General features: G+C 48.8%; 1 long non-coding RNA gene across 1 annotated transcript; it reads left to right on the plus strand.

Annotated features, from left to right (window-relative positions):
• The first annotated feature begins 23,022 nt into the window (after nucleotides 1–23,022).
• Nucleotides 23,023–61,959, plus strand: LOC112635798. The gene is made up of 3 exons (XR_003122090.1): nucleotides 23,023–23,093; nucleotides 40,759–40,879; nucleotides 61,191–61,959. It is a non-coding gene; the product is annotated as an uncharacterized LOC112635798 (long non-coding RNA).
• Nucleotides 61,960–144,179: the final 82,220 nt, after the last annotated feature.

A 144,179-nucleotide genomic window follows, 5' to 3' on the forward strand; every position in this document is an offset into this window, starting at 1 on the left:
ATGCACACGCACGCACATGTACCTGGAACCACCTGGGTTCTAATCTGACCTCCTCCACTTTCGTAGAATCTCAATTTCGTCATGGGAAAGATTTGCCCACAGACAGCGCACCAAGGTCAGCTAGAGATCCCACCACACACACAGAGCTGGGTGCAGCCTGGACGGGGCAGAAGGTGCCCGACTCTGACCTGGCCACTGTGTCTCACCCAGATGAGCGCCATGGCCTTGTGAGCACCCACGTCCCAGCTCCAGGGAAAGGGACTGGCATTTGGTTGGAAACCTGGGTTGTGATTTTTCCTGGCAGTATTACCTGAGTCGCCCGGGGTCTCGGATTTGTCACGTGCAGACACGAATGTCTCCCCAAGGGGTTCCTGCAGGTGTCATGGAATCCCGCCTGGGGGACCACATCGCCAGCAGCGCCCTACAGCTGAGCACAGCCCTGCAGGTGGTGGGTGCCTTTCAGTGTGTGTCCACACTGGCTTCTGACAGCAGGAGCAGAGAAAATCCACATCCTGGTCATTGGCAATGGGGTGACCAACCCCCTCAGTTTGGTCAGCACTAACGGGCCCTCCTAGGATGGGGGAGATTCAGTTTTAAAACCAGGACAGTCCCAGGTACCCTAATTAAGGGTGACCTTTGAACTTTGTGAGGGAGCAGGGAGCTGTGAGCAAAGGTTTCTCTCTGCCATGAGCGCCATGGATAGTGAAATGAAGCTCTCCGGGGTGCAGATGTGGAGGCCGCCACCCTCTTTCTTGGCACGGAGGCTGGCGAACACCAGGACTGAGGAGGCCGGTCCCTGAGCCTGGTACTGCCATGCCTTAGTCTGCAGAGGGCGGCTTTCTGCACCTGGACCTTCATTCTGCGCGCAGCTTCTGCCCTTCTTCGGTGCGCACCGAGGGAAGCCCCTCATCCGGTGGCCTTGCTAAGGGCTCTCTGCTCCCTGAACGCCGGTCCCGGACCACGAGGGCTGCCTGGCGGCCACTCCCCTCCCCACAGCCTTTGCTCCCAGCGGACCTGCCCGCTGTCTGTGCTGCTGCTCACCACAGCCAAGTGCCATTCGCCTGCGGGGGAGCCTTGGGACAGGACTCCAGTTAAAGGTCTGATGGCAACACGCGTCCGCCTCCCCCAGAGCAGACGAACAGAACCCCCTAGGGCGCAGCTTTCATCGCCCCGACCTTGAGCAGAGGATGAAGAGCAGACCTCTCCTCCTGCTCCCGGGAGGGTGGGACGGCGGGGCCCTCCCTGTCCACCGTGACGGCCGGATTAGCTTCATGGCTACTGATGCTCTGGGCACTGGGCTTACCTGGCCACCAAGACCTAGTGTGGAAAAAAAAGAAAAACAGAAGAACGAGGCTTGGAAGACTGGCTGTGGTTGCTGATTGCAAGCTGGGGGTGGGTGTGGGGAGATGTACTTCTCTATATGCTGTTTTTTCCTTTTCTTGCTGCTTTGGTATTAGATAACATTTTATTTAGGCATATTTTTTATATCCTCAAATTCACCCCTTTCACGTATACAGCTCAGTGATTTTTGGTAACTACCGTGGTGGGGCTGTCACCCTAAACTGGTTCAAGGACATCCCTCAGTCAGCCCCCTCCCTCCCACTCTTAGCTAATCCCCAACCCTGCGTCCAGCCCCGGCAGTCTTCAATCTACTTCTCTGCCAACATACCTGCCTTTTCCAGACCTTTCATATACATGGAATCATAGGCTACGCAGGACACTGAGTCCAGCTTCTTTCACCTGCGTTTCTCATGGCTGGAGCCCCCACTGCTTGGCTGCAGCCCACTGGGTCCAGCCGCTCCCCAGGTGATGGGCATTTGCATGGCTCCTTGGCATGGGCTGGCATCAGTAACGTTGCGAGGAAGTCTCTGCACGGATCTAAGTTTCCATTTCTCTTGGGTAGAATCTGTACTTCTGTAGTCTGCAACTTTCATTTACAAAGTTCAAGAAATAGGGTTTGTAAACAAAAGAGTATCTTCAATTAATTTAGAAAGTTTCTTTTGCCGAGGTTAAGGGCACGCGCCTGTGACAGGCTCAGGGGGTCCTGATGACGTGTACCCAAGGTGGTCGGGGCACAGCTTGGTTTTATACATTTTGGGGAGACGTGAGGCTTCAATCAATGTATGTAAGATGTACATTGGTTTGGTCCGGAAAGGTGGGACGACTCAAAGCTGGGAGGGGGCTTCCAGGTCTTGGGTAGAGAAGAGGCAAATGGTTGCTTTTTTTTTTTTTTTTTTTTTTTTTTTTGAGTTTCTGATTAGCCTCTCCAAAGGAGGCCATCAGATATACATTTATCTCAGTGAGCAGCGAGATGACTTTGAATAGAATGTCCTAAGCCGTTCCCAGCTTGACTTTTCCCTTTGGCTTAGTGATTTGGGGGTCCTGGGATATATTTTCCTTTCACGGGTTTGAGGAGAGAGAAGAACATGCCTCCAGAAGAAGAACGAATGTCCCCCAAACCAAACGGGGGTCAGAGGGGGAGGTATAAAGCGCCACTGAGAAGTTCCTCTGGGAGAGGTTCTTTGCGGGGTGTGTACAGAGCCCCTCTTGGAGTCACATGGAAAGAACTGAAGGCAAATGAGAGCGGCGTGTCCGACCCTGACACTGGACCTGGAGATGGCATGATCCGTGCACCTGGAGGCCAGGAATTCCTGCAGCGTGATGCCGACGGACACAGATGGAAGGAGGCCCAGGGTGGTGACCCCAGGAACAGGAGGAAGCGGGAAATGAGCAGATAGGCCCCCCACGCCCCATGGGGATCTCCACGCGCTCACACACGTACCTGCTGTTTCGATTATTCATTCTTTCCCTATGTGAAATTTCATATTTATAGGGGATGTGGTCCACAGTCATATTTGTTTATCACTGTGCCAATAACTGTATTTGACCACATATGGTTTTACATAATACATCAATATATTAGCAAATATAAGCAAGCATCTATACCCACATATATAATTTATATGTAAAAATGTGTATATTATACATATGAATGAGTGTACAAGACATATATATATAAAATACAGATATATGTACATACATGGAAACAGATTGGAAGAATACAGTCAACATTTTTCTGGGAAGCGATGACCATATGTAAGTGTAATGTAGTCATGTTTATCTATATACCAATATCTGTATCCATCTCTATACAGACATAAATCTGTACACCTGCCGTGTATCTGGGGATGTCAGGCACAGGCAGTGCTGTTGCTGGGGGCTCAGCAGAGGCTCCCTGGCCTGGGGCTGGGCAGGGGAGCCTGGAGGGAGTCAGGCTGAGGCTGTGGGACTCGTCACAGGACAAGAACACCCGAGGACTGCAGGGTCACGTTCACAAGGCACATCGGAAGCCTCTCTGACTCGGAGAGGACTTGGAGCATCTCTGCTCACCCGTGAGACCCATGAGAGACAGCGCTGAGAGTCCGGCCATCCGGAAGCCAGGACCGGCTCTGCCTGGAGTTGTGGACCCAGGTCAGCCTCCCCCTTGCTCCCCGCCTGCACTATGCCATTGCTGCAACAGCAGCCTAAAGGAGGAAAGGTGGATCCGAGCACCCTCTGGCTCATGAGCACCCGAGCCCAGGGACTCGGGGGACAGCATCGGCGCTGAGTCCTTGAGGCTGGCACCACCAGGTTCCACTTTCACCCTCTGCTCTGAAGCCTGTTGGCAGGCACAGGGTCACTTTCCTGTCCATGGGCTCTTCACAGTCAGCACATTCAGGGCTGACTTTTTAAAATTATTATTATTACACTTTAAGTTCTAGGGTACGTGTGCACAACATGCAGGTTTGTTACATAGGTGTACATGTGCCGTGTTGGTTTGCTGCACACATCAGCTCGTCATTTACATTAGGTATTTCTCCTAATGCTATCCCTCCCCCAGTCCTCCACCCCCCGACAGACCCTGGTGTGTGATGTTGCCCCCCGTGTCCAAGTGTTCTCATTGTTCAATTCCCACTTATGAGAACATGAGGTGTTTGGTTTTCTGTCCTTGTGATAGTTTGCTGAGAATGATGGTTTCCAGCTTCACCCATGTCCCTGCAAAGGACATGAACTCATCCTTTTCTTCGGCTGCCTAGTATTCCATGGTATAGATGTGCCACATTTTCTTAATCCAGTCTATAATGATGGACATTTGGGTTGGCCGACTTTTTAACGAGTGTGCTTTCGGCCGCAGCAGTGGTAACAGCGGAAGTATTTATGGAGCCCCCTGCGCTGTTCCAGGGGCCCCCCACACACGAATCCACTTGGTCTGCCCATGCCCCAGAAGGCTTGAGGCCCATCCTGGCAGGGGCTTCTCAGCCTCAGCTCCCCCTCTTCCTCCCCCTCCTTCCCCTTCCATATTGATCAGGTGTGCCCATCCTCCAGGTGGTCACACTCCTCAGGGCGCTGGCCCATCCCAGCTCCAGAGCTTCAAGTCCGAAGGACTCCCTCGTCACTCCCCGGCTGATGGGAGATCAGGTGTGGACTTCAGACCTGATTCTGACTGAGGAGATGTGGGCACTGGGAGGGGCCAGTCAGAGAAACCCTGGAAGATCTCCTCATTGTTCCAAAGCTTCAGATACAATTGAATAAGGATAAGAATGATAGCCACAATGAGTCCTAACACTGCCACGGTGTCTAAATCCATGAGTTCATAAGAAAACAAAAAGATAATTGGTCAACTTTGGCTGCAGCTGGAGAACCACCTCGTTACTCTGACCACGGATAAGTAAAGGATAAAAATGAAGCCTTTATCGACTTCTCTATGCAAACCGTCCCTCAGGGCAGCTAAGCTGGTATGAAAGGGAAGTTTGCTTTGGTGGGAGTGTCCGGAAGATAAACACAGGAGCGAGGATAGAGTGAGGATATTGTTTTACAGCCCCCGAGGAAGCCATGAACCAAGGCAGCTCATCATCAGCCGCTGTACACATCACAGAGAAAGCGGGACCCCGCATGCCTCCAGATGAAAGCCAGCAGCGTGGTCTAAGAGCAGACTCCCCCAGATACCCGGCAGAGCCTGTCAGCAGCTTTCAGGAATTACAGGGGACAGAGGAAAAGGTTGAACACCACCCTTGGGATGTATTCAGCAAAAATCAGAAAATGAAAAATGATCCAATTTCTTTAAGAACCACCACCACAAAAACAAGCAAATAAGTAGTAAAACATTTTGAAAGTTAATGTAAAAACAGATGTGGAAGGAGACCTACAGGCTAAAACTTAGACACCAACCAATCCCAATGCACGACCCTTAACTGTGTCCTGATTCCAGTTGTTTTTAAACCTGTAAAACAAAGGATAGACCATCAGGATAATGTGAACCCCAATATTGAGGAATGACTGTGCATTTTCCACAGGTGTGGGAGGCGGGTTGGGGCATGAGGAGAGAGGAGAGGGTGGACAGGCAGAGGGAGCACTGTCCACACGCCGAGATGGGGCCCGGCGTCCATTCTCCCGTTCTCTCCACTTTTGTCCAGTTTGAAATTTTCCATCATAAAAAGCTTCTTTTTTCTGTTTTGTTCTGTTTGTCTAATAGGTCTCCTGGGCAGAGAGCCACTTCCCACTTCCGAGGACATTGTCCCACCTGGAGCTGCAGCTGTGGTCTTGATCCCAGTTCTAGGATGAAGCGGAGACACGGGGAAAGGTGAGGGAGGATGGAGAAAGGACTCGGGGTTCCAGTGCACCCCTGAACCGGCACAGCCTCCCGGCCCTCGCCCTGGGAGTTGGGGGATTGCTTCTAATGGGCAATGGATGGACTGTGTCTGATGTCACCCCATACACGTGGAACAGGGCAGCTGTCTTGTGTTCCCAGCCTCCGGTAAGTTCCTTGAGGGCACAGACGCTGTCTGGTTCATCTCTGCACCCCTGACAGTGCCCCGCTGGGTGCCTGGCCCGGTGCCCAGTGCTCCGTAGACCCTGGAGTTGTCGGAGAGAAGGCGCTTGGGCCATGGTAGCAGCAGGCGGAGGCCGGGCTTGTGTCCAGTGTTCAGGAAACTTGGAAACCTCCAAATGTGTCACCCCGATATGATTTTGGTTTCTTCCCATCTCTTGTGCCTAAGGCACAATTATTGGGAACCTACAAAACCCATTGCTTAGGGAAAAGCCCACACCCAAATTTCTGCTAAGCAGGAGGAAGGTGCTGCGGTGGACGTGGTCTCGCAGTGCCTGTCCCCGGCTGCCTGGCTTACCACCTTCATCCCTGTGGCTGCTTCCTCCCCAGCGTCCTCAACAGCATGTGTGCTCACGGCCCGGACCCCGCCCTGCTGGTCTGGCTGCACGGCTCCTGCACCCTGACTTCCTCCCCTTCTCCTCTTGTGCAGAGCAGCTCTGCCCATGCCCAGTGCCCGGTGCTCGCCCACAGCAGAAGTCTCGCCCTGGAGCTCACCACACCCCAGCCCTGACCCTACAGCAGCCCCCACCAGTGAGTTCTGCCATTAGAGTCAGAATGTCTTTTCCCTCTCCTGTGACAGGTTTGCATGCTACTTAGAATTTAGTTCTCCAAAGACCCCTGAATCACAGTCAGGGCCAGGCCCAGAGCAAGCTGAAGAAGGTCCTCACCCTCAGGGCTCTCAGAGCCAAGGGAGAGGAGTCTGGGGGGTTTTCGAGAGGCACCAGGTTCAAGTCTGTGTCGCCCACGCGAGGCTCCTTCTCTCTCCAACCTCTTCATCACAGGGACTCTGGAATCCGGCTTTCCACACCCTGCATGGCTAGAACCACTAGTGCAGAACATGCAGCTCCACACTCAGCCTGCCTGCCGCTCACCTGCGCTCACCTGGGCAGCAGCTCCACACCCAGCCTGCCTGCCCCTCACCTGCGCTCACCTGGGCAGCAGCTCCACGCTCAGCCTGCCTGTCCCTCACCTGCAATCACTTGGGCAGCAGCTCCACTCCCAGCCTGCCTGTCCCTCACCTGCACTCACCTGGGCTGCCCCTCCACACCCAGCCTGCCTGCCCCTCACCTGCACTCACCTGCCCCTCACCTGCGCTCACCTGGGCTGGAGTTTAGCCATTCCTTCTGCAGCATCTGAGGTGTGGAAAGTCACATTGCTCCTCACAGGCCCCCAAAACAAGACAGACACAAGTCAAAGACAAAAAGCAAATGTTTGGTTTTTAAACTAGCTTAATAATCTGCTCAACTGGCCTCTCCTCTCTGAACTGTCTCAGGGATGCTGGTGGAAGAACTGAGGCCTACCTGCCCTGTGGATGCAGCCACCGCGTGGGCTCCCGCCCCAGGCCAGAGCCTACCATGAAGAAGGTCAGTGTTACCATTGAAGTTGGGGGGTGGTCCACAGAGGAAGGCTCCGGTCCAGAGCAGAGTCTGGGTGTCCTTAGAGTGCCTGTCCAGGCACAGTGGGGAGGACAATGCGTGGTCAGGTGGTGGGGGCGGTCCCCCTGACAGGTCTGCACTCAGAGTAAAAACGGTCGCACCAACCAGATGCCACTCAACAAAGGGCTCCCAACCGCCCCCAAAGCTCTGAGCCCTGGTTCTGAAAATTTGGCTCTGCCAGGGGAGGGAACACTGGTTGTTTGGGTCACACACTGTTGAGCAGATGCAAACATTCTGATTGCACACGTGACTACCATCTGGTCCTGTGGTGCACCCTCCACTCACGTGCCCAGGGCTTTACATGTGATCTTCTGTTTAATCCCTACAAGGACTTCCTGGAGGAGACACCATTGTTTCCATTTTACAGAAAGGCAAAACTCAGAACCAATCAGCTCCTTACTCAAAGAGTCTCAGGCAGCCAAGGGCAGAGCTGGGCTCTACCCACTCCACCCAATGCCAAAGTGCTCACCACTGAGGCCACCCTGGGGCCCCTACTCAGGATGATCTTCCCAGGAAGCTGACCTCCCTGATCTACCCTGGTCTTCCCTGATTTACCCTGATCTACCCTGATCTACCCTGATACCCTGGTCTACTCTGATCTACCCTGATCTATCCTGGTCTACCCTGATCTACCCTGATCTACCCTGGTCTGCCCTGGTCTACCCTGATCTACCCTGGTCTACCCTGGTCCACCCTGATCCACCCTGATCTACCCTGGCCTACCCTGGTCCACCCTGATCTACCCTGGTCTGCCCTAGTCCACCCTGATCTACCCTGGTCTACCCTGGTCCACCCTGATCTACCCTGATCTACCCTGGTCTACCCTGATCCACCCTGATCTACCCTGATCTACCCTGGTCTACCCTGGTCCACCCTGGTCCACCCTGATCTACCCTGATCTACCCTGGTCTACCCTGGTCCACCCTGGTCCACCCTGATCTACCCTGGTCTACCCTGGTCTACCCTGATCTACCCTGGTCTACCCTGGTCTACCCTGGTCCACCCTGATCCACCCTGGTCTACCCTGATCTACCCTGGTCTACCCTGGTCCACCCTGATCTACCCTGGTCTACCCTGGTCCACCCTGATCTACCCCGGTCTACCCTGGTCTACCCTGGTCCACCCTGATCTATCCTGGTCCACCCTGATCTACCCTGATCTACCCTGGTCTACCCTGGTCTACCCTGGTCCATCCTGATCTACCCTGATCTACCCTGGTCTACCCTGGTCTACCCTGGTCCACCCTGATCTACCCTGATCTACCCTGATCTACCCCGGTCTACCCTGATCTACCCAGATTTACCCTGGGCTGTGGCGGGGCTAGGACTGTAGGCCAGCTGAGTGGTGACAGGGTGAGACCCCAAGCTGGCCACTTCATCTTCTGCAACAACTGGCCAACCGGCTCACACAGAGTCACCTGCGAGCATGGCTGTTTAGAAAAAGCCGTGGTAGGTTTTACGTCTTCATAGAAGTAAAAACTCCTGCTTTGATGACACACAGGCCTATGCATAGGGCCTGGGGAAGCTCCCTCACCCCAAATTCTGTGAGCTGATTGTTCAGGTTGTGCAGTGGGCTGGGATCCTTAGTAAGCACCCAGACCCCCAAAGGTGGCCAGGGGTGCTGACCAGTCATCCCTGGAGCTGAGAGGGCCCCATAGGCAGAAGCTGTGTCCTGACTCCCCGACAAGTTGCAGGACTAGAGTCACTTACCTAGCCTGGGGGTGAATAGCCCCACCTTCAGACGCCAGCCTGGGGGTGGACAGCCCCGCCTTCAGATGCCAGCCAGGCTGCGGGTGCACCAAGACCACCCCTGACGGGCAGAGTCTCGACTCTGGCAAAGCGTCTGCTGCCGAGCCTGAAAGCAGGAGTGGGCACCATGTGTGGCTGCACAACTCGCCCCTCTCCCCATGCAGGGCCCGTCTTTCTGGCCCCGTCACCCAGCCCTGGCCTCTAGCACAGCCCTGCTCAGTCCCTTACCCCTCAGTCCTGGGGCCTTGGAGGTAGGGCCCAGGCCAGGCCAGCATCTCCCATCTTCCTGCTTGGCTAGAGGAGCTTCCAGAACCTGTGTTCAGCTCTGGCAAGTGGGAGGAGAAGCTCTTTAGAATAACTACCTGCAGCGGCCATGGCCTCCCGGGGGCCACTGGGAGCAGCTGCCTCCCGCATCTCCAGAGCAGCTCTGCTAGTGGTGCTCAGAGCAGGGGCTGTCTCGGGGCCAGGGCTGCAGAGATGCTACCTTCTGAGCAGGGACTAGGGAGGACAAACAGCAAGCTTCTCTTCCAAAAAAAAAAACAAAAAAAACAAATGTATTTCTCTCTCATTCTCCATCACAACTGCAAAGCAGAGAGCAGTAGCAATGAACCAGCAACTGTCAGGAAGCAGTTGTGAGCTGGGATGAGAATTCAGGCATAATCAGATGCTCAGCCAGCCCTCAGTTCTGCGGCTTTCTCCATCTGCTGGGCCACTTACCCCCTCCCTCACGGCATCCGAGGACACCCCCAGACACAGGGCGGACATAGATCCAGGCCTGGAAGCTTGGGGCTGTCTGATGCAGGAGGGCCACATGCAGGTCATGCAGCAGGATGGATGGGAAGGAGCTCGGGAAGCCGTCACGGTGACAAGGGCCTGGCCCCCCTCATCCCCTGCGCTCATCCTGCAGCAGCCGTCCCAAGGGTCCAAACCCCTTCCTTGTACCCAGATGGCTGCCCCTTGCTCTGTAGGCTGCCTGCTCTGCCTTGGCACCAGCACGCCGCCCCCACCAAGCTCCCCGCTTTCTTCTCCTCTATGGGCCCCTTTCCCAAATATCCATTCACACCTGCAGAAGGAGCCTGGCCTTTGGATGGGCCCAGGCTCTCAACACCCACTAGGCTGGTCTCTTCTGTAGCCTCTCAGGCATCAGCGGTTGTCCCTGGGATCTCCCTGGGCAGGGCCAGGTCAGGCGGGTCGTTCTCCTGGGACCACCGCACTCATTCCCAGGCTCTCCCTGTGGGGGCTGCCCAGACCGCCCATCAGAACTGCTTCGAGGGTCATCCACATCCCACACGCAGGGGCCCACAAGAGGCCCTGGATGCCCACCTCCCCACCTGGACGCCTCCACTTGGAGGGCAAGCCCAGGGCATGGGGCCCGGCACACCCAGGCTGTCCTAGCCACCTCGGGCAGCGTCCCTGGGCTGTGGGACATGCAGGTCCTGCAGGAGGATGGATGGGAAGGAGCTCGGGAAGCCGTCACAGTGACAAGGGCTTGCCCAGAGAGCCAGAGAGGAGCCCCAGAATGTCCTCACTGGCCCCCAGACACCAACTGTTGCTCCTCCCAGGCTCTGTGTTTTACAAGTGAAGCCCAAGGACAGAGAGAGGCAGTGGGCTGCCCACATCCCCACGACCACAACGTGGCCTTGTCCTGGGAGAGGCTGTTGGGGGGACCTCCGCAGCTCTTCTGTGGCTGTGTCTACCCCAGTGGGTCCAGTGGGCCCAGGGTCTGCTCTGAAGCCCTCCTCTGCAGGCTCTGCTCTCCACAAGGCTCCAAGGTTCCACACAGACAACTTCCTCCCCATTCCCCTGCCCGTTCCCCAGGGAGCCGTCCTGTTCCAGGACCCAGGCAGGAGAGGAGGCACCTTCCCCATCCTAGCACCCACCCCATCCCTGCCAGGCCACTTCACCGAGACCTCAGGCCATCCTCACCACAGCCACGGCAGAAGGGTAAGATCCCGATGAGGAAACTGAGGCTCAGCCAGGTAACGAGCCCGCCAGGTGGGAGGTGGCATCTGAAGGGCTGCGTGATGCCACCCCCAAGCTCCCAGACACTGCACTCCACATGTGGCCATGGTGGCACAGGGGCTGCAGCTGCTGGTTCCCAGACAGCGGGTGCAGGAAGCCTGGGGAGGATGGGGCTCTGCAGCCTGGAGAGGAGCCCCTCCCCAACGGGGGAGCCCCTCCCGGACAGGGCACATGTGGTCACATGCCCACAGTCAGTTTACACCTCCAAAACCTGGGCAGTAGACGTCACCCAGGGGACACCCAGGCCAGGGAGGAGGGGGCAGTTGGCCCACACAGCTGGGTCGTTGGGTCCATTCTGTGTGAGGAGTCGTCTCCAAGGGCAGGGGTAGCACAGTGCAGGCCCCCTGATGGTCTCGGGGGCAGAACTGGGGGCTTCGTCTCTGTGCTGCCTCCATACCCTGGAACAGAAACACCAGGTAAACCCCGGGCTGACCAAGCTCATCCTGGCTGCCAGCACCCCAAGCCTGCTGTAGTGTGGCCGGGGGCCCTTCCCACCCCTCTGCAGCAGGTATGTGCCTCCTGCAGTGTGGGCGGAGGGGGAAGGGCAGCCTTCCCATACTGTGCAAGCTTGGGGAATTGAGGAGGTTGAGCTGAAGGCCGCAGCACCCAAAGCCCCAGGAGAGGGGCTTCCAGCCAGCCTGGAAGTCACCGCAGCAGCAGGAGCGACTCTGCCCCTCTCAGCAGGAGAGGCTGTGGGAACCATAACACCAGCTCTGCCAGGGGTGAGGACAACTCTGCCCAGCTGGGTGGGGTCTGTGGGGCTACATGAAGAACCCCGTAACCCACCGTGACCGGGCCCAGGCTGACCCCTGGGCGTCTGCCCTGCGTGGGAGTTCTGCCCTGCGTGGGAACTCTGCCCTGCGTGGGAGTTCTGCCCTGCGTGGGAACGGTGCTGGCAGAAGCCCCTTGTTTTGAGCAACTCATGGGCAAAGCGTTTTTAAGGGAGAAGAAACTTACTGTGCGACGGACAAAAGAAATAAAAATAAACACCATCCAAGTAATCCAGGGAAGAATCACCAACCCCGCCGACAATGTTTAATACATGAACTCCAGCCTCACCCACAGAGCCGGAGAGGGGAGGGTGTGAATGAGGAAGACCTCAGGTGGCCTGGCTGGGTTTCCGCACTTGTTTTCCAAACAGGAGCAGGCCAACCGTCTGGAAAATGGGAGAGAGAGGCCTGGTGGCAGCAGGCCGGCCGATGGTTTGCACGTGGAACCCCCGAGAGCACACTGGCTCTGTGGGCACAGGGCGCTCCGTGGGTCCTGGTGTGCCGAAGCCCCGGTCCCAGATGCAGGAACCGGCTGTCCCTCCCAGGCCAGGCTGCTGTGTGAGCCTGAGCACATGTGGCTGCACCTCTCTGAGGCCCTGAGAGGTTAAGATTCTTAGCCTGGACGCCACAGGGTTGGGGGTGTCTGGAGATGTCCACCAGATTTTCCGAATGCAGTACAGCGTTGAATCTGGAGGCCACATCCGGGCCCGACTGGCACTGGGAGGCCCCATGAAGCTGGCTCCCCAGTGTATAGCTCAGGAAGGATGGGGGCATCATTCTCACTCAGGTTTTAATGTGCCCCTAATAATGGGGTTTCCTCACCCTTCGATGGGTGCCATACACCCTGTGGTCCCCACTTCACCCTCTGTCCTGGAAGCTCCCAGTGCCTCAGCCTGCAGTGTGCAGTTCTCAGGAATGGGCCTCGGGAACGCGCACCGAGGAGCCTTCTGTGCTTAGACCTAACGTACTGAGTAAGCGGGAAGTAAATCTGCCACTGCAATGCCCTGCATTTTGGAAAGTTCCTGAGAATTTCTGCTTCCTCTGAATCACCTCACCATCCCCTACTGACCAGGGAGAGAGCATAGTCATCCTTGTTCTGAAAACACAGCCTTATGGAAGCAGGATGAAATGTGGCCTAAAGGCCCCCGGATGTCAGTGCATATTTCAAGTCAGATCCTGGGCCCCTCCGTGCATTCTTTGTGCTCTCCGTGTCTGGCCAGTGGGGGCAGCAGCCCACCCCTTCCCTGCTGCTCTGTTTCACCCTCCATGGCATCGATCTGGGCTGTGCTGTGGTGCCTAATGGACCTCCTCCAGACGCCTACCCTCGCTCCTGGTAATGGTCCTCACAGAGCACAGAGGGAGGGGCCCTGGGAGCCGTCTCCCCCAGCCTTGTCCTCATGGCACTGGCATCGACTTCCAGAGCCCCCAACATGTCTGTGTTGGGAGCAACCGAGGCATCAATCACCGGTGACCTCATCCTCCACTCGATAAAATGTGCATTATGACTTTTTCCCCTCCCAAGCCTCTCCAGGGACCCGGGGCTGATTGCAGCTGCTTACTGCAGGCCAAGCAGGAGGCAGGGGCGGACAGAAAGCCGGCATCTGTCAGGCACTGCACAGCACCGTTCCTCTGCCCAGAGCCCAGGCTCCTCCCCAGCCTCTGGCTGTGCTGCCTCCCAGGAAGATCTCCCAGGAGATCTTCTCAGTGCCCTGTCCAAGCAGGTGCCACCTCGGCATTGTGCACTGCTGCCATTTGTCTGTCCCTTCTTAGCTCTCATGCCCCTACATAGGTGCACTTCTCATTAACTGTGTACCTGCTTCTTCTCCACCAAGCTTGTTCAGCCCTCGTAAGTGTCCACTGGTATCTGTTGAATGAATCAACCAAGAAAGGTGCCAAGCAGGGAGCCAGGTACTCAGTGTACATTGTTTTATGTGTTCATGGCAACATTCCTTAAATAAGTATAATTATCTCCACTTTATAGATGAGAAAAATTAGATTCAGAGAAATTAATAGCCCAAAGCTAGAATTTCAAATCCAAATATTGCTCTAAGACATTTTGTCAGCAGACACAGCACAAGAAGAGAATGTTTCTCTCTTGTGAAACATTCTTAAGGTCGACCCAGGCCAGCTTACGGAGCAAACATCCCGTGGGAGGCTAGGGTGGCATTGTGACGATGGACGCAACTACCCCCTCCTGTTAGCTCCCACAACACCTGTTCTATGCCTCCCTTTGACCTTTCCTAGTACAACTTCTCACTGACTTGTATTCTCATGATTTCTGATATTTCTCAGTCTCCAGCTGGATCTCAGTTGATGGGGGACAGCAGTCTCATTTGAATAATGCTCATATTCCCCAGACTGAAGGAATTTTCCCTGCCCCACACAATTCTGTTCTGAGATAATTGTGCGGGTGTGTAGAAATTTCTTATTGGCATGCTTTACTCCCTAATAGAATGTGAGCTCCTCGTGGTCAAGAGTCGTTTTATTCAATTCTTTTTCTCCTGAATTTAGCACAGGTGCCTTACTACCTTGTAGTAAGGTATGATAAGTGGTGGATGGATGGATAAATAGACGGATGAATGGATGGATGGATGGACGGATGGGATGGATGGATAGATGGGTGGATGAATGAATGGATAGATGGATAAATAGATGGATGGATGGATGGATGGATGGATGGATGGATGGATGGATAAATGAATGGATGGATGGATGGATGGATAGATGGATGGATGGACGGATGGGATGGATGGATAGATGGGTGGATGAATGAATGGATAGATGAGTGGAGAACTGGATGGATAGATAGATGAATAGATGAATGGTTGCATAAGTAAGTGGGTAGTGGATGGGTGGATTGATGTGTGGGTGGGTGTGCGGATGGATAAGTAGATGGATGGATAAATGGATGGATGGATGAATAGAAGGATGAGTGAGTGGATGGATGGATGGATGGATGGGATAAATGGATAGATAGGTGGATGGATGGGTGGACAAATGGATGAATGGAGAGATGAATAGATAGATGGTTGCATAAATAAATGGGTAGTGAATTGGTGGATTGATGCATAGATGGGTGGATGGACAGGTGGATGGATGGATGAATGAATGAAAGGATAGGTGAATGGATAGATGAATGGATGGATGAAAGGGATGGGATGGATAGATGATGGATTGATGGATGCGTGGAAGGATGAATGGCAAATGGATGGATGAATAGACGAATGGATAGATGGTTGCATAAATAAATGGGTAGTGGATGGGTGGACTGATGCGTGGGTGGAGGGGTAGGTAGATAGGTGAATGGATGGATGAATGAATGAAAGGATGGGTGAGTAGATGAATGGATGGATAGATGGGTGGGTGGGCAAGTGAGTAGATGGATGGGTGGTAGGTGGATGGACAAGTAAATGAGTGAATGGAAGAGTTGGTGGATGGACAGACGAATGGATAGGTGGATGTATGAATGATGGGTGGATGAACGGATGAGTAGGTATGTGGATGCATGAGTGGATGGATGGATAAGTGCATGGATGAGTGGATGAAAGAATGAAAGTCAGGCATGCTCAAGTGATTATTATGGTCTCTTCTAAAAGATTTTTTGAGAGCTACTTAGAGATGTAAGTATCTGTGAATGTCGCCAGTTACCATCAAGTGGAGAACATTTCCCAGCTGCAGTCACAGAGAGAAATGACGGTGGAAGAAGGGTCAGAAAGATGTGGTATCGCTGGCCTCAGATATGGATAAAGGGGCCACAAGCCAAGAAATGTTGGTGGCCTCTAGACACTGGGAAAGATGAAGAAATGCATTCACCCTTTCAGCCTACAGAAGGAACACAGCCCTGCCCTACAGACACCTTGATTTTAGCCCAGTGAGCCTGAGCTGCAGTTCTGGCCAACAGAACTGTGAGGTAATCACTGCGTGCTGTCATAAGCCACTAAATGTGTGGCAATTTTCTGTAGCAGAAACAGAAAATTAATATGGGGGATTTGCTGTTTAATAGAGAAGTGGGCAAAGTGCTTGAGTGATATCTCTGTATGGGGCCCAGGGAAAGCAGCCTTTCCTCTAAAAGGGCCTTGACCCAGTGGACCCTTCCTGGGAGGCCTGAGCACGGCTCTGTTAGCCTCCTTCGCAGGCGACACACGGCCGTGGGAAGGAAGCTGCCTTGTGTTCACTCGCATCAGTGTGCATTATTCTTCACAGTGGAAATAGGACTGTCATTTATGAAGTGGTGCCAGAGCCAGTGGGTGCAAGATCCGCCCAGGAACCAGGGTCCTGGGAGCTGGTGCCTTTCTGACCTGCAGATGGAGAGACCAGGACCAACAAAGCTCACGTGATGTGCCCAAGTGTAGAGGGCCCCAGAGAGCGACCCTTGTTGGGTAGCCCCCAAAGCCTGGGCTCCTGGGCATGGCTGGAGTGAGGTTTTCTGCAGTGCAGTCTTATTTCAGAGACACTGGTGCGCTGGCAAGTCGGGGGAAAGCCCCCGGCCTGGAATCGCACGGCCTCTGCTCTGATGCTTTGAAAACACTGTTTATCAGGCACGCTTCCTCCATTCTCCTATGTAAAGCCGATCTTTTTCATTTCTCATTCCTTACACCTAATATCCGAGTGCTTTCCAAGCAAAAGCACACTCCTGTCCACAGGGCATGTGAGACTGAAACAGCTGCTATATTTAACAAAAAAACACATCCTGTTGCCATGACAACCTGCGTCTAAAATTAGAAACGCCACATACCACGGGGTAGATGCCATGAAACGGGCTGCTCCCGTCACTCTCTTCGATTCTCCAGGCAGGGGTTGGGTGCTCCTGGCCCGCACCGCATCCTGCAGTGGATTTGTATCAGACGGACTCCGTGTGGGTAGACAAAAATCTCTTTCCAATTTCCTTAGACCCCTGCCAGCCCCATGCATGGGGGGGCTCCTTGTGTTCCTGGTTCCCAACGGTTTGTCTGTCAAGCTGGTGTCGCCTCTCAGGAAGCATGGACAGAGGTATCTGGGAGGGAGGGAGGTGGTCAGGGGTCCAGGACCGGAGAGCCAGCTGGGTGTCCCTGGTGACACAGCAGTCCCCTCCCTAACCGCCCTTCCCACTCTCACATGACCAGTGCTTTGCTGGCATTTCAGAGGGCTTGGCCCTCAGCACCTTCCCACATCTCAGAATCAACTCTCTGAGCACTGCCCACTCAGGCCTGACCCATCTCACCACACGGGAGGCTGCTCAGGGCCCTGGACCCTTGTGGCTCCCCCTGCCACGTCCCCGGCCAGGCAGCCTCATGGGCAATCTTCTTGCCTCTCAGATGTGCATGACTCCTTCCCTCCTTCCATGCCTGCGAGGCGCTGCCAGGCTACCCCTCTCTCCTGTCCCCTGGATACCGGCCCTGCCCTCGGAGGAGGTTGCCCGCAGGCCCCGACCCCAGTCCGTCTGCCCCTCCACCACGTGTGCTTCTGAAACGAGCAAGGCTCAGATGCCTAAACCCTGCTTGGCATGCAGCCTTTGCTACCCCATGAGCTACTTGGTTGAGGTCCTGGGCATCTGGGCCCAGAAGGGAGTTCCCCTGGCTGTGTAGTTGTCATTGTCTCTGATATGGTTTGGACCTGTGTCTCCGTCCAAATCTCACCTCGAATTGTAATGCCCAGTGTTGGAGATGGGGCCTGGCGGGAGGTGATCAGCTCATGGGAGTGGAGTTCCCATGACTTAGCACCATCTCCTCGGTACCCTTTAGCGGGTGAGTTCTCACGGGATGTGGTTGTTTAAGAGTGCGGGCCGGGCGCGGTGGCTCAAGCCTGTAATCCCAGCACTTTGGGAGGCCGAGACGGGCGGATCACGAGGTCAGGAGATCGAGACCATCCTGGCTAACACGGTGAAACCCCGTCTCTACTAAAAAATACAAAAAACTAGCCGGGCGAGGTGGCGGGCGCCTGTAGTCCCAGCTACTCGGGAGGCTGAGGCCGGAGAATGGCGGGAACCCGGGAGGCGGAGCTTGCAGTGAGCTGAGATCCGGCCACTGCACTCCAGCCTCGGCGGCAGAGCGAGACTCCGTCTCAAAAAAAAAAAAAAAAGAGTGCGGCACCTCCCCGCTGTCTCTCTTGTTCCTGCTTCAGCCATGTGAGACGTGCCTGCTTGCCCTTCGCCTTCTGCTGTGACTGTAAGTTTCCTGAGGCCTCCCCAGCCACGCTTCCTGTACAGCCTGCAGAACTATGAGCCAATTAAAACTCTTTTCTTTATAAATTACCCAGTCTCAGGTATTTCTTTACAGCAGCACAAGTCTCAGGTATTTCTTTATAACAGCACTTTAGAGCCACACAGTAGCATTGATTGTTTGTGCGTGGTTCTGTGAGTTTTAACAGACATAGAGATTTGTGTAACCACCACCACATTCCATCAGCACGACACCCCCCTGCTGCCCCGTGTAGCCACACCCTCCTGCACCGAAACCCCTGGGGCTGCTGACCTGTTTAACATCCCCACAGTGGTGTCTCTTCAAGAACGGAGCAGATTCAGTCCCACAGTGCACAGCTACCTTCGCTCAGCGTGACTTCTTGAGACCCACCCCAGGTTGTTGCCTGTATCAAGTTAGTTCTTTTTTATTTCTGGGAAGTGGTCCATGACACAAACGTGCTGTCATTTATTCCACTGTTAAAGGGCATTTGGGCTTTTCAAGTGTTTGGTGATTATGACTAGAGTTGCTATAAACATCCACATTCAGGTTTTTATTTATCTAGAGAAAATGCCCAGGGACCTAGACTGCTGAGTCATATAGTGGTATGTGGCTGACATTTTAGGGCACAGCCAAGCCAGTTTCCAGGAGGGTGTCCCCCTTTTGCACTCCCCCCAGCGGCGTTCTCACCTGCATGTGTACTGTTTTACCACACTGTTCTCACAGATGTGTTTGGCTGTGCAGGTAGGGCTGTCACCCAGTTTTTAAGGGACTACACTGTCTTTCCACCCCTAGTGAAAGCTAATTTCTAGTTAACTCTTTATAAGCAAGAAATTAGCTTCCATTAGGGTTGGAAAGACAGTGCTGTCCTTTAAAAACTGGGCGACAGCCAAAGAGTTAGCTGGCTGAGTGAGGTGGCTCATGCCCGTAATCCCAGCACCTGGTGAGGCTGAGGCAAGCCGATCACCTGAGGTTAGGAATTTGAAACCGGCCTGGCCAAAGGGTGAAACCCCATCTCTACTAAAAATACAAAAAATAGCCGGGTGTGGTGGTTCACGCCTGTAGTCCCAGCTACTCGGGGGACTGAGGCAGGAGAATCACCTGAATACGGGAGGTGGAGGTTGAAGTGAGCAGAGATCGCATCACTGAACTCCAGACTGGGTGACAGAGCGAGACTCCTTCTCAAAAAACAAACAAACAAACAAACAAGAGTTAGCCAAGGTTTCCCAAGGTCTGTGTTTTGCAGGAGAACTATCCGGGCTGCTCTAACACATGCTGCCAATATTCACTTTACAGTCTTGTGGAGACATTTGCCAGGGTGTACAGCAGTAAGTAATGATAAAGCTCATCTGTATCCAGCACTTAGGAGTGGGCTGGCACCTGCACGGCCGCACTGACTCCCCACAGCCCTGTGCGGTAGGCGATGGCACAGCCCTGGCTTTGCTGCTGAGAGGCTCGCCTGCCTGGGGACACACAAGCTCGGCGAAATTTACATGAAGCTGATACGACTGAAGTTCCAGGAGCTCTAATGTGTAGTTCCCATCCAATGGGAAAAAATTCTTAAGAGGAATTTGTAATTTTTGCCACCTGAAAACCCACTATCTGTTCAACAAAAGTGAAATTAGTTCAGAATATCAATCCGAAATTTTTAAGAACATTCACTACCCAAGAAAACATAAAAAGCATTAATATTTTACAGATCAGGTGTGAAAGAAATATGGCAGAGATTTTCCTAAATTTGACAAGAATCCTAAAATTTCTCTCGTCGTTACCAACAATAGGCTGCCAAGTTAAAATGAACTTTTCTAAACTGTCAACAACTAAGAGAAAAAAGAGGTCACTCATGCTGGAGGAGACCGGATTATCTTTCCATTTTTGTCATAGAAATGATGCTGTGTGCTTGTATGAAGAGACCATGAAAAAGTATAGAGACAAAATTTGGAGAGAAATGTACAACAGGCTGATAATTAGTAAATGACTGATGCTGCTATTTTTCTTCATTTTGTGATGCTTGTGGTGTTTGTCAGTTTTTAAAGAGTCGTAATTGGTTGCAATTTTCTTCTCATTCAAAGTAACTGTTCACTTTTATGCTTAAATTTGTGTTTATAATTTTTCTCTTTTTCTTGCAGGTCTCCAAGGTTGTAGCATCTTCAGGCCCCACACACCTGGGTCCACTGCACAGGGTAGGGTGTCAGAGCCTGACTGTAAACATCTTTGCAGCTTCGCCTGCAGGTGGAGGTCAGGGCAGCCGAAAGTGCAGGCCAGCACAGCCTTGGGGGCTTGGGCTCTGGGGACAGCACACAGGGCATTCCGAGTGTGGTCCAGGGCAGCAGGAGCGGCTCCTGGCAGATCGGCTGGTGACAATCTCCCGTGAGTGGGAGGAGTGGAGGAGGGGTCTGTTTCCAGAGCCCCCACAAACTTTCACTTCATTTCATTGCCTTTTCAATGCCCTTGTGCCGCTGCGCGTGAGCTGGATACAGGCCCTTTTTCCCGGAGAAGGGAGGTGTCACGTTGCACTGGGAACCTGTGCCAGAACTGCACGCCGTGAGGATGGGGGATTCTGCAGCGCCTTCACGTGCCCCTTTCTGGACACGACTTCCACTCTTCCATCCTCATTCACGGGCATGTGGCTTGATCATTATGCCCTGGTCTCCCAGGAGATCACGGTCAGAGTGCAAGACCATTGTTAAACCAAATCTGCTTCTTTTTGGTTTCACTGGTTTATTGCCTATTGTCATCCCTTCCACTAGCAGGTGGCTCTCACTGTACACGTAACAAGTTATCCACCTGGGCCAGTGTGCTAGGAAGCATGTGCCGTGGCTATTGTCTAATGCTGTGTAACAAACCCCAACTCTTGATGCTAATAACAATGACAACCTTTATTTTGTTCATGAATCTGCTGGGTGGGACAGCTTCTCCCCGTGCCGTGGACGCCAGCGGGGAGGGTTTACAGGCTGGGTCTGAAGTGGCCTGAATGCTCACTCATGTCTGGTGGCTGATGCTGACTGTGGGCAGGGACCTTGCGGGGGCTGTCGGCCAGAGCACCTGGGCTTCCTCACACCGTGGTGGCTTGATTACAAGGTCAAGGTCCTGACAGAAAGGAAGTCCAAGGAGAAGCTGTCTCATCTTGCATGTCCTGGCCTTGGAAGTCATATGGTGTCACTTCTGCAGCATTTTATTCAGTGAGGTGGCCCTCAAGTCTCATAAGTTCCAAGAGCAGGAGAAAGAGATTCACTACTTGGCAGGAGTGGTGGCAAGTTCTGGATGAGTGTGCAGGACTGGAGCAGTGTTGTGGGGAGACCCAAGCTGCCACGTGGCATGCGTGTCAGGCATTCTAAGATGCCCCAGTGAAGTGATTCATTGTTAGGACACACGCATTAGACACAACATTTTTTTGCATGGTGAAGATGTCTGGGGGGTGTGTTGGTTGGAGCAAGTCAACATTACTTTAAAATTACTTTCTCAGGGAACATCAACCCTGACCCACGTTCTTACCTCTGAGTGAGGCAGCCCCGCCCCGATGCTGGACTCTGTTGAGAGCCTCTGTTTCCACAGAACACACGGGTCCCACTCACTCCCAGCAGCCCAATGGAAAAGGCACGTGGTTCCAAGACTCATCTCCCACCTGAGTAGCAAAGGCCAGGTATTTGCGGGGGACCACAAGCTTGCCTGATATCATCAGAGTCCTTGGTCGAGGGATTAGAATGTATGCTGTGTTCCCTGGAGGGCATCTATCCTTCTGCTTTTGCCCCATAATCTCTCCTTCTCTGTCCATCCTCCAATTCAAGCAGGTGGTCAGCAGCGCCAGGCTCATTGCCTTACAGAGGGTCATGACTTAGTCAAAGCAGAAATCTCATCCCCTGCGAGAATTTATGGATTTTGTTTCCAAAAACGCAAGCCCTGGGTTTCAGTGGAAGAGCAAGAATCTGAAGTACAGAGTATCTTAGCCAGAAGCATGAAGGGAAAATACCTTCCAGCAAGTGAGACAGAGCATCTCCTGGGCTGGGGGAGCCGATGAGAGCAGGGAGCCTTGCAGGTCCTGGAGGAAGGGGCTTCCACCCGGTGGGGCAGAGCCTGACTGTGGTCACTCTCCTCACCATGTCCTGTGGCTCCTGGACCTTCATTAGATTGCCTTCCCAGCGTCCTCGTGGTCAGGTGTGGTCATCTGATGAGACAGGCAAGCAGAAGTGAAGTGTGCCACCCCAGGACAGGTGGACAAGGCACAGGCCTGCCTTTGTGCCTGTGAGAGGCAGCCTCCGAGATGCCCAGCAATCCCTGCCGCCTGGCATTCACACCCTTGTGTGACCCCTCTCCTTGAGTATGGAAGGGACTACACAGAACACTGCAGAAGTAATGGGGTGGGACATAAAAAGACGGTGGCTTCTGTTCTGCTCTCACTGTCCTGTCCCAGCACCCTCCCTCTCTCCCATTCTCCCTTATTTTAATGAGGCCAGCAGCCATGCTGTGCACTACACCAGGCAGAGGCCCCCATGGCAAGGGCCTGAGCACAGACTGGAGCCAACGGTCATCCAGGGACAAAGGCTCCAAGTCCAAGAGTCCATGAGGATCTGAATTCTACCGACAACCATGAATGAGCTTAGACATGGAACCCACTCCAGTTGAACCTTCAGATAAAACCCAAGCCCCTGCTGAGGGCTTGACTCCACCCTCATCCAAGAATACAAGGTGGGGGCACTCAGCTGAGCTGTGCATGGATTTCCAACCCCCAGAAACTGTGAGATCATAACTGTTTCTGGTTTGAAGCCACTAAGTTGTGGGGGTGATTTGTTCTGCATCAGTAGATAACTGTCGCGTGTTTCCCATCTGCTGGCTGAATGCAGCATCCTCCGCTGACCTGGGGGAGGGCAAAAGTGCAGAAGGAAGGTTTCCACGGACCAGGAGCACCTGCTGTGCGGGACAGTCAGGAGGCAACAAAGTCGACTGTGTCGAGAGACTGAAATTTGTTGTTGTTCCTGCACCTATCGCTCCCCTGAGATGGAGTGGCTGTGTGCTGCATCTCGGCAGAAAACCCGCATCATGTGGGAATAAATTAGGCTACGTGTGATAAAATACCCGGAAAACAATGGTGTAAACCAGTAAGTGTGTTTTTCTCACGGGGCAGGTGGTTTGGGGGTCAGTGCTGGTTGGTGTTGGCTCAGCAGCTGTACATCCGGGCAGAGGCTCTGTGGCTCTCCTGGCCTTTCTCTCGCCTTTGCGGGATGTCTGCTGCTCCTCCAGGCTTTGCGTCCACTCTTGAAGAGCAGTGCCAGCTGTTTTGCCATTTCCATGAGGAAAGGAAAAGGTGTCTCAGATGTCCCTGGCACACTTCTTCTTGGTCAGAGTGTGTCACTTGGCAGCTCCTGGCTGTTTCCCTGAGTGGAAGAAGTGCCTCCTCAGCTCACTCCCTCTGCTAACTGCAGCATCTCCGGCTTGCTTCTGCTGATGTGTTATCCTTCTCCTCCAAGCTGCAAAGAAAGGTCTGGCCTGGAAACCTGAATTCCAGCCATGGTTCAGCCCTCAGCCTTGTTTGTGGCTTTGGCCACTTGTCTTTCTTCTCTGAGCTGTTATGTTCTTCTACACAAGGGATTCCGTTCCAAGGACCAGCTAAATCATTTGGGAATTTTAAGATTCATGGATAAAAGGAGGCCTGGAAAGAAATGAAAAAGAAGCAGAATTCCATTAGGAATGCCTAGCGGTGAAGCTGGGAGTGCACTCCCGCTGGCTGAGGGGCTCCTGGAAAAAGAGGTCTGTCAGATGACAGAGGTGGAGAGAGTGTAGGGCAATGGGAAGGGCCACGTGGCAGGATGAGAAGGCAGTGGCAATGCCAGAGATAAGACGGGCTCTGCAGATTTTGCCTTTAGAACAACTAGAATTTCTCTTTGGCCAAAAGACATGTTTGTAGTGAGGGAGAATCTGGCCGAGGACACTTCTGCTTGTGTGCATTTCTTTTAGGCATAACATCAGCTCTCAGGGCACGGGCAGTGCTTTCTCTCCCTCACATGGAGCAGGTGGCCCTTCCTCAGAGGACGGCCTCAGGCACCATCAGACCCGTCAGAGAATCACAGCCCAGCGCCTGCCAAGCACACCCGCCACCTCCTGGAACCTGCAGTTCTTGTCTTACTTACAAATGATACCAAATGCCTGGGCAGCCCCCTGTTCTCCACATTTTCTGGATTTGTGCGGTTTGCTTTGCTTTGCACAGTGTTTTTGCGCACAGTGTCACTTGCCCTTCATGGCAGGTCCTCTGAAGGGTGACAGCTTCCTCTGGAGACCCTTTGTGACGTGTCCATCCGGGCCCAGTGAGACCTTCTGTGACCGCCCATTGGGGTCCAGTGAAGGAGCCCCATGGATCCTGAGCACAGAGGGCCTGTTGTCCAGCTCACAAGTCAAGAAAGGAACTCCGCAGCTCCCTGGCATTCTTCCCGGGTCCCCAGCAAGATCATCCTAGGTGTGCCGAGGTCAGAGCCCACAGAAGTGACCCCATAGGTAAAGTCTGCAGGTATAGCCACCTGCTCTTTGTGACTCCAGGGACCACTGGTGGAGTCCAGTGGGGACCTCCTCATACACACACGTCCACTGGAGAACATGGGGCCCTCCTATCCAGAGACAGCTGCAGAAAGGCCTTGAGCAACTAGCATATGAAGTTGAAATGCTTCACCGGCCACTCTTCTTCCTCCTATGCACTGTACTTCCTTCTCAGATGCCCCAGTTGCTGAAAAAGATCCATCCTGTAGGGTTAAGGAGTACCCAGGTGTGGAAATGAGGGATTCCTGGCCCTTTCCACTGCTGCCTGGGGGCAGAGCAGGCCCTGCCATCAACTCAGGCTGCAGCTGCAGGTGCATGCGGAAGAGGCTGGAGGTTCACCGGCCTTTCAAGGGTAGGCGGTAACAGACAAAATCTTAGGCTGTGCAAACGTGAGGGACAAAATACACGGCTGTGTGGAAACTAAGGTGATCTCACTGTCAGAAAAGAGGTCTCCATGCCACGCAGCGGGGCCCCGAGCATCACATGCCACTTGCCCAAGCTGGGAAGAAAGTGCAGTGATTCACCCTTTCCTAGATGAGGAAACTGAGGCTCAGGGATGTGGAGTGGCTCAGGAGAATTCATAGATGAGGTTCAGAGCCAGCAGCCTGGCCTGGGACTTCTGAATTTCAAGGGTTGACCCCTTTGCAGGCTCTAGGCCTGGCCATCCTAAGTGGGGAGTGGGGATGGCTGTTCTTCCTGCCCTCTGGCCTGGTGCTAATTCCCCCGAACTGATCTTTCTCCTCCTGGCGTCCTCTTGCCCACCCCTCCCCACTTCCACAGGCTCCCCAAGAGTCAGGCAGGGCCACAGGCCTATGGGACTTCACAGCGTGCCAGGCAACATTCAGCCTTAGCTCTTGACCTGGTCAAAGGGAGGGAGGCCTCTGGAAAGGGTTCTTCTCTCTAATGGGAAACAGGTGAGCAGCGCACCCCACCATCACCGCCATGACGGGAGGACTGCTGAGCAGCGCACCCCACCATCACCACCATGACGGGAGGACTGCTGAGCAGCGCACCCAACCATCACCGCCATGACGGGAGGACTGCCCAGACATGTCTTCCCAGAGCAACGTGACCAGCTTCCCCTCTCTCTCTCTTTCTGTCTCTATCTCTCAGCCCTCTTCACCCCCAAACTGCAGACTGGTGAGCTCAGGGACTGGCGGTTGTTATTTTCAACCGAGTTCAGGAGTCACGTGTTACACAGCAGCAGATGCTCAGAACACCCTGTCATCCCCACACGGCAGATTCAAGTTCCTCTAGCACTTATTGAGTGCCTTCTGTATGCCGACTCGGAGCCTTCACACTCTCTTGCCCAGCAGCCCAGGGCAGTCGATCTCCTGTGGACGCGCAGCCTCCCCTCGTGTGCAGGGTCTGTTCACACGGCTGCTCATCTCCTGGGATGAGTTTTCAGAGTGTGTCTTTGCAGGTATCCCTGTGGGAAGCAGGTTCGAATGGGGGGGTGCACAGGGAGGTACCTGGGGAGACATGTCACAGCGTCCACTCCTAGGGAGCTTTGCTTTATCCCCAGGTGTCCTCAGTTTGGGTGAAGGGACAGGATTTCAAAGCAGCCTTTCCTTCTGTCCTGCTCCTTGCCTCTCAGATGAGGATGTCCTGCCAACTGCTGGCTCTGTAGGTGACCGTCCCAGGGACAGCCGCACCCCATATGGAGCACAGAGGCTGGTGGCTGGCGGGCCTGTGACCACCATGCCACCAAAACACGTTACTGGTGTACAGATGTTTCTCTCCACACATCCCGGAGCTGTTTGAGGGCAGGGCTGTATCAGAGTCGCCCGTGCACACTCACACGCAGCACGGTGCCCTAGGGACCTCACCAGCACCACCCAGAACCTTTTGTTGGAGAAGCCGGCGGTCATAGTGATGGGAGGTGGAGAGTATAGTCTGGCTGTTGGCCGTGCTTGAGTCCTCACCTCCATGTGTGCTGTGGCCACCTTAGCACAGAAGCACACGCTGTGATTCTAAGAGGGACAACGTGTGTGTTCTGAGTCTTGCTGAAGGCTACAGGGTTCCAGGGAGGAGGCTCCTACCCACAAGGGCAGGGGTGCCCTGCAGTGGCCAACTCCTGGCCTCCAGGTGGCCAGCCACCCGGCTTCCCCCTCCTCCCTGGGTTTCCGCCAGTTTCCCATCTGCTCCCACAGACTCATCTGCTGGGGACAGCCAGTTCAATCGCAAGAAAAGAAAGGCAGATGCTGTAGGTGACGATTTTTTGGCAGTCTCCAGAGAAAACAGGAATCTGGACTCAGGAGAAATGCTGTGTGCAATGGAAGACGCTGCTGCCCACTCACCTGGGTCAGGACTCAGGGAAGTTCGGGGGCCTCCCGTGAGACGGCGTGCCCTCAAGGGCGTGGTGGGGGCCACGTTGGGACCGGTCTTTCCTCGGGGGCTCAAGGAGTGCACGTCCATATTTTCACACTGGTTTAACTTCATGCTGGTCATTGGCAAAGATAAATTAAAAAAAAAAAAAATCAAAGACATTGTCAGTGGGGAAGGGAGTTTTCCAGATGAATCAGAATCCATTAATTTTATCCCCACACATTTGGTGACTGAATATTCACATGACTCATGCACAATAGAGGGATGCAAATCTGTCCCCAGCACACTCGCGTGCCGAGGTGACATGGCAGGCGCGGTGTCTTCATCTCCCAGCACTGCCAGTCTCCCTAAGGAGCCCCCGGACTGACTGCAGACCCGGCCCGAGGCGTCAATGCCAACCAGCCCATGAGGGAGAAGTTCAGCCTGTCCAACTTGACTCCCTCCCTCTGCTCCTCTGTGTGAAGGTGCCTGTGCCTGCAGGGCTGGGGGAGGTTGGCTTAGGGACCCCACCTGATCTGGATGAAGCCTGAAGATCCACAGGCCTCTGGGGAGACCCTGGGCAGGCCCCACACCTGGTCGCTTTCCTGCATCTCCTCAGGGAGGTGTGGCACAGAGGCCTGGGCTCAGTGTCTCCTACCCACGGGCTGCCGTGCTCAGTTTCACGGTTTCACCCTCGGGGCCTCTGTGTCTGCAAGGGAGCTCAGTCAGCAGCTGTACAGGCCTAGGGCTCCCCACCTGCCTTGCCGCTCCCATAACAGTGAGCACTCGGTCCTGATGCCGGAATGGCAAGCCCTGACACAGAGCCATGTTTCTAGCAGTTATTTGAACCCCAGGGGTTTATTGTGGCAGATGCATTCCGGAAACCACACCTAGATTGGGGTGTGAAGCTTGAACACTGCTCCAGGCCTGATGGACCCGGGCTAGGAGGTTGCACCATGGCCACAAGCACAGCTTTTGGGCGGTGGAGAAGGTGCACTGAGAGACCGATGCTGTGCCTTCAATGGACCTGGGCACCACCTGGCATAGGGCACCCTCAACCTGCCATCATCTACATCTCGGGAGGCTAGGCGACAGTTCCAGAACAACCACAGGAGTGGTCCCTGCCTGGTGCTCCTCCCAGGGGCAGGAGACCCCTCTCCTGGGCCAACCTCAGGCACTACGTGGCCTTCGCTGCTCCTGAAAGTGACTGGCTGGGAGAGGCTTTGGAGCTAACAAGGCCCAGAGTTGCACAGCACAAGGTTCTCTAGAAATCCCTCTCCCCTGTCATGGACTGGGAAACTGAGGCAGGGAAGAGGGAGCAGAGGCAGAGTCCCATGGCTGACCATTTGTTCTGCAAATTCTGAATGCCCAGCAGTGTGCTTTTTAAAGCTTTACTGAGGTATAATTTACATGTCATAAAATTCACCCACCGAGCAAGCATACAATTGCATGTTTTTCGGTAAAATTACAGATTTGTGAAACCATCGCCACACTCCAGTTTTACAACTTTTTTATCACCCCAAAATCCTCTCGAGCCTGCTTGCCGTCAGCCCCCAGTTCCACCCTCAGCCCCAGGCACTGCTGGTGTATGCTCTGTCTCTCCCAGCGGCACTTTCCGTGGATGAGAGGTGAATATCCAAACCTAATCAGGTACCAGGCAAGCATCATGGGCATTCAACCCTTGAGTGCTGACACCCATGCTCAGAAGGGCTCCATGCTTGGGGTTCAGAGCTCTGCAGTCCTGCTCCTGCAACCCCTGGTCACTTTTTCTTCAGTCTGTTTTGTAAGCACAATCTGATGAGGCCGAGTCGCATGTTCCAGGCATGGAGCCTGGGCCCACACACCTCCCGCCCCTTCCCACTGATGTCCTTAGTCCACACTTCAACCCCCACCCTCTCCTCCCAGGGCCACTGCCCGCCTCTCCCAAAGCAGTGACTGGGTCTTGTTAGCAGGGGGTGGCCTGCCTTCCTGAGTCACTTTCCATCCTAGTGGCAGCCTGGGCCCTGTGTGGTGAGGGTCACGGTCGGGTCTGGCACCATGCAGCATGTTGGGTGGAACCAGGAGATGACGGTCTCCCATCCTGGGCTGGACGGTGGCTCAGCAAAGTCAGTCCCTCACACATCCTCGATCCAGGTCCCGTGCGTGCCCCGGCTCTGAGGTTCAGCCTGTTGGTAATGTTGTGTCCTGGGTGCTGGGGAGACAGATGCATGGAGCTGGTGCTGACGGCACACATGCCAGGCTGTGGAGTGGGGTCCAGGGTGCCTGTGAAGGTCTGCACTCCCCAAGCATCCCACGCCACCAAAGGAGTGTGACATTCAACATCAAATAACCCCGTGGCTGCTGGCCACCCCCATCGGCACCCTCCCTTTACCTCCCTTTATGCTGCACATCTGCACATCACGCAGGACAGCTCACTGCACCGGAGCACTTTTGGGACTATGAGGCAGCTCCTGTGGCCTTCCTGGCCTCGAGGTCTCCCTGATGTCTCTTGACTCTGGGCTCCATCCACCCAGCCAAGGGCTGTTGTTGCTTGTCCCAAACACCAGGTAATTCATGAGAAGATACGTCTTGTGAGTGCTGAGACCATCACGTGCCCAGCCAGGAACAGAGAAGAGCAGGCATGAGGAGAGCCTCATCTTCTCCTCGTCCCACCAGGAAATCTTTGAATTCAGATTTCTAATGTCAGATGACAATGAATCTGGGTTCATGTTTAAAGCAAGCATCTCTTACTATGGGCTGTTTTCATGAACTTGGGACTTGGGAAGGCTGTAGCCACTGTCTCCAGGCAAAGACCACGAAGAAGGTGAGTGGGTGAGGGCCAGGCCGAGGCTCCCAACACAGCCTATGGGCAGACGGACGTAGAACTAGGAAGGCTCCAGTTTATGTAGCGGAAAGTACATACCCATCCCTCCCCCAAACACAATAAGCTGACATCCATTTCCTAAGGGCTACTGAGTTCTGCCAAGCAGCAAATAAATCACCCGCAACACCAGCGACGGGACAGGGAAGGAATCTGAAACCGCAGGCGCAGCGGCCGTGGTGCCAGGAGACATCGCTGTCTGCCGCGGGCCGGGGACTCCATGCCATGAACACCCCTGCCAGCTGGAGCTGGGCTCTGCAGAGGTCTTGCCCGGGTGGGGGCCCTTGCATAGCTCCTCCGAGCTGCCCTGCCGGAGTGAGGCACAGAGGCAGGGGCAGAGTGCAGGGTCTCAGTTGGCACCTGCCACCATCTGGGTTTGGACAGAAAGCCTGTCGGGTCATCGACAGACCAGTCAGAAGATGCATTTGATCACTGGTCACAGCAGCACTGTCCGCATCATTCCAAGAGACCCAGTCGACGGTGGAGGGTGAGCATGGAAAACGGCCTTTTGCAATCACTTGCTCCGGCCATCTCAGACACAAAACCCAGAGTCAGCATCTTCCCCTGACACCCTGGCCCTGGCATCTGCAGTGAGGCAGCAGATGTTATGATCCAGTTCAAGATGGCCTTGGTGGTCTCACTCAATTCAGGTCCCGCCTAAAGATAGCCTGGAGCAGAACTGCCCCCTCCAGGAGGGGAGCTGAGCCATCGGCCTCTGCGGGTCTAAGAGCAGAGGGCCTGGGATCCCTGCCACCTGGGCTTCCTGGGTCATATCACTTGGTCCCTTGGGGTCACAGCAGCAGAGGTAGGATGGCAAAAACCCATTTGCAGCTCCCTTCAGACAGAGGCCAGAGCTCAGAGCTCACCAGCCCCGCCCCCACGCCCATCGAGGAGTCTCAGTGGAAGCTGTTCTCTCTCACATGACAGGTGTTGGGAGGCTCACATTCCCTCGCAGGTGGAAAAGTGCTTTTTCAATCTCCAGCCCCACCTGTGAGCACTGACCTCATCAGCATTTCCCGGGGCTATAAATAGACCTGAAACACAATGAAAGGATCCAGTTTAGAGAAAACAGCCGTGGACCTTATGTCACCTGAAAAACGCTTTGGTAGGGCAAATGCTGTTCTGAACTCTGTCCACTTTGTAAGTGTGGACACCACCATGACCCTCTCCTAGAGCACGCATTTGAAGGGTGGGTCCAGAAAAATAGATCCAGATTCCCTGCTGGATCTAAATTTTAGACATATTTTGACTGGCTGAGCATTATTTTTTAGAGTTTAGATTGATTGTACACATTTAATAATCTAGAAATCCTAGTTTATCTTGATAAACCAGAAGATCTGGCCACATTGGGCTCAGTGTTCCCCAGCATAATAAGCTGGGTTCACACAGCTCCTTGGGTGGGGGCTGTGTACTGCCAGTCCCTGCCAACTGGGCCACATCCAGTTGTTGACACCAATTAACCATACTGTTTTCATCAATGTCCCCTGAGAAGTGGTCGTGAGCCTGCAGGACTTAGTTAACTGCAGGTGTAAAATGGGACATCAACTCCTGGAACTACCTTTTTCATAAAAATATATTCTTAAGTTATAAGTTTTCACAGTTTCTAAAAACAGCTGATCTTTTGTGGCTGTAAAGTAGGACCCACATAACTACATATGACTTCATGTTATTGATTAAATCTTTGAGATATTGATCACAAACATTCAACTGCATTAATCTATATTAGAAATTTGAGAACCACCTCCTCCCCAAGCAGTTTTCAGAACCTGGCTCCCCCCATACCAAAGGGCCCAAATCATAATGTCTGCAGAGACGGGCTTGGCCAATTGGTGTCAACAACTGGATGTGGCCCAGTCAGCAGGGACTGGCAGTACACAGCCCCCATCCAAAGAACCATGTGAACCCAGCTTATTGTCCTAGGGAACACTGAGCCCAATGTGGCCAGCTCTTCTGGTTCATCAAGAGAAACCAGGATTTCTAGATTATTAAATGTATTAAATCAATCTGAACTCTAAAAAATAATGCTTAGCCAGTCAAAATGTGTCTAAAATTTACATCCAGCAGGCAATCTGCCTGTTTGTGACTCTGTAGAAATTATACAACTAAGACCCCTAGGCTTCCTGCTGTATCCTGCACCCTAGTCCCCTGGGGGAGCTTCATGCTGACTGCTCCCCTCCTCTCTTACTCTGTGGCTTATTCCCCTGTACATTTTCCAGAACCTCATGAACCTGCACAGATCTCCAGATTATCTTCTCCAGATGGTCAGGAGGGACAGAGGGATCAAACCATCCCTGACTATTGGGGATTTACAGGCTGCCTCCAGAAACAAGGATGCCTGGGGCTTCTAGAAGTAGTCAAGAGAATGTCATTTCACAGGTGCAGGGTAAACCAAAAAATACTACTTTGTTAGTGTAATTGGTAGGAGTGAGAGAGCAACATTTTTCCTATTGAATAATGTCAAGGAAATCACAGTCAGAGTGTGGGCCCTGCAGTTGGACCATCTGAGTTTAAAGCTCCTCCATGAAGTTTACTAGTTACATGAACAAATCTATGTCGCAAGTTTATTTACTAAAAATATTGGAGACAATATTAATATTTATCATATCATTGTTAGGAGGATAAATTGGCACATGTCAGGTTTTTAGAACACTGGCAATGAAACCCTCAATCAAGTTTGCTTACCATAATCATTATTGTTATTTCTGGTCACCACTCCTCCTTTCCAAGTCCCCAGGAGTACATAGGGACAACAGCAAAGGAACATTTCATTTGCTGGGTTCTGGCTTCATTTGCCCAGCTGCAAGGCATACTGGTGAAAGGGCTTGTGCCAACCTAGCACCCTGGCTCATACCACATCTCAACCGGGTCATGACATCTTACCCCATCTCATAGGGAAAGTAACGGGCAGGGAATCAAAGGGAGACAAGTATCCCACAACCCACCAAAAGAAAGCTTGGAGAGGTGGCTCTGAGTATCCCCCTCCCCACTGCAGAAAACAGTGACCCCACGGTCCCACTGCACAGACCCAGGAGTGGGTCATTTCCCCCCAGAATGTCCTCTGCACAGTTCCATGCTATTGCCCTGGCCCAGACTGACAATGCAGGGAGGGGACAGGAGACAACCGGCAGCTAAGGAGGGAGCACCACCAGCCTCAGGTGCATGGAGCTGAAAACCTGCACACCAGAGCCCCTCCTAGTCAGTCACCAAGCCCCTCAAGCCACATTTCCCAGCCCTGTCTGAGGATTGGAGTGGTCATGTGACTCATTCTAGCCATTGGAGTATAAGCAGAGTTCATGACCACCATACCAAGCCTGGCCCATAATCACCTCCTCTCTCCACCAAAGCATCCCTTCTCCCTCCTCCATCCTCCTGTCCTCCCTCCTCCTCTTCTCGTTCCACCACTGGCTGGATATCCACACTCAGGGAGACCTCAGAAGCCAGTGGTTCAAGAAGGCAGAGTCTCCATCCGTGCCTGGAGCTCGGCCACCGCTGACTGGACTTCATGGGAGCAAGAATCCCATATCATTGCATTGAGCCGTTGAGGTTTCTGGGTTTATCTGTCACAGCAGTTTGCATCCCACTATCTGGTACAGCAGGGCTGCCTCTGTCCTGCAGGTACATCCCCAACTGCCCCAACCCTGCGTGAAGTCCCAGTGCTGAGCCCAGTGGTGAAGGGTGTGGACTTCAGGGTTGGACTGGCTGCATCCAACCCCAGCTCTGCCACGGCTGCAGGCAAATTGCTTTAGCCCTCTGTGCCTCAGTTTTCCTGTCTGTAAAACGAGGATCAGAGTATTTCCTCCCTGTATAACAGTCATTAGAAGGATGAAACGAGTTAAACCTGCAATGTGTTTACAGCTATGTGGGGCCAGTAGTATCTGCTAGGCAGGGGCTTCCTGACAGCATATTTCATTTGTAGAGATAAGGATCTCCCACACCAGCCATAGCTGTCATCATGACACAGTCACGGTTCTTTATGCTTCCCATTAGTTAGTTTTCCTCACACTCAAGGCCGATTTGCTCAACTTAACAGGAAGTGTCCACTGAGCTGGGAGGTCATTGCTGGTCCAGCCCTGCCAGGCTGTAGCGTGGGCTCCACCCCTGCCAAGACTCCTACCTTTCAGCTCACATATTGATCAAAGATGTAGCCTCTGCATTGAGGCAGCTCCCAGCTCCAGCCTCAGCCACAGGCTCATCAGACAGGAGGATCCCTGCCCTACTGGTAAGGTCCTTTAGGGCCCTTAGTCACCTTTTCTATCAAGACATTAGCCAGAGCTATCACAGGCGGTCAGAGAAGATGAAAAACTATTAAACACGGAGAAGAAGGAGGCTGGGGTCTCAACTTGCCTCCCAGGGCTGTAGGGACAGTGGTTTCTAGCAGGCATCAGAGCTTCCCTTTGTAACAGGTGTTTCCTCACCCTAAGCGTGAATGGCTGAGAGGAGCCGTCCACGCTTTTAGGGTAAAGTCAAGGACACATCTCCCAGTGGATGCTCCACACAGCCCTGACCCGAGAGTCTGGTAGACTGTGTTTGCGTTAATGCCTCTTCCAGGACCCCTGGGACAGGAAGAGGCACTGGCATGGAAGGAGGGCACAACTATCACAGAGTCTCCAAGGGGGAAGTCCTTGCAGGAATTTAAAATGAGGGCCTTGTCTGGAGGAAGGGCCAGGCTGAAAGCAGGATTTGGAGTCCTCAAAGGAATGATGACGCCTGCAGCTTCAAGGGTAGGCTTGTTTGCTGCAGGCGTCTGAAGGCTCCTGCGGCGGAACTGGGCTGTGACCCTCAGGCTGAGGCAGGATACTGTCACAGGTGGGATGGTGCCGAGGGGGACAGGGCTAAGACTCTGTGCCTAAGGCTTGCACACGAATGGCCCGATGGTGTTGAAGGTTGGCTAGCCGATGCAGACCTTGGCTTTCTTGTCCAGCCTAAGTAATCAGTGTTAGTTTCCTGGGGCCAGTATAGAAAAGGACCACACACCAGGGGGCCTTTAAAAAAATAGAAATGGATTTCTTTACAGTTCTGGGGGACACTAGTCAGAAATGAAGGTATCTCCAAGGTTAGTTCTTCCGGAAGCTCTGGGGGACCTGTGCCAAGCCTCTCTCTCCGGCTCCTGGTGGCTGTGGCGTTCCCTGGCTTGTGAACACATCGCCTTGCTCTCTGCTCCTGGTCACATCTGGGTCTGTATCCCTCCTGTCCTTATGAGGACACTGGTTACTAGATTCAGGGCCCACCCTAAATCCAGGAGGACTCGATCTCAAAATCCTTAACTAATTACATCTGCAAAGACCCTGTTTCCAAATAAATCACATTCTGAGGTGCTAGGAGGAGATTTGGGGGAGAATACTGTCCAATTCACTAGTGACTTGGGGTCCTCGGGAGGGATTCTAGGCTGCTGCAGAAGTGTTGGCACAATGAAGGTGGTGGCTTTGGAAGATTAGTTCTGCCATAGTGGGGAGCCAAGGTTGGGATAGATGGGTCACCATGGAACTGGAAGCAGGGAGAGAAGAGGAGGCTGGGTGTGAGGTGCCAGAGACTGACCCAACATAGAAGCGGAGGAAAGGGGGAGGAGGAAACCTCCCAGAGGGCAGGAGGGTGGGCCTGGGACCCTTGGAACACCAGGGCCAAGACCAGTGAGTTTTGGGTTTTGGGTGTGCCATGCACAGAACCGGATGGGAAAACAGGGAAAGTTGGAAGCCAGCGTGAACTCTGATGTGGGCGAGAAAAGAAGGGAAAGGTGACAGAACTGGGAACAGAGGGCGAGACCTGCATTCTGGGTCCAGAGCTAATCTCCCTACTATTTCAGTTTTCTCAGCTGTTCATGAAGGGAGGTGTCCCCTGTTCCTTCCACCTCCCACGCTCCTAAGAAGCACCTGAATGCTGCCACCCAGCTGCCCTGAAAAGAGAGGACCCCTCTTCAGAGGCTCCCAGCCCAAGAAAAGAGACTGGGTTTCCTGCATGAGCAAAAGGGAAAAGCTGCCTTTGGAAGAGTGGTTGAACCCGTCAGCCACATGACTCTGAAGCCGTGTTGCCCTTTGGAGGCAGCCGGAAGGACATGACACAGAGGCTCCCTGGAAAGTGGGTAGGTGCAGAGCCACACCAGCTTCTGTGTGAAGAAGCTGAAAGTGTGCAGGACAGACTCCTCCGTCTCATTTCTTCACTCAAAACCACAAAGCCTATCTTGAAATAGACATCGTGTGAATAAAGCCAGAAAGTCGAATTCCCAGAAGGAGAGTGTGCGTTTCCTTGAGCCGCCGTCATGGGCACAGCGCGGAGAACCCATTGCTGCTTCATAAACAGCACGTGGTTCCCATTACCCTTTGATTCCTACACAAAAAGATTATGAGAAAGCGCTGGTATGTGGGAAACGGCAGCTTTCTAGATCTCGAACATTTGCCTTGTTAATTTTTCAGAAATGCACGGGGGCTGTGACAATGGGGAAGCGACTGCCGATACGCTTTACTACAGCTCGGCTCTTCCCCAGTTTTAAACGCCACCACGGCCTCGGCCTTCATGTTTATCACAGTCCACGGCTCTTTCATCATGGGAGGGCATTTTTCTTTATTGCATTGTGGTTGACACGTTTGCGCGCAGCTTGATTTAAATGTCCTAGTAAAATCCTAAAAGATGAGACAAAAAAATCAGCTTCGGCAGCCGAGGTGAGGCCCCTGGTAGCAGCTGGGTTATTGTGCCACGGTTTTAAGGGCGCCCTGGACCCATTTCCCTTCAGTCCAGCCTTCCTGAGCTGGAATGCTCAGCGACATGAATTGGCCACAGTAGCAGAGGTGGCAGGCGTGCCTGCTGACTTCCCCGGGAGCCGGCAGACAGCCCAGACGCCCCACGCCTGCCGCTGCCCCGGCCTCTCGTGACCTTCCTGTTATTCCCTGTTCACACCTTCGGAGTTTGGAACGAATGAAATTGCTGTGAGAGATTCACTTACATAAGAGACAATATCCTGCCGGGCGCAGTGGCTCAAGCCTGTAATCCCAGCACTTTGGGAGGCCGAGACGGGCGGATCACGAGGTCGGGAGATCGAGACCATCCTGGCTAACACGGTGAAACCCCATCTCTACTAAAAAAATACAAAAAACTAGCCGGGCGAGGTGGCGGGCGCCTGTAGTCCCAGCTACTCGGGAGGCTGAGGCAGGAGAATGGCGTGAACCCGGGAGGCGGAGCTTGCAGTGAGCTGAGATCCGGCCACTGCACCCCAGCCTGGGCGACAGAGCGAGACTCCGTCTCAAAAAAAAAAAAAAAAAATCCTGTCAGTCCTTGGTTCTAGCAGGGAGGATGAGACACCCCAGGGCACAAAGGAAAGACAATGAATCACAGAGTCACCACCCGAAGCCAGTGGGACCAGGCGCCCACCCAGGGAGGGATCCCTCAGGGTCAGGACCACCAGTGAGCAGTGGGCCACAGCCCAGAGTCCGGCTCAAGCCTTCCTTGCTGAGTGACTTGGGGACTCATTTCTTCTCGAGAGAATTCAGTTCCTCTCCTCTGTCCCCACGGTTTCCATTTCATTGTCTTTCCGTCTGACTTTCTGGAAGATTTCATCAACTTTCTCCACCAAGACTTCTACCGCAGCTGGCTGTTGCTGCTTCAGTCTTGGCAAACGCATCCTGCCAGGGGCTGCTCTTGCTCTCAGCTGTGTCCTCGCACAGCACCCCGTGCTGGGTCCGGGAAGGCTCCACCCTCCCATTCCACAGAGGATGGGAATTCTGGCTTCTTCAGGGTTTTCTTCCTGCTACGTGGGTTGTGTTCATTTCCTGTAGGGTCAGCTACGTATTTGTCTGCCTCTCTTTCCTTTCTGTCGTGGATTTTCTGAAACACAGGCACGGACAACCGGGGATCACTGGGTATTTTGAAGAATGAGGCAAAAGAAACGTCAGTTGGGGCACGGAGGGGACTGGTCAATGCCAGAAAGAGGACCTCGGGGACACCTTTGCTCAGGGACATCAACCGTCACACAGGCTGCTGGGGGTCTCCCTGTTCATTCCATAAATATCAATCTGCAGGCACAGCATCCTCAACGGCCCATTTAAGTTCTTTACGGAACAGCTGCCCCCTTCTTGTCTGGCTGGGAGAGATCGAAGTCTGACTGGTGGGAGTTCTGTGTCCCCGGGCGAGGGCAGGTTGGGGATGGAGACAAGTCTGTGAGGAGCCGGGCTCAGCCCCCTCCCCAGTCCACGCTGCCCTGCCTGAGGCCGTGCCTGCTTGCCGGGGGCTCCGCACTGATTCCCTTTTGCTGTCTTGATGCCATGCGAGGCGAGGAGAGAAGCCTGGTGCCCGAGCCCAGCTGTCTTAGTCACAGCTTCCTCCTGGTCTCAGCTGTGCATCCAGAAGTCCCAGGGAGCGTTTTTGTTTCTCGCTAAGGCCAGAGGAGCTTCTGCCTGCACTCAGGAGAGGTGGGAGCAAACAGGAAGCATGCACCGGGCAGAAGAAGGTGGGTACGCCCGCCCCCCACGCCTGCCCACCCCGGTCCTCTTGGGAGCTGAGATCCCCGCCTCCGGGATCTGTGCCACCCCAGTGGGTGGGTGCTCTTCAAGCACTGCTAGGACTGAGGTTCAAATCCAAGCTAGGGTCCTGACAGCGTGGAGCCTGGGGAATGCCGAGGCATCTCTGGGCCTCACTTTCCTAAGTTTAAGATGAGGATGAGGATGTGGACGGCAGGTGAGAGAAAGATGTGCTTGGTGGCCTTTCTTTCTGGGGGTCCAGCTCTGAGCAAATACTTACTGAACACATTAATCAGGGAGTAACTCCTGTCGTACCGCGGAGCTGGGCCAAGGTGAGCTCGGAGCAGTCCGGGTGCTTCTACAGGTGGTTTCCATGCACTTCTGTGTGGATGGGTTTACACGGATTAAGTTCACAACCTTGAAGGCAGCTAACAGATGCCCTAGATCTGCTGACAGCCTGGGAAAGAGGAGGCTGCCTGGGCCATGAACATGAGCTCAATGGGCTTCGTGAGCCTTGAGGGGTGCCGCGCTGGAAGGAGAGCTTGGAAGTGGGGCTGGCCCCAGAGAGCCACCATCAACAGGGCTCAAGCTGCCCTGGGAGGGAAGCTATGACCACGCCACTCCCAGGAGAGGAGCCCAGGCCCAGAGGAGAGAAGGAATTGCCCCTGAGGTCCTGGTGCCATGGAGGGAAGACCTGGATTTGAACTCAAGCCCCCTGACCCAGAACCCAAGCTCCTACTGACTAGACTGGACAAGCAGCCCCACTTCTGCTCCAAACCAGGTGATCTGGGGCAAGCCGCGCCCCTCCCAGGCCTCAGATTCCCGGTGCAGGAACAGGCAGGTCTGAGGGGCTGCTCCATCCTCATGGGACTGACAGCGGGATTCAGTGATCCTGGGGTTTGGTGCAGCACTGGGCACAAAGCAGACCGTGATGGGTCATGCCTGCTGCCTGGGTTGTGACCTGAAACAGAGGCCTGGACCCTGCCTGGGCCCAGGAGTGGAGGTGAAACCCAGGCACCTCCCCAGCCTCCTGCCAGCACACCCTCAGAGCCTGGAAACGGCGCTCTGAAAGGGCCTGCACCTAGGCTGGAAATCGCCCTCAGGCTGCCAAGTAATCGGTTCCACAGTTGGTGCAGGCCTGTGCTGAGACTTGAAGTCAGTCGGCATGGAACACATTTCCCATGTCGAGGCTGGGCCTGACCTCCCTTCTCACGGTAAAGGAGGAAGAAAATTGCTTCTTTGATGGCATTTGTGATAGGCTGGAAAGCGCACAGTGGAGTGAGCCAGGAGGCACTGGCCGGGCTCCCACACTGGCCGCCGTCTGCAACTATCTTGGGAGGGAAAAGGGAGGGACCACCTCGTGTCCCCACATCCCTGTGCTCCAACCCCAGCCCTCCGATCCCCGTGGCATGGTGCTAGAGGGTCGAGGTGGTGGGGTCTCCATGTCCCAGAGGTAAGTCATCAAGCCCGGTCTTTATGGCAGGCGCTGAGGTGACAGGACAGGTGGAACCCTCACAGTGGACAGATGCAGGAGGGGGTGGCTCTGTGTGCCCCAGGGCCTGTGTCCCCATGCCCAAGGGACTCATATACAGCACATGGTGTTGGGCTAAGTCTGTGCCATCTGTCTGGGGCTGTGCAGTGGGAGGTAGCAAAGGTGGGTTCCAACCAGGTCTATTGCCACCAGGCCCTGCCCTGGCCACACACAGCATCCATGTTAGCTGGGATCTTGGTAGGCAGGCAGCACCACTGCCCCAGGCCTGCTCTCCTGGAATGGCTGAAGCTGACTCCTGTGGGTGATCGCAGCAACACCCCAGACCTCACACCAAGCAGCCTGTGTGCCGCACCCACCCTTTCTTGGAACCGTTTTCTGAGTTCTCGCCGTCTTTAGGCTAAGTACAGACAAGAGAAAAAGCTCATCAGCCTCGCACTGGCCAGTTCTGTTCGCGGCCTTGCCTCCCAGGCCCTTCTCTCTGACCTCTTTCTTCTTGGTAGTCTGAAGGCAGTAGCTAACCCCTTGTGCCCCTCACACAGCCCCTCAGACACTGCCTCTGTAGCCCCCAGATCAGCTCCACCACAGGGTCCCCCACACCCCAACCCTGTCGATGCTGGAACAACAGATGCCCTGGACCATGTGTGGCCCTGTGTGCCACAGGCAGGGGGTCTGGCCAGCAGAACATGGGTGCCCATGGACAGACACCTCCTCTCCGCTCTGTGGCACTTCTCAGGGGACAGTCTCTCCCAGGAGGCTGAGCAACCCTTGTACTCACCGGGGTCCAGCTCCATCACCTGCCTGAGTGTGGCTCCCTCCCTCCCTGCATCCCAGGCCTGCCCTCCTCCCTCAAAGTTAGCATCAAAGCCTGACTTTTAGGTTCAGCTTTCTGGAGGGCCCAGGCTTTCCCCCTTGACAGGGAGTCCAAATGCCAAGTAGCCCAGCAGAGCGGCTCTCTGGAACTGACACCTAGGCCTACAGCTTCCCCCATAGCGGGGAACCAGTGGTAAAGAGGAGATGCCAATGCCTGCAAAGACTCCTGAAAGGTGGCGGGTCCTGAGGTCACACTGGTGATGGGGAAGGGAGATCACCCGGAATAGTGAGCGTGCTCACCTTTGCCTTTTCTCTCCCCACAGGAGCAGGAGCCGGGGCCCAGCTGTGGCAGGACACCCACACGTGCCTATGGGAGGCTTCCAGGTCCCCTTCCAGACAAGCAGAAGCCCAGGACACATGGCTGCAGCTCGACCAGCACGTGGGGTGGGTGCCATGAGGCCAAGTGGGGGCCCAAGGTAGGGGGTCCCTTGCGAAAAGCCAGGTGGGCATCTCTCCAGGTGTGTGTGTGATAGGGTCAGGTCAGAGGCAATGACCAGGGTAGGATCACAAGGCAGGCACAGGGGTGATAGCCACTCACCCGAGAATGCTATCAGAAATAATCACGGCGATTAGGACAATGTGTTAATTCAACACATAGCTTTGAGTGTCTGCTACATGCCGGAAACAGACAGTTCTACGTGCTGGAGATAGAGCAGGGAGAAGACCTTTGTGAAGCGGCCGGAACTGTGCTGAGAGTTTCACACGCACGAATTCTTCCAGTGCCCAGGTGAAGTGGGGCAGTGCTGGGTGCTGTCTTAGAGTGGACACGCCAAGGCCTGGCAGGGTCCCTGTGTCTGTGACATGGCAGGACTCGGACCCCTGCCGAGATCTGCCTGTGTCCAAATCCCCTCTTTATCTCTTTGTTCTTTCGGAGTTGCCTGTGGCCATCTTAGTTCTTTGGGCTGAAATGACAAAATACCAAAAACTGGGTGTGTTATTAACAACAAACATTTACTTCTCATGGTTCTGGAGGCTGGGAAGTCCAAGATCAAACTGCCAACAGGTTGTATGTCTGCTGAGGGCTGCTTCTTGGTTCTTAGATGATGCCTTTTCACTGTGTCCTCACATGGTCAAGGGGCAAGGGAGCTCTCTGTGGCTTCTTTCATAAAAGCACTGATCCCATTCAGGATGTATCCACCCCCATGACTTTATCACCTTCCCAAGGCCCCACATCCTAACAGAATCACACTGGGGATTAGGCTTGAACATATGAATTTGGAGTACACAAACATTCAGGCCATTGCAGTTGCTTTTCCTAAGCCTCCAAAATGTCCCTCCTCGTACTTTCTGGATGCCCGTCCTGGCTCAGGCTGGCAGAGGCTGTCGCTGGGCATCCCAAGGAGAAAAGCAAAGAGGCTGATCATGTGGAGGTGGGTGCACTGGGGTCAGAAAAGTGGGAGGCACATGTGCACGGAACAGGTGGTCCGATCTGGAAGAATACTTCAAACACCTGCCTCTCCATTCCACACGTTTCAGACAATGGTCACTAACATGTCCCCTTCAGGGATAGCACCAGCTCTTACATCTAAAGGAGGTACAATGCTCAGGTGTGAGCAGGAAGGACCTCAGTCCTCCAGTGTGGATGCTGCTGCCCCTGCTGGGCACTGGCTGAGCCAGACAGCTGGGCCATGACCCAAAACCTTGTGGTCTGTGAGATGCCCAATGGCAGGATGCTGCCACGCAGGGGAAACAGGAAACAATAGGGAAAGTATATGTGGGTTGATTTGTGTCCCCCCAGCAAAATAAGTTCAAATCTGTATCCCTAGTACCTGTGAATGTGACCTTATTTGGAAACAGGTTCTCTAAAGATGTTATCAAGTTAAGATAAGGTCATCCTGGAGTAGGGTGGGCCCTAAATCCAATAGCATGGATACTTGCATATAGAAACAAGGAGGAAGCACACACAGGAAAGAAATACATATAAAGAGAAAGGCAGAAGTTAGACGGGTCCATCTACAAGCCAAGGAACACCAAGGGCTGCTGCCATGGTAGGAGCCATAGAGGGGGGAGAAAAGAATGCACCCTCACAGCCTCCAGAAGAATCCAGCCCTACTGACACCTCAGTCTCAGACTTCTGGCCTCATGAACTGTGAGAGACATAATTTCTGTTGTTTTACGTGCTCCAATTTGTGATAAGCTGTCAGGGCAGCTCTAGAAACAAATACACATTTGCAGGGAAGTGCAAGCCAAGTGGGCCCCACTGTAGAACGTCATGGGGCACAGACTTCCGCTTTGGTGGCTTTGCCATTGTTGAATACAGGTAATTAATTTATCATTTGATAAAACTTTTTGACTTTGCAATGAATCCTTTCTATACAATAAGCTTTAAAAAGTACAAAATTAAAAATTGTGCTGTTTTTAACACAAAATTCTACGGCATTTATTTCTCAGTGATGATGAATGTGTGTAAGCTGCATGAAATGTTTATTGACATGTACCATTCAATGTGGGGCCATGGTGATAACCCTGAACTTATAAAAAGCAGAAGACACAAATTTGCTGAAAATATATCAGCATCTACCTTAAAAAGTTAGTTGTTATTCATAAAAAACTGTGACCAAAAATCATAATGTAACACATGCAGATACAGAAGGCACATTTACATATATTCTATGAAGCATGACTTTTTATTTAGATCAATTCATTCTTGTTCTAAATTAATTTTGTTCACTTCAAATTCTAAACTTCCGTGTGCACACATGAAGAATGAGGCCCTAGCTGCTCACGTGTGGGTTCCAGTAACAGAAGAAGGGCTTTATAGACCTTCCAAGAGGCCAGCTCTTCAATTACTTGATGAGCACCACGAGATGCTGTGAACAGCAAACCCACTATGTTAATTCCAATAAAGGATTCTAATTTTCAAAATTTAGTTTATAGAATCAAAATAGGGCCTTGAGAAATTTATCCTCTTGGAAGTGAAACATCTGATATTATTGTAGATGCAGTTCAGTCAAACAATTCAACATTGAGATAAAGTTAGTTGTTTTGCAGTGATAATACAAATACAAAGTTTGGTGGAGTACAGCACTATGGTAATGTTCTTGCTAAACTAAGAAGCCTCAGGATATGTCTTAGTCTGTTTTGTGCTGCTTTACAGGACATGTGGACTGGATAATTTTTAGAGAACAGGGGTTTATTTCTTACAGTTCTAGAGGCTGGGAGATCCAAGGGACCGGCATCTGGTGAGGGTCTTCTTGCTACGTCATCCTTTAGTGGAAATTGAAGAGCAAAAGAGCACATGAGAGAGAGAGAGAAGGGGAGAGGGTCAGACTCATCCTTTCAATAACAGCATTAATTCATTCCTGAGGGCAGTGCCTTGTGATGTAACCTAGCACATGAACTTTGGGGAATACATTCAAACCACAGCAGGATGGAAACCAGGAGTTGGTTGTGGTGCAAATAGAATCCACAATTTTGTCAAACAAGCTATGATAGTCTACCAACTGAAATAGAAGTCATAGCCATCAAGTTTTTAAATTATGGATATTTATATATATCATTTTATGCATGTGTAAATTTGCATGTGTGTGTGTGTGTGTGTGTGTATGTGGAGAGAGAGAGAGTACGTCCTCTGTATCTTCATATCTTTGAATGTGGAACCTGCAGATATGGAGGTTTGACTATAAAGGACTTAAGTACCCTTGAATTTCGGTATCTACCAAAGACAGAGGGGATAGAACCAATCACCTGTGGATACTGAGGAATGTCCATATATGTATGATGCATGTATGTATGTATGCATTTATTTAAGGCTCCCCAAAGAAACAGAAGCAACGGTAGATAGCTATATAGATAGATGTGTGTGTGTGTGTGTGTGTGTGTGTGTGTGTGTGTGTGTAGCGAGAGAGACAGAGAGAGAGTCAGTCCTCCGTATCTTCAATTCTTTGAATGTGGAACCTGCAGATATGGAGGTTTGACTATAAAGGACTTGAGTACCCTTGAATTTTGGTATCTACCAGAGACAGAGGGGATAGAACCAATCACCTGTGGATACTGAGGAATGTCCATATATGTATGATGTATGTATGTATGTATGCATTTATTTAAGGCTCCCCAAAGAAACAGAAGCAACGGTAGATAGCTATATAGATAGGTGTGTGTGTGTGTGTGTGTGTGTGTGTAGAGAGAGAGAGAGATTTATTATGGAATTGGCTCAAGTGATTATGGAGGCTGAGAAGCGTTACAATCTGTGTCTGCAAGCTGCAGACACAGGAAAGTTGTTGATGTAATTTATTCTGAGAAAGAAGTCCTGAGAACTAGGGTAGTGATGTTAACCTCTCCAGGGACAGGAGAAGATTAAATGAGTTTTCCCAGATCAAGCAATGAGGCAAGAAGATAGTGGCAAATTTCTCCTTCCTCCACCTTTTGTTCTATTCAGGCTTTCGACAGATTGGATAATGCCCACCCACACTGGGGCGGGAAATCTACTTTACTGAATTCACCAATTCAAATGATAATCCCATCTGGACACACCCTCAGACACACCCAGAAACAATGTTTAACCCGGACACCCTGTGACCCACTCAAATTGACACATAGATAGACACACACACACACATACACACACACGGAATGACTGAACTATAAATGTTTTATGGTTACATTGACGTTGTATAAACATACCTATCATGGAAATACATCTCTCCTCTTATTACCTATCATAAATTTAATTTCAGGAATGTGTGAGTTCTGTAAATCAACCTAAATGTCCTGCAATGCTATCAATGATATATTATAAAAAACATTTTGAAATCTTTGCTGAAAGCGTTAACTAATTGGAGTGTCAAAGAACTTAAGCTTTTGAAGACTCAAGCAAGTACAATTATTGAAAACAAAGCCATAAATAGGAAGACATTGAAACTTAACTATCTAAAAGAAAGAAAAAGACTTTAGCTTCAATCATGATAAGTTAGCTTCCATTTCGCTGATTCTTCTGCCAGTAACAATCATAAAAGCTAAAAAAATTGTTTTTCTAATTAACTAATTTAAGATACTGAGAAGAAACTGGAAGGCATATAATTATTGAAATATGGGAGAGTAAACTGGAAATGTTAAACTCTTCGGAGGAAAAGAATGCCTTCCTCTATAATTTTTTACCCACAGACAAGAAAATCAGACTCACTGGTGATTCAGATATCAGAGTTAGCAGATAAGCTTTTAAAAATAACTATGATTAATATGTTAAGTGCCAGGGAGAGATATACTAAATGGAAGATAGAGAATTTCAACAGGGATTAAAATCTATAAAAGAAGTCAAAAAGACATTTTAGAACAGAAAAAACACAATATCCAAAATCGGAAAGCCATTCAATGGATTTTAAAAATAGCCTGGACACTGCTGAGAACAGAGTTGGTAGACTTGAAGATAAGTTAATAGAAAATATCCAAGATAAAACAGAGAAATAAAAGAAAAAAAGTAAAGAGCCAAACAGAACATGACAGATGTGGAATAATAGAAGATGGTCTAGTGGAAGTCAGATAATACTGCAATGATATTTTTAAATAAAAGGGTAGAAGGGGGATCCTGCCAACCTAGAAATCTATATTCAGAAAAAAAAAATCAAAAATGAAGGTAAAAATAACAACACTTTCAGACAAACAAAGGCAAAGAGAATGAATTGCCATCAGACCACACGTCAAGAAACAGTAAAAAAAATTCTTCAGATTGCAGGAAAGCAATTCTAACTGGAAATTGGAATTGCAAAAGGAACACAGAGCTGGAGAAAGAGAAAATATGTGTACAAATATGAGAGATGTTAATTGTGCAAAGCAACAACAGCAACTATGTTTGCCAAGTTTGTAAAATGCATGATATGATTTGGCTGTGTCCCTACCCAAATCTCATCTTGAATTGTGGCTCTCATAATCCCCACATGTCATGGGAGGGACCTGGTGGGAGGTAATTGAATCATGGGGGTGGGCTTTCCCATGCTGTTCTCCTGATAGTGAGTAAGTCTCATGAGATCTGATGGTTTTATAAAGGGCAGTTTCCCTGCACGTGCACTCTAGCCTGCCACCATGTAAGACATACCATTGTTCATCCTTCACCTTCCACCATGATTGTAAGGCCTCCACAGTCACGTGGAACTGTGAGTTCATTAAACTTCTTTTTCTTTATAAATTATCCAGTCTCGGATATTTCTTCATAGCAGTATGAAAATGTGCTAATACAATATATAGTAGCAAAAGGACAGAGGGGAATGAATGGAATTATATTCCTGTAAGATTCTTCTTTTGTCAGATCTGGTACCAAGAAGCAGATTTTTTTTAAAAAAGTGAGACTTGCAGAGATGTATTGGGGATACACCTGTGAAAGACAGGTGGGAGGGGAAGGCGGGTGGGTACGCAGAACCTTCAGACCATCATGCTGGTCTGACACCTGTGAAAGAAGAGAGGAGAGAAGGAAGGACTGGGCAGGAAGAGCCCCAGACTGTGGTCTCAGTCAGGCTGCAAGGGAGCCCCAGGCAAAGATTATCTGTCGTAGGAACCCTGTTGTCAGGAACGAGCTAGTATTGCACTCCTACCGTGCTCCATCATTGACTGGGAACAGCCTGGGGAGGGACCGAAGGCTTGGCGTGACACTACAGTGTGTCTGCAGGTGCACAGCTAGAACTTATCCACCAGCTACTTTCCTGACAGTGCGTTCTCTGAGCACCCTGAGAACCCTGAGAGCACCATGGCCACCACACTTGTGTTACTCTGAGTGTGATAAAAGCGGTACTTCCAGGTGTGTCTAATAAATCCATGATGCTTATTGCAATCTGTAGGCAACATCTAAAAGAAAAGTACAAAAATGTGTATTTAAATGTTCAACACAATTTGATAACTAAAAAAGCACTTTATTAATTAAAAAAAAGGAAGACAGCAAAACAGGTGGGACAAATGGAAAGCAAATAGACTTTATCGGTAATTACGTTAAATGTAAATGGAATAAAATCAAAGAAGAAATCGAACACATTAACTTGGTGAAAGCTCTAGCCATGTATCAGGTTTAATTTTGAAATTGTATGGCTTTGCTTTAGTATATCTCAATTTGTGGGAAAAATCTTTCGAGGGAGCACCTATTTTTAATTGGATAAATTTATACTCTATACCAGAATGGAATTAAATTGAGAAGTCTTACAGTTTTGCATGATCTAAATATGGTGAGAGATTCAAAAGAACCATAAATAGACACAATTTATTTGACAAGTTTTATCTTATCTTTGCCAAAAAAATGTACTCTGAATGGAGGCATAAAGATAGTATCTATGGAAACATTTGGCCTGAAATATTTACACACTTATATATGAGAAATAGAATTAAGATTATCCTCCATTTAGCAGAAATTATGCTGCACTTACTTGATACCTCAGCAAAGTTAAAGAGAATGTTGTTTCTAACATACATTAGACTGTAGCAGCAGAGAAGAGTCCATTGAAAGTGTCTATAATTTTAAACTTATTAATGATAAAGCAGAAATTTAAAGAAGATTGTAATTTTATGAAGAGATTAAAAAGATGAGAGATAAACTATGAATTTCATGAGAAAAGAAATGGCTAAGCAGCAGATTCAAGTATAGTATATGAATATATATCAATAATAATCTGCTTGGCTATTTTTTCAGTGTTCAGATATCCAACATAAAGATTATCTTGCTTTGGTGAACACAAAAATACGTTATTTTTCACAGGAATTTTGTTTTTGAAATTTATTTATTCATAGAGCTATTTTATGGATTCAGTAATGTAATGTAATCAATTTGCTGGTCAATAAATACATATTTCAAACATTGCGTATCTTTATCATTTCTAGTGTCCTATTTACGCTGAGGACTGTCCTGTTTGAACAGTGGTTACTGTGCCTCATGTCCCTGGAGACGCAGCAACCAAAGCTCCACAGGCCACTGGAATGGCAGAGGCAGATGTAGATGAGCTGATGTGTGTCACCATGGCGAGGCTGTCCATCTCAGCCACAGCACCATGTCGTTAGAAAAAGCAATTAGAAATGAAGTCGGGGTGACCGAGGCAGGTCTGCCCCATGCACACCGGCAGGCTGGAATAAGACCCCTTCTTGGAAAGCTCTGGTCAGGATGCAGGATTGCACCCACTCCAGTCTCCAGGAGTGTTTCTGCAATTAGAAAGGCCAGTGTGGCCAGGCAGGATGACAGGGTGTCATGAAGGCTGCCGTAGTTGTAGCCAGAAAGCATCACAGTGACATATGGGATCTTGTTTGTAAGCTCTACAAGACGTTTCTTTATTATCAGAACCCAGCACCTCAAGGTATTTATAAGAAGGCAAGTCAAAGGTAAAGAGATGCATTACCAAGAATCTGTGATTCCGAAGATCAAAGTTCATCTTATCACTCGCAAGTTCCTCTATTATTTGAAAAGGTTACTCACCCTACTTGGAATATCAAGCAGCAGTTGATTGGGTTTACAGCATTTTCTACCTTTACCCTTTGCAAACTGTCTGGATGCAAATGTCAGGATTGAAATGCCCAATAACTCGGATCTCTGGATCCAACAAACAAGAACTTAGTGCGATATTTTTAAATTCTGACTTGAATTAAAGTGATGGATGGGTCCTCTTAGCATAAACGTGCTTATCCTTTCTCCCTTCTCTTTCCCCTTCCTTTTTTTTTTTTTAAATTTATTTATTATTATTATACTTTAAGTTGTAGGGTACATGTGCATAACGTGCAGGTTTGTTACATATGTATACTTGTGCCATGTTGGTCTACTGCACCCATCAACTCGTCATTTACATCAGGTATAACTCCCAATGCAATCCCTCCCCCCTCCCCCCTCCCCATGATAGGCCCCGGTGTGTGATGTTCCCCTTCCTGAGTCCAAGTGATCTCATTGTTCAGTTCCCACCTATGAGTGAGAACATGCGGTGTTTGGTTTTCTGTTCTTGTGATAGTTTGCTAAGAATGATGGTTTCCAGCTGCATCCATGTCCCTACAAAGGACGCAAACTCATCCTTTTTTATGGCTGCATAGTATTCCATGGTGTATATGTGCCACATTTTCTTAATCCAATCTGTCACTGATGGACATTTGGGTTGATTCCAAGTCTTTGCTATTGTGAATAGTGCTGCAATAAACATACGTGTGCATGTGTCTTTATAGCAGCATAATTTATAATCCTTTGGGTATATACCCAGTAATGGGATGGCTGGGTCATATGGTACATCTAGTTCTAGATCCTTGAGGAATCGCCATACTGTTTTCCATAATGGTTGAACTAGTTTACAATCCCACCAACAGTGTAAAAGTGTTCCTATTTCTCCACATCCTCTCCAGCACCTGTTGTTTCCTGACTTTTTAATGATCGCCATTCTAACTGGTGTGAGATGGTATCTCATTGTGGTTTTGATTTGCATTTCTCTGATGGCCAGTGATGATGAGCATTTTTTCATATGTCTGTTGGCTGTATGAATGTCTTCTTTTGAGAAATGTCTGTTCATAAGAAATGGGGAAAGGATTCCCTATTTAATAAATGGTGCTGGGAAAATTGGCTAGCCATAAGTAGAAAGCTGAAACTGGATCCTTTCCTTACTCCTTATACGAAAATTAATTCAAGATGGATTAGAGACTTAAATGTTAGACCTAATACCATAAAAATCCTAGAGGAAAACCTAGGTAGTACCATTCAGGACATAGGCATGGGCAAAGACTTCATGTCTAAAACACCAAAAGCAACGGCAGCAAAAGCTAAAATTGACAAATGGGATCTAATTAAACTAAAGAGCTTCTGCACAGCAAAAGAAACTTACCATCAGAGTGAACAGGCAACCTACAGAATGGGAGAAAATTTTTGCAATCTACTCATCTGACAAAGGGCTAATATCCAGAACCTACAAAGAACTCAAACAAATTTACAAGAAAAAAACAAACAACCCCATCTTTCCCCTTCTAATAAACATCTCGAGCACTGGGGAAGAGGAAAAACACCTTGATATTACTTACCGCTCTCATGACTAGTCATTGGCTATGCTAGCTTGTACTTACTCTACATCAACAGAGCCACTGTTGTTAAAAATAGCCTAAGGAAATCAGTTAAGATCTAAGCATTAACATAACCACAAAGCCAGGGACCAGGCCATCGAGCTGCTTTAATTTAGTTGCTGTGCTTGAATTTTCAGGTCGTAAAAGTGTTGTATAGATTGGTGTTGTCGGTAGATTGGTTCAGGTTCTTGAGGTCGTCACATAAAAGAATTTGAGAGCGAGTTCAAAGTAAGAGTAAGCAAAGAAGTTTATTGCAAAGCAAAGGTACACTCTGAGAGGCAGGGTGGACCGCTCAAAGGGAGAGACAGCAGCCAGTGCCTTAAGAGGAATTTCCCTTGTGAGAGCCGCGTACGAATATTCATAAAACACTGGTGTGGTCAGGTATGCAAAGGTGGACCTGCGGTTGGCACATGTGCTCAGCATCTATGTCATCTAACACATATCCCATGTACCATTAGCATATGTAATCTCCACATGTGGATGTGTTTCTACTACTAAAATGAAGAAAAGGTCACTCTAAGCTAAACCTTGAGCCTAGCATATGAGGGACCTTGGAGAAGTCCCTGGCCACCCCCTACAAGGCAAGAACTTGTAGCTAATAGCTTCTTGGGCTTTTGGTGGTGATTGGCCGGGGACTGAGGAAGCTACATCAGGGAAAACGGGCTTTTGTTCTCTTTCCCGAGCCAGGGATCAGGAAAAGGTAACCATCTGGCGGGCGGCTGGTATCCTGCAGGAGCTCTTACCTTGCAAAAGAGTCAGGTGCTGATGCACGAAGGTACAGGGAAGAGTCTGCGAGGTTTCCGACAGGGGACCTGTCAGTATGGCCTCCTAACCTTACTCCTGCCTCATTAGTCGTGTTGGGAATTTAACCCCACAGGGCTCCTGCTGAAACCACTTGGGGCTGGGTCTCTGTGTCCTCAGTGCCAAGGTACACGGACACTGGAGGGAATACTTGATGTCCAGCATGAGGACAGCCTCAGGAGAGCACGATTACCTCCTAGGTGTGCCACAGCCGGCCTCTGTGTGGTCTTTGTCCCTTGGCACCAGGCCACATTTCTCTAGGGCTTCCAAGTCTTCGACAAGGCAATGTTTTTCTAAAAGAGAAAGTCATTGTTGTATTTTTGGAATTTCAACAGTTGTAGACATTAAGGACAGTGGAGTATATAAAATCGCACTGCAGGCCCCTGGCCCTGGGGCACAGTGTGAATGGCAGGTCTGGGATTGGGAGGCTGGGCCCCTCACCAGGCTCTGATTCTCAGAGCAGCGCTTTCTCACCCTGCCCCAGAGCCTGGGGGCAGAGCCACCAGGCCCAGCCTGAAATTCACTTTACCTGTGAGCGGCGGGAAGCTGTGAGCCTCGTTTCCTGGCCTGGAAAGTGAAGGAGTGGAACAGGGTGACCTCTGAAGTCCCTCCCAGGAGGCAGTGTCTTGGGAAGTCCAGGAGGTGGGGGCCAGGCTCACTCAGCAGTGTCCACACCCACTTCCTCACTTTGAGAGGCAGAACCAAGGAATCAGCGGGTCTGGCCAGGCCTCAAGTGAGCTGGATGCCGGAGAGAACGATGATAAAAGAAAAGAATATCCTGGAGAAGGGGAGAAAGAGAATGCAGAGCAAGCATCTAACAACGTGTCTCTCAAACACAGGCTCCAAAGAGCAGACCAGTGCCCTCCAGGCTGATGGCACGACCTGAGGGTGGGATTGTGCCCTGCCGTCTTTGCTGCTCCTTGGCACCCAGTACCCTGCCAGCATCTTATTTTACAAACATCCCTTTACATCCTAAAGGGAGACTAGTAAAACCTGAAGTTCATGGAAGTTGGACCAGGGCAGTCAGGGGCTCAGGGACTGCTAGATGTGAAGGGGACGGGGAAGCAGTGGGCACTCCTCCTCCTGGGCACAGAGCCCTCCAGGCCCCACTGACTCCTGCTGAAGCTCCACCAGCCACCCACAGACGGGGACTCCGAAGCTGTTACCCACGACCAGCACTCGGCACACATTGTCACAGAGATGACTGATGCACGGCTCAGGCAGCTCGTAGGTTCTGTTGAAAGCCCACTCCCCAGGGGAGAAAGACAGCGTTTCGGGTCATCCCCAGGATGGTGTGGAGAGTGTGTGAGCTGAAGCAGAATTCGAACAGACTGTGGGCCAGCGAGTGTTCATGGTTAATTCTGTGGTTTCTCTTCAGTAAGAATTCTCTACCATATAATTCCACCTAGTATCATTCTGTTTCCTCATGCATAGTAGGGGAGGATACAGTGTAGATATTTTTTAAAAAGCATGAAGCCCCAGGAGGCAGCCTGGACACCCACTCACACTCGCCGACTGCTCCCTTCATGGATGAAGAGGGAGCTGAGAGCCACAGATGGAGGCTTCCTCCTCCCGCGTGCAGCGTTCTGCATACTGGAGGCAGAGGACCTGGACTGACAGCTCTGAGGACCTGGACTGAGCAGCTATGAGGACCTGGACTGACAGCTCTGAGGACCTGGACTGACAGCTATGAGGACCTGGACTGATAGCTCTGAGGATCTGGACTGACAGCTCTGAGGACCTGGACTGACAGCTCTGAGGACCTGGACTGACAGCTATGAGGACCTGGACTGACAGCTATGAGGATCTGGACTGACCAGCTCTGAGGATCTGGACTGACAGCTGTGAGGACCTGGACTGACAGCTGTGAGGACCTGGACTGAGCAGCTCTGAGGACCTGGAGTGACAGCTATGAGGACCTGGACTGACAGCTCTGAGGACCTGGACTGACAGCTATGAGGACCTGGACTGACATCTATGAGGACCTGGACTGAGCAGCTATGAGGATCTGGACTGACAGTTCTGAGGTCCTGGACTGAGCAGCTCTGAGGACCTGAACTGACAGCTATGAGGTCCTGGACTGAGCAGCTATGAGGACCTGGACTGACAGCTATGAGGACCTGGACTGACAGTTCTGAGGACCCGGACTGAGCAACTATGAGGACCTGGACTGAGCAGCTCTGAGGATCTGGACTGACAGCTGTGAGGACCTGGACTGACAGTTCTGAGGACCTGGACTGAGCAGCTCTGAGGACCTGGACTGACAGTTCTGAGGACCTGGACTGAGCAACTATGAGGACCTGGACTGACAGCTATGAGGACCTGGACTGACAGCTATGAGGATCTGGACTGAGCAGCTATGAGGATCTGGACTGACAGCTCTGAGGACCTGGACTGAGCAGCTATGAGGACCTGGACTGAGCAGCTATGAGGACCTGGACTGACAGCTCTGAGGACCTGGAGTGACAGCTATGAGGACCTGGACTGAGCAGCTATGAGGACCTGGACTGACAGCTCTGAGGACCTGGACTGACAGTTCTGAGGACCTGGACTGAGCAACTATGAGGACCTGGACTGAGCAGCTCTGAGGATCTGGACTGACAGCTGTGAGGACCTGGACTGACAGTTCTGAGGACCTGGACTGAGCAGCTCTGAGGACCTGGACTGAGCAGCTCTGAGGACCTGGACTGAGCAACTATGAGGACCTGGACTGACAGCTATGAGGACCTGGACTGACAGCTATGAGGACCTGGACTGAGCAACTATGAGGACCTGGACTGAGCAGCTCTGAGGACCTGGACTGAGCAGCTCTGAGGATCTGGACTGACAGCTGTGAGGACCTGGACTGACAGTTCTGAGGACCTGGACTGAGCAGCTCTGAGGATCTGGACTGACAGCTGTGAGGACCTGGACTGACAGCTGTGAGGACCTGGACTGACAGCTATGAGGATCTGGACTGACAGCTATGAGGACCTGGACTGAGCAACTATGAGGACCTGGACTGACAGCTCTGAGGACCTGGACTGAGCAACTATGAGGACCTGGACTGACAGCTATGAGGACCTGGACTGACAGCTCTGAGGACCTGGACTGACAGCTGTGAGGATCTGGACTGACAGCTATGAGGACCTGGACTGAGCAGCTATGAGGGATCTGAGGACCTGGACTGACAGTTCTGAGGACCTGGACTGACAGCTATGAGGACCTGGACTGAGCAGCTATGAGGATCTGGACTGACAGCTCTGAGGACCCGGACTGAGCAGCTCTGAGGACCTGGACTGACAGCTATGAGGACCTGGACTGACAGCTCTGAGGACCTGGACTGACAGCTATGAGGACCTGGACTGAGCAGCTATGAGGACCTGGACTGACAGCTCTGAGGACCTGGACTGACAGCTATGAGGATCTGGACTGACAGCTCTGAGGACCTGGACTGAGCAGCTATGAGGACCTGGACTGACAGCTCTGAGGACCTGGACTGACAGCTATGAGGACCTGGACTGACAGCTATGAGGACCTGGACTGACAGCTATGAGGACCTGGACTGACAGCTATGAGGACCTGGACTGACAGCTATGAGGACCTGGACTGACAGCTATGAGGACCTGGACTGACAGCTATGAGGACCTGGACTGACAGCTATGAGGACCTGGACTGACAGCTATGAGGACCTGGACTGACCAGCTATGAGGATCTGGACTGACAGCTCTGAGGACCTGGACTGACAGCTATGAGGACCTGGACTGACAGCTATGAGGACCTGGACTGACAGCTATGAGGACCCGGACTGAGCAGCTATGAGGACCTGGACTGACAGCTATGAGGACCTGGACTGAGCAGCTATGAGGACCTGGACTGACAGCTCTGAGGACCTGGACTGAGCAGCTATGAGGATCTGGACTGAGCAGCTATGAGGACCCGGACTGAGCAGCTATGAGGACCCGGACTGAGCAGCTATGAGGACCTGGACTGACAGCTATGAGGACCTGGACTGAGCAGCTATGAGGACCCGGACTGAGCAGCTATGAGGACCTGGACTGACAGCTATGAGGACCTGGACTGAGCAGCTATGAGGACCTGGACTGACAGCTCTGAGGATCTGGACTGACAGCTCTGAGGACCTGGAGTGACAGCTCTGAGGGCCTGGACTGACAGCTATGAGGACCTGGACTGACAGCTATGAGGACCTGGACTGACAGCTCTGAGGATCTGGACTGACAGCTCTGAGGACCTGGACTGACAGCTATGAGGACCTGGACTGACAGCTATGAGGACCGGGACTGAACAGCTATGAGGACCGGGACTGAGCAGCTATCAGGACCTGGACTGAACAGCTATGAACCTTGAGCAGGAAATGTCTCTGTGCCTCAGTTTCCTCGCCTGTAAAACAAGGAAGTGGAACCAGAGCCCCCCATTCTCGCTCATGCACTCCCACGGTCCTGGACAATACTGAGCAATCTACAGATATCAACGTAGCGTAATTTGAGCCTCCTTGTTTTTCTAAAATGGGAAGGTTTTAACTGAGAAGCAGTCTTTTCAAGAAGCATACCTCAGTTATTCTATTGCATACTGGAACTCCAACTGCATTCTATTACATCAGTATTATATAATACCTCTTTCTCTCTTAAATAAAACATAAAAAGGCCTGTAAAGAGCAGAACTAAAGTATTACAGAGAGCAACAAGAGGCATTTTCCACGATTAGCCACTTAATTGTGGATTAGGACCCAAGCATAATACCGCACAGGAAGGGAGCATTGCCTAATTAAAAACAGTTTTATAAACTGCAGCATTAAAACTGCCACAGCCGGCGATCTCGGGAGTGTTTCCATGGTGGAGCGCTATTATCAGCCTAAGGTGCTTCTCAGAAATGCAATTCTGAGTTCATAAACCCAGCAAGACCCACACTCCCAATTCCAGGCAGTTTTTGAAGCACTGTGGAAAATCCGGTGACGCAGGACTTGCCTGTTCCCCCAGCATGGGTGGTTGCCATGCTGTTGACAGGGATGGGTGTGGACGCAGAGGGAGCCCGGGCAGGCGAGGTGGGGAGCACGAGTGAGCGATGGGACTGCCGTGGAATTAAAGCGTGTGGCGCTAGGGGCTCCAGGAAGCCAGGAGGCCAGGAGGCCAGGAGTCCAACCACCCGAAACAGAGGAGGAGGAGGAGCAAGGTCATTGGGTGCTAAGGGGGTCACTGGAGCCCCTGGGACATGGCCAGCGACTGCACACCCAGACCTCTCAGTGTGCCCACGTGCTCCTGGAGTCAGAGCCTCGGCAGCTCGCCTTCCCACCCCCGCAGCAGCAGGTTCAGTCCTGCCTCCTCTCCCTCGCAAGAGGGCTCAGGGCTGCTGCGTGGAAGGAAAAGAATTGTCCCTGCAACAGTCCCTCACCCAAGAAAGCCCCACACAGCACACAGCTCGGGAGTCGGTCCTCGGGTGTTGGGGATGCGCTTCCTTCCCAGCCCCTTCTGTCCTCCCAGGAAACAAGCACAGGGGCAGCATCTGGACCCCTCTGTGTCCCCGGTGCTCCTGCCTGGTGGAGGTGCCTTGTCTGAAAGGAGAGTCTGAGAGCAGGGACCTTGTGCCTGGCTCCACTCAGTGTCTGCTGCTTTCCCACAGGAGCGGGGCCTCGCTGCCTGCAGATGTCCCCGTCCACGTCATCCACATCATCCACGTCATCCACATCATCCATGTCGTCCACATCATCCATGTCTGGCCTGGGCTGGCTCCCAGTGCACAAGTTGACCCTCGTGGGCTCATATGGACTACAGGTTTAGTGAATTAAAAAAAAAAAAAAAATCAAGTTAGCTTAACTCTCAAGTCCAAGCAAACAAGGCCCCGTGCCAGGGGTCCTAACATGGCCAGAGTACATCCCAGCAGGTCAAGCCCCTGCACTGCCGGCATCCCGGGGTGACTGGCGGGGGCCCTCAGGGACAGGGAGGGGCCAGTGCTGTTCATGTTTGCCCCCACCCCAGCACGCAGCGCATGCCTGGCCAGGCCTTCGTGAGAGCAGTGGGAGTCTGCAGCTGCTCCTCGGCCCACCCAGGCCCTGCAGGGTCACCGCCAACATATGCATCCTCCCATCCCTCTCCTGCCCGCCCCAGGCTGGGCTCTGCTTTATCCTGGCATTGCTGCCTTATACCCGCACAGTGCTGGGACAGAATGACATCGTCTGTTCTCTAGACCATGCTTTTAATAAGGAGTTTCCTGGAATATCTGCACTTACATAACCATAACCCCCAAAATGGGCCTGGCCTCTTTTATTTTTCTAAATAAACTCTTTTATTGAAGTTTAACTTCCCTACAGAAAAGTGCCAAATCACCAGTGTACAGCATGCTGGATTTCCACAGCACCTGTCTCACCGCCTACAGACAAACAGGCAGGGCATCACCGGCATTCCCGGGCCTCCCGAGGCTGCAGCCCTCCCCAGCCTCCACCTGGCCCCTTCTCCCCACAGTACACATCCCGCTGATTTGAAGTTTGTATGAATTTGAAGATTTGAGGTTTGTATGAACTTGAAGATTTGAAGTTTGTATGAAATTTGTATGAATTTGAAGATTTAACGTTTGCATGAAGTTTGCATGAAGTTTATGAATGTGGAGATTTGAACTTTGTATGAATGTGAAGATTGGAAGTTTGCATGAATGGAAAGATGTGGCATACATTCTCCTGGCCTGACATCTTTTGCTCACCATCGCACCTGTAAGAGTCATGCCTGGGAGTGTGTGCATGCTGTGAATGCGCTCATTGCTGTTGCTGATTGGGACTGAATTGGATGCCACAATGCATTTGTCCTGCTGTTCAGAGACGTCTCGTCCTTGTGACCAGGTCTGGGTATGTGTGCATGGCTTCTGGCTGGGTGTCATTCCTGAGATGGGGAGCACACATGCTAGGCCCTAGCAGTGCCCTGACTGGCCTCCAACATAGCCGTGCCGCCATAGGCTCCCCCAGCACGGAAGGGTCCGCTGCTCCACACCTGGCCGGCCCTGGTCAGCACAGGCTGCTGTCTTTGAGCCTTTCCACCATGCTGTGGGCTTCATGTGTGTTTCCCTGACAACTGGCCAGGCTGAGCACCTCGAGGTCCACTGGCCGGCTGTGTGGCCTCCTTCATCCACCGCCTGTTAGGTCTCTTGCTTGTCTCCCATTCGGCTTTCTGACATTTCCTCATTGATGTCCAGGAGTCCTTATATACTCGGGGATGAGTCATGGGTTATGTGGATGGCAAGGATGCTCTCTGTCCTTTAAAACTACTGGTAATTTATTGTTTTTCCATTTTTCCTCAGTGTTGTTTGTATCTTTTTCTCTCCTTCGGCTTATACAGTATTAATTTTCTTTTGTGAATTTTTTCCTTCCTATAAACTCCTTAATCGTACATTTCTTTATTCTTCTTTTAGAGCTTATCTTAGGCTTAGAGATTTTCAAAATGTATCCTTCACTTATAAAATTCTGAAATACATTTTATAAAATAAAATAAAATATTTGTATTCATATAGTATACATTTACATACAAATTTATAAGATCTAATTTTATTATGTACATTTTATAAAACATACAGTAAAATTTTATGAGTTTATATAATAAAAATAAAACTCCAAAATAATTTTAATATACTGCAAGGCCCTAAGAATACTTAGACTCCATTTACTTCTATACTACTGTTGCTGTGTCTTTTAATTCTACATTTATTTTGAATCTCACAGGACATGATTTTTGTTGTTCTAAACACTAAATATTCATTTAGATTGGCCCAAGTAGAATTACCTTTTTTCTTGTTATTCTTTCATTTCAAAGATTCCACCTGGGATCATCTTCCTTCTACAGAAAGAGTCCCCTTGTACTGGTCGGGCACAGTAGTTCATGTCTGTAATCCCCTGCACGTTGGGAGGCTGAGGTGGGTGGATCATTTGAAGTCAGGAGTTCAAGATCGGCCTGGCCAACATGGCGAAACCCCGTCTCTACTAAAAATACAAAAGTTAGCTGGGCATGGTGGTGCATGCCTGTAATCCCAGCTACTCGAGAGGCTGAGACAGGAGAATAGCTTGAACCTGGGAGGCAGAGGTTGCAATGAGCCAAGATCATGCCACTGCACTCTAGCCTGGGCGACAGAGTGAGACTCAGTCTCAAAAAAAATAATTAATTACAAATAAATAACTAATCCCCTGTACATTACCTTTAGTTCTGTGTTTTAGTTGCAAATTTTCTCAGACTTTATTTGAAAACATCTACTTTACCTTTAGGTTTAGAAGATATTTTCACTGGGCATAGAATTCTGAGTTGGCAATTATTTTCTTTTTTGCACTTGAAAGACATCATTCAATTGTCTCCTAACTTCTATTTTTTTCTGTTGAGGAAGTAGCTGTCAGGTTTATTTCTTTGTAAATAATGTATCTTTCCCAACTCCAACCCCGGTTTCTTTTTTATCTCAATTTCTATTATGGTAAGAGACACATAATATACAATTTTCCACAATAATCATTTTAAGTGTACAATTCCATGGTATGAAATACATTCTGAATGTGTGCAACCATCACCACCATCGTCTCCAGAAACTTCCCATCTTCCCAAACTGAAACTCTGCCCCCATTAAACACTCCCTCCCCATCCCTCTTCCCCCAGCCCCTGGAAAACCCCATTCTACTTTCTTTAAATACTTGGAGGTATTTCTTCAAATACTTGGAATACCTTCTTCAAATGATTTCATGCAGAATTTGTCCTTTTGTGACAGTTCTGAAAGGTTGAGACTTGCATTTATTTCAACCCATTCTACAGTCAGCCACAGAGAGCTGAAATGTGAGCTTTAACCAAGAACAAAGACAGAGCAGAGTGCACACGTCCCAAATCCTCCTTTGCACTCCCCACTTGGAAAAGAGCCATAAGAAACCGATTTATCCAGAACCCCAAGAGTTCCACTGGACCCAGGCCTTCTTTCTTTGTTCTCCTTCTCATCTTGAAATCTAGCAATGACTACACAAAACGAAATATGCAGGAATGTTCCTTTTGCAGATATATTTCAAAGAATAATTATAGAAGAGGGAAATCTACAGATTGAAAGAGACTTTTAAAACATCCACCAATCACACTGCGTCAACCTTATTTGGATTCTGACTCAAACAAACAAAATGTAAGAAGGACAAATTGACATTTATGAGGCCATTGAAAACTTGAACACTGATGATATTTGATAATATTAAAGGTTTCTAAAATAGTAAAGACATACCATTATCTTGCCTAAAAACATGAGCCTTTACCTTTTAGAAATACATGCAAAAACATGTACAAAATATATTTTATAATGTCTTGGGTTTATTTCTTTAAAAATATGGGGAAAGGGGAAGTATGAGGGAATTTCTGTATGTATGTATTTATTTTTTGAGAGAGAGTCTCTATCTGTCACCCAGGCTGGAGTGCAATGGCACAATATTGGCTCAGTGCACCCTCCGCCTCTAGGGTTCAAATGATTCTTCTGCCTCAGCCTCCTGAGTAGCTGGGATTACAGAAACCCACCACCTCACCCGGCTAGTTTTTGTACTTTTAATAGAGACAGGGTTTCACCATGTTGGCCAGGCTGAGAGAGTTTAGATTTTAAAATATGCATATTGATTTAGAACAGTACTTGAAGCTGGGTGTTAGGTACATGAAAATATACTGTAGCATTCTACATGTTCTTTATATGTTTAAAATTCTACATGATAAGAAGTTGAAAATATACCAAGAATAAATAAGCACGTTGAAGACTTCTGTCTTTGAATTGACTATTGCTTGGCCTCATTTTCTCTTTTTTCTTTCCTGAAGTTTCCTGAGTAAACAGTTAACTTCTGTACTAACTCTACATGGTGAGCCATGCGTTTGCTGGTGCTGTCTTAGATCATCAAAGTCCTCATTTCATTCATCTTTTTTCTCATTAGGAAAATGGGCCCCCCTTCTTCACAGGTTCCCCAACACCTCAGAAGTCCAGGAAGACACAGTGATGATTCATATCTTTTGCCGAAGAGGGAAGATTTCATGGAGTCTCCAAATGATCACGATAGCATCCCAGCCATTAGGGATACTAAGCCAAGCACTGAAGTTGGCAGAGAAGCCCTCATCTTTGAGAGGAGTAGGAAGCAAAACATATACTCCATGTCTAGAATTAGAATCCATACTGGAACGCTGCTCCTATACATCAATCCGAATCCCAGCCTCCTCCCCCCACTCACTAGAGGTGTGGGTTCAGCCTCAGCTCAGGTACTCACTAGCCAGAAGCCCAGAAAGCGCCCACCTCCCTGAGCACCAACCTCTTAATCTAGAACACGAAGGCCACATCCTTCTCCTTCCTCCATCCCCAAAGTGAGCTAAGCTCAGAAGAACCAAGCCCAGGCAAGTATTTAGAAAATGGATCCACTGAACAGTTCTTCCATTGCAAGTCAGATTCTTCAACGAATTCTTTATTGAACCATTTGTTAACTAAAATCATGTGTTGGCTTTTGGTTTTACTATGTTTTAGTACAAATATCCAGGGACAAACTCTTCAGCTGAATACATCTGAGGAGTAAATTGTTCAGTTGCTTCTGCATTTTTCTCTATCCTGGTTAAGACATCTTGAGAGGTGAAGCCAGCTGGGCTTCTGGGTTGGGGGAACTTGGAGAACTTTTCTGTCTAGCTAAAGGATTGTAAATGCACCAATCAGCACTCTGTAAAATGTACCAATTAGTGCTCTGTAAAATGGACCAATCAGCAGGACGTGGGTGGGGACAAATTAGGGAATAAAAGCTGGCCACGCCAGCCAGCAGCGGTAGCGCTGTGAGATGTTATTGCATGTTATGGAACGTCTGTTCTCTCCTCTTGGCAATAAATCTTGCTACTGCTCTGTCTTTGGGTCCGCACCACCTTTAAGAGCTGTAACACTCCCCGCAAAGGTCTGTGGCTTCATTCTTGAAGTCAGTGAGACCAAGAACCCACTGGAAGGAACCAATTCCAGACACAATTTCACGCCCAGTCAACTGCCACCTGCACCCAACTCTAGCCAGACTCATTGAAGAGGAGAATGAGCAAAACCATACTCCCTCCCTGATGCCAGTCTCCTCATGGCGGGGCTCCTGGTTCTGCAACCAGTTCATATGCCAATGGGGCATTAATGGTGCTGTAAAATGGGCACTAAAATACCCTAAATCATTTATTCCACTCCCTCCTGCCCTGTGAAAATGACCTGGAGAAGCATGAAGGGAGGTGCTTGTATTTTGCTGGACCCTCTCTCTGCCCACCAACCATCACCACCTCCCCAGTGAGGTACTCGAGGAGGGGCCTTGGGAGCCAGGACTGTGGGTCAGTGCTCCGCCACAGGGATTTCTACCTCCCACGGTGTGGTCACTGAACTGGAATGCATCCAGGTCCCCACTGGCACCTCTCAGCCTTTGGGCTGGATTCTTGGGAGTGAGACCCCCTAGGCACAGCCCCCACTCTGCCGTGCGTCTGCCACTTTCCGGGCCATGGAAACGTGTTCATGTCTACACCACTCTGGAACCATCCTCTGTCCCACCTCGGGGCTGGGTGGCACGTGAAGGTGGCCAGGGGGAGACCTCATCTGGGAAGGCACAGCTGGCGGAAGGGAGGGGCTGCCCTGGAAGATCCCTTGGGCCCAGCAACCCAGGCTGCTAGTATTTGGTGACTCACCCTTTCTGGCAAGAGAATAATGATAAACTTTCAAGTTATCTGGAAGTAAGTTCCGTTCTTAATTGTGAGATGACTGAGGGGTAGGGGCTGAAATTCTGCCTGGGGTTGGGTTGGTCCTTTTAGTGGGGGGCCAGACCCCAGACTTTGGACTCCGCAGGTGAGCTGCAGGGAAGGCCCTCATTCAGCCAGGTGGACGGTGCGAGGAGCCGGGGAGCCCACCTGCTCTGCCTGGGAAAATGGTTTCTCTTCCAGCACAACTCGTTCTACAGCCTGCACAGAGCTCCGGATTGCAGGGAGGGAGCTCGTGGTATCCACTCGTGTGCACACGTCTGTGTCTCTATATATTCATGAATGTGAATGGTATAGAGTCACTGTTCACCGTGGGATAAATGGCAATTTTTAGAAAGCATCTGTTCTGTGTTCTCAACAAGACTCAGGAAACTCTGTGAAAAGAGATGGAGAGAGAGATAACTAAGTGACAGACTAGGATGAAAATGGAATTGGCTGAGGAGTAGCAGGAAGGAACACGCAGGCTGGGCCAGGCGCTGGGGACAGCAGGGGGAGGAAGTTCCACCTGAGTGAAGCTGTGAACTCGGCTTCAAGACCTCGCGCTGCTGCAGAAACCTGCTGGGGACGGAGAGGACAAACCCCAGGCACCGTCGTGAGATGTAGAGGGGAAGGACAAAGAGCAAAATGAAAACGCCCCACGATGGAGAAGACGAGGGGCAAGAAAGATTGGGCATGGAGCACAGGAATGGTCCCTGCGAAGACAGCGTCAGAGGGAAGGGAACAAATCCCAGCCACAGTCAGGCAGGAGGGAGAAGCCTCGGAGCTGAAGCAAGCCGTGAGTCTATTATCAACAAAGGTCACGCCGAGGCCCGGGAAACCGTGAAATGATGTGTACACACGTTGCACACTCTCATCTCAAGAAGGTTAAAAATACTGAGTATCGTAAATAGTGAGCAGCTATGCGGAAGAGCTGCTATGAGCCTGTTGCCAGCTCAGGTTCCCGTCTTTGCTTTAAACACATGAATGTTAAGGTAACTTCTCTGGTTGGTCACGGTGGCCACGCCTGTAATCCCAGCACTTTGGGAGGCCGAGGTAGGTGATCACCTGAGGTCAGGAGTTTGAATCCAGCCTGGCCAACATGGTGAAACCCCGTCTCTACTAAAAATACAAACAAAAATATTAGCTGGGTGTGGTGGCGGGCGCCTATAATCCCAGCTACTCGGGAGGCTAAGGCATGAGAATTGCTTGAACCCGGAAGACAGAGTTTGTAGTGAGCTGAGCTCGTGCCACTGCACTCCAGCCAGGGCAACAGAGCAAATCTGTGTCTCAAAAAATATATATATATAAATAAAAAATAAAGATAAAGTCTCTTTAATCATCACCCTGAGCCCCCACCCTTCCATCCTCCCCTGCCTGAAACGCTCTTAGTGTTAGAAACAAATAATGGATTCCGTAGATTTAAAGTTGTGTTCCAGGTCCTGCTGACCGAATAGAAGATCCCTGGATGTGAACCCCACACCCTTGCTGCTCCATCCCTGCTGTCCCCTACATGCCTGTGTCATCGTCACACTTGCCGAGGCTCCAGGGACACCATGTGTGAGGAACCGGCTGTATCTTCTCTCATCCTCCCTTCTTTACCCGCAATGTTCCTCTGCCCCCATTGCGGCTGCCTGGTGAGCTCCTTCTTACCCTCACAGGCCCCTCCAGTGACACCTCCTCCACGAAGCCCTGCCTGATCTCTGACTTGTGCTCACTTCTGAGTCTGACTCCCAGGAGGCCCCACATACAGGAGTGTAGCTCTCACTAGCCTCCCTAGGGCCTCACATTTGCTATTCTCACTTGAGTACTCAATGTCTTAACTGAATTTGACGGGGTTTTAAATTCCGATGTAGCATCCTTATCCTGGCACCTTTAGCATCACAGCACACCTTTCCTCGGTTCACCACCTCTGTTGCCAACGGCCACCAGGGAGGCCCCTTCAGTGCTCGAGCAGCAGCCAAAACATGTCACTGCAAATTCTTAACAAGATTCAGGAGGAACCAATGTGGTCGTCTCGAGGGCTTGACGAGCCAGTGCCTTGTTTTTGGAATCTCCATTTCCTTATTATTCCCCTGGAACAAAGCCTTCGCCACAATCCGCAGGGAGCCGCTGCTGTGCGGGAGATGGCAGCCCGCACTTCTGAAAGGACAAAGGGAACACAGGGCTCGCTGCGTGCAGCAGGGAGTGGGGACAAGGACGGCCTCGTCACATAAAGGGAAAAGAAGTTGAAGATGCTAAAGATAGAAAAAAACTAAGCTGGAGTCATGCTTCCCAAGAGAGGGACAAATTCACTGCCGGTTAGCGCTGGCCGAGGAGGCCACGCACCTGTGTGGAAGCTGCAAAGGGCAATCGCATGGCTCTGGGGTGGGTTTTGAAAAGATCCCAGGTGTGTGAAGTCCCTCAGGTGCTGGGGATGGCTGAGGTATGGACAGGTGTGTCTAAGCGAACGTGCCCCTTCCTCACGGCCACTGGGTGTGATGGCCCCAACTGGGCCCCGCTGCCCGCAGTATGCACCACGCAGGTGCTGCCCTCTGAGATGCTGCCTAGGGAGGCTCCCAGGGACATGCCTGGTGCAGCTCCAGCCGACCCACAGAGGCCCCTGAGGCCCAGCTCCGTGCCAGCAACTCCAATGTCCCTGTAGCTCATCCACTCACTCCAGGGAGGCCAGAGACCTCTGCGGGGGCACCAAGGTGCAGTGGTGAGAATCATTGCCCAAGTACATGTGGCCGGCAAGCCACAGCAGCCTCAGCCTCAGGCTCGTTGGACACAACGGTGCTGACGGGCAGAGGACGGAGGGGCGGGGTCTCTGGAGACGGTCAGACCATGGTGGACACCACCCACCGGCAAATGGTCACTTCTGACAGCGGGCCATGTGTGTGACCAGGCCTCTTTGCAGCCCAGTATTTGCAGACACTTTTCAGGCCCCCTGGGAGCTTTCTGGGTCTCTCTGAGTGAGGGGCTATGGCCCCTAGGCATCCTCACTGTCTCGGAGGGAGCTGAGGGCCCTCCCAGGGCAGTAGCGTGCAGCAGAAGGCCCTGGGCCAGGAGCCAGACCTGTGGCCGCCGGACTCCCCAGTGCCAGGCACGCATCCTCCACAGTCTGATCGCGTCTCCCTCCTTGTAAAACAAAGGGCTGAGTTTTCAGAGTCTCTAAGATACGATGCTCCTTTCAGCTCCATCCCGGTTTTAAAGTGAAAGAACCGGGTCTCATCCAGCCTTGCAGGCAGGTCATGGCAGGACTGGATGGAAGCAGGGGCGCCCAGTCATTTGCCCAAAGCTCCCCAGAGCCTGCGCTTCCTGAACCAGCGACAAGTAGTGGGCACTGCCTGTCCGGTCTGTGGGGCTCAGTCCTCCTGAGATCCCCCAGCCCAGTGCGCCTGAGGCCGAGGGGGCAGTGGGAAGCTCGGGCCTCCAGCTCCTACAGGGGTGCTCAGCGAGGGAGAACAGGTCTCCGGGGATCTCCTGGACCTCACTCTTACACCACACGGAGAATCCCCTTTCAGAATAAATCAGTAGCTTCAACTGCTCGTATGCTGTCACTGACTGTGTAAACCAGAAAGTGTCTGAGGCAGGTCTCAATCCACTCAGAGGTTTATTTTGCCCAGGTTAAGGACGTGACCATGAAGAAAGGAACACAAAACCACAGGAACAGTCTGTGATCTGTGCTTTTTCCAAAGAGGATTTTAAGAGTTTCCATATTTTAAGAGGAAAAGGGGGCAGCGAGGGAAAGCGGGAGGGTATGGTCACGTGACTGGCCCCTCACGTCACACGTGAAGAGGAGCAGGTAGAGGAACGAGTGATGCATTTGTCCGGCATTTTAAAATTAGCACTTTCCGTGAGACACAGGAAGCACAGCAGAGCCACTGTGCAGACCCCTGGCCTCCTCTCCAAGCTCTCTGCTTAAGAACAAGAGAGGCCGGGTGCAGTGGCTCACGCCTGTAATCCCAGCACTTTGGGAGGCCAAGGCGAGTGGATCACGACGTCAGGAGTTCAAGACCAGCCTGGCCAAGATGGTGAAACCCCGTCTCTACTAAAAATACAAAAAAATTAGCCAGGCATGGTGTCGGGCGCCTGTAATCCCAGCTGCTCAGGAGGCAATTGCTTGAACCTGGGAGGCAGAGGTCAGTGAGCCACCGCCCTTCAGCCTGGTGACAGAGCAAGACTCCGCCTCAGAAAAAAAAAAAAAAAAAAAGATGGAAGGTAGTTTCTCGCATGACAAAGCTTCCAGCTTTATTTTTCCCTTTGGCACAGTGAACTCGGGTCCTGAGATGTGCCATGACACACACTAAAAAGCAAAATACATCATGACATACCCGAGCCTTCCGGATCAGCCAGAGCAGGTGTTATGTGTTTGCGCCTCTCACCGGCTGCAGCACCACCCTCGTAGCACGTGGTGTTAACTTTGCCATGAGCTTCGTGGTTGCCTTTTTGCCTTTGACGCCAACTTCCCCCTGCACAGAGCTCCCCGAGAGCACTCAGCAGTCCTTTATTTTATTACCACCTGCTCTTCTGCCTGATGAGGGAAGGGGAAACTTGCTAATAAGAAACCGACAGTACTGCCCGGCTCCCTGCAGCCCCGGCCCAGGGGACCTGCTTCTGGTCTCTGAGCCCTCGCTGGTCCCACCTACTCAGTGAGCAGCAGGCAAGGAAGAGGAGCCCAGTGAGCTGGGGTTGAACCAATCCTGCAGAGCGGGCAGTTAGGAAGTTCTCTCTCATCTGTTCTCTGGGGAACTTCTGAGAAGTCTCCATGGTGGGTCTCATCTTTGGTTTCTTTACTGGATCCAGAGAGATGTTGGGTCCAAACTACCTACAGAGAGTTACCAGGGATCATCAGACCTCACTCCCTCAGAGGGGAGGGTGAAAATGGGCAAATCTGGAGACACAGGCCCTGGAGGATGCAGAGAGCCAGACACAAGGGGCTTCTGGGAGACCGCACTGCACGGCCAACTTTTGCTACAACCTCTCCATGGGCCACTTGAACAACATCAAAGCAAAGTCACACAGCGTGGGGCACATGGACAGAGCAGGGGCACATGGGGCGAAGTGGGGCACGTGCAGCAGAGAGGCCACTGCCCTGCCCAAGCCACAGGCTGTGTTCTGGAGGGAGGTGGACTCAGTGTTCAGCCCTGGCTGGTGCTCATCCTCCCACCAGTCCTGGATAGGGACATGCACCTGCCCCGCCCAGGGGCACTGCAAGGGTCAGGGGTGGGTCCAGCTACCTTTACATCCCGCTGGCCCATCCTTGATCCTTGTCTAAGCAGCAGGGAAAGGATGAGAGGGCCAACGGAATAAAGCCAGGGTGAAACGCCCCCACTGCTGCGAGATGGAAGGTGCTCCTGGAAGGGACTCGGAAAGGCATCCTCCCCTCACGCCGCCTCCAGGCTGGGTGTCCCTGAGACCAGGGCCCCCAGGCCAGCACCCAGGCCCAGTGTCCACACCTCCCGGAGGCACTGCTGGACTTTCCGAGGAATGCCGAGAGAGGCCCCTGTATGCATGCATTTCCCTCCAGGCGCCTCTGAAGCTCCCCCAGGCGATCATGGAGGAGAGCGGCTTTGAAAGCCAGAGTACACGAGGCAAACGGAAGGATCGTCAGGACCCCAGGGCTGGCAGCTCACAGCAGCTAGGCGCTCTTCTCAAATCCCGCCGTGCTTTGATAAATGCCCTGGACTTCTTCAAACACACTGTCAGGTGCAGGAATGTTCGGCTCTCCACACACCACTCCGCACCTATCTTTGAAAAGTTATTCTTTGTTTTTGAAGTTACACATGGGGGAAAAATTACACAATCCGTAAAACAGAAAGTAGAAATCCACTCAAGCTCAACCACCTAGAAATGGCTGCGGCTGCCCTGGCTCGGGGTTCCTCCATCTATCAAATTGGAACTGGGAGAGCGAAGTGCTTCCCACCAGTGCTGGACCCGCAGCAAGGTGGGGCAGGGGGCAGGCAGCTCTGGGTGCAGCGCTCACGTGGACAAACTGGGCAAGAACACGAGAGCTCCCCTCTTTCTTTCCCAAGCACGTTCCAGGGCGATGGCACTTCTGGGAGAGGAAAGGGATGCTTGTCCATCTAAATGCAAGTTTACCCTGTAGACATGTACACTTTATTCTGAAATCAGCTTTCTTCTATCAACAATATGTTATAGAAATAGTTCACTATCAACAAGCAGACATGTACATCATTGCTTTTAATTAGTGTGTGATCTTTCAGTGTATTTATCAGAGCTTATGTAGCCAGTCTCCATGAATGAGCATTTAGAGAGGTCGTGTTTTTCTTTCTCCCTTTGTTTAATAAACCACTTCCTACGAACATCTTCGTGCATCCCTTGTTTAACCTTGTGCAATTATCGCCTTTACAACCAATAATGACTCAGGCAGAAGCTGCAGCCATCACGCATTACGGTGCTGGTTTCTGAACTGTGTTTTAGATGGTTCTAATGTAAGCTGCTACTAAGCACACAAGAAGACTGTCACCAGCACAGATTTCTTTAATCTTTAATATTTCTCAAGCCAATAACTAATGTTTAAAACTCTTATTGTTATATTTGTATTCCCTTTCTGTAATTCTTGGGTGTTTTTCTTTCTTTTTTGTATGCCTGTGCATAGCCTCTTGCCATTTCTTTCTATTGGGATTTTTTCCCAATTTATTTGTAAATATCCTTTGCATAATAGACCTTGTCAATCACGTGTGTGAAAAACACCTTCCCAGTTTTTAAATTTGATTTTCATCCTGGCTGTAGGCGTTTTCTTTTTTTCCCAGCTATTTTACATCTTTATATAGTCATACTTATCAGTATTTTTCAATATGATTTCTGAAGTTGGGAACATACAAAAAAAAAGGCCTCCTTCAGTAACTCCAAGTCTTTTCAGCATCATTTGATTCTAGAACATTCACATTTTAGTTTTTAATATTTAATTCTTTGATGGATCTGAATTTACTGAGTTTTAAAGACATGAGATTCAAACTGTGTTCTTTCTCCACATGCCAAGCCATTTGGCTCAAAACGTTTCTCTGAAAAATAGACTCAATCCTTGTCATGTGTCTGAAGAGCCCCTTCCCTGATGCCAGTCCGCCTGTCCGTCCAGCCTGCCCCATGCATGCTGGGTGCAATGGCAGGAGGTTTAAGGACACTTACTCCTGACCATGTTACTTCCTTGGCGTAGCTCCTTTTTACAGTTTTCCTGTTTGAAGTTTATGATTTTCGTTTTTCCATTTTAAGGGAAAAGGAATCTTTGAATTTTTATAATAAGCATCATCTTATCTTGTCATTAGAATAATAGATAAGTACAGAAGTAAGTAAGTCAGGATACAAAGTACCCTGTAACCCTCTTGCTACCCCAGGGAACCAGCCGAGACACCACCACAGACTCCCAGGAATCCTGGAGCCCATGGACCCTGGACGTTCTCTGAGGGCCCCTCCTGTTCTGCACCCATCCATGGTAGCTTCTTCCTTCCTTTAAAGCCAACTCTGCTCCCCCACCCAAGACCCACTCTGTGTCCTGGAGCCCAGGGACTTGCGTTCCAACCTCGTGCCTGTGTTTCCGTCTTGGGTCTGTGTAGAGTCTCAAAAGGTGCCCACCACTTCCCTCCTCCCTGTTTGGGCGCTGCTCCCTCCCCAGAGTCCGGGCTGGCCTTGGCGACTGACTTGGCCGAAGGCAAGTGGTGGGAGTGGCTGGGCAGTGACTAGGCTCCCGCCCTTCCCTCCCCTGAGACAGTCGCACCTGCCATCTCTCGCCGCTGCCTGGCGTGCCCTGCCATCCTGTGGATGGTTTCCTCTGGGGCAGCGGCACTTGACTTGTCAGTGTCTTGTGTTTGGCCCTGGCCCAGTGATCCTGCAGGAAACCAACAAAAGCCATTTCCGTCTGGGAGACTTTTCCCTCAGTGCACATCAGATCACCTGGAGTCAGCATCCCCTGTGACTATATAAAACGGGGATAGAGCAAACATGTTTTAACTTAAGGGTTGTAATGAGATCCCAGCTCATTAGGTGTTAATCAGGGCTGTTTGAGAAGGCACCAAGCCACAGCGTGGGGAAGTCTCCTTCACAATCTGCCCTTCACACTTATTTTTTTAGACAAAATCTCCCCCTGTTGTCCAGGCTAGACTGTAGCAGTGCAATCACAGCTTACTGCAGCCTCAACTTCCCAGGCACAAGTGATCCTCCTGCCTCAGTCTCCAGAGTAGCTTGGACTACAGGCGTACTCCTGTACGAATGGGACGCTCTTACTAATCTCTCAGGGAGCTGCAACCATCCAGGCAACCACGCACCTAGAAAGATCCCACAAAGCCTCATGCAAACGCATAATGAATTCCAAAGTCCGGCAATTAGTGGGTTCATGATAGAAGCCCCCCTTCAGGCACTAAAAAGGTGACTGTAGGCTCAGTCTGTGTCCCAGGAAGATACCCTCAGCTCAGTGCCGTTTAGGAGAAGGACTCCAGTCCCCTCCTGACCCTCCCTCTTGTCAACAAAGACAGGAGCTTCTCAGTAGAGGGTGGGTCTGCGCTTCCTCAGCTCCCCAAGTCCCAGGAGCTGCGCTGGGCTCAGAAGCAATGAAAGCACAGTTCCAGCCTGGCCAGGACAGGGGCTGCTTCTCTCAGCTCCCCTCTGAGCCCAAGAGGCCCCCTTAGAGCTCGTCCAAGAGCCTCTGAGCAGAGAGCAGGGCTTACCTCTGTGGGGGTCCAGGTAGGAACCTCGAGGGGAAATGCCCGTGAGGTTGTAAATAGGGCCAGAGGAGTCTGCTCAGAGCCTTCAGCTAAGCGGAGTTGGCATCCATCGCCGCTTTGAACAGGAATCAAGGAATTTCTGATGTTAGGAAAAAGTGAAATGGCTTTAGAATTTGGAAACGCAGAGGCTTTTCTCAGATCTGCTGGCAGTGATACCATAATCTGGTCAGAAGTGAACTATTAATGGACATTCTCCTTAAGCAGAGAGGAATTTCCATGTCACAGAAGAGGCACCTTCTCCCTGCCCCGTGCTGCCGTGGGTTCCAGGCGTTCAAACTCTTCTGTTCCAATGGTCTAATCTTGGCTTTCATCCCTACACCACCCTGCAACTAGAACACGCCCGGCTTAGGGAGGGGGTTCATGGGCACTGCCCGCAAGGAGGAACAATCGTCCTCCTGCCCCACCTGGGACACTCCAGTGCTCCTCCGCCTCGTTTTTCCACAGAGAGAAATACTGAGCTAGACAGAGCTGCATGAGGCTCTGCCGACCAACGAGCAACGTAGCTTTGGTCTGCGCTGAGCCTGGCCTTTCTATAAAATTAAGGGGCCAGAGAGGAGGAGCTCAGGAGAGCAGAGTGAGTGTGAACGCTTTGCCTTTTGTGTTGTGCCTTTGTACCTCCTTTCACGAGGACACCAACAGCAAGTTCCTGTATGACACGCCTTCATGGATGATGGCTGCAGGTCTGTCCCATCACAGCACGCACACGGGAATCCGCAGCTGCCCCAACCCTAAAGTGTCCCGCGTTCGAGGACAGTCAGGGGCCTTGCATTTTCCATGTTTTGTTTCCTTGTACTCTTTTTTTTTTTTTTTTAATCCTAGCAGCAGCTTCCAAATGTTGCTGCTGTAAAAAGCCTTACTCCTCCCTTTGAGCTGTGTCTGACCTGCTTCAGGAGAGCAGGTAAGCAGATGTGTTAACTTTGTGCACGGAGCGGAAAGAGTGGGCTTCCAGGGAGGGTCTTCAGGGCCCAGCTTCCCAGTCACATGCGGGAGTTTAGTGCCTGGGGAACGCTTTGCTTTTGCGTCTTGGTTCTTGGCGGTGCTCACAGGAAAAGGTATTCCAGCGTGGCCACGTGTTTCTGTCCTGTTGTCATCAGCGCCCTTGTCTAGAGTGATGACAGACATCCACGAATGTCATTTCTGGAAATGACCCGAAAACCGGGGCAAATTCCATCTCAGACACACAGACGCAGTCGCACACACATCACTCAAAATTCCAAAATCAATGACACACAAAAATACATGTTACAATGGTTCTTTTGAGTGCATTGCTATGTTTTAGCCCCTTTTGCACTCCCAAGAACTCCCAAAATAAGGCATATGTCCATGGACCCCCGGGGACACTTCTACCGGAGGGACGTCAACCTTGGCTTCAGACGTCTTTGGCGCGTCTGCGTTACACACCCTGGCTACCCATTCTCCTGCCATGTCCATCCTTGACTGTCCAAACACGAGCTCCCCATTTTCCAGTCAAGGAGATGGAGGCAGATAAATGTTAAGTGAACGTTGCAAACAATTGTCAACAATTTTCTGAATGAATGTGAAGGGCTCTGAATTCTTAAAACTGCGTGGGCCTGGCCTTGCCACATTGTCTCCAGGCCGTCCAGGGCCCAGGGCCGCCATCACTGCTGCATGCTCAGGCACATCTCAAGGGAAGGCCGGGCTGCCCAGGGCCCCTGCTGAGGCCAACACATCATCCCCACAGGCCCGGGTGACGGGTACCTTCAGCTGCTGGAGGAGCCCTGCCATTCCCAGGAGGAGGGCGTCAGATCTGCCACCAGCACACACAGAGCATCCTTTCCAGGCACTGACAGCACCTGCTTTCCGAGTGCCTCTTCAAACCTGTGTCCCTGAGGGAGCCCTTTAAACACAGCCTCTCTCACACTCCCCGCCCCTGTCCACGGTCCTGCACGCTCCACTCAGGCTTGGCCTGAACTCCCCTTCTCATAGGCTTTCCCTGGCCACCTTTTTTTGAGACTGAGTCTCACTCTGTAGCCAGGCTGGAGTGCAGTGATGCGATCTTGGCTCACTGCAAGTTCCACCTCCCAGGTTCAAGAGATTCTCCTGCCTCAGCCTCCCAAGTAGCTGGGATTACAGGTGCCCGCCACCATGCCTGGCTAATTTTTGTGTTTTTAGTGGAGATGGCGTTTCACCGTATTGACCAGGCTGGTCTCAAATTCCTGACCTTATGATCTGCCCGCCTCTGTGTCCCAAAGGGCTGGGATTACAGGCATAAGCCACCACGACTGGCCCTTGGCCAACTTTTTAAAGAGTCGCCTCCCCCTGCTGCCCCTTCCCAGATTGGCTTCCTTCCTGGCACAGCCGTTCCCGGAATTCAGTATTAATCGTTCACTTGCTTTCTACATTTCCACATGCTTCCTCCATTTTTAAAGCGGGCATGCTGAGACCCAGAGCATTTTAAGCAGCCAGGCACGAATGCACAGGCCTCTGATTCACGCCCATTTCCCATCCTTTTCCCCACGCTGCCTCACTGTGAGGCAGTGCTCCATTTGGAGACTCCTAGGCCACACCTGGAGCACAGGCCTTCTCGTCTGACCTCACTGTTCTCTGCCTCTCTCAGGTAAGAGGCTACCCGCCCGGCCTGGACACCTGCCACCCTGCCCCAGTGTCTCACCAGCTCTTCTGTCTTTTTGGCCCTGTCTGAGTAGTTGATGGTGACTGGGGAAGGCCCAGTTAGGTTCGCTCCCCATTGGGACCAATGCCCCCTCCACGGGAGCCCTTGTCTGGCCACTGGGGAGAGATGGATGCCTTCCTTGCTGGCCATCACAACCCAGCTCCTGCGTGAAAACGTGTTCCACAAAAGCCGAGAGAGTCTCGCTGGTTATTTTTCCCCTCTAGTGCCTCTGAAGTGCCATTACTCTTACAGTTGTTTACACATGGCACCTCTCTCAGACGTGTCAGTTAGGGTTTGTTGAGGGGGCTCTGGCCATTTTCAGACCATGAAGGGCCCTGAAATCCAAGCTGATCCTCACCAATGAGAACTGCAAAGGCCTAAGATCGCAGCAGAAACAGAACATTTGGCAAACTGGTGTTAAAATTCTCCAAACAAACTTACGTATTAGTTAATGCAGGCTGTCACCATAACAACCAAACAGCACAAAAACAATCCATTAGCACACAGATTTATTACTGTGCAAGGTTTAGCTAATACCATTCCAGAGGTCTATTTTCCACTTTCAGTTATAATAATAAAAAAAATTTTAACTAATTTAAAATTCAGCATGAGAGCACAATCAGGCACACATCTCCACACACAGGAGCTGAAGCCACAAGTGCATGAAGCCCGCAAGTCTGTGTGCGGCTCCGTGACGTGGACCTAATGCCGTAATCCATGCACACGCGGGCTCGTGGGAGGCAGAATCACAGGCACAGGCTGCGGCTCAGCCTGGCAGGCAGAAGGCTTTCAAGGAGCCATGTCAGGGGTCAGATCAGGTGCGTGGCGTGTGTAGATATGTCCGCTACACAAGTGTGTCCACTGTACTGTCGTGTCCACTGCAGCTGGCCTCCCTCCTGGCACGGGAGGTGCTGGTTGTGACCAACAGTCCTGGCTTTAAATCAAGTCTCAGACTGGAAGCTACCATGAGCAAACTCCACCACCTTTCTCAATCTCAGCTTTGTCATCTATAAAAGCAGGAAGACAATAGAATCCACATAAATCTGGAGTGCCTCGTGGCCCTCCGGAAAATAACAGCTCTGGAATGGTGTGAGGTAAACCCTGCGCTGTGATACATTCGTGTGCTAATGGTTGGTTTTGTGCTGTCTGAACTCTGCCTTTCCTTACAAAACAGACACACAACCCCCACCCCGGCAACATCCAAAGAGCTGAGTATTGACGACTGCCCCAAAGGGATGCCACTTGGGGGCTGCACTCCCGAATCAAAACGACTTCTTCCTTACCATGATCTGGATCAGGGGAGACATTTGTTTTCTGTGAAGAGGCAGACAGGAAACAGTTTAGGCTTTCTGGGCAACACGGCCTCGGTCGGACAACTCACCTCCCAATGCCAGGGCAGTGGGAAAGCAGCAGACAACATACAAATGGTGGGAGGACTGTGTGCCAATAAAACTTTATTTTAAAAAGTCAGCCAGACTCAGCCCCAGGTGATCCTCTGCCAACCCCTGATGTGGATCACACAATAACAACCAGAAAGGGCGCAGGGAGCACACAGAGGGAGGACTGGCACACGTGCATGTTTATTTTACATTCTCAAGGGGGAACTGGGATGCATTTACGTTTACATTCTCAAGGCAGAGCTGGGATGCATTTATGTTTACATCTCGAGGGAGGACTGGGACGTGTGCGTGTTTGCATTCTCGAGAGAGGACTGGGACGCGTGCATGTTTACATTCTCTTGGGGGAACTGAGGCACGTGCATGTTTGCATTCTCGAGGCACCTAGTGCATGAGTCATGTCTTGCCTGAGGCCTGGGAGGACCACCGAGATCGCCTCTGAGGAAGCGTTTCCTGATGAAACGGAGATGCACACATGTCATGCAGCATTAATATTAGCAGCAAAACTCAGGCTACCCCCACAGAGAGAGATTGCATATCCTAGCAGTGATGTGACAGATGATGGGCAGAGATGCTGCACCCAACATCCTTTATAGGTGATAAGGCCTCCATTTGTCACATTAAACAACTTATCACATTGAACTGAAGACACCAAGAGGGACGGCTTCAGGGACATGAGAACCAGCACCATCAGAACTTTCTGCAGGAGTCCAGGCAACTTTCCCAGGGCCTGCCTCTGTGCCCACAGATGCCAGGACCACACCTGGGCTCTCTGCACTCCCAGGGCTTCTCCCTGGTTTCTGAAGGTCCCTCGGTGACCAGCGCCACTGACCAACAAGGGTAGCTAATCTACTAAAGCCCTGTATTCAGGAGCCCTGCCATCCCACTAATGTGGATATGATGCGATTAGTGACTGGCTTAAGCTTTTACACTGGGTAAAGAGGTGGGTGAGGCCAGACAATGAGAAGGGTCTGCCCTGTCCTGGGGAGTGGAGAGGCCCAAGGGGACCTTGGATCTCCAGAGCTGTCTCACAGTAAGCCCCAGATCCGGCTGGTGAGAAGTGGAGTCAGGGCACTCAAGGGTGTCTGTTGTCCACACTGCCAGCATGGGGTCCAGGCCATGTGGGACTCACTGTCATCCCAGGGACATCTGAGCCCCCGTGGCTGGTCACCACCAGCTGGTGCCCGAGGTGGCTGAGCTGATGGACTCGGGACCAGAGAGCTTTGTAGGCTTGTCCTGGTCCTTTTCTTCCCCTTTGTGGTATTTTTCTCACCACTCGATAGATACTATATTGCATTTCCTGTTCTAAACCCTTGAGCAGGTTGTTTCCTTTCCCTGACCACTGTACTAGATGCCAACCAGCCCAGGTCCCTCTTAAGAGAAACTGCAAGTTCCTGCCCAAAGTTCTGTCCCTGCCCTCCCGGGATCCCAGCTTCGGCTACTAGCCTGGGCCGCATCTGATCCTTCACTGGCACGCTGACCTGAACCCTAAATCCCTCGGGCCCTTGACCTCTCACCACAGCCCGAGAGGGGCTGTGACTTTCCCATACGGGAACAATTGTCCAGCGGGGTGGGCAATGCTGTCCCCCTCCCAGTCACGGCTCTCCAGGACATTCCAGAATTGGCAACCAGCGCACCCTACAGTCCGTATCCAGCAGACATCAGTCCACCCCTGCCCAGGGCCACCGGCTGCCATAAATGGGGCCTCTGTCTTGAATATTTGGGTTCCTGGGTCACCCGGCATTGGGTAAGGAAGGTGTGTCTCAAGATGGGGAGTGCAGTGGGGGCCACAGCTTCTTCTACGGCTGGACTCTGGCCTTCCACACCAAGGCTCTGTTTCTTCATCTGCAAACAAGGACAATTCACCCTGGAGCCCCTTCCGTGTTGACTGATGAAGCCACTGCCCGGGCCTGGTGGGAGTCCCCAGGGAGGGCGTGGACCTTCAGCTGTGCCAGGCAGGGGTGCCCAGGGCCTGCAGGGGCGAAGGGGTGGAATTCAGAGTCCAAGAGACAGATGTGCTTGGAGGAGAGGGGGCCGTCTTCCAGGAACCTGCAGGGAAAGGAGGAGAGGCTCTGTCTAGGGACAGTGACCAAGTGTCAGAGTCTCTTTTTGAACCTCAGAAACAGGTTGTTTAAAGAACTTCTCCCTCGAGTTCCACTCCAGAAAGTAGCAGCAGGAACATGATCTGATCAGCAGCAGCGTCAAACTGTCTGTGTGAGGTCACCCATGCAGCCACCACACACGTCCCCTGCCTTATCTGGTATCTGATGATTTTTTCTGGAGAGGAGCCACGTCCAAAGCTGGGCTGCCTGGCGCTCCTGGCCCAAGGCTAGGGTTAGTGCCCTTCCCCTCCTTTCATCCCCACGCAGGTGCCTGTCCAGCTTGCCCTGATCTGTGCGTATCCGTGCTCCAAGTGTTTAGGCCTTTGCTGGCACCTCCATTCCTGTGGCCCCAGCCCCTTCTCCCCATGGTTCGATTTGGCACATGTTGCCCCTTCTCTGAATTCAGCGGGGGCATCGCCTCTGCTGGGAAGCCCCCTGTGGCATTTCCAGTCCAGTTTCATGACTGCACCTTTGGAAGTCTGTCCCTGTGTTGAAATGACCCACATCCTTGTTTTCTAGATCACTTGTGCCTGGAGAGTGGGAACTCGGTGCTTCAGCTCTCTGCCGCCAGCACTGAGCACCCAGTGGGCATTTGATCCTGGCCATGACAGAAGAGGGAAAATCAAACCCACCTCCCAGGGAACCAGGAGTGGGTGGCCGAGATCAGAGAGATGGATGCTGGGAGGTCATCCAAACAAACAGCCTCAGTGTCAGGCAGGGCTTCCAGGGACAGAAGGGTGGATTCTGCTGTAATTCCAAGAAAGAGGAGAGGAGGAGGAAGCAGAAGTCTGATGGCGTCACCTTAGAAAGGCCACGTCGGGGCAAGGGCGGGGCAGAGAGCTCCCAGGCACAGATTGGAGGTAAGGCAAGACAGGGGTCATCCCAGCCAAGGCCAGGGCACCGCTGGGGCCAGAGCTGCTTCGGCTGAGGGCAAGGGAAGTCAAGGACAGTTGTGACACTTTGTGACCACCATCGTTAACTTCAGGCGGTGACTCTGACAGCACAGACACGCACAATAGCATGCTGTGCTCAGGAGGAAGAAAACACACAGGGGCCCAGGAAACATAGGGATTCCACTGTAACGCACTGGGAGGGAGCCTGACAGCTTCTATGTGAAACAGTCCTTAGCACCAGATCACCCAGCTGTCACAGGTCAGGCTATTAACACCCCGTGCAGAGGGAAAGGGCATGGTCTCAGAGCTGGTGAGCTGCGAGGCTGCTGTGTGGATCTGTGCCCTTGACACTGAAGCCCAAGCGCTTCTCCAGAGGAGTGGACACTGGGTCCAAGCAGGCAGCACGGATCTGCCCAGCCCCGGCTTTCTGCCATCCACCAGCACAGGAGTGTCTGTGGAGTAGTCCTGGAGCTCTGGCCATCTGATGCCTCTGTGTCTGGAATATACCAGGTCATATTCAAACAGCAGATTTCCCAGCCAGCTGGAACAGATGGATCCACCCCTTTCTGCCTCCTCAACTTCCCCAAGGTCAAGAAACATCCCACACTGCTCCATTTCACCCCTCATGAACCTTCAGCCTAATGCGAGAATCAGCCCCAGGCAAGAAGAGGTCAGACCGAAGCTAAGACCACGGGACTCCAGGACAAAGAGAAGAATCTGGAACTGAGCTCCCTCCTGGGCGAGCAAGGGCCCTACCTTAGGAGAAAAGCTGGGATCTAAGCTGGCAATGGGAAAGGGGGGCTCTGGCTGGAAAGAAGAGGGCTGAGAGCAGAGGCAGAAAAGTCACCACGCTGGTAGGGAAGGGGCAGCTCAGGAAGACAAGGATCCCTGCAGGTGGCAGGCCCAGGAGAGTGCAACAGGACAGCTGTCGCATGGCACAGGGAGGAGCCGGGACAACGGATATCAGGGCGTTGGAGAGAGAGCCTGAGGTGTCCCCGGATAACAGGACTCAAGGGCGCCTTAGGGGTGCTGTGCCCCTTGCACAGAGAACACTGAACACAACAGACAAGAAGGGATCATCACTGGAGAAGAGTTCTTAATAAACCAGACGGAGGGCATCAGGGCACCAGGGGAGAAGATACAGTGTGGATGCAAGTAAGTCTGTCGGGGGTTGCAGGAAGGCAAGAAGGGATTTGGGAGACGGTTCCTGTCTGCTTAGAGAAGCAGGGAGCCAGGGTATCAGCCGAGAGTGAGGGGCAGGTAGGGTGCACAGAGAGGGAAACTGAGTCACTGTGGAGGACCCAGAGGCAGAGAAGCAGGTAGCCAGGACATCAGCCGAGAGTGAGGGGCAGGTGGGGTGTGCAGGGAGGGAAAGGGAGTCACTGTGGAGAACCCACAGGCGCAGACAGGGCGTCCTGTGCAGCCCAGGGCTGCAGCCGGGATTGTGGTCCCTGCTCCCTGGGGGCCCAGCCAATTGCCTTTGCATTTTCTCCGCAGTGGGCGGCAGTCCAAAGCGTGAGTTAAAAAGGGAAGAATGGGGTACTAGCAGAGAAGGGAGCGTTGGGTGTGGCTGGTGATACGGTTTGGATCTGTGTCCCCACCCAAATCTCCTGTAGAATTGTAATCCCCAGTGTTGGAGGTGGGGCCTGGTGGGAGGTGATTGGATCATGGGGGTGGAGTTCCCCCTGGGTGCTGTTCTCATGACAGTGAGTGAGTCCTCACAAGATCTGGCTGTTTAAAAGTGTGTGGTACCTCCCCGTCTCTCCCTTCCCTCCTCCGGCCATGTGAAGTGCCGGCTTCCCCTTCACCTTCCACCATGATTGAAGCCGAGCCCGTGCTGTCATGCTTCCTGTGCAGCCTGCAGAACCCGGAGCCAGTTAAACCTCTTTCATTATAAATTACCCAGTCTCAAGTATTCCTTAACAGCAGTGGGAGAATGGACTAATACAGGTGGAGAAGGAGTGCTAGGTATGGGAGGAAAGAAGAGCTTTGGATTTGGGAGGAGAGGTGGGTGTTGGGTACTAGTAGAGAAGGGAGTGTTGGGCTGGCCCTCCATTGGTAATTTGCCAAGCCCCTGCATAAGTACCCTGGGGAGGGGGCTAACTGAGGTTCATATTCCACAGTGAGACATGGGATATGGAGGCGTGCTATGGGCAGCAGGCAGGATAAAGACTGGGGGAAGGAGAGATCTTAAGAAGTAGATAGGCAAGACCTTGCAAAGCCTCCTTGGGTCCAAGCATGATTTTCCTTTGCCCTTCTTGTAGGAGCAATACGCAGCTTCTCCTAGGGAATGGCCACTGACCTATCTGCTGGATGTGGCTCTGGGTGAATCCAAGAAGTTCCTTTGACCTTTTGCCATATTTACCTGGAGACATTTCGACTCCGTGACAGATACTCTGCCCATTTGCCACAGAGCAGATGGTTACTGGGAGTTCGTAGAGCTGTAATAAGCTTATGAAACAACCTGATGAGCCATAAAGTGGACCAGCTGTGAACAAGAGCAGTTATCAAGAGTAATGGCTCAGGATTACCTAAGAAATATAAACACATTTTTTTCAATACAAAATTAATATTACAGCAGACATAACACAAAATAAAGCCAACAAAAACTGAAGCAAAAATTGTTACAGATTTTAAAAACTACAAAACTGAAGCATACAGCAAAAGTTGTTATAGATTTAAAAACCTGTAAAACTGAAGCATACAGCAAAAGTTGTTACAGATAAAAAATTGATTGAACAGTCAGTCATTATTAACATCGAAAACTATAAAAATTGAACTGAGGAAATTAGAAATTATCAGCGGAAAATGTAACTGACAGTATGTAAAAATACAGATGTTAAATTTAAAATTCATATTGACAGAAGAAGAATTTTTTTTAAATTTAGAGCTGTGCAAATTATTTGAGAAATTTGACTTTGTAGAAGTAATGGCCACAAAAAGAAAACTCATTAAAGCAGAAAATTCACTTTTTGAAATTAGACTCGGGTAAGGAAAGAACAACAAAAAGCCCACAAAAAAAAATGGATGAGTCAAGTATGACTGAAAAATAAACATGGAAACAATTTGGTTAACTGCTCTGTGTAGAAAATTGACCCAAGAACTAAACTGGGTTCACGGAATTTGCTTCAGAAAATGCTTCCTTGACAAATGTCAACAGTTGGTTTAATTCTGATTAATATGGTGGGTTATGAACTTGGAGTCAAGAACTCTCAGGGTGAAAATGTCCACTGCGTCAAAATAGCAGAGTCTGGACAGCCTCACTGTGCAGGGCCCTGCAGTCGTGGGGCTCAGTCCCCCGCCAGCCTCAGGTGGGCTGCTCGTGCCACACCATCCCCTTGTGGGGCGTCCAACGTGTGTCTGTCGAGCACAGTCCACCACAGTCCTTCAACGAGATTTAATATTTGGATTCTGCAAGGAGGACTTTTTCCTTCTAGACCATAAGCCACAAGTATCTGGCCTTGAAACTTCCAGTACTTACCATGACAGCCAGGTGGAGACACCTGTTTAAGAACAAAGCTGATATGGTTTGGATGATTTTTCTCTGCAAATCTCTTGTTCAAATGTGATCCCCAGTGTGGAAGGTGGAGCCTGGAGGGAGGTGACTGGCTCCTGGGCGTGGATCTCTCATGAATGGTTTAGCACCATCCCCTTGGTGATGAGTGAGTCTTTTCCTGCAAGATCTGGTTGTTTAAAAGAGTGTGGTGCCTCCCCCTTCCCTCTGGCTCTGGCTCTTGCCATGAATGCACCTGCTCCCTTCTACCTTCTGCCATGATTGGAAGCTTCCTGGGCCCTCACCAGAAGCAGATACCCATACCATGCTTCCTGTACAGTCTGCAGAATTGTGAGCCAATTAAACCTCTTTTCTTCATAAATTATCCAGTCTCAGGAATTTCTTTATACGATGCCAGAATGGACTGACACAAAAGCCAATCCAAATTGAGATGGAGAGAAGGGAGGAAGACAGAGAGAAAAGGAAAGATAGAAACTAGGAAAGATAGAAATGACTGACAGAGTCTCTTGAGCCCTTGGCTCCAACTGGTTCCTGGATTTGCCGGTTCGGGGAGCCAGTCAGAGTCTGGGGCGTGCGGGAGTTGACCTCTTTATCAAGTGATGGAGACGGTTTCAGAGGGGAAGGTTGGGAAGGTGCGGAGCAGACAGTGGAGATGAAGATTCGAGAGATGGAAAGTCCTGGGGAATGCCAAGATCTGGCCACTGCCATGAGGATGTTTGCTTGGGTAACGATGAGTTCATATTTGAAGAGAGCTGAGGGGCCTGGGGCTAGGATGATGTATGTGCCGCCCTCTTGGGCTTCAAAGTCATCTGCAGTGGCATCTGGACTTGGGTGGAAAATTTAGTGAGTCAGGCTCCAAAGTTCCTGGGGCCTGTGGGAGGTGGTCAGGAACTCCACAGATCCACAGATGGCAACAGGAGGAGGAAAGGCTGGCACGCTCAGACATGGGGAGCCTCAAAACTGAGAAAGGCCATTCATAGCTCCAGCTGTCAGAGTTCCATCAAGGTCAAATCCACCTACACAGTGTTGAGAATCGAATTGTGTCCCACCAAAACTCATGTGTTGAAGTCCTAACCTCCTGCCCCTCAGGACATGATCTGATTTGGAAATAGGGTCATTGCCAGACTAGTTAAGATAAGGTCATGCTGGAGCACGGCAGGCTGGAATCCTCCTAAAAGGGGGACATTTGGACACAGGCAAACTGGGAGAAGGGCATGTGAAGGTGCAGGAGCAGCTCGAGGTGGTGCTTCTGCAAGCCCAGGAACACCAAGGCTGCCGGCAAAACCCAGAGGCTGGAGAGAGGCCTGGAGCCACGGCTGCCTCTCAGCCTCAGAAGGCACAGCCCCGTCGATACTGTGACTGTGGCCCTCAGGCCTCCAGCACCATGACCCACACACTGCTGTAGCTAAAAGCACCCAGTGGGTGGAACTTTGCTATGGCAGCCCCAGGGCACTCGCACAGCTGTGAACCAACTACTCCACTCCAAGGCATTTTCCCGTGAGAAATGAGCACGTGTATCCCTGCAAGGACACGTCCGTGAATGCTCACAACAGCCTTGTTCGTAGGAACCCCAAATTGGAAGCAATCCAAATGTCCTTAAAACATTGTTTATCCAGGCCGGGCGCGGTGGCTCAAGCCTGTAATCCCAGCACTTTGGGAGGCCGAGACGGGTGGATCACGAGGTCAGGAGATCGAGACCATCCTGGCTAACACGGTGAAACCCCGTCTCTACTAGAAAAATACAAAAAAATAGCCGGGCGCGGTGGCGGGCGCCTGTAGTCCCGACTACTCGGGAGGCTGAGGCAGGAGAATGGCGTGAACCCGGGAGGCGGAGCTTGCAGTGAGCTGAGATCCGGCCACTGCACTCCAGCCTGGGCGGCAGAGCGAGACTCCGTCTCAAAAAAAAAAAAAAAAAAAAAAAAAAAAAAAACATTGTTTATCCAAATGAAAAATAAAACTGCAGTGTATTTACACAAGGGATTCTACTCAGCAACAAAAAAGAACAGATTAGGCCAGGTGCAGTGGCTCACGCCTGTAATCCCAGCACTTTAGGAGGCCAAGGCGGGCGGATCACCTGAGGTCAGGAGTGCAAGACCAGCCTGACCAACATGGTGAAACCCTATCTCTACTAAAAACACAAAAATTAGCTGGGCATGGTGGCGGGCACCTGTAATCCCAGCTACTTGGGAGACTGAGGCAGGAAAATCACCTGAACCCGGGAGGCGGAGGTCACAGTGAGCGGAGATCACGCCACTGCACTCCAGCCTGGGCGACAAAAGTGAGACTCCATCTCCAAAAACAAAACAAAACAAAACAAAACAAAGAACAGAATACGGATTAGCGATACACACAATGTAGACGAATCTCAGAAAACGTTATGTTGAGCGAGAAGCCGGACACCAGAAGATGATAAGCCATAGGATCTCAAGACTGTGAAGTCCTAGAGCCTCCAAAACTCACCGCAAGGGGTGGAGATCTGACGGGCAGCGGGCTGCAGAGGAAGCGGCAGAACAGCACCTCTGGAGGCTGAGAACATTCTGGACCTCCAAGGAATGGAGACACACTCGTGGAATCTTCCACCAAATCTTCGTGGAATCGACACATACTCGTGTCGAACCTGCTGGATGTACTCAGACCTCAGGAACACTGCCTTAGGTTTTTAAAATAGAAATAAAAAGCAGAAGAGGTTGCTGGAGGCAGTGACCTGGGGTCCGGGGCGTGGCCGACCCTGTTTTCTGTCCCATCATAAGGGCGGGGCTCCCTGGTGTCCCTGATAGTCAGAGATTGAGAATAAGCGGGAGTCGTTCCTGGGGAGAGGCAAGCTTCAGAGCCCATCCTTCCTCCCTCCGTGCATTCAGTAGTTACCTATTGAGCACCAACCACAGCCGGGCCACGTGCCAGGCACAAAGTAGGCGAGGGAACAAAACCCCATCCTGCGTTCCCGGCAGGGAGGGAGGAGAGAGCAGTGAGGAAAACCTGGAACTCATCCTCCAACAGTGATGCAGGTTAGGAAGGAATGTAAAACCGAGGGTGGGAAGAGGCGACCAGAGGGTTGCCACGTTAGCTCGGCCCTTCAGGAAAGGCTCTCGGATGACGTGACATCCAGGTCAAATCCTGAAGACAAAGGGAATTGAGATGCACCAAGAGCTCCCAGGCCCACTTGGCGTCTCTGCCTCCCCTTGCCGTGGCTTTTGACCTATACGGATCCACCTGCTTGAGACCTCCTGAGGTTCTTCCCTACGTGGGATCGAGGACAAGGATTAGGCCATGGGTTCTGTCTCTTCTGTCATTGGGCCGAGCGGAGGCGCCATCCCCAGCAGCTCCTTGCCACAGGCTGCACAGCCTTAGACAACTGTCTCCGGATTGCATGTCTGAGATGGCTTCATCATCGTGAAGGGAGATGCGGGGACCCCTGAGAGGGGCTTTCCAAGTGCCTCCTGGAGCCCCGGGACTCCTGGGGACCCCATCTCCTCCTCTTCCCATTGCATGGTTCCTATTTTTCATGCCTGTGCTGGTCTCCCCCAGCACCTGTGTCTCTCTGTGCATGTGGGCCTGTGTCTCTCTGCATCCCTGGGCTTGTGGCATGGTGGAGGTTTGCTCCTGAGGGTGACTAAGCGGCAGGATTTGGGCAAGGGTTGGGCCAGGCCTGGAAAAGTTGAAATGGGTTCAGTTCCCAGCTTTCCACAAGGAACCCAAAATCCCAGCGAGGCTCCCACCACCTCGGGGCCCGGGCCACCCTCCATGCCCTCTCTGCGTCCAGCAGGCGTTTTCCTGCTCCCCTGGGGAAACCAGACCAGGAAGAAAGAGGACGCGCTCGCTAAGAATCCCTGCGCAAGGACGTCCGTATATTTTATTTTACTTAACCTGAGCATGCTTCATTTCTGGCAGGACTGCCCAGATAATTCATCACTTGGAACAATTCTCATTTTTCATTTAATGGAAAATAAAAGACAGCCCCAACCACTGGCCATAAAATTGGACAAATGTCATGTGAGGTGAAGGGAGTGGGAGGGAGGTTTTGTTATTTTGCTGTCTTGCAGTTGGCAGTCTGCTGGCTACCTTCTCCTTCAGGGAAAAACTCTTCCTTTTCATGCCAGATAAAACCCAGCCATCAGAAGTGTGCTCCTCTAGGGAAAGAGGTGCATCCGAGAGCCGGAGCTCACTGCTTCTCCCGAGAGCCCGCGCCCTGAGATGCTGACTGGCCCTGAGCTCCCCCAGAGCCACCAGCCGCATGGGCTCCCGCACCGATCTCCAGCTGGTTTTGAAAAATAGTTTGAATCTCTCCAACCTGTTCTAATCTAATCTAACACAAGCAGTGGCTGCAGGGCTCGGAGCGCAGAAGGAGGCCATGACTGGGGAGTCTCCAGGTCCTGGTGGTCCTGCTCATCAGAAGAATCTGAGAGAGAGAAACTTGAGGGCTTCGGGTTGATTCTTCAAGAGCCAACACTGCTATGAGGATACCGAAATGTGAATGGCACCGCAGGGTATATTTCCTGGGGATAATGAGAGGTCAGACAACCCCTGGGCTTCCAGCAGGGATGGAGGTCTTGGCGGGTGGGACAGAAGCACTCGCCTCTGCAGTCTCCAGGCCACTTCACTGTGTTATTCGGAGCACACATGTCTGCAGGGGGCATGAGGTGCTGTGACAACAGATAGAGCCAAGCATGGAAGGGCACCACAGGAAGGCGGGTCATTCCCCACCCCTCACCACGATGGTGGGCCAGGCCTGGGCAGGGAAGGGGTCGGCTGCATGTGGTCACTCAGGACCCGCCATTGAGAGTGGCCATCTGGAACCCAGAGCTTCCAAGAGCACCCGGGCCACCATCCCAATCTCTGGAAGAGCAGACGGCCCAGAGGAGGAACCTGGGAGGGCCTTCCGGGGTCAGGTGCAGAGGAATCCCGAGTTGCTCCCTCACACTCTCTGGGCCAGATCTCAGCCTCCCAGGTCCCTGGCAGCAGAGTGCGCTGGAAGTGCAGCCCAGCACAGCCGAGAGTTCCAGGCCAGGGGTGGCTGCCACCATCCCTTTCCCAGAGCGAGCCCTGGGAGGGGAAAGGGAGGGGTGCGGAAGCTCTGTCGTAGGAGGGCCAGACGGGGGAACTGAGGACACCCATCCTAGGAAAGAGACTCGAGCACTGAGCATCTTCAAATATTTGAAAATCGTTAGCGCTCTGACTGCCGTGAATCCAAAAGGAAGTGGAGAAAACGAGTAACGATTGCCAAGAGCTATTTTGGGTTTCCACGAGAAATAAGAGCAAGCCAAGATCTCCCGGACTGAAACGGCTTTGCGAGGCAGGGATCTTGCTGTCCTGAGACAGCTGTCGAGCCTCCGGGGGTGCGGTGGGGATGGAACCCACGGGCCACAAAGAGGTTTCAACCTTCCAGGGTGAAAATTCTGCAAAGCAGAAACTCTCCTGCATCCAAACTTCACTTTAAAAATATATTTCCATACTTTCCTCTTTCCTTTTCCAAATCCATTCTCTTCTGTCCTTTTCTAAGATCTGGGAATCCATCATCCTTCACTTCTCGGAATACAGAGGCTGCAGGCCTGGGTCCAGCCTGCGGAAGGCTCGAACTCTGCCTTGGCACAGCCACACACGGAGCTCCTTTAATTCCAAGTTTCTTCACCAGAACAAAACATTTATGGGGAGAGGGGGAGTCTGTTGAAAGCCACCTACCTACCTTTAGAATGGGCAAGAGAGATTACAAAGCCATGATTGCAAGCCACTGTGAACTTTAACAAAGTACCATTTTTAATTATTACTGAGAAATATTTTCCCATGTTGTTCATGTCTGCGAATTGAGGGAGGGAGGTGGAGAGTGCGAGGGCAGGTGTGCCTGTGACCACTAGGTAGACAGCGTGGGCTAAGAGCAGCTGAGGGCTGGGCCTGCTGCAGCAGCCTTCAAGAAGGAAGGAGCCCCAGACCTGCCAGCAGAGACTGCTGCCCAGACAGGGACTGTCCACCCATCTCCGGCAGGGCCAGGCAATGTGCTTCCAAGTGGGAGGTGGCGTTCAGCCTGCAGCTCTCAGACTGGACGAGATGCCTCTCAAGCCCATTGGCCTGGCATTGGCCACTGGCACACACCACATGGCAGAGGTGGCTCAGTGACAGAAAGAGCCCTGGGAAGCAAGGCCTCCATTCTTATGGGAGCTCAGCCTGGAGCTCTGGTCCCTGTGGCTGGGGCAGCACCCTCCCCGCCCTGGGCCTACACCTGCATCTTCATCTAAGAAGTGAAATGGTTGCAATGCTTTCCTCACCACTTAGGGTTGACCTATGGTCAAATGCAAGAGTGTGTGCAGAGCTTAGCCTCTGATGTGTGGTTAAGACTCAGTCATGCAAGCTATTATTAGGAGTATTAAACATCAATCACTTGGGGTCACCTTCAGTTCCAGCTGTGCAGGCCATGCCTGAGTCTCACTGCTAAACACCTCGGGGCTAATTCCAGGGTATTGTACCCCTTGAGTAAGTGTATCTTTAAAACCAGCTCCAAAATCTCCTCGTCCTATAGAAAATCACAGACTCCCGAGCCGGCTGCCTGCAGATGGGTCAAGAAAGAGGCAGACCACAACATGAACTCCCTTCTGGCAGCCAGGCACTGTCTTCCCCGGGCACCAGACCCCAAGCCCACCTGGCAGGGACCTGGGCTCCCAGCACTAGCCCAGCACATGCAGAGCTCATGGGGAGCCTCGCACCTGTCAGGGGACCGGGCCAGGTTGTGCTGTTGAGGCCAATGGCAGGTCCTCTGCCTTTGCAAGCAGGGCCGGGCAGCTGCAGCGTGCCCTGTGCTGGGCCCTGGCCAGCACTTCTTGCTTCCCCCAGCAGCATTTGCTAGAACAGAGCTGCTGGCCTAATGAGTTTTAGGATGTTTATCTCTCACACCACGGAGCATACATTCCTGAGTGTGTGTTTAAATCCACACATTCCAAAGGGCAACCAGGGCTGTTTATCCAAGACTCACTCTCCTCAAACCATTGTTTTATGCCTCCCTGTTTTCCAAGCCATTTCCTATTTTCCTGCTGATATCATGAAAACATAAAATTTTTCCGCACATGCTAAGTGCCTGGAATGACAGCCAGCTGGTCTAAAGCGGGAAAAGGGCCATTAGAGGATCAATGGCCCACAGGAAACAGGCGAGGAGGGCTCCTCAATGGCTGCTGTGGCTGACAATAGGCTCTGCACATGCTCCATGACACATGCCTCCTGGGGGCCCTAAGAAACCAGCTGCTGACCCTTTCCGGCTGGGAGGAATGTGGGGAAAGGTTAAACCAGAGGATGGGAGATAATGGCCTGGCCCCATGAGCCCAGCCCTCCTGGCCAGTTTTGCAGAGCAGCCCGGGGGGCTCACATGCTGACTGCTGACCCCCCTGCTCCATCAAGGGAACTTTCACTCCCAGACAGAGCCTCTGGGCTGAGGGTGGTGTACGACTCCCTGCAGATCTCAGCGGATGCAGATGCTGACTGGTGGCCTTGGTGGGAGGTGAGTGCCGCCATTCTTCAAGCTCCTGGTGATGGTGATGTGGCTGGGCTGGGTGCATCACAGGCTCCTCGGTTGTCCTTAGTGAAAACAGTCGCTCCAGGCACAAAGCTCTGTCACCTACAAACTCACTGTCATCCCATGAGGGAAGCAGAGAATTTTCCATATTACAATTTGAGAAAATGAATAGGGAAGTAAGTAACTGTGGAAATTCACAAACCAGGTCATTTATTCACTCAACAAATATCTCTTGGGCCCTGTTGATATGGTTTGGCTGTGTCCCCACCCAGATCTCATCTTGAATTCCCACGTGTGTGGGAGGGTCCTGGTGGGAGGTAATTGAGTCATGGGGACAGGTGTTTCCCATGCTGTCCTCAAGACAGTGAATAAGTCTCATGAGATCTGATCATTTTAAAAAGCGGAGCATAAGCTCTTTCTGTTTGCCTGCCGCCATCCATGTGAGACATGATCTGCTCCTCCTTGCCTTTCACCATGATTGTGAAGCCTCCCCAGCCATGTGGAACAGTAAGTCCATTAAAACTTTTTCCTGTATAGTCAGGCACAGTGGCTCACGCCTATATTCCCAGCACCTTGGGAGGCTGAGGCAGGTGGATCGCTTGGGGTCAGGAGTTCAGAGTGTGTGCAATAACGTATTAGAAGCAAGTCAAAGGAAATCAGGTCTCTGACAAGCAAGCATAAAAATAAAAAGCAAAAAAAAAGACAGAGAAAGGAAAACCAGGAGGCCAGACTAGCACCCCAGGGTTCAGGGAAGGGAAGGTCTTCTCTTTCCACTGTTTTCATCACAGAAGCAATGCTTGGTGCACACTTGGTAAATAACTGGCATAGGGTATCACCAAGTCTGACAGGTGTGTGCAAAGCCAAGGAGCCTCAGATGGGAAGCACCCCTGTGATTCAGGGACAGGATCGTCAAAGGAAAGGGAAGGAAGGGGCCTCATGTTGCCCTGGGGCAGGGGCGTCCTAAGACGCCAGGACAGGGAAGTTGGCGGGACCCAGGAGAGCCTGCAGGAGTGAGCGTGGGACCCCCACACATTGGCTGCTGCTCTCCCTGCCTCTGCTGTAAGTCAGGGTGGTCTGCAAACCAGTTACTGAGCGCCCAGGGGCCTGGCAGTCCCTCGCTAGTGCCCTCCTCCGGGGAGACAGCCTCAGGCTAGTACAGGACAGATTCCCCATGCCCTGCGGTTGGCCTGGGATGGGAGGATCCAGAGTTACTGAGTGGCTTTCACTGCCTTTAGCCACAACAGGAGGAACATCAGAGCACTGACCTTGGTGTTAAACTGGGGAGGCCACAGGGAGGGGAGAATAAGATGGAGGAGCCTGGGCAGTTGGCCCCTCTGAAAGGCACCAGCCTCGTCCAAGCTCTTCCAATTCCAAGGCGGAAAGTGGGAGTACACAGAGGGTCGCTGGCTTCACCTAGGTCCACAGCGAGTTAGTACATCCGCAGAGGAGAGAGTGGGGAATCCACAGCAGGTCACGGGCTCCAGGGCTGAGGCACACCCAAGGAAGCACACCCAGAAGAGGGCACAGATTGGAAGCAAGCACCCGGGGAGGATCTGGCTGGCAGCGGCCCCTGGAGCTGAGGCTCCCGGAGGAACGTGACTGAGAGCTCTGGCAGGAAGAGAGGAAGGTGAGGGGCCTCACGGGGGACATGGTGAATGGGGCCAGGGACAATGGCAGCAGAGGAGCAAACGAGAAGCCCATCCCCATCGAGCAGAGCCAGGAGGGGTCGGCAACGCGAAAGTCCAGGGGGAGATGGCCCTGGGGTGAAGAGAGTGAATGAGCAGAGGTGGAGGCAGTGGGCAGATCCCGGCCCTCCCGGGAAGCTGGACATGAAGATGCCATGGGTATCATGGTGGCTGCCCCAGCTATGGGCTGTCCCTGGCCGGCACAGGGGCAGCAATGGGCAGGCCATGCTCCCAGGTGGCTTGGGGCAGCTAAGATCTGTGGTCGTGCGTGTGGGTGCCTGTGAAGAAGCGGAAGGGGTGAGGAGGTGGGTGGGGGAAGGGCAGGGCAGAGACAGCATACACCTAAGCTGGTTGCTCAGAAATCAAGTTCTCCTCCAGCCCGGGAGGGGCATGGTGCCAGGACCATCAACCCCACCGAGGAGACGGCCGGACCAGTCTTTCTCTCCCCCGTCCCTCCCTGCTGTAGAGGAGGTGGCAGTGCTAGCCATGGCCAGTGGGCCCCCCGTGGAGCCCGAGTCAGACTCCCATGGCCGCTGTCCACTATGTGGGCACTCAGGACATCAGAAAACAGGTTGCCATCTGCAAAGTATTGTAGAGTGTCTCCTCCGAGGCAACTGAATCTGTGAGAAGTGCCTCTAATGGACCAGAATTCATCAGGAGTTGCATCTGGATAACGGTCTTCTAGGAAAAAAATGTAAGAGGAGGATTCACCAAATAGAAGCCTCTGAAGCGAGGTGGTCTGGAGCCAGAGCAGGAAAGAGAAAACAGTGGCACCAAAAGCATCCTCTTTTCACCAATGCATCAACTCCTGACGATGACCTTACCCACGTTCCCCGGCCAGGCATCTTCAGCATCTCTGTGAGCCATCCTGGTGGCCAGAGCCTGCGCACAGGGCGAGGGGAGCAAGCAGGCAGCCTGCCGAAAGGCTGAGCCTCCGCCTGGGTGCTGAACCCCACATGGGATAGCAACTGCCAAGACTACGGGTATGTGCAAGGGATTCCCAGAGCTCGACCCGTGAGTACCAGTTCTGGAACAAGATCCTTCCCTGTTCTAAAGAGGCAGAGAACATGGTGGCAGCAGAGAGAAGCAAAACATGCTGTAGCCGGTGTCTGGCGTGGCTGCTGCACCATTTAATTTTAACATCCGCACACTGGCAAAAGGTGAGTGCTGAAACAGCGATTTCTTGGGAAACTCAAGGTGCATTCTTTGGAAAGCCTTAATAAAGGCAGTTGAATTGTGTACTGGAAAGATGTGTAAAAGACAGGCCAGCCGAACAATTGCAAGGATGAAGAACTACACTCAGGTTATTTTGCAAGAGTCTCTAAGCTTTCGTTATAATGTTTTTGGTTTTTTTTGTTTTAAATGGCAGTGGGAAGCAGAGATGATGCACTAGGGTGAGTAGCACAAGAAAGAGGGCCTGGAACACAGTCGCTGCCCCGATCCAAGAAACAGTGACGTCCCTCCTTGAGGCGGATCTGGGCCCAGGGTAGTGCCACACTCCACACAGCCAGTGGGAGCCAGGAACAGGCAGGATCTTCACCCTCTCAGGTGTGGCTGCAGCTGCCCAAGGTGTGGCTGTGGACCCAGGCATCTCTGCACTCTCAGGGAGCCTGAGAAGGCCCCCGTTTTGCCCCCACAGGCTCAGAAGTGTCTGGTTCCACTACCTGGCCTCTACCTGCTGTCAACACCTGCTCCAATCATGGAGCAAAGTTGAGACTGAGCCTGGGCACTGTCACAGCCCAGCTAGGTGTGTGCATGCTTGGGGCAGCACTGACACACCAGCCCCCTGCTGCCTTGGCCCCCTCTGGACTTTGGGCACCAATGAACATGGGAGGGAGGCTGACAGTGTGCTGAGGGCAGCTCAGCACTGACCTGCAGGCACCCCTTGGCACAAACAGCCTGGGCACCATGAATGGTGGCAGAAGGCAGACAGGCTCCTGGGCAGAAGGGCCAGTCCCATGAACTGGAGAACTTGTGGTGCCTTTTCTGGGCCACCATTGGCCACCCACAGACCAATCAGCACTCACTTCCTCCCTCTGAGGCTCATAAAAGCCCCAGACTCAACCGGAGTCGAGATGACAGGATAACCAGCTGCAGAGAGGAGCCGCCCACCCCAGTGTCTCCTCTCTGCTGAGAGCTGGACACTCATCAGGATGACCTGCCTAGCAGAGGGGAGCTACCTTCTCCGCTGAGAGCTGAAGAGATGATGGATGACCAGTTGCAGAGAGGAGCTGCTCTGTCTGCTGAGAGCTGGACACTTCTCAGGACACCCTGGCTACAGAGAGGAGCTGCCCACTGCGGGTCTCCTCTGAGCTGTTCTATTGCTCAATGAAGCTCCTCTTCATCCTGCTCATCCCCCGCTTTTCTGCATACCTCATTCTTCCTGGAAGCAGGACAGGAGGGCTAAAAGAGATATAACACAAACACGGCTAAAACATGCCCTTTGCCTACCACACTGTGGGTGACAAGAGGGAGGGAAGACAGAAGGAAACAAGAGCTGTAGCCCTTCAGATATCTAAGACCTAGAAGAGCCCTGAGTCAGGGCTGTGGCATCTTCTTTAGGGCTCTGCAGTTCCTGGCATCTCCAAGCTTCTGGGTGCCACACCACGTTCCCTGGTATCAGCTGTGGAAGCTGCTTATGGTGCACCTGGTCCAGCCATTGCCTCGTAGGGAGTCAGCATGCCTCACTGTCCAATGGTAGGACCTCACACTTGCTCACACACCCCTGGTTGCTCCATGCCTGGCTCGCCCTTGGCAGGTGTGAGATTCAGGCTGGTAGTGGGAGTTGAATGCAGCCTGCCAGGCCGAGTGGGCAGAATGAGCCCAGTGGGCCAGAGCAAAAGTCAGGCAAAGGCACCAACGGCCACAGAGGTTTCCAGCTGGCAAAGTGACACCCAAGGGATCCCATAACAGTGTGAGGCACAGATGTCACACAGGACATTGAGATGATACCAGAATCTCCCCAGACCCCCACCCCAGGCTCACACCCTAGGCTGCTCCCCAAGAGGTAACCACTCCCGGAATGTTGGGGTCTAATCCCTTCCTTTTTTTTGCTTTTATGGATTTATACCATAAGCCTTGTCCTTAAACAATCTATTGTTTAATTTGGGCTGGTCTCAGTGGTAACTCATAAAATGATCCCATGCTCTCTGAGGGCTCCTGCATCTTGCCTTCTTTACGTGGCCTCATGCTGAGTCTCCAGGGGTGTTCATGCCATGACACAACTGCCAAGCCCTGATTGCCTCTGTTGACTGACATTCTGTCATGCACATCGTAGTGTGTTGTATACAATGTGCACAGTGTATTGCTCCTCTCTCCTGTGGATGGGCATTTGGATTTTCTTTGTTTTGTTGTTTTTAATAAACAATGCTATTGGGAACATTTTCATATAGGACCCCTGGAACACTTATCTGAGAGTTTCTATAGACTGGAGAGCTGGGAGTTGACTTGGAAGGGTACTGTCCACTTTCAAGATAATGCCATGTAACTTTCCAAAAGGATTGTCCCACATTTTGTCTGTCCACTCCTCTAATGACAAGCATTTTCCGTACCATCAGCCATGCTGTGACGAATGGCATTGTCCTCCTGGTGGTGTGTGAGAGCTTCTGGCAATATTCCTAGAAATGGAATTGCTGGGTCAGTGTATGTGAGTTCAAAATTTTAATAGGTATCTCCAAGAAATCTTTGTCCATATGCCCCATTGGCTGTGTCTAAAAGAATCAGGCACTCAAATGTCTTCTCATCCTAATATCTTCCCATCTCATATTGTAACAATTTCATTTCTACAGTCAGTTGAAAGTGTCGTGTAATCATTGCTTTACTTTGCACCTCTCTGATTGCCAATGACGGAGAGCTCCTGTTTGTGTGTTTATTGGCCATTCATATTTCTTCTTCTGCAGTTTGCTACTAAGATCTTTGCCCATTTTCTGCTGGGCTGTTTGTTTGTCTCTTGGGCATGTGCAGGATCCCTTTATATGTTTTGGATCGCTCATCTTTGCCTGCATAGCAATGACATTTTATCCAGTTTGTTCTTATTTTTAGCTTAGTTTTTGATATCTTAATGTCATGCAAAATATAAATTTTATATAACCAATGTTATCAATATGTTTATTGTAGGAATTTTGCTTTGAAGTCTTTTAAATGCCGCCTTCTATATGTAAATGTGAAAAATATTGTATCTTAAATAATCTTAGAGCTCCATTTTTACATATTTCATTTTTCAATACATATATCCGGAATTTATTTATGTCTATGGTGTGAGGTAGAAATAGAATGTTTCCCACATGGGTGCCAGTTTTCCCAGCACTTTCTGTTGAATGGCCTGTCCTTTCCCTACTGGTCTGGAAGGTTACTTATGTATGGACCCAGGTCACACATACAAACAGCCTCTTTCTGGAGCTTCTGCTTGTTCCACTGATACAGGTGTCTATGTCCACACTATGACTCAATGTTGTAAATACCAACCTTGTTCTTTCATATTTGGTAGAGTACATTTTTAAAAACAAAACTCTTTGCTTTTCTATGTTAAGTTGCTTGAAATGTATGCTTGCATATGAATTATGGGATCACTTTGTCAAGTTCTATAAAAAATCTTTCAAAATTAATGAATTGTAATTGACATATTATAACTGTACATACTTATGGGATATAATTTGATGTTTTGATACACATCTGTGTTGTATAATGATAATGATTCAATCAGGGTATCTAGTGTATCCAGCATCTCATGCATTTATCATTCCTTGGTAGTGAGAACATTCAAAAGCCTCCCTTCCAGGTGTTTTGTAATATACAATACCTTACTGTTAACCACCGCCACCTGGCTGTGCACAAGCACATCGTAATTTATTCCTCCTAACTGTAACTTCGTATCTGTTGACCAGACTCTCCCCATTTCCCTCTCTTGTCTCCACCCTAGTCTCTGGCAACCATGTTCTACTCCCTACTTCTGTGGTAGCAACTTTTCTATTTGTTTTCGATTTCACATATGAGTGAGATCATGTGATATCTGTCTTTCTTTGTCTGGCTTATTTCACTTAACATGATGCTCTCCAGGTTCATTCATGTTGTTGCAAATGACTGGATTTCCTTCTTTCTTATGGCCGAATAGTACTCCATTGTATGTAAGTCCCACATTTTATTTATCCTTTCATTCATTGTTGAGCACTTAAGTTGACTCCATATCTTGGCTATCTATTGTAAGTGGTGCTGCGATCATCATGGGAGTGCAGATATCTCTTTGACATACTGATTTCATTTCCTTTGGATATATACCCAGTAGTGGAATTGTGGGATCATCTAGTAGTACTATTTTTAATTTATTGAGGAACCGTCATACTGTTTTTCGTAACAGTTTTACTAGTTTACAATCCCACCAACAATGTGTAAGAGTTTCCTTTTCTCCACATCCTTGCCAACACTTGTTTTCCTTTGTTTTTTCGACAGGAGCCATTCTAACTGGAGTGAGTGTATCTCACAGTGGTTTTGATTTGCATTTCCCTGATGATTAGTGATGTTGAGTATTTTCCACATATCTGTTGGCTATTTGGATATTTTGCCCATTTTTAAATTTTTTTCTGCTGAATTGTATTAAATTCCTCATACATTCTAGATATTAACTCCTTCTCAGATAAATAGACTGCAGATATTTTCTCTCATTCTGCAGGTTGTCACTTCACTCTTAATAGTTTTCACTCCGCGCAAGGTATTTTTAGTTTGATATAGTCCCACTTGTCTATTTTGATTTTTTTTCTATTCTTTTGAGCTTTTATTTAAAAAGTCCTTGCCCAACCCAATGTTGCAACGTGTTTCCCCTGTTTTTTCTAGTAGTCTCATAGCTTCGGGTTTTTTTTAAATTAAGTTTTTAATTTAAGTTTTAAATTTAATTTTAATTTAAGTTTTTAATCCATTTTGAGTTGATTTTTTATATGGTGAGAGGTAGGGATTTAGCCTCATTCTTTTGCATGTTGACATACAATTTTCCCAGCACTGTTTATTAAAAAGATTCTCTCTTCCTCAATGTGAGTTCTTGTCACCTTTGCCAAAAATCAATTGGCTGTCGGTGTGTGAATTTATTTCTGATCACTCTATTCTGTTCTGGTCTATGTGTCTGTTTTTATGCCAGTACCGTGCTGTTTTAGTTGCTACAGCTTCGTAGTAAATTTCGAAGTCAGGTAGTGTGATGCCTTCAGCTTTGTTCTTTTTGTTCAGGATTGCTTTGGCTATTCAGTGTCTTTTTTTGTTCTATATTAATTTTAGGGGTTTTCTTCTATTTCTGTGAAGAATGACATTGGTATTTTGAAAGGAATTGCATTAAATCTGTAGATTGCTTTAAACAATATAACCATTTAAAAATATTCTTTCAATTTATGAATGCAGAATGTTTTTCCATTTATTTGCGTCCCATTCAATTTCTTTCATCAAAGTATTATCGTTTTCAGTGTAGAGATCTTTCACATCCTTGGTTAAGTTTATTCCCAGGTAGTTTGATTTTTGTAGCTATTCCAAATGGAATTTTTTTTTCTTCAGTTATTTTTCAGATAGGTCACTATTAGTAGAAATACTACAGATTTTTGTATGTTGATTTTATATCCTGCAAATTTACTGAATTTTTAAAATTAGGTCTAACAGGTTTTTGGTGTTTCTTAGGGGCTTCTATACATAAGATTGTATTTTATGCAAACAGGAACAATTTAACTTTCTCCTTTTCGATGTGGATGCCTTTTATTTCTTTTTCTTGCCAAATTGCTCTGGCTAAGGCCTCTAGTACTATCGTGAATAGAATTGGTGAAAGTGAGCATCCTTGTCTTGTTCCTGATATTATTTTCCTCATTCATTCTGATTTTAGCTGTGGGTTTGTCATAAATGGCCTTTATCATGTTGAGGGACGTACCTTCTATACCAAATTTGTTGAGAGAAGAAATGTTAAATTTAGTCAAATGCTTTTTCTGTCTCAATTGAAATTGTCTTATGATTTTTGCCTTTATTTCTGTTAATGTGGTATATCATATTTATCGATTTGTGTGTTAAGCCATCTTTGTATCCCTAAGATGAAATGTGCTCTACCATAGTGAATGATCCTTTTAATGTGCTGTTTGATTCAGTTTGCTAGTACGTTGTTGATAATCTTTGCATCTATGTTTATCAGAGATATTGGCCTGTAGTTTTCTTTGTTGTTGTTGTTGTTGTTGTTGTTTTTGCATCCTTGTCTGGTTTTAAAATTAAGGTAATGGTGTCTTCACAAAATAGGTTTGTACATATTCCCTCCTCTTCGGTTTTCTGGAATAGTTTGAGGAGAATTTGTGTTATTATTCTTTAAAAGCTTGGCAGAATTCAGCAGAATTCAGTGAAGCCATCAGGTCCTGGACTTTTCTTTAAAGGAAGGCTTGTTATTACTTATTTAATTTCCTCATTCATTATCAGTCTACTCTGATTTTCTATTTTTTTGTAATTTAATCTTTGGAGCTTATATGTGATTAGAAATTTATCTATTTCTTCTGAGTTATCAAATTTGTTGACCCAGCCTGGGTAATATAGCAAGACCCCATCTCTACAAAAAATAAAAAGGTTGCAGGTTGTGGTGGTGTAATCCTGTAGTCCCAGCTACTTGGGAGAATGAGGGAGGAGGATCATTTGAGCCTAGGAGTTCAAGGTTACAGTGAGCTATGGTCCAGCTCATGCCACTGCACTCCAGCCTGGTGACAGAGCGAGACCCCATCTAAAAAGAAACTGTTGGTGTAGTTATTCATAATCATTTTTTATCACACTTTGTATCTCTGTGGTGTCAAGTATAACGTCTTTTTTTTTAACTCTGGTTTTATTTATTTGAGTCTTCTCTTTTATTTTCTTAATCTAGAAAAAAACCTTGTCAATTTTGTTTATTCTTTCAAATATCTAACTCTTCGTTTTATTGATCTTAACAATTTTTTAAACCTCTTTCATTTATTTCTACTCTGAACCTTATTATTTCCGTCCTTCTACAAATTTGGGGTTAGTTTGTTCTTATTTTTCTAGTTTCTTGAAGTATATCATTAGGTTGTTTATTAGAAATCTTTCTTCTTTTTTTTAAATATAGTCATTTATTGCTACAAACTTTCCTCTTAGAACTGCTTTACTGTGTCCCATAGGTTTTTGCTATGATGTGCTTCCATTCTCATTTGTCTCAAGGAAATTTTTAATTTCTCTTTTAATTTATTCATTGACCCATTGTTTGCTTAGGAGTATGTTGATTACTTTCCATGTATTTATAAAGCTTCCAAAGTTTTTCTTATTGTTAATTTAGTTTTATACCATTGTGGTCAGAAAAGATACTTGATATGATCTCTGTCTTCTTAAATTTCTTAACTGGTTTTGTAGCCTAATGTGACCTATCCAGCAGAATATCCCATGTGCAGTTGAGAAGAATGTGCATTCTGTAGCTGTCAGGGGGAATGTTCTTTAAACATCTGTGAGGTACATTTGATCTATGGTTCAGTTTCAGTCCAATGTTTCTTTGTTGACTTTTTTGTCTAGATAATACATCCATTGTTGAAAGTAGGTGCTGACATACCCTACTATTATTGTATTGGAGTCTATCTCTCTCTTTAAGTCTAATAATATTTGCTTTATGTATCTGTGTGCTCTGGTGTTGGGTGCATATATAATTATAATTTTAATATCTTCTTGATGAATTGATCCCTGTGTATCAAATAGGGATCCCTATCATTACCTAATGACCTACTTGTTTCCTTGAACAGTTTTTGACTTAAAATTTATTTTATCTGATATAAGTATGGCTACCCCTACTTGCTTTTGGGTTCTGTTTGCATGAAAATTTTGTTTTCACATTCCTTTATTCTCAGTCTGTTTGTCTTTAACAATGAGGTGAGTCTCTTGTAGGCAACATATAGTTGGGTCTTTTTGGTTGTTAATTTTGGCTACTCTGTGTATTTTAATTATATAATTTAATCCATTTACATTCAAAGGTATTATTGATAGATAAGAACTTATTCCTGCCATTCTGTTAAGATTTCTCTGGTTGTTTTGTTGATCCTCTGTTCCTTTCTTCCTCTCTGGTTGTTTACCTTTGTGGTTTGATGGTTTTCTGGGGTACTAAGTGTTGTTCCCCTTCTCTTTCTCATTTGTGCATGTGCTGTAATTTCTTTCTTTGTGGTTATCATGGGGCTGACATAAAGGATCTTGTAGTTATAATATGTTATTTTAAGCTGACAGCAACTAAACTTTGGTTGCATGAAAATATTCTAGATTTTTCCCTCTTTCCAAAAAATCTATATTAACGTTGCCTTAATTTACTTTTGTATGTATTGTGTGTTCCTTATCCACTAATTGTAGCTGATGCTATTTTGACTTGAAAACTTCCTAATAGACAGAGAGGGAAATAACAGATAGGAAGCAGGACTAGATTGCAGCTCCCACTCAGACAGAACAGCATGTGGAGACTCTCACTGTGAACTTTTGCTCCAGAACCAGTGCAGGAATATACCAGGAAAGCCAAGAGAATCCACAGACACTCTGAAGGAAGTGGATTGCTCCTGTAGGGCCTGGGAGACAGCCCAAATACTGTGAGTGCCCAAGCTGTGAAAGTGGGAAAGGGGGATTGTCCACCCCAGAACACACACCCTCACTGGGGAACCTGAAGATCTAGATCATGGGAGAAGGATTTGAGCTTACCTGGAGTTGAGTCAATTTAGAGAGCCAAGCCTCTACCCCTCTACCAAGGGGTAGAGGAAGCAGTGGTAAGAGCCCTGTGGGCTCTCTGGGTCCCCAGCAAAGCCATCTCTGACTTGTCTCAGGGGAGTTTTCGGGTAGGGCTGCCAGAGAAACTGGGAAAAGACCACAGGGAGAAAGAAACCTCCAGCTGAACTTGATAACAATTCCAACCAAACCTGAAGTCTCCTGGCCAGAACTTGGGTGAAGGCATAAATCCGGTGTGTAGACTCGACAGGTGGGGAGGCACAAAAGACCTGCTTGCTTTCTAAGCTGAGAGGCTGGTAGCCTGGGGCAAGTTCTCAGTCGTGTTCACCCACTACCTGGAAACAAAGTTGGTGCTGTTGGAGGGGTGGGCACAGTGGAAGTGAGACTGGCCTTTTGGGCTGTGTGGGAGCTGGGTGAGGCCTATAACTGCCAGCTTCCCCCCACTTCCCTTAAAACCCACATGACACAGCAGCAGCCATAATTCTCCTGGGAACATAACTCCATTGACCTGGGAACCACACCCCCATCCCCTACAGCAGCCTCAGAAAGCCCTACCCAAGGAGAGTCTGAGCTCAGACATTCCTAATTCTGCCCCCACCTGATGGTCCTTCCCTACCCACTCTGGTAGCTGAAGACAAAAGGCATATTCTCTTGGGAGTTCTAGGACTTGTCCACTGCCTGATCCTCCCCTATACTACCACAGCTGATGCTCTTTTGAAAGTGCCACCTCCTGGCAGGAAACCAACCAGCACAAAACTAGTGCATTAAAGAACCAAAACTAAGGACTCCCACAGAGTCCATTTCACTCCGCTGCCACCTCTACTGGAGCAGGCTCAGGTATCCATGGCTGAGAGATATAAAGATGGTTCGTATCACAGGACACTGTGCAGACAACCCCCAGTACCAGCTTGGAGCCTGGTGGCCCTGTGGGGTGGCTAGATCCAGAAGAAAGATAATAATCACTACAGCTTGGCTCTCAGGAAGCCACGTCCGTAGGAAAACGGGGAAGAGCATTACATCATGGGAACACCCTATGGGACAAAAGAATCTGAATAGCAGCCTTGAGCTCCAGATCTTCCCTGTGACATAGCCTATCCAAATGAGAAGGAACCAGAAAAACAATTCTGGTAGTATGACAAAACAAGGTTCTCTAGCCCACCAAAAAGAATCACGCTAGCTCACCAGCAATAGATCCAAACCAAGAAGAAATCCCTGATTTACCTGAAAAAGAATTCAGATGGTTGATTATTAAGCAAATGAGGAGACACCAGAGAAAGGTGAAGTCCAATTTAAGGGGGAAAAAAAAGATACAAGAAATGAGGGGAGAAATAGTCAGAGAAATAGACAGCAAAAATAAAAAACAATCACAACTTCAGGAAATAAAGGACACACTTAGAGAAATGCAAAACGCTCTGCAAAGTCTCAGCAATAGAATCGAACAAGCAGAAGAAAGAACTTCAGAGCTCAAATACAAGGTTTTAAAATTCACCCAATCCAACAAGGATAAAGAAAAAAGAACTTAAAAAATGAACAAAGCCTTGAAGAAGTTTAGGATTATGTTAAATGACCAAACCCAAGAATAATTGGTGTTCCTGAGGAAAAAGAGAAATCTAAAGGTTTGGAAAACATATTTGGAGAAATAATCAAGGAAAACTGCCCCAGTCTTGCTGGAGACCAAGACATCCAAATACAAGAAGCTCAAAAAACACCTGGGAGATTCATCACAAAGACATCATTGCCTAGGCACATTGTCATCAGATTATCTATAGTCAAGATGAAGGAAAGAATCTTAAGAGCTGTGAGGCAAAAACACCAAGTAACCTGTAAAGGAAAACCTATCAGATTAACAGCAGATTTATCAGCAGAAACCCTATAAGCTATAAGGGGTTGGGGCCTTATCTTCAACCTCCTTGAACAAAACAATTATCAGCCAAGAATTTTGTAGCCAGTGAAACTAAGCTTCGTACATGAAGGAAAGATACGGTCTTTTTCAGATAAACAAATGCTGAGAGAATTTGTCCCTAACAAGCCAGCACTACAAGAACTGCTAAAAGGAGCTCTAATCTCGAATCAAATCCTGGAAACACATGAAGACGGAACCTCTTTAAAGCATGACTCTCACAGGGCATATAAAATACAGAAAACAAATAAACAAACAAAAACCTAAGCTTTACAGGCAACAAATAGCACAATGAATGGAATAATACATCTCAATACTAATGCTGAATATAAATGGCCTAAATGTGCCAGAATCTACAAGGAACTCAAACAAATTAGAAAAAAAAAAAAAAAAAACCCATCAAAAATGGGCTAAGAACATGAATAGACAATTCTCAAAAGGATATATACAAATGGCCAACAAACATATGAAAAAATGCTCAACATCACTAATGATCAGAAAAATGCAAATCAAAACCACAGTGTGATACCACCTTACTCCTGCAAGAATGGCCATAATAAAAAAAGTAAGAAACGTTGGTGTGAATGTAGTGAAAAGAGAACACTTCCACATGTAAACAACTACTATGGAAAACAATGTGGAGATTCCCTGAAGAACTAAAAGTAGAACTACCAGTTGATCCAGCAATTCCACTACTATCTACCTAGAAGAAAAGAAGTCATTATACGAAAAAGACACATGCACATGCATGTTTATAGCAGCACAATTTGCAATTGCAAAAATGTGGAACCAGCCCAAATGCCCATCAATCAACAAGCGGATAAAGAAACTGTGGTGGTATACATACACAATGGAATACTACTCAGCCATAAAAAGAAATAAATTAATGACATTTGCAGCAACCTTGATGGGATTGGAGACTATTATTCTTTTTTTTTTTGTTTTTTAAGACAGAGTTTCACTCTTGTTGCCCAGGCTGGAGTGCAATGGTACGATCTCAACTCACTGCGACTATTACCTCCTAGGGTCAAGCAATTCTCCTGCCTCAGCCTCCCAAGTAGTGAGGATTACAGGCACGCACCACCACACCCAGCTAATTTTGTATTTTCAGTAGAGACGGGGTTTCACCATATTGGCCAGGTTGGTCTCAAACTCCTGACCTCAGTTTGATCCATCCACCTTGGCCTTCCAAATGCTGGGATTACAGGCACAAGCCACCACACCCAGCCCAGGAGACTACTATTCTAAGTGAAGTAACTCAAGAACAGAAACTCAAGCATCATATGTTCTCACTCATAAGTGGGAGCTAAACTATGAGGATGCAAAGGCATAAGAATGATACAGTGGACTTTAGGGACTAAGGGGGAAAGGATGGGAAGGGGGTGAGGGATACATGACTACAAATTTGGTTCACTGTATCACTCAGGTGATAGGTGCACCACAATCTCACAAATCACCACTAAAGAACTTACTCACGTAAGTAAACAGCATCTGTTCCCAAAAAAACTATGGAAATAAAAATTTTTTTTTAATTTGATAATAGAAGACTGATAGATTTACATAGCACCATTATAGCACTGGGGTATTCTGAGTATGATTATGAATGCACTTATAACAGTGAGTTATATGCTTTCATGTTTTTTTCATAATGGTAATTATCATCCTTTTGTTTCCAGCTGTAGCACTGTCTTAAGCATTTCTTGTCAGACCAGTCTAGTGGTAATAAATTATCTCAGCTTTTGCTTGACTAAGAAGATCTTTATATCTCCTGCATTTCTAAAGGATAGCTTTGCTGGATATAGTATTTTTTGTCTGAGAAACTTTTTTTTTCTTTCAGCACTTTGAATATCTCATTCTCTCCTGCCCTGAAAGGTTTCTGATGAGAAATGTCTTGATAATCTAAAGAGAATTCCCTTATATGTGACTTGATGCTTTTCTCTTATTGCTTTTAGAATTCTCTGTCTTTAACTTTAGAGAGTTTGATTATAATATGCCTCTGAGAGGTCATTTTGGGCTGAATCTAATTCAGGACTGTTGAACTTTCTGAATCTGGATGTCCATATCTCTCCTGGTATGTGAGAAGTTTTTAGCTATTATTTTGTTAAATAAATTTCCTGTACTTTTCTTCATTCTTTTTCTCTGACATTCTTATATCATAAACATGTGTTTGCTTAATTGTTGTTTCATAAGTCCTGTAGGCTTTCTTCCTTCATTTTTGTTCTTACTTATTTTTGTCCCCTCTGACTGGGTTATTTCAAATGCCCTGTTTTTCAGTTCTGAAATTATTTTGTCTGCTTGATCTGGTCTGTTGTTGAAAATCCCAATTGTATTTTTAATTTCATTTATTGAATTATTCAGCTTTGAGATTTCTATATGGTTTTTATGTTATCTGTCTTTTTATTGAATTTCTCATTCCAATCATGAAATTGTAAAAACTATTTTATTAATTTGTCTGTATTCCCTTGTAGCTCACTGAGTTTCCTTAAGATCATTAACTTACATTCTTTTTAAGCATTCACAAATGTCCTTATCTTTGGAGTCTGTTACTGGAGATTTATTGTGTTCCTTTGAGGGTGTCCTATTTTCTTGCTTTTTCATGTTTCTACATTGATATTTGTGCATCTAGTGGAACAGCCACTTTTTCCAATTTTATGGAGTAGGTTTCATAGGGAAAGACATTTTCCTGTAGATATGTCCTAGGGTGTTGGCTTTGGTTCTGGGTGGACTTAGTAGTGTAGTCTTCGTATAGTTTCTTCATATCTTATAGTAATCTTCATCATCAAGGTCTGTGATTGCCTCGGTGGCATAGGCTATGGGAGTTTGTGATGGTAGTGGTGTGATTTTGCTGGGGGAGGGAGTGCTGAGCTGGTTGTTGGGATGGGCACATACAGATATGGAGGGCCAAAAAGCTGTCCATTGGGTTCTCTGGAAGAGAGAAAAAGTGACTGCCACCAGCTGACTTAAATACCAGACTCAGGCATGCATGGGCATGGCTGGTCAGGCAACTATGTATGTACTGTCTCTTTAGGGAAACAGGGCCGCTGGTGGACTGGATACTGGGCCAGGTACATGTGGATGCAGTAGGGCTCGGTGGCTTTACAGCAATCTACCCAGCAGGGCAAGGTCACCGCAGGACTGGCTGTTGGTCTATGCAGAGACATGCATAAGCTCAGAGGGCTAACTGGCTATGCATTTCAGGTGCGTGTAGGTGAGGTGACCAGCCAGCTGTTGGGTGGCTGCCCTGCTGTGCAGGCCCACCTGTTCCCTGGTGGGAGGAGATGGTGTGCCACATGGGTTCAGATGCTAGGTGGGGTCTCAGTTTTTCTGTCTGGGCTAGGCTCTGGGCAGTCAGGGTCAAGGTACTGCAGGCACCTGTGTGAACGTGGTAGAATGACAGCAGGGCCTGAAGGACGGATGTAGTTGGTTGCTACTCACTCCCAGGACAGGGCATACCCTATTAGTGGGTTCCATTTCAAGATGTCCTGCTACCCAGAACAGGGCACACCCTATTAGTGGGTTCAGTTTCAAGATGGTGTTGAGTTGCAGCAGCTTAGGTGACAGGGTTGGAGGCACTCAGTGCAGGCTCCTACTCAGGTAATGTAACTGTAAAAAGTCCCAGCTACTCTCCAAACTGGATTTGGGGCCTGTGAGGGCTGGGGGCCCTTTCCGTAGCAAGGATTGCTGGTGTTTGTGAAAGCAATGGGGACTGCTGTGGATCTCCGTTTCCCATAAGAAGACATCTGCCCTGACTCTGAACCAGTTCCAGATGGGGGACACAGTGTAGCAGAAGCAGGATGCCTTGCTCTCATCTCTACGGTGCTATCCTGGACTTCCGTGCTCCACAGGTTGCTCCACGCCCCTGGTGCTCTCCAGTGCACCTCCTCAGTCACGCCGGTTGACATACAGTTGTTTTGGTACTTTTTGTGTGTGTCGTGGGGCAGGGGATGCTGCAGGTAACTCTGATCAGCCATCTTGCTGACATCCTCTGTAAACTCTCTTTTTTCCTATTATATTTTTGGGATTTTGATTAGATTTGCATTGATTTTATAAGTTACTGTAGGGTGAACCGATACGTTTATGACAAGGAGTCTTTCCCTCCTGACATGGCATCCTTCTCGATTTTTTCTCATCCTCTTGTCTGTCATCAAAACCGTATGACTTTCTCAGGCATGTTTCTAAGGACATATTTTTGTAGGGATTTGGAACACAATCTGCTTTTGCATTATTATTTTTTAATTGATGTCTACTGGTGCATAGGCAAGATTCGGATTTTCACAGAGAGCTCATGTCAGCTGCACCGCTGAACTCTGATTAATTTCATATTTGTCAAGCCATCAGCACAAACACTTTTGAAAAATAACATCTGATTGGGAATCTCAGTAGCAAAACGGATAAAAGTGTCAAGCAGCTCTCTCATACTGCCTTACTTCTTCACCATCCGGCTGAGGAACAGGCCATTCCTTGCTGGCCCAGCTCCTTCCAGTTCAGTGTGATGATGAGAATCCTGCAGCCTCCTCCCCTGATCAGGCAGAGCCTGGCTCCACCTGGTGAGAGCCTGGGACCTCGGCACCCACAGATCAGAGGCCCTCCTGCTCCAGTCTACCAGCATGCAGGGGAGGGAAGGGAGACCCAGGAAAGCCACGTGCCTTCCCCATGTTGCCCAGCAGTTAAAAGGGGTGCTGGGACTACCCAGGGACTTTGGCTTCCAGGCATGACACAACCTTGCCTTCCAGGCTGGTCTCACTTACAGGCATCCCGTGTCAACCAAGAACATTCTGTTCAGAAAAAGTTATTTTTTTCTTTTTTTCCTGCTTTTTCGGTCCTGACAATTAATGTGGTCTCTTTTCTGATTTTTACCGTGGGCTCTCCTTCATCTAAGAATCAAACCAGAGCTAGATTCCCAGCTGTCTATCAGTCTAGTCTGACTTTTCCCTTGAAGAAGAGAGATCTTTTTGCGCAAGCTGCTCTTTGATCCTATGATAATTTTACCATTTTCCATGACTACGTGTCCCCTGTTCTGAACAGGCTCTGGGTGGCAAAAGGGATCTTAGGTTCCCTTGACAACCTAAGCCCATACTGATCCCACTGAGTTTGATGTAAACGACATTGGTACCTGAGCAGCATTTCCTGCTGTGTTAGGCTCACAGCTGGCTCTGTTTCCCTTGCCTTAAAAAGGAAATTGGCAAAGGAAGTACACAGCTTTATCCCAGTGTCCACGAGAAACGTTTCCTTCCAGTCTTCCACTGCCCTGGTGTTTTGTCACCAGACCTGAGGCCATTTCTCCATCTCCTCCTGCTGTTTGGCCTGTGAGTCGGGATCTCTCCAAGGTGCAGGTGCATCCAGTATTAGAGAAGCCAGGCATGTGCGTGCACACACCTAGCACAGGTACCCACAGTGCTAGGCATGGCCTCTGCACTGACCCACATTAGTACAGGTCTGCATTTATCTCTGCAGTGTTCCAGGAGAGTGGGGTGAGTCCCACACTCATTTCTGACCCCAGAGCCTTAGAGCTCATCTGCAGCATCAAACTCCTTTAAATGTCCACCTATGTGTAGCCCCTCCCTTTGCTCTGTCTCTGCGGGAGAACCCAGGCTCCCATGAGGGCGGCTGAGCCTGCTTTATCCCCTTCGGCACACGCAGAACTGAGCCCTGAGCCTCGCTCCTGGGGGGACTCAGGAACGTTCACAGTAGTGGAGTGTGCAGCACCAACAACAGCATGACCCACCTACTGGGCCTCAGCAGAGGGACCATGACAGTTGCAGTGTCTCTGACTTTCACAAAAGATGGTTTTACAAAAATGCTGACAGAGGTTAGGTCAGAGAGCCAGACTTAGCTCACAGGGGACAGGCAACAAGGACAGGAACGGATCCCTGGGTCTACAGCTCACCCAGGAGATGATGCCTGGAGGGAGTGAGGCAACCTGACCCCATGTCTTACCAGCTCCTGTCAGTGTGGCAAGGGTGGGAGGCACCTGCTCCTTCTGCTCCAACTGCCTGGGACACACGGTAGCCCTGTGCTGCAGGGTCTTTGCATGTTAGAGTCCTGGGGCTGACATAACACAGTTCCATAAACTGGATGTCTCACATAATAGAAATTTACTGCCTCGCAGCTCTGGAGGCAGAAGTTCAAGATCAAGGTGTCAGCAGGGTTGGTTCCTTCTGAGGCTGTCAGGAAGAATCTGTTACTGGCCTCTCTCCTAGGTTCTGGCAGCTTGCTGGTCCCTTTTGGCATTCCTGGCTTATAAACACACCACCCAGAATTCTGCCTTCATCTTTACATGGCATTCGCCCTGTGTGTGTATCTCTGTGTCCAAATTTTTCTCTCCATAAGGTCATTAGTCATATTAGATTAAGGACCACCCTAATGACCTTATCTTAACTTTGTGAAAATTGTCAGAATCCAAATGGAGTCACTTGTGTCAAGCCCTGACAAATGGATGTGGGCGGGACATGAAGGGCGGGTTCTCATGCACGCACGCTTGAAGAGAAGAGCTATCAAAAATACTCTGCAAAAAACACAGCCTTGCACAAAGGCCACAGCAACCACACAGAGAAAAGTCTTCTGCAAGGACATCTGGCCAGCAACTGCCCGTCCACTCTTGTTATTGATCCTTGGAGCCAAGGATAATTGTTTCAAAACAATTAGGTAATCCTCCTCATTTCTCCTCTTAAAACTCTTGTGTTACTTTTCCTCCCTGAAAATGCCCACCATGTTCCTATTGCAAAACTTACTCCTGAATAAATATCGTTTTTGTTTAGAGATCCTCTCTGTCTGCTATTTAGGCTGACAACTGGATCACCTGCAAAGATCCTATTTCCAAAAAAAGGTCACATTCACAGACACCAGAGATCAGGGCATATACATTTTGGGGGAAGGGACACAATTTAATCCACAACAGTCTGTCAAATGGGGATGGCATGAGCCGGCAGGGCTGTTTGGGATCATAGGTATCATTCCATCTTAGTACTGACAGCTGGGTGGACACAGACTGAGTCTCCACAGGGCTGACTCCTCCAACAACTGGCCCTATCTGCCAGGAGGTTGTGTGACCTGGACTCTGGCCTGCAATTCTAGAGCACCCTCCCTGTGGCTTCAGGAACCCAGGAGCCTCTGACTGGTCCCAGCCCTGACTGGCTGGATTTCCTGCATATGTGAAGCTAGAGGACTCCCTGACACTCTATGGTCAGCTCCAGTTTTCATGTTCACGACCTTGTGGTTAGGGAGGAAAAAGGAAAGTCCAGCTTCCTCAGCTTCTCCATTCAGGTACCATGTTGTTGATGTAATATGAGATGTTGGTTTAGTCCAGTGACTGCATGAGGACTGAGCGGTCTCACTTTAGGTCCTCACTACTCCCTAGCTGATCCTATGACCTCCAAGATCCAGGATCACTGGCAAGTGAAGTGGAGCCAAGGTTCATGCCTGAGCGGGAAGGGCTCCAGGCAAGGAGGGAGAGCCCTAAGGTGGCTTCAGTTGGGAGCCCAGCAAAGAGTTCCATGGCCTCGAACAAGTGAAGCTTCCTGCTTGCAGGGGCCATGCAGGTGATCAGAGGCAAGACAAGGATGTTAACTGGGAGGTTTGCACTATGCAGAATGGGCAGGGCAGCTGCTGAAAAGAGTGGCAGGGGCCAGTTGTAAATCACACTTCTAACATTCACCCATCATGTTCCAGAAAAGGATGGGATACTAGAGAGAGGAACTGACTTTCTGGGGCATGAAGCCAGGTAATGCTAGGGCCCAACCAGAAGCAGGTCTACCATGAGTCTCATGGCACATGGAGGCCAGCACCCCCTCGTCTTAGTAGCTGGTCAAAGGCATCACCTCCAGGGGGCTTCACTTGTGAAGGGCCTCGCCTCCAGGGACATCATCTCCAGCGGGGAGATACCTTCAGGGACCTCAACTCTGATGGGAGACGTCATCTCCAAGGGAACATCATCTCCAAGGAACATCACCTCCAGCAGGCATCAACTCCAGTAGACATCACCTCCAGGGAGCATCACCTCCGGGAGAATCATCTCCAAGGAATATCACTTCCAGGACCTCAACTTGAGGGGGAGATTACCACCAGGGATGTCAACTCTGAGGGGGCATCACCTCCAGGAGGAATAATCTCCAAGGGACATCACTTCCAGGAACATCAACTCCAAGGGGACATCATCTCCAAGGGACATCACCTCCAGCGGGGAATCATCTCCAAGGAACACCACCTCCAGTGGCCATCACCTCCAGGGGGGACATTCCCTCTAAGGAACATCACCTCCAGTGGACATCACCTCCAGAGGGGACATTCCGCCTAAGGAACATCACCTCCAGTGGCCATCTCCTCCAGGGGGCACATTCCCTCTAAGGAACATCTCCTCCAGGGGGCATTACCTCCAGGGGGAATCATCTCTAAGTAACATCATTTTCAAGGACATCATCTCCAAGGGGACATCATCTCCAAGGAACATTACCTCTAATGGACATCACCTCCAGGGTGACATCACCTCTAAGGAACATCATCTCTGGGAGGCATCACCTCCAGGGGGAATCATCTCTAAGGAACATCGCCTCCAGTGGACATCACCTCCAGGGGGCACATTTCCTCTAAGGAACATCACCTCCAGGGGGCATCACCTCCAGGGGGAATCATCTCTAAGGAACATCACTTGCAGGACCATCAACTCCAGGGTGACATCACCTTCAGGGACATCAACTCTGAGGGGGCATCACCTCCAGGGGGACATCACCTCCATGGAACATCACTTCCATGGACATCAAGTTCAGGGAAGATCATTTCCAGGGACATCAACTCTGGGAGAGCCGTCACTTCCATGGGACATCAACTCCAACACGATATCACCTACAAGGAGCATCGCCTCCAGGGGATATTAACTCTGAGAGATGGGGGCATCACCTCTAGGTGATATCAACTCTGAGAGATGAGGACATCACCTCCAGGAGTCATCACCTCCTGGAACATCACCTCCAGGTCATTAACTTGGGTGGCAGGGAGTCATCACCTCCAAGGGTCTTGCTAGGGGCATTCCACCTAACACAGACCAGATGCTGCAGTCCTCTGCAACATCTGGGCAAAATCTTCCTTTTCCTTCAAATGTCAGTAACTTTCTTATATTTTTACTTTTCTTATAAGTATATTTTTTCTCACAATAAAATTGTACTGTTGTTCCTGACCCTGAACACTGCTCCTTTCATATCCTTTGAAAGTTCTGTCCTCTCTGTAAGAAATGTATATACAGAGTTGGGTGGATGGGAAGAAGGATGAACAGGTTCCTTGGCCTTTCACAGGTGGTTCTGTTTTCTTCCTTCTCCATGTCTTTCCCAGACATCCTCTGTATGTCCCAGCGCCTCCTCCCATTGCATCTCCCTGGCACTTTTCTTGTTCTCTTGAGTCCTTTCATTTCCCCATCTGTTTCCTCTGCCTTGCAACTCCCCCTCTAATCTCAGTTGACAAGCCTCTTTCAGCATCAGCAGCAAGAGTGGTGAATGCGCCTTTGTTTGCCTTTCTCGAATCCTACTCGTGGAGACATCTGGACACAGCTGGGGAGAATAAATGATGGATGCCCTTGTCAGTGCTGATAGGGAAACAAACAAGGAGGGGAGTAATGAACGTAATTCTTTTGTCTCCCCATCAAAACTGCCTTCATGTAAACCTGCACGGCGTGGTATGCCTCAGACTGACCTAAGAAAGGAAAGTCAGGATAAATCCTGTGGAAAGGAGGCATCCTTCCTTGACTGTCCCTGCACCCACTGCCCTTGGAGGTGCCTCCTTGCATCATGCCTCCGGATGGGAATTAATGCTGAGGTTTAGAGTACACATCTACATGATGACCCACCTGAAGTGACCACAGTCAGAGCAAGTACAGTCTACTGAAGTATGTACTGTGTGCTCAAGCACTCCAATGTGGAAGGGATGAGTTAGGTATGTAGTTAGGTTTTGATATTGGAAAAGAGATAATAGACACAGAGATTGTTCCAAAAGGAGAATGAGTGCATTGCTGATGGTGCCGGTGGCTTTTTGCCTCCCAACAGTTGTTCCCCAACTTCATTTCTTCTTCCCTCCTAGAGACGGCCCACTGGGTCAGGAAGTAGGAAGAGATCCCATATACTTAGGGAGAGTACATTGTTCTGCTTATTTCAGTTGATACATTATAATGCTTTTTAGCCAATCTTGCAAAATCTTAATCCCCTTTATCAGATACTCATTCTCCAGCCTTCCTTGTACAAGGGTTGGGCCTATGACATTGACACCCCTATGCCAAAAAAGATGTAAGCAGAGAACTGCAGGAAGACTTCTGGCAAAGATCTTTTCCTCCTAATAGAAAGGATGGATGCGAGGAGAGATCCCCAGTGCTGCTCTTCTCCCTTCGTTTGGATGTGGAATGGAGACATGATTCCTGGACCAGTGTGATGTAGGCATAAGGCTGAGAGTTTCCATAGCAGAGAGATAAAAAGAGACAGAACCTGATGGCATTACTGAGCTGAAAGAATAATTCTGAGACTACTTAACTTCGGAATTCTTGTCAACATAATGATAAATATCCTGATGATTCAAATCATGTCAGTGGATTTTCTGTTGCTTGAGGTTGTAAAGATCCTAACTGTTGTGTCATTTATAAAATAATTTTCTAAGCATCAAGTAAGTACTACCACTGACACAGAGAGGTGCCATCAAAGATCTAGTGGGGAGCCGGAACTCCATCTGGCAATACTAAGGCAACCTCTCCATTTCCCCTGCAAAAGAAGCATCACAGAAAGTCAACTAAGACAGAAGATTTAAATCAAAGTTTCCTTAGCATAATGCAAAAGAAGTATGAATTTTCATTGAAAATCACTTCCCATAGCAAGACCCAGGAAAAGCTAAAACTGAATGATAAAAGAAAATCAAAATATGTCGACAGTGAGATGACAGGTCTAAGAGTTATCTGACAAAGATTTTTAAAGAAGCCATTATGAATATATTCAACAAACAATTACAAGTGTGCTTGAAATAAACTTAAAAATAGTTTTGGCAAAATATGAAGTCCCAGCAATAAAATATAAGATTCAAAGGCTGGGTGCGGTGGCTCACACCTGTAATCCAGCACTTTGAGAGGCTGTGGCGGGTGAATCGCTTGAGCTCAGGAGTTCGAAGCCAGCCTGGACAACATAACGAAACCTCACCTCTACAAAAAATACAAAAATTAGCCGAATATGGTGGTGCATGCCTGTAGTTCCAGCTACCTCGGGGGCTGAGGCAGGAGGATCACTTGAACCTCAGAAGTCAAACCTGCAGTGAGCTGAGATCGTGCCACTGCACTCCAGCCTGGGTGACAAAGCAAGACCATGTCTAAAAGAAAAAAAAAAAAAAAAAAAATTCAAAGAATAACCAAATGAAAATTTTAGAGCTTAAAAACATGCAATAACTAAAATGTTACAAAAATAAGTAGATAAGCCCAACAGAAAATCTGAGGAGACAAGAAGGGAAAATAAATGAACTGGAAGATAGCACAATAGTAATTACCTAATCTGAACAACAGGAAAAAAATAAACTAAAAAAAAAATAGTAGACCCTCAGGGACCTATGAGACTATAACTAAAGATCTAACATTAGGGTCACTGGAGTCCCCAGAAAGACAGGATGAAGATGGTGGGACTAAAAAAGGTGCTTGAAGAAATAGTGGCCCCAACTTTCCTAACTTAGCAAAAGATACAACTACAGAGTCGAGAGGCTGAAATCATGCCAAAAAGAATAAGCTCAAAATAATCCAAACAAAGACACATCACAGTCAAACTTATAAACTCAAGACAAAGAAAAAAATGTGAAAGTTTATAGATAGAAAAAAAGTATTGCCTATAGGAGAAAACAATTCAAGTGAATTTATCAGCAAAAACTATGGGGACCAAAAACAAAACAAAACAAAAAAAAAACAGAGTGGCAAAACATTTTTATACTGAAAGAACAGAACTCCCAATCTAGAGTCCTATATGTAGTAAAAGTAACCTTCAGAGATGAAAGGGAAATCAAGACATTACAGAGGAAGAGCAGACAAGAGAACGTATCGCCAGCAGATGCAGTCTAAAAGAATGACTAAACGAAACTTTCTAAACAGAAATGAAAACATAAAAGAAGGAAATTTGGAGATCAGGAATGAAAAAAGAATAGACAAACAAAATCAAAAATTGGAGTAAATACATCTGACTTTCCTTTTCTTCTTGAGTTTTCTAAATTGTGTTTGGCAATTTGAGAAAAAAATTCTAATTATCTGATATGGTTCTAAATGTACACAGACAGAATACTTAAGACAACTACATTGTAAGTGAAAGAGGATAAAGTGATGTAGAGGGAGATAAGGCTTCTATATTTTACTGGAAACAATGACACCAGTAGATTGTGACATTATGTATATATGATGTAATGCCCAAAGCATCCTTTAAAAAAGCTATACAAAAATTTACACTCAAAAACACTGTAGATAAATCAAAAATTAATACTAAAAATGTTTAAGTAACCCATGGAAATACAGTAAAAAGAAAACAGAGAAGCAAATCAGGACAGATTTAAAAAATGGAAATCATAGCCTTCGCATATCAATTATTGCAATAAATGTAAATGGTCTCAAAACACTAATTAAGAGACAGAGCTTGAAAGTTAAAAAGCTATGACCCAACTATAAGCTGACTATAAAAATTTACATTAATATGGAAAAGTTAAAAATAAAATAATAAACACCATGTATCATCTAAACATTAACTAAAGGTAAGGAGGAGTGACTACATAAATATTAAAGTGGACTTTATAGCAAAGAAATTTCAAAAGACAGAGAAGGACATTAAATAATGATAAAAGGTCAATTGCTCAAGAAAACAGCAATTCCAAATGTGTATGCACCAAAAACAAGGCTATACCATACACTAAACAAAAACTGATAGAAATGAAAGAAGAAATAGACAAACTTGCAATTAGAGTTGGGGACTTTAAAACCTTTCTCTCTAGTATTGGTAGATAAATGAGACAAAAAGCAAGAATATGGAAGAACTCAAAACGCATTAATCAGTAAGATATAATTGATACTTACAGAACTCTCCACTCAATCACAACAGAATTACTTTCAAGTGTCCAAGGAACACATAGTAAGAATAGACCATATCCTGTACCATAAAACAAATCCCACCAAAAGTAAGAGAATTGATCATGCAGAATGTGTTCTCCCGCCACAGTGGTATCAAACTCAAGATCAGTAACACAAAGATAACAGGAAATTCTCCAAACAGTTGAAAACTAAACAGCACCCTCAAAAATAGTTCATAGGTCAAAAAGGGAGTCTCAAAGGAATTTTTTTTAAAAAAACAAAATATTTTTTTAAAAAAGCTGAAAATACAACATATCAAAATGTTTGTGACAGAGCTAAAGCCATGCGAGAGGGAAATTTATAGCACTGAATGCATACATTAGAAAAGAAGCAAAGTATCCAATTAAAAATCTAACCTCCTCGCTCAGGAACCTATAAAAGAGGAGAGCAAACTAAACTCAAAAAAGGAGAAGAAAGAAAATAATGAAGAACTGAATTCAGTAAAATTGAAAACAGGAAAGCAGTAGAGAAAATCAAAGAGGTGTTTGGAAAGATAAAGAATACGACAAACCTCTAGAAAGACTGACTATGATGTACAGAATAATGCCACCTCCAATGATACGACATCTTAATTCTCAACACCTGTGAATATACTAGTTTAAATGGAGAAGAGGAATTAAGTTTGCAGATTAAGGTTGCCAACAGATGACCTTAAATGAAGGAGAGTATCTGGGAATACTCAGGTGGGCCCAATGCAGTCACAAGCGTCCTCACAACTGAAAGAGTTAATTGGAAGAAACAACCAGTGAAGTGGCATTGTGAGAAAGACCTAGCCTAAGGTTGCTGGTTTGGAAGATAGGGGAAGGGCAGCAGCATCCAAGCAATATGGGTGACTTCTAGAAGCTAGAAAAGTCAAGGCAACAGATTCCCCCAGAACATCTAAAAAGGAGTGCATCCTGCTGACACCTTGATCTTAGCCCGGTGAGATGCATGTTCAGTTTCTGACTTACATAACTGTAATGTAACAAATGTGTGGGGTTTCTTAAAGTCACTAAGTTTGTGGTCCCTTGCCATAGTAGAAAACAGAAAATATATTCTGCAATTATACATGGGATAGAAAAAACGTATATAGAAAGTATTATCAGCTGGTAACTTGAATCTACACAAAGGAATAAAAAATGGTGACTACTGGGAAATTAAGAATTTTTTCTTAAATATTTTTATAATGTAATTGACAATTGAAATAATAATAGTAACATACTGTGGGTTTATAACACAAGTAGAAGTAAAACAAAGGATGATGACAGCACAGAAGATGAGATAGAAATGGAAACATTTTGTAAGGATCTTACAGTATGCATAAAATTGTATGATACTATCTGAAGGTAGAATGCGACCATTTAAATACAGTTTATTTAAACCCTAGATCAACTACTAAACAACCAATTAACTCAAATGAAGGCAAAAAAAAAAAAAAAGAGAGAGAGAGAGAAAGGAAAAACAGATAAACAAATGATATAAAGTACAACAGTCACATAACACAATACTTTGCAAATAGTATGCCTCAAAAAGCTCTTGTTTGCTTTTTGTGTTTGTTTGTTTTTACCAGGTTTATCTATATCCACGGGTGTTGTATATCCCAGAGGATACAGTGGGGTTGGTAGGAGAAAGTATTCTAGGTCGTGTTTACCATGAATTAATCCACAGTGATTTCAACCTGTCTCTCTGCCTTGCTAATAACTGGGTTTTGTTTTGTTTTGTTTTGTTTTGTTTTGTTTTTTTGAGATCATGAACATTTCTTAATAACCTTTATATGCCAGGCAAAGAGAAAAGGCTCAATAAATATTGATTGGATATGAAACAAATATGGGGAGGAGAAAGAGAAATCAAGGGAGAAGAAATACACCTTAGAAATAAATTTTGCTTTGAAAAAATGTATCAAAGATGGTAAGAAAAGAGGAAAATAAAATCCTATTCGCTTTTAAGTAAAAAGAATTCATGGCCAGGCGTGGTGACCCACGCCTGTAATCCCAGCACTTTGGGAGGCTAAGGTGTGTGGATCACCTGAGGTCAGGAGTTCAAAACCAGCCTTACCAATATGATGAAACCCGTCCCTACTAAAAACACAAAAATTAGCCAGGAGTGGCGGCATGCGCCTGTAATCCCAGCTACTTGGGAGTCTGAGACTGGAGAATCACTCGGGAGGCAGAGGTTGCAGTGAGCCAAGATTGTGCCATTGCACTGCAGCCTAGGCAAGAAGAGCGAAACTCCATCTCAAAAACAAAAAACAAACAAACAAACAAGAGTTCACTCAACAGCAAATCAAAGAAACTGGAGAATTGGAGAGAGGTTTTGCAAAGCGCCTCGAACCTGAGCCAGCTCCTTGGTGGCCTAGCTGAGCCTCTGTCCTGCTGCCCCTGGGCTGGAGGGCTGCTCTTGTCACACACACTGAGATAAGGTAACCTCGGCCCCAGAGGTGCCTGGGGGGAGCAGTACGCAGGCCATCTGCGCCAAGCGCAGAGGAGGAGCAATAGGACTGGAGACCATGTCCTCACTCTGCTCCCGGAGGCTGGCACCCAGGGCGACCAGCGAGTACTGCAGCCATGGAGGGTGGGGGGAGCTCAGAGGAAGAGGCCTGAGGGGCAGGCCGACTTCAAGAAGATGGTGACCCAGAGCGCTTTGAGAACGTCTCCAGGGTCACCTGGGGAGGAACCAAGACTCCCCTGTGGTCTCCTGCCTCTTAGTCAAGTGATCTTCCCTGGGTTCTCCAATATTCATAAGTTGAAACCCAACCCCAAGGTGATGGTGTCGGGATGGGAGGCCTCCGGGAGGTGGTGAGGTCAGGCTGGAGCCCTCGTGTTGGACTGGACCCTGGAGAGCTGCCTTACTCTCTTTCCGCCATGCGGGAGTGCGGTAAAGACGGCATCAGAGCCCAAGGCCCAGAGTCCAACTAAGCTGGCACTGTGATCCTGGACTTCCAGTCTCCAGGCTGATAAATGAAAGCCTGGTGTTTTCAGCTCCTCTGAGGTCCGTTGTCACGGCGGCCGGGGCTGACCGGTACCTCTAGCCCCAGCACACAGCCTTACCCGGGACACCTGTCATTCTGCTGGAGAATCCTGGACACCCAGCCTTACCCGGGACACCTGTCACTCTGACCGAGAATCCTGGAGTCAGCATCCTTCTCTTACATCTCTGATCCAATCCACCCAGAGATCCTGATGCCCCACCTTCAAATACACCCAGAATCCTGCCATCTCATCTTTGCTGCGCTTACCTGATGCTCACCTGGAGGGACGACTCAGCCCAGCCAGGCCCTGCTCCCCAGCTCTTCACACCTGGGTTAGAGAAACCAGCATCAAACTATGAAAACTGGAGGCCCCCATCCAGGAGCCAGAAAGGTCCAGTATGCCCCTTTGGGCATAAAATAGATGCTTTCCACAAAGGAAAACAATGTCCTCAACATTTAGGGCAACCCGCACTGATGGCTGACATTTCCAGGAAGATCTGGTGTGGCCAGACCCATCAGAATCAAGGAGCTGACACCGTAGCATCCTTGAAGATCGGTCCCAAGAATGAGGAAGAGTTTCCGGCAGCTCTGCCAGTCGCTTTAGGAGAAAATCCCCCTCTTCAGGGAAGCCTGAAGCTGCTTTCCCGGGGGCGCTGAAGGAGCAGAGTGGAGAGGGAGTAAACCTGCTGTGTGGTGGAGAGAACGCTGGAACCTGTAAAGTGGATGGAGCAAGCCCTGGGTGCACACCAAGGGAAGACGAGAGACAGAGGGGACTTCGCGGGCTGGGGATGGGAGCTCAGGACGGCATGGAACAAATTCATGGGAACAGAGACCATGTGGAAGATAAATCAAAAGGGGTTCCGAAGACACGGTTGGTGCCGCTGAGCTAAATACTGATTTGAAACTCTTGAGGAAGAAAGAATTAACTGTAGAAAATAAAAATTGATGTCCTTAAAAGATCACATGAGAAATCCCCAAGCTTCTGACTGCTTTTCCCACAATCAGAAAATCACTGTCAGAAGGGAGAGGCTCAGCTGCCTGGAAGCTCACGTCCCCATCCCCACGTCTCCCATTCCCCTTCCCTGACCTGCACCAAGGAAAAGAGCGTCCAGCAGATACTGATGGAGAGCGTCTGCCCCATGAGGGCAGAGGGGACTCTCCAGGGCACACGGCAAGATCACCACACAGGGAAAATATAATATGCCAGCCAAATCCTCCAGAAACACTGGAGAGAATCCCTGGCCATCATGGAAGGCAGCTTCCTTTCCCTGCAAGAAAAGCTCATGGGAATGAGTTGAGAGCACTTTTGGCTGAGAGGCACCTGCACAGCCTAAGAAAGGGAATGCGCTCTGAGATAAATTGTGGAGGAAGGATCGAGGGGCTCCTGAGGCATCCTCACAACCTGATGCTGCTGTGGGGCTTTCAGCAGAGAACCATGGGGATGATGGGACCCAGAGGAGCAGGAACACCAGGCCCCAGTGGGTGGGGGGTCAGGGCCCAGGGATCAAGGTGTAGCCCCTCCCAGGATCAGGCCCAAGAACGACAGCCTCCCCCAGACCCCCCAGCCCTACCCAGAGCCTGCACCAGACGGCAAGCCTCAGCTCCTATGCCCCTCAGCTAGGCTGCCCTGACCCAACCCTCCCACAGGATCGGGGTGTCCCTGGGCTGCCCTGACCCAACCCTCCCACAGGATCGGGGTGTCCCTGGGCTGCCCTGACCCAACCCTCCCACAGGATCGGGGTGTCCCTGGGCTGCCCTGACCCAACCCTCCCACAGGATCGGGGTGTCCCTGGGCTGCCCTGACCCAACCCTCCCACAGGATCGGGGTGTCCCTGGGCTGCCCTGACCCAACCCTCCCACAGGATCGGGGTGTCCCTGGGCTGCCCTGACCCAACCCTCCCACAGGATCGGGGTGTCCCTGGGCTGCCCTGACCCAACCCTCCCACAGGATCGGGGTGTCCCTGGGCTGCCCTGACCCAACCCTCCCACAGGATCGGGGTGTCCCTGGGCTGCCCTGACCCAACCCTCCCATGGAATTGGGGTCCCCCTGGGCTGCTCTGATCCAACTATCCTGCAGGAAAGGGGTGCCGCGGACCCAGCTCCATCCTCTATTGTCAGATAACAGAGGGTCCTGAGAGTCCCCGGGGGGCAGCTCTTGGGAAGAAGACTCCATCCTTCCCCCGATTCCAGAAGAGGAGACAGACACTGCCCACGAGCCTCCCCCTGAAAGGATGTCCCTGGCCCAGAACCTCCTCCACTGGGGAGCAGAGAAATGCGTCTCAGCAGAGGTCAGTCACTTTCAAGTGACCCCACCTTCCAGCGAGCCCACTTCTGAAGATCCAGAGCTACGGCAAGACGCTTTGCTCTCTGTAAAGTAATTTTTATTTATCCTCTTGTATTTTTTTTTTTTTTTTAGATTGGGTCTTGCTCTGCTTCCCAGGTTGGAGCACAGTGGCACAATCATAGCTCACTGCAGCCTTTGACTTTCTGGGCTCAAGCAATCCTCCCACCTCTGCCTCCTGAGTAGCTGGGATGACAGGTGTGGAACACTACACACAGCTACTTTTTTAAAATGCTTTTGGAAAGATGAAGTCTTGCTGTGTTGCCCAGGTTGGTCTCAAACTCCTGGGTTCCAGGGATCCTCTCATCTCAGCCTCCCAAAATGCTGGGATTATAGGAGGGAATCACTGCTGCATCCAGCCTGTTTTTTTTCTTTTTTAATTTTATTGCTATTAAGTGACTATTCAATGGCTAAAGTGGAAACTGCTTATAATTCCGAGATAATGTTCTATAACTTCAGAGTATTTAAATAACTTATGTGAGTTACTTACATTTTATCCTATTTATAACTAGTGTGATTACAGTATCTTTATTATTGCTAATAAACTCACTAAAAAACCCAGAAACATAGCCAGAATTTTGACTTCTAAAATGAATTTGATTTTTTTCTCTTTTAGTGCTATTCCTATTATGTAAGTGATTACACAATATCTCAAACGGAGACTTAATAAGATTACAATTTTTAGGAGAGTGTTTTATAAATGTATATTATATAATGTGTGAATCTTATTACTAAATTGCCACATCTCATTTGATTTCCAGACAGTGTAAGTAGAATATTTTTGTCACTGTGATTTAAAGAGTGTCTCCTATTGATCCAGAAACCCAATTTCCATCTCTCTTATGAGCTAATATTGAATTTTCTCTCATTTGATTTCACTGCTGTAGTTAAGTGATCACACAATTGCTCAAATTGAAGCTGGAGAGAATTCCAGTTTTTAGCACAGTGAGTTATAAATGAAGCTCATTTGGAAGATTTCCTGGTGTGCTGTTTCCTTCTGTTCTGGACAGCACAGGGGAAGGATGCTGGGACCACAGCAGGTGTCATGTTTGTGGGGTGGCTTTGGGTGTGGCCGGCTGTCTAGGCCTGCAGCAAGAACTTCAGAGAGGGTTTTCAATGGACAGTCCAGAACATGGAGAGATGTAAAAGCAAGGTTTCTTCTGTGGCCCATGAGACAGGTTCACTCTCGTTACGAGACTAATATGTTCAACTCACTTAATTTTCATTACAAAAGAGTTTGGGAAACAGTGGTAGGACAAAGCACCTGTCCTCTCTGCTGCATCAGGCATGTGAGGGTGCCTCTCACTCTGCCTCATCTCCCCTGGCAACCTTGCAGCCAGAGTGAACTTTTTTTTTGTTATTATTATACTTTAAGTTCCAGGGTACATGTGCACAATGTGCAGGTTTGTTACATAGGTATACATGTGCCATGTTGGTGTGCTGCACCCACTAACTCATCATTTACATTAGGTATATCTCCTAATGCTATCCCTCCCCCTCCCCCCACAATGGGACCCAGTATGTGATGTTCACCTTCCTGTGTCCAAGCGATCTCATTGTTCAGTTCCCACCCATGAGTGAGAACATGCGGTATTTGGCTTTCTGTTCTTGCGATAGTTTGCTGAGAATGATGGTTTCCAGCTGCATCCATGTCCCTACAAAGGACATGAACTCATCCTTTTTTATGGCTGCATAGTATTCCATGGTGCATATGTGCCACATTTTCTTAATCCAATCTGTCACTGATGGACATTTGGGTTGATTCCAAGTATTTGCTATTGTGAATAGTGCCGCAATAAACATACGTGTGCATGTGTCTTTATAGCAGCATGACTTACAATCCTTTGTGTATATCCCCACTAATGGGATGGCTGGGTCAAATGGTATTTCTAGTTCTAGATCCTTGAGAAATCGCCACACTGTTTTCCACAATGGTTGAACTAGTTTACAGTCCCACCAACAGTGTAAAAGTGTTCCTATTTCTCCACATCCTCTCCAGCACCTGTTGTTTCCTGATTTTTTAATGATTGCCATTCTAACTGTGTGAGATGGTATCTCATTGTGGTTTTGGTTTGCATTTTGTTGGAAGTTCTGGCTAGGGCAATAAGGCAAGAGAAAGAAATAAAGGGTATTCATTTAGGAAAAGAAGAAGTCAAATTGTCCCTGTTTGCAGATGACATGATGGTATATTTAGAAAACCCCATCGTCTCAGCCCAAAATCTCCTTAAGCTGATTAGCAACTTCAGCAAAGTCTCAGGATACAAAAGTAATGTGCAAAAATCACAAGCATTCTTATACACTAGTAACAGACAAATAGAGAGCCAATCATGAATGAACTCCCATTCACAATAGCTTCAAAGAGAATAAAATACCTAGGAATCCAACTTACAAGGGATGTAAAGGACCTCTTCAAGGAGAACTACAAACCACTGCTCAGTGAAATAAAAGAGGACACAAACAAATGGAAGAACTTACCATGCTCATGGATAGGAAGAATCAATATCGTGAAAATGGCCATACTGCCCAAGGTAATTTATAGATTCAATGCCATCCCCATCAAGCTACCAATGACTTTCTTCACAGAATTGGAAAAAACTGCTTTAAAGTTCATATGGAACCAAAAAAGACCCCACATTGCGAACACAATCCTAAGCCAAAAGAACAAAGCTGGAGGCATCATGCTAACTGACTTCAAACTATACTACAAGGCTACAGTAACCAAAACAGCATGGTACTGGTACCAGAGTGAACTTTTAAAACCATGAGTGAGAGCATGCAACCTCGCTGCTCACAGAACCCCCAGGGCCTCCAACCACCCTGAGCCTCAGATCTCTGCTCCCTCCTGCCAACCCACCTGCCTCTGCCTGGGCCCTCCCATCTGGCCACAGAACTTCCTCCTATCCCATCACCATCTTGGTCTCATTTCTGCCTCTTTGCATCACTCTTCCCTCTGCCCATAAGGCTTTTCCCACAGCTGTGTGCAGCTGCCTCCTCCCCGCCATTTGGATTCAGACTCGGGTCGCCTGTCAGTGGCCTCTCCTGGCTGCTGCAGCTGCATGGTGTGCTCCCTGCCTGCCTCCCCGCCCCCCTGCCCTCCTTACTGCTTCAGGGCACTCAGATCCAGAGTCATTTTATTTCCTATGCGCTCCCCATGTGCTGTCTGCATGACCGTTTGCAATGCAAGGTCTCAGGGGCAGAGGTTTCTCTCTTTCCCATTGATCCCTCTCTTGCCTAGCACATGACAGTCGCTCATCAGGGATTTGGGGAATGAGGGAATGAACAAGGGAACCAGGAGAAGGCCCCTGAGCTCTCAGACCTGCCCATTCACGAGTGTGGTTCTCCAGGCCTGCTGTGCAGCCCCTTGCCCTGTGATCTGTGGAGCCCACTTTGGGCCCACTTCCTCCCCTTGCCGGCATGCTCCCTGAGGACCCCGACTGTCCTAGCTTCCACGCCAGCCTCTTGTCTGGGTTCTGCCCATGGCAGTGAGTTCCAGGTCTCCCGTTGATGGAGGTCATTAACACTGCTGGAGAAGCCAAGGTTGCAGGAAGAGGCGGGGGATGCAGGAAGAGAACTGGCTGCTGCCCACAGTGGGAAGTGGCAAGGACTGGAGACTGCTGTGTTGAAGGAAATGCTGCTGGACCTCGTGGACCTGGGTCACTTCATTGGCCTGGACGATCCCTGGTGGAGGCAGGAATGTACAAACCCATCCCCAGGTGTGGTCACTGGTTTTTGTGGAGTCTGCAACTCACAAAACAGAGTTCCCCATAAATGCCACACTGTCTCTGGTCTATCTCAGTGAATCCTCTATGGCTGCCCTCCAGGGCAGGCTTACATTTAGAGATGGGGAAACTGAGGCCCAAAGTCCCACCCTAGAGAGGGTGGTTGACAGCCCAGGATCAAATCTCAGGTCTGAGGCTTCCCAGCTGTGTGCCTCTGATATTCAGCCCTTCATTCCCTGATGCCCTTGTCCAGAACACAGATGAGGGTTGTTGCACAGGGTATATGAAACAAAGTCATGGTAAGCCCATGGGGTGCCTTTTTAACTTGCCACCCACTAAGTTAATGACATTGATTCTGGGACCTCTGCCCCCAAATCCCACTCACTTTCCAGTCTCGGAACACTGTTCTGCCTGGGTTTGATCTGCTGACTGCTTCACACTGATCAGAGTGCGAGGACTCCTTGTGGAGGGAAAGGGTGAGCACCACTCGCTGAGAAGGGGTGTCCCCAGTGGGCACAGCCAGGGCCGGGTGTGTGCAGGTCCAAGGCACGCGGTCGTCCCATTCAAGAGACAGAGCGTCCAGGCACGGTGGCTCATGCCTGTAATCCCAGCACTTTGGGAGGCCTAGGCAGGCAGATCGCCTGAGGTCAGGAGTTCGAGGCCAGCCTGGCCAACATGGGGAAACCCCGTCTCTACTAAAAATACAAAAATTAGCCGGGCGTGGTGGTGGGTGCCTGTAATCCCAGCTACTTGTGAGGCTGAGGCAGGAGAATCACTGGAACCCAGAAGGCAGAGTTTGCAGTGAGCTGAGATTGCACCACTGCACTCCAGCCTGTGTGACAGAGCCAGACTCCAGCTCAAAAATAAATAAATAAATAAAAAGACAGAGAGACAGATCAGGACATGGCGGGGTGCAGGGTTGAGGAGGGGCTGGGCGGCAATGCCTGGAGTGTGGATGACAGGGCGGCCCTGTGGAGAAGGCAGGGAAGGGTGGGGATACTTCAGGTTCACTAGAAGCAGAGAGTGTGACACCCTTATCAATACTAGGAGGATTCTTCCAGGAGTTGGAAAAACATTTTGGAGATCTTGGAGCTCACCTGTAAGAAAAAATGTGAGAGGAAAACCAAAACATTGTTGGAAATAAAAGCCCCTGGGGACACCTCTGCTGTGATAGCAGCTGTGACTCCAGAGGGCTCCCCAGGCCAGTCCCGGTCTGCACCCCCGCGAGGAGCTCACCGTCTGGGACCACCGTTACCAGAGCTGGAGCCACTTCTCATACTCAGTGCGGGCAACTTCCTGCCTCACTCCTGGCCGCTGGTGAGGAACGGAACTTTGCCAAGAACACGGGTTTGTTGATATGACCTTACAACCCTTAGAGGAGCAAAAACTGAATTTCCAGTTGTCGTGGTCAGGTTTCAAAACATGAAGCCTGGTATGAGTATCTCTTTCAAAACATACATCAATATTTCTGCTGTGGCTGAGATGGGATAACAGGAACCAGAGTTACCCGTCTGTCCAAATCAACAACAAACATAATAGACACAACATAGGAAAGAACACTTTTCAGGACTCTGGACATGAGGAAATGAAGGACGTTATGCTTGAGAAACAGAAAACAAAGATGAGCTGAGCCACGTCACAGCCCTGCGTACTGCCTGGAGAGGGCCCAGCCTGCAGGACTTCCTGGGTTGAGAAGGCAGAGTCTAGCATCTGGGGAGGGGGCTGTGTGATGACACAGGAGAGACCTGCACACAGGTCAACACCAAGTTCCACGATGGGACCCACTCGAGAGTTCGATAGTGCAGAGATCAGAGCATGTGTGAGCAAACCAATATTTATTGGAATGCAAAAATACCTGGCACCCCACACGGTAAGATTCATGATGTCTGGATCCAATTAAAAATGCCCAGGCCTGCCAGGAAGAAGGACAATGTGATCTCTCATGATGAGAAAAGTCAATGGAACCTGACCTTAGTGGGCACGAATCGCAGGGTCACGATTCAAGGATGCTGAGGTAGTTGTACGACGTTTGCTCTGTCGACAAAAAGATTTAAACTCGGCTGGGCGCGGTGGCTCACACCTGTAATCCCAGCACTTTGGGAGGCCGAAGCGGTGGATCACTTGAGGTCAGGTGTTCAAGACCAGCTTGGCCAACATGGTGAAACCCTGTCTCTACTACAAATGCAAAAATTAGCCGAGTGGAGTGGTAGGCATCTGTAATACCAGCTACTTGGGAGGCTGAGGCAGGAGAATGGTGTGAACCTGGGAGGCGGAGGTTGCAGTGAGCCGAGATAGCACCACTGCACTCCAGCCGGGGCGACAGAGCAAGACTCCGTCTCAAAAAAAAAAAAAAAAAAAAAAAAGATTCAAACTCTGTAAGTTGTGAAGAGATTTTTTTCTGAGCTAAATATGAGTGACCAATAGCTGGTGACATGGCACCTGGAGATCCTGAGAACATGCACCCAGGGTGGTCTGGTCTCAGCTCAGTTTTATACATTTTAGGGAGACATAAGACATCAATTGATACATGTAAGATGTATACCAATTTGGTCTGGAAAGGAGGGATAACTGGAACCAGAGGTTGCCAGGTCACAGGCAGATTCAAAGATGTTCTGATTGGCAATTGGTAGAGAGTTATTAGCTAAAGACTTGGAATCAATCGAAAGGAATGTCTGGGTTAAGATAAGGGGTTGTGGAGACCACGGTTGTGTCATGCAGATGAAGCCTCCAGGTAGCAGGCTTCAGAACTCTTATCAGACCTGAGAAGGTGCCAGCCTGTTGGTTTTCTCTCCGACCAGGGAAAAGACCTAGAAAATAATGAGGATTCTCTACGGAATGTAGACTTTCCCCACGAGAGACAGCTTTGCAGGGCCATTTCAAAATATGTCAAGGAAATATATTTTGGGGTAAAATACTTCCATTTCTTCCAGGGCCTGCAATCTGTCAAGTGATGCTATACTAGAGGCAGGCTGGAATGTGGTATCTTACTGCTACAGAGTCTGTTTCGTCTCCAGATCTGAAATCTGAAGGTCTCTGTTTTAATGTTAATGCTGGTCAGCTGTGCCTGAATTAAAAAGGGAGGAGGGTAGAAGGAGGCATGCCTGACCCCCACCTTCCCACCACAGTCTGAACTAGTTTTTCAGGTTAACTTGGGAATTATGTTGGCCAAGGGGAGGGAGGGTCCATTCGTCAGGTCAGGGGCTTAGAATTTTATATTTTGTTTACAGCTCCATATATCCAAGGGGTGAGGGGAAAGATGGTTCCATTAAATAGAGCATTAAAGACACTAAAAAGGCCCAAATCAAAATTCTAGAGATGAAAACTGCAATGTTTGATATGAAAAGTACACAGAATGGGATCCACAGAAGATTTAAGGTTGTGGGTGAAAAAATTACTGCACCTAAAGGCAGCAATAGAAACCATCCACAATGAAACACAAAGATTTTTAAAAGACTAAAAAATAAAGAAAGGCGTGCATGCTGTGTGACTGCACTGATACAAAATTCTTGGATGTGCAACCTAATGTATAGTGACAGAAAGATGGACAGGGTGGGAGAAAGAGGCTTCAGAGAAGTGTGAGGCTTCCTGGGGTGATGGACATTGTTGCCATCCTATGCGGTGAAGGCTGCAGAGGTGTAAACACTCAGCAAATTTACCAAACTGCACAACGCTAAAACATGCAGTTTATTCATGTCACTTATAGCTCCATAATTCTGTCATACATAGTGGGGGAGAGAAAATGAAACATACAATATATTTGGAGGACTATTCAGCAAAATATTAACAATAGTCATGTCTAGATGGTTCATTACTAGTGGTTTTCACTTTCTTTTTTTTTTCTTTTTTTTTTTTTTTGCTGTTTGATTTTTCTAATTTGGGTGCCATAGATTTGCATTGCTTTTTGTAACAGTTATACATGACTGAGTGATAAATGGTCACATGCTTAGCATCTTAATCAACACTCATTTTATAAGTTCACAGTGTTACGGGTCAGAAATTCTGCACCACATGGCTGGGCTCTCCACTTAGGGTCTCACAAGGCCAAAATCAAGATGTGGCAGGGCTGCCTTCTGTGAGGAGGTTTGGGGGCAGAATCCCTGTCCGTCTTATTCGGGATGCTGGCCATTTGTTGCCTTGTGTCTGTTCGACTGAAGTCGTTTCTTGCTTGCTGTCAGCTCGGCTGCTTCTGATCTGTGGAGGCTGCCTGCAGCTTCTTGGCTCATGGTCTCCTCAGCCAGGTGTTAAAGCAAACTAAACATGGCCTGCGATGGACTCTGTACTTCCATATTTGAGTCCTTGTGAATGAACTGTAACCTGGCTTAAAAGTCAGACAAGAGGCTGGACGTGGTGGCTCACGCCTGTAATCCCAGCACTTTGGGAGGCCAAGATGGGCAGTTCACAAGGTCAAGAGATGGAGACCATCCTGCCTAACATGATGAAACCCCATCTCTACTAAAAATACAAAAATTAGCCAGGCGTGGTGGCGGCCCCTGTAGTCCCAGCTACTCGGGAGGCTGAGGCAGGAGAATGGTGTGAACCTGGGAGGCGGAGGTTGCAGTGAGCTGAGATGGCGCCACTGCACTCCAGCCTAGCAACAAAGAGAGACTCTGTCTCAGAAAAAAAAAGAAAAGAAAGGAAAAAAAAAATTCAGACAAGATTGAAAACCTAATTTAGGAGTATGCACCTGCCTGTAACAATAGCTGAGTCTTGGCCAATCCCAGCGGCCATACTTCATAGACTGCTGAGTGTTCAAACTCTGTTCAAATGAGGCAAACACCGAGCTGTAACCAGTCCAGCCGTTCTGTCCCTCACTGCCGATTTCTGTACGTCATTTCCACTTTTCTGTCTATATATCTTCTTCCACCACGTGGCTGCACGGGAGTCTCTGTGAATCTGCTGTGATTCTGGGGGCTGCTCGGTTCGCAATCGTTCATTGCCCAATTAAACTCTTTTAAATCTAATTTTAATTTAATTTAGTTTTTATTTTATTACAGGCCACAGCGCAGCTTCCCCCAGGCCACAGGAGCACAAGCCTCTGACCCTGAGAACCTCATTTCCCCGTCTCTAACCCCTCAAATCAGACGTGAAGGGCTCAGGTGATTTCAATCAGCACCCAAATCATTGCCCTCTTGGTGAACTTGAACCCAGCTGATTAGTGACTTTAATTACATTTGTGAAAAATCTTCATTGCCATGTAATGTATTACACAGGTCCTGCCCACATCCCAGGGGAGGAAATAATCCAAGGCAGGTACACCAGGAGGTGGAAATCTTTGGGCCACTTTAGAATTCTGCCTACCATAAATGTGTAAAAAGATTAAAGTTTCTACAAGAGAAAAGGAAGGTCACTCTGAGTTACAAGGAACAGAGAACTCATTGAAACCCACAGGCAGAGCTTGTGGAAAGGGAGAGAGCAGAGAGAACGGCCAAGAGACATTTTCCTCTATTTTAAAGGCAGCTGTGATGTGATAAACACAAGAGAAGAGCAGCTCCCCCACCCCATGCACTGATTTCCAGGAGCAGAGCCATGAGCTGGGGGTCCCTGCTGCTCCTGCACCCACCGCCTGTGGTTCCCTGGGAGTTGGGTGACCTGCTGGGTCAGACACCAGCTCTCCGGGAGCTGCAACTCCTGGCCTGGGTGCAATGTCTTGGAGTCACAGATTTTTTCAGGCCTAGCTCTGGACTCTCCAAACACAAATCCTCCTAGAAGCCAGCACCCCTCAGTGCCTCACACTGGAGCTTTGCAATATCACCATTTATTAAGAGAGGGATGTATCTGCCCTGCACACCCTGAAGGGACAATTTCCACCCCACCAGCAAGGGGACATCAGTGTGTCCTCCCCCAGGGCCCTGCTGGAGCACCCACCAAGAGCCCCCAAGTGCCCCTGGGGAGAGGGAACTTCAGGAACTCATCACCTCTCACTGTGCCCCTCTGCTGCTCACTGGTCACTCCCCAGGTCCCATCACAGTGACCCAGCACTCCTGGAATGTGAGTTCAATGCTTCAAACTTTCTGCAATACTGACTTTTCAGGCGGATGGTTCATGGTCCCTGAATTCATGACCAGTTATTAAAAATAATAAAATACTTCATCTGTAGGGTGTTTGCAGCTCCCAACGTGTTTCCTAAGGGTGTACTACCCGAAATCAAAACAAGAAGGGCCCAAATCGTGGGCTCTAATGCTTCCCCAGTGCCTGCCCCCCAGCATTCCAACCAGACACAGAAGCCACCAGAAGCATGATCTTAACGAGCAGCGTGCCAGCAGGGTTCCCCTAGCTCACAGAGCCCAGCAACACCAGAAACTGCTTGGAGACCCAGAGGACAGCCCAGATGCCACCTCCAGCTCTCCCACCCCCATCTGGGCCGCCCTCCCAGCAATCTCGAGTCCTGGGGATCAGGGACCACCTTATTCCTCTTTGCAGGCCCAGGTCCTGCCTGTGCCCAGCACAGTGCATCTTTGTGGGATAAATGACAGGAATAATGAACTCACTCTCAAAGCCTGAAGATTATCGAAACAGTCAGGGTCGGGAAGAGAAAAAGGTGAGCACGCGGCGCATGGAGGGAGGGAAGCCAGGGCCGAGGGGCACCTGGCATGGACCTGGGGGAACCTGGCCTCCCTCCTGTCCACTGCCCTGCCCCACCAGGACCTTGCACTTGAGGGTCCGGGGTCTCTCAAGCCCCGTGACCCTGTGTGGGAGCACTCTGTTCCTGTCTTCAATCTTTGTGTTTTTAATGCATATCTCTCTAATTCAGACTCTTGTTTTCTTTTCCCCTAAACCCAGTGGTACAAACACCAAGGGGGGTGAGATTGTATCTCTGTTTGTTTTGGTGGATTGAGCATTTTCTTTCCTTGTTCGACATTTTTCAGATGTCTGGGGATTGTTTTCCACCTCTCCATTGTATCTGGGCTCTGGCCAACAGAAACACACACTCTGCCTGTGCCTGAGGGCGGGGTGCGGAAGCAGGGGGCTCAACTTTTGGCTAAATTTAGCTTCTCTTGGGCAGATTTATCTCCATTAATCATAACCAAGCGGAGTTGCTGGAAACGGTGCGGTCTGACTTCCCTCGATCCAGCCGCCTGCGTGAATAAGTACTTCCATCCCAGAGAGGATTTCCTGGAGCGAGTGCCAACAGTCTCCCTAAACAGCCAGGCAAGCCACAGCAAACAAACAAAAACAACCAAAAACAAAAGGAACAGCAGCAGCTGGCACAGAGGCGGGTGCCCAGCCTTGTTTTTTCCGAAGGTCCCACACCAAGGAAGTGGAGAAGCACACGAGGCTCCCTCGGGCCGGATCCCTGTGTTCCAAGACGGCCAGAGCAGGGGACGGGGACACTGCCCAGCTGTGGGCACCTGCACTTGGAGGTCACCCCACCACCGCCTGGGAAAGCCTCAAAGCCTCATGGCACAAGGCTGGCCAGGATGCTCCCTGAACTGCGAGTCTGGTTAGTTCTTGGTGGTGGGCACAGGTGAGTAACGTCTACCTTCCGCACTTGTCTCTATGTATGAGATACTTGGTTATTGGAAAAAAATGAAATCCATGAGTCTTCGGATTCCTTTTGGCCCAGGAACAGGCCACCCTCTTCTTTACTGAGTCAATGCTAAAGTCACTGTTGACCCAAAGCACAGGGGGGATGTGCGGGAAACGTTTCAGACTCCAACAGGTGCTCTATCTGGTGGCGACTTCAGGAACATCTTCAGAGTCAAGGTGGCAAGTGTGCATCTGTGGGCTCTGTCCTGAGGGCCGGTCCTGCAGGGACGCATCCAGGAAGGAAGTCTGAGGAACTGCAGGGAGCTGAGGGCTGGGCATGGCCACAGACCACGATGGTTTTTCTGGGCACATCATTCAACCACTATTTCTGAGAGCCTGCCCTGGTCCAGGCACTATGTGCTGGCATTCCGAAGAGGGGGCTGTGGGCTGGGGTCTCAGTGTCAGAGAACAGCTGAGTAAAAGGTTTTAGTCAGTGTTTTCCAGCACGTGAACTGTGAGACTTGAAGGCAGAGAGCTTCCTGTCTCCTGAAGGATTTAAACAAGAGCTTGGGGTCAACTGGAAGAGGGTGGGAGGTGGCTGTGCTATCCTGGAGCCCACAATCTCCAGTCTGGACCACTGGGTCCTCTGAGGTCAGGCAAGATGGCACTGAGCCAAGCTCTGTTTCTCATACTCTGTGGAGGACCATTGGATAGGCAGATTGTGACAAGGGCTGGCAGGAGGCCCACCAAGTGCTGGTGGGGTTGGGGGAGGTCAATTCTGCCCTCAGGCTGGGGCCTTACCTGAGGAGCAGGTGCTGCTGGTGACACCTGGAACCCCCCAACCTGCTTGGTACCTGGGATCAATGCCCTCTGACCTGAGTCACTCTGAGGTGCAGTCCCTGTGCTGAGCCTCAGTATCCTCAGCTGCAGAAGGAGCAGATAGACAAGAAGAACTCTAGGGTCCTCCTCCCCAGCTCTGTGACTCCATGAGTAACACACATGTATGACACACGCATAACAGGCCTGACACTGCTGCACCATCCACATGGCACACAAACCTGCCTCTTGGGCATCCCAGGACTTCCTGACAATACCCTTCCATATGCAACCAGGAACAAAGAGGCTCAGGACCTGGGTGGGACAGAGCCCAGGGGACCAGCAGAGGCTCGGTCCTCCATGGACTGTGGGGCTAGCAGGGTGTGGTAACCGACAGAGGGGCTCCTGCCACTGCACCTGTTCCCTGATAGTCCAGTTCCTCCCCAGTCAGCAGCCCTGGATCGGGGGTACCTGAAGTAGGATGGACACCCAGTACCCAGTCACATTTACTGTACAATTTGCCAGGGCAAGCTGTTTGCCTGGGAGTCCATCCCCGCTTTGTGAGCCTCCCCAGAGCTGGACGCATGGCCCCAACCCAGGACCCCAACCCCACTGAGGGTGGCAACCATACTGAGGACCAGGCAGGTTCACAGCAGCACATGCTGGAGGCAAGGAAAGCCCCTTGTGCAGTCATCAGGGCTAAGCAGGGATGTGGTGCTGGCGTGAAGATGATTTTACAAGATTTCTAGGATGATTGCCCACCAGTTGCCCCACCAGGCTGTAAAAACCCACTCCCACTGCAATGATAAGCAAAAGTATTTCCCCACAATAGAACAGACACCACCCTCTGCCCTGCTGGCAGTCACCAGGATAGAGGCACGGTCCTGAGCAGGGAGACTTCAGCATGAGCAGCCTCGTTTCATCATTACATAGAAAGAGGGGGATTCAAGAAGGCTGTGTCCAAACTTGGAGGCCTACCGTGGTGGTGCCCAGTGTCAGTGCAGTGGATGCAGACAATGCTCCAAGTGTCCAGTTCCTTCCCTCAGGTGCATGAAGACTGAGCCCCTCTGTGCCAGCCTCTGCAGACTGCACTGCTGGCTGCTAACCCTGGCCACAGGGCCATGGAAAGGAGAGGTGCATGTGACTTCTGGGAGAAAGCACTGAGGACCTGCAGCTCTCCCTCCAGCTGTCTCTTCCCACAGTGATGATCATCTTTCCAAAGGAAGGAGTGGAGGAGCCACAGCCTGTGGTGGCCAGGCCCCTGCCATGAGGAGCTTCCATGTGGGGACAGAGCCTGGGAGCCTCGGCTGGACCAGCAGTAGTCTGTGTGCCTGCAAATATTACACTGCATGCTAAGCTATCAAGATCTGGGAAGCATACATCACTCCACTTGGTTATTACACATGCACCTGGCCTAGCCTGGGCTAGCTCCCAGGTTGGTGATGAGCAAAAAGAAAATAAAGATATAAGAACAATGTTGCATCAGAGAGAGGATATCAATAGATAGAAATTTTTTAAATAAAAGAGCCAAATGGAAATTCTGAAAACTACAAAAATTGATATTAAAAAATTCAGTAGAGGGTCTCAATAGTAGATTTAAACTGGGAGAAGAAAAAAATCACCAATTTGAAGATAGACCTATTGAGATTATGCAATATGGAGAACAAAGAGAAAAAAGAATGAAGTAAAACCAACAGATCCTCAGAGAAATGTACAAGACCATTAGGTGCACCAACATATGTGTAATTCGAGTAACAGAAACTGGGGGTAGGGTAGAGATAGGGGAAGGAGAGCCAGAGAATAAGAGGAACAGAAAAAATATTCAAAGATATAATAACAAAAAAAATCCCAAATATATTGACAAACATCAATCTACACATCCAAAACCTCAACAAATTGCAAGTAAAAGAAACACAAAGAGATCCACAAATGAACACATCATAGTAAAAATGCTGAAAGTCAAAGAAAATAAGACAATGTTGAAAAAGCAACAAAAGAAAAGCCACTTATCACTTACAAAGGAACCACAATAAGATTAACAGCTGACTTCTCATCAGAAACAATGGAGGACTGAAGGTGATGGGATGATACATTTAAAATTCTCAAGGAAATAAACTGTCACCCAGAAATTATATTTGCAGCAAAGCTATCTTCAAAAATTCAAATGAAATAAAATTCAAATGAAATAAGAACATTCCCAAACAAGTAAAACCTGAGGAATTTGTGGGTAGCGTAGCTAAGAAATACTAAAGAAAGTTCTTCAGGCTAAAAGCAAGTGACCCTAGTTGGTAATTCAAATTCACACTTAAAAAAAAGCACCAGTAAATACGATTATGCAACTATAAAAGACAGTAAAATGCATGCTAATTCTCCCTTCTTATCTTAAATGATTTAAAAGGTAATTGTATATTCTTCCTGATAACTTTCTTTAAAAAACAAAAAAGCTATTGTATAAAACGGTATGTATATAATGTATTTTGGGGTCATAACATATGGAAATGTAATATACTTAATAACAGGACAAAAGAGGTGGGTGGAAACAAAGCTGTATTGGGCTAAAGAAATTACTCCAGAGAGTAACTTGAATCCATAGGAACAAATGAAGAGTACCAGAAATAGTAAATAAAAAGTTAATATAACAAAAACTATAAATACATACTTGCTCTCCTTCCCTCCCAGCTTTATTAAGAGACATAAAATTGTATAAGATAATGACAACAATGTGTATTGTTGGGTGAGTAACATTTATAGATGTAATCTGCATGAAAATAATACCACAAAAAAAGGAAAAATATAATATATATGAGTAGTGTTTTGGCCAAGTGCAGTAACTCTCACCTATAATCCCAGCACTTTGGGAGGCTGAGGCAGGTGATTGCTTGAGTCCAGGAGTTTGAGACCAGCCTGAGCAACACGGCAAAAAAACATCTCCACAAAAAATACAAAAATTAGCTGGGCATGATGGCACACACCCATAATCCCAGCTACTTGGGAGGCTGACGTGGGAGGATTGCTTGAGCTCAGAAGGTCAAGGCTGCAGTGAGCCATGATTTAGCCACTGCACTCCAGCCTGGGTGACAGAGTAAGACCCTGTCTCAAGAAGAAAGAGAAAGAGAGAGAGAGAGAGAGAGAGAAATGTTTCTACATCTAATGGGAATTAAGTTACCATAAATTTGAAGGTGATTCTGTTAAGATGTATATGTATATGGTAAGACTTATGGCAACCACTAAGAAAGCAACATTTGAAACTACAGCAAAAAAAAAAAAAAAGATTAAAAATATAAATGTTACATTAGAAAAAAGTAACATATGTAGAGAGAAAGTCACATATATGTGAAAATAGTCACATATATAAGAAAAAGAAAGCAGTAAAGAGAAAATGAAGAACAAAAAATACATAAAATATACAAAACAAAAATCCAAATGGTAGACATAAATCCAACCGTATTACAACAGTAAATTTCAATGGATTAAACAACTCTTTCAAAAGGAAGAGATGGTCAGGTGATTACAAAAAGAAAAAAGAGATCTAGCAATGATATGCTGTCCACATAGGGCACACTTTAGGTCAACAATATAGACTGAAAGTAACAAAAAGCAGCAGAAACCTCTGCAGATGTAAATGACCCTGTCTGACAGCTTTGAAGAGAGCAGTGGGTCTCACAGCATGGAGGTTGAGATCTGAGAACGGACAGACTGCATGCTCAAGTGGGTCCCTGACCCTTGAGGAACCTAACTGGGAGACATCCCCCACTAGGTGCAGACCGACACCTCACACCTCACACGGCTGGGCACACCTCTGAGACGAAGTTTCCAGAGCAAGAATCAGACAGCAATATTCGTTGTTCAGCAATATTCTATCTTCTGCAGCCTCTGCTGCTGATACCCAGGCAAACAGGGTCTGGAGTGGACCTCAAGCAAACTCCAACAGACCTGCAGCTGAGGGTCCTGACTGTTACAAGGAAAACTAACAAACAGAAAGGACACCCACACCAAAACCCCATCAGTACATCACCATCATCAAAGACCAAAGGCAGATAAAACCACAAAGATGGGGAAAAAGCAGGGCAGAAAAGCTGGAAATTCAAAAAATCAGAGCTCATCTCCCCCTCCAAAGGAACACAGCTCATCGCCAGCAATGGATCAAAGCTGGACGGAGAATGACTTTGACAAGTTGAGAGAAGAAGGCTTCAGTCGATCAAACTTCTCAGAGCTAAAGGAGGAACTATGTACCCAGCGCAAAGAAACTAAAATCTTGAAAAGAGAATGGAAGAATGGACAACTAGAATAATCAATGCAGAGAAGTCCATAAATGAACTGATAGAGATGAAAACCATGACACGACAAATACCCGTGACAAATGCACAAGCTTCAGTAACCAACTCAATCAATTGGAAGAAAGAGTATCAATGATTAAAGATCAAATGAATGAAATGAAGTGAGAAGAGAAGTCTAGAGAAAAAAGAGGAAAAAGAAATGAACAAAACCTCCAAGAAATATGGGATTATGTGAAAAGACCAAATCTACATCTGATTTGTGTGCCTGAAAGTGAGGGGGAAAATGGAAACAAGTTGGAAAACACGCTGCAGGATATCATCCAGGAGAACTTCCCCAACCTAGTAAGGCAGGCCAACATTCAAATTCAGGAAATACGGAGAACGCCACAAAGATACATCTCGAGAACAGCAACTCCAAGACACACAATTGTCAGATTCACCAAAGTTGAAATGAAGGAAAAAATGTTAAGGGCAGCCAGAGAGAAAGGTCGGGTTACCCACAAAGGGAAGCCCATCAGACTAACAGCAGATCTCTCGGCAGAAACTCTACAAGCCAGAAGACAGTGGGGGCCAATATTCAACATTCTTAAAGAAAAGAATTTTCAACCCAGAATTTCATATCCAGCCAAACTAAGTTTCATAAGTGAAGGAGAAATAAAATCCTTTACAGACAAGCAAATGCTTAGAGATTTTGTCACCACCAGGCCTGGCCTACAAGAGACCCTGAAGGAAGCACTAAACAAGGAAAGGAACAACTGGTACTAGCCATTGCAAAAACATGCCAAAATGTAAAGACCATCGATGTTAGGAAGAAAGTGCATCAACTAACGAGCAAAATAACCAGCTAATATCACAATGACAGGATCAAGTTCACACATAACAATATTAACCTTAAATGTAAATGGACTAAATGGTCCAATTAAAAGACACAGACTGGCATATTGGATAAAGAGTCAAGACCCATCAGTTTGCTGTATTCAGGAGACCCATCTCACATGCAGAGACATACACAGACTTAAAGGGATGGAGGAAGATCTACCAAGCAAATGGAGAACAAAAAAAAGCAGGGGTTGCAATCCTAGTCTCTGATAAAACAGACTTTAAACCATCAAAGATCAAAAGTGACAAAGAAGGCCATTACATAATGGTAAAGGGATCAATTCAACAGGAAGAGCTAACTATCCTAAATACATATGCACCCAATACAGGAGCACCCAGATTCATAAAGCAAGTCCTTAGAGACTTACAAAGAGACTTAGACTCCCATACAATAATAATAGGAGACTTCAACACCCCACTGTCAACATTAGACAGATCAACGAGACAGAAAGTTAACAAGGATATCCAGGAATTGAACTCAACTCTGCACCAAGCGAACCTAATAGACATCTACAGAATTCTCCACCCCAAATCAACAGAATATATATTCTTACCAGCACCACATCACACTTATTCTGAAATTGACCACATAGTTGGAAGTAAAGCACTCCTCAGCAAATGTAAAAGAACAGAAATTATAACAAACTGTCTCTCAGACCACAGTGCAATCAAACTAGAACTTAGGACTAAGAAACCCAATCAAAATCACTCAGCTACATGGAAACTGAACAACCTGCTCCTGAATGACTACTGGGTACATAACAAAATGAAGGCAGTAATAAGGCAGTTCTTTGAAATCAATGAGAACAAAGATACAACATACCAGAATCTCTGGGACACATTTAAAGCAGTGTGTAGAGGGAAATTTATAGCACTGAATGCCCACAAGAGAAAGCTGGAAAGATCTAAAATTGACACCCTAACATCACAATTAAAAGAACTAGAGAAGCAAGAGCAAACACATTCAAAAGGTAGCAGAAGGCAAGAAATAACTAAGATCAGAGCAGAACTGAAGGAGATAGAGACACAAAAAAACCTCCAAAAAATCAATGAATACAGGAGCTGGTTTTCTGAAAAGATCAACAAAATTGATAGACCACTAGCAAGAATAATAAAGAAGAAAAGAGAGAAGAATCAAATAGATGCAATAAAAAATGATAAAGGGGATATCACCACCAACCCCACAGAAATACAAACTACCATCAGAGAATACTATAAACACCTCTATGCAAATAAACCAGAAAACCTAGAAGAAATGGATAATTTCCTGGACACTTACACTCTCCCAAGACTAAACCAGGAAGAAGTTGAATCCCTGAATAGACCAATAGCAGGCTCTGAAATTGAGGCAATAATAGCCTACCAACCAAAATAAGTACAGGATCAGACAGATTCACAGCTGAATTCTACCAGAGGTACAAGGAGGAGCTGGTACCATTCCTTCTGAAACTATTCCCATCAATAGAAAAAGAGAGAATCCTCCCTAACTCATTTTATGAGGCCAACATCATCCTGATACCAAAGCCTGGCAGAGACACCACAAAAAAAGAAAATTTTAGACCAATATCCCTGATGAACATCAATGCAAAAATCCTCAATAAAATACTGGCAAACCAAATCCAGCAGCACATCAAAAAGCTCATCTACCATGATCAAGTGGGCTTCATCCCTGGGATGCAAGGCTGGTTCAACATACACAAATCAATAAATGTAATCCAGTATATAAACAGAACCAAAGACAAAAACCACACGATTATCTCAATAGATACAGAAAAGGCCTTTGACAAAATTCAACAGCCCTTCATGCTAAAAACTCTCAATACATTCGGTATTGAATGGAACACTTCTCAAAATAATAAGAGCTATTTATGACAAACCCACAGTCAATATCATACTGAATGGGCAAAAACTGGAAGCATTCCCTTTGAAAACTGGCACAAGACAGGGATGCCCTCTCTCACCACTCCTATTCAACATAGTATTGGAAGTTCTGGCTAGGGCATTAAGGCAAGAGAAAGAAATAAATGGTATTCAATTAGGAAAAGAAGAAGTCAAATTATTCCTGTTTGCAGATGACATGATTGTATATTTAGAAAACCCCATCGTCTCAGCCCAAAATCTCCTTAAGCTGATAAGCAACTTCAGCAAAGTCTCAGGATACAAAAGTAATGTGCAAAAATCACAAGCATTCTTACACACCAGTAACAGACAAACAGAGAGCCAAATCATGAATGAACTCCCATTCACAATAGCTTCAAAGAGAATAAAATACCTAGGAATCTAACTTACAAGGGATGTAAAGGACCTCTTCAAGGAGAACTACAAACCACTGCTCAGTGAAATAAAAGAGGACACAAACAAATGGAAGAACATACCATGCTCATGGATAGGAAGAATCAATATTGTGAAAATGGCCATTCTGCCCAAGGTAATTTATAGATTCAATGCCATCCCCATTAAGCTACCAATGACTTTCTTCACAGAACTGGAAAAAACTTGTTTAAAGTTCATATGGAACCAAAAAAGAGCCCACATTGCCAAGAAAATCCTAAGTCAAAAGAACAAAGCTGGAGACATCATGCTACCTGACTTCAAACTATACTACAAGGCTACAGTAACCAAAACAGCATGGTACTGGTACCAAAACAGAGCTATAGACCAATGGAACAGAACAGAGCCCTCAGAAATAATACCACCCATCTATAGCCATCTGATCTTTGACAAACCTGAGAAAAACAAGAAATGGGGAAAGGATTCCCTGTTTAATAAATGGTGCTGGGAAAATTGGCTAGCCATAAGTAGAAAGCTGAAACTGGATCCTCTCCTTACTCCTTATATGAAAATTAATTCAAGATGGATTAGAGACTTAAATGTTAGACCTACTACCATAAAAACCCTAGAAGAAAACCTAGGTAATACCATTCAGGACATAGGCATGGGCAAAGACTTCATGTCTAAAACACCAAAAGCAATGGCAACAAAAGCCAAAATTGACAAATGGGATCTAATTAAACTAAAGAGCTTCTGCACAGCAAAAGAAACTACCATCAGAGTGAATAGGCAACCTACAGAATGGGAGAAGATTTTTGCAATCTACTCATCTGACAAAGGGCTAATATCCAGAACCTTGTACAAATGTACAAGAAAAAAACAATCAACCCCATCAAAAAGTGGGCAAAGGATATGAACAGACATTTCTCAAAAGAAGACATTCATACAGCCAACAGACACATGAAAAAATGCTCGTCATCACTGGCCATCAGAGAAATGAAAATCAAAACCACAATGAGATACCATCTCACACCAGTTAGAATGGCAATCATTAAAAAGTCAAGAAACAACAGGTGCTGGAGAGGATGTGGAGAAATAGGAAAACTTTTACACTGTTGGTGGGATTGTAAACTAGTTCAACCATTGTGGAATACAGTATGGCGATTCCTCAAGGATCTAGAACTAGAAATATCATATGACCCAGCCATCCCATTACTGGGTATATACCCAAAGGATTATAAATCATGCTGCTATAAAGACACATGCACACGTATGTTTATTGCGGCACTATTCACAATAGCAAAGACTTGGAATCAACCCAAATGTCCATCGGTGACAGACTAGATTAAGAAAATGTGGCACATATACACCATGGAATACTATGCAGCCATAAAAAAGGATGAGTTCATGTCCTTTGCAGGGACATGGATGCAGCTGGAAACCATCATTCTCAGCAAACTATCGCAAGAACTGAAAACCAAACACTGCATGTTCTCACTCATAGGTGGGAATTGAACAATGAGATCACCTGGACACGGGAAGGGGAACATCACACACTGGGGCCTATTGTGGGGAGTGGGGAAGGGGGAGGGATGGCATTGGGAGTTATACCTCATGTAAATGACGAGTTGATGGGTGCAGCACACCAACATGGCACATGTATACATATGTAACAAACCTGCATGTTGTGCACATGAACTTAAAGTATAATACAAAGAAAAGAAAAGAAAGTAAAAGGATGAAAAAACATATATTATGCAAACAGCACCACAAGAAAGTTAGAGTGGCTATACTAATATCAGACAAAATAGATTTTAAAACAATAGTGTTTCTAGGCATAAACAGTAACAATAAAAGGCTCAATCCATTAAGAAGATGGAACAATTATACACATATATGCACCTAACACTATACCACTAAAATACGCAAAGCAAAAACTGACAGGAATGAAGGGCAAATTAGACAATTCAACAATAATAGTTGGATATTTTATCCTCATTTCCAACAATAGATGTAACAGCTAGGTAGAAGATAAACAAGGAAATAGATTTCAGTGGCACAATAAACCAACTAGATCTAGCAGACTTCAATATAACACCACACCCAACAACAGTATACATTCTTCCTGTGCGCATATGGAACATTTTTTAGGAGAGAGTATATGCTAGGCCATAAACAAATCTCAATGAATTTTAAAGCATGGAAATAATAGTATATTCTGTGATCCTGATGGAAATGAAGTCAAGAATGTAAAGAAAACTTGTGAAACTTGCAAGTACGTATTAATTAAACAAAACGCTTTTAAACAACTAAAGAGTAAAAGGATAAATCAAAAGTTAAATTATAAAAATACTTTGAGATAAATGAAAATGAAGACACAACATATCAAAACTGATGGGGTTCAAACAGTTAAAACAGTACTTAGAAAGAAATTTATAACTGACTATATTTAAAAAGTAGTAATATCTCGAATTTTTCTAACATCTTAAGGCACTGGAAAAAGTACATACAAAAACCTATGGAAGCAATGGGAAGGAAATAATACAGACTAGACTGGGATTTAGTGAAATACAAAACTAAAAAATAACAGAAAAAAAAGATCAATGAAACCAAAACCAGTTTCCTTGCAAAGATTAACAAAAATTACAAACCTTTAGCTGGACTGACAAAAAAAAAAAAAAAAGAGAGAGAGACTCAAACTGCTATAATCAGAAATATAAAGCAGACATATTACTACTGATCTGACAGAAATTAAAAGGATTTATAAAGGATGGCAAGAGTTGGCAAGGATGTAAAGAGACTGGAAACTTTACGATTGCTGGTGGAAATGGACCAAGGTGCTGCCACTTTAGAATATAGCATGGCACTTCCTCAAACACTTAAACAGAGAATTACCATATGATACAGAAATTTCACTCCTAGGTAAATACTCAGAGAAATGAGAACTCATCCATGCAGAAACTCATATATTAATGTTCATAGCAGCATTATTTATAACAGCCAAAGGTGGAAAAAGCCATGCCTCTCAGCCAATAAATGGATGAACAAAATGTGATCTACCCATATAATGGAGTGCTGTTTGGCCATGGAAAGGAAAGAACTACTAACACGACACGGATGAACCTTGATAACATCATGCTAAGTGAAAAAAAATCCACTCCCAAAGAAATATCCATGAGTAGATTAGCAGTTGCTTAGGTGAGGGGAGGGGAAGGGGAAAATAGTGAGGTTGATAACTAAAGGGCATAGGATTTCTTTTTGAGTGGTTAAAATTTTCTAGAAATGGGTGATGGTTGCTGCTATGCTTTGAATGTTTGCTCCACAATTCATGTTGAAAGTTAACT

Source organism: Theropithecus gelada, chromosome 12, assembly GCF_003255815.1.
Source record: "Theropithecus gelada isolate Dixy chromosome 12, Tgel_1.0, whole genome shotgun sequence".
Taxonomy (NCBI): Eukaryota; Metazoa; Chordata; class Mammalia; order Primates; family Cercopithecidae; genus Theropithecus; species Theropithecus gelada.